At 44.4% G+C, this 144179-nt stretch overlaps 2 protein-coding genes across 4 annotated transcripts in view; one reads left to right on the top strand and one right to left on the bottom strand.

Moving 5' to 3' along the window:
- Positions 1–8335, bottom strand: part of SIPA1L3 (signal induced proliferation associated 1 like 3) — a 290975-nt gene extending 282640 nt beyond the window's left edge. For 2 of the 3 annotated variants that reach the window (XM_073598488.1, XM_073598490.1), the window contains exon 1: positions 8065–8332. The gene's annotated coding sequence lies outside the window, so the exon portion shown is untranslated. Of the gene's footprint in view, positions 1–8064 lie in introns of all 3 variants that reach the window. The other variant, XM_073598491.1, reaches the window with a different exon arrangement.
- Positions 8336–21440: 13105 nt separating this feature from the next.
- On the top strand, positions 21441–92352 carry LOC141108907 (atypical kinase COQ8B, mitochondrial-like). The gene is made up of 11 exons (XM_073600876.1): positions 21441–21536; positions 27013–27079; positions 27179–27256; positions 30424–30546; positions 61365–61450; positions 61546–61686; positions 64042–64123; positions 66382–66475; positions 76650–76791; positions 76965–77072; positions 92174–92352. Exons 1-11 carry the CDS (start codon positions 21441–21443, stop codon positions 92237–92239), a joined length of 1083 nt encoding a protein of 360 aa, XP_073456977.1. The 3' UTR covers positions 92240–92352.
- The last annotated feature ends 51827 nt before the right edge of the window (positions 92353–144179 follow it).

Consider the following 144179-nt stretch of genomic DNA (forward strand, 5'->3'; position numbering starts at 1 on the left):
AATTCTTGCACTGATATGAGGCACTATTCCACCCACTGACACCAGTGATGAGGAACTATTCTTCCATAGACTCCAATAACGAGACATTATTCCTCCACTGAGATGGGACACAATTCTTCTCACTGACACCATCAATGGGGCATTGTTCTATTCCTTGATACCATTCTCTACTCAATGGGCCCCACCTAAGGTCTAAAGAGCAGAAAACTGACCCTTTGTTTAGAAAATCTGAAGACCCCTGATCTAATCTGACAAGAGACCTGGGTGAGAGAACCAACATTGTCGGGTCTATACCAGTGGTCTCCAAACTGCAGCCCTTTCCCTGCCTTTATGTGGCCCTTGGGGCATTATTTCATTTACTGCTACTAACAATGGGGTATAATCCCCCCCCCCCCCATTTACACCAATGATGGGACACAATTCCTCCCAAAGACACCAACAATGGGACACATACCCTCCTACGGGGCACAAGTCCTCCCAAATACACCAATGACAGAACACAATTTTTCCCAAATACTCTAACAATTGTACACAATTACTCCCATTGGCACCAATGATGGAGCACAATTCCACCCAATGATATCAATGACAAGACACAATTCCTCCCAAATACACCAATGACAGGACACAATTCCTCCCAAATACACCAATGACAAGACACAATTCCTCCCAAATACACCAATGACAGGACACAATTCCTCCCAAATACACCAATGACGGGGGCACAATTCCTCCCAAATACACCAATGACAAGACACAATTCCTCCCAAATACACCAATGACAAGACACAATTCCTCCCAAATACACCAATGACAAGACACAATTCCTCCCAAATACACCAATGACAGGACACAATTCCTCCCAAATACACCAATGACGGGGGCACAATTCCTCCCAAATACACCAATGACAGGACACAATTCCTCCCAAATACACCAATGACGGGAGCACAATTTTTCCCAAATACACCAATGACGGGGCACAATTCCTCCCAAATACACCAATGATAGGGCGCAATTCCTTCCAAATACACCAATGACGAGACACAGTTCCTCCCAAATACACTAATGACAGGACACAATTCCTCCCAAATACACCAATGACAGGACACAATTCCTCCCAAATACACCAATGACAGGACACAATTCCTCCCAAATACACCAATGACAGGGCGCAATTCCTCCCAAATACACCAACAATTGGACACAATTTCTCTCAATGGCACCAATGAAGGAACACAATTCCACCCAATGATATCAATGACGGGGCACAATTCCTTCCAATGACACCAACAATGGGACACAATTTCTTCACTTTACTGTCCTTCAAGCTTTAGGGGGCCGCACTGTGGACAGTGGGAGTAGAAAATGTCCTGATGTCGGAGGGAGTTAACACTGCCCCATGATTAGTATTAGGAGGAGTAATCGTTCCCCTTTGTTGCTATCAATAAGAGAAATAGTGTGCCATCATTGGTGTCAATGAGAGGAATAGTGTGCCATCATTATTGTCAGTGGGAGAAACAGTTCCCCTATTGTTGGTGTCATAGACAGGAACTATGCTCCAAGAGCAGGGTAAAAAAAGCAAAGGGCCGCAGGTTGGAGATCACGGCTTTCGAGCAACTGTGGGTATTGGCCTGTGTATATGGAGGTCTTCTATGGGTTGAGCACAGACGGTGTTGATGCACAAATTTCTCCAGCCGGGCCATTGTCTTCTACTGGCGGGGGGATTGGGGAAGCCGTCCCCGTCAGGAGAAGACCGCGATAATCGCAAAAGAATCTGGCAGGCTGGTTGTACCCAATTGATAGATCAACTTAGTACATTCAGCCTGCCCATTAATGGTTTGAATCTTGGCCAGATCCTGCTGAACCGGCTGAGATTTAAACAGTGTATGGCCGGCCTAAAGATGTAACTTCATCCAAAACGAGACAAAGTGGATATAGATACACTTTAATCGCTCTAAATCATCAGCATTGTGCCGTTCACTACAATCTCTCCCTTCTTATACTATAGGTGAGTTACATCACCTTTTACACCCAAATCTCTATCTGCACCAGGACAGGCTTATCTACTATATCATTATACCGCTGTGTATGGATGTAGTGCTAACACGTGAAATAAACCCCCACCCCCATGTCATACAATGGAGTCCTGTGCTTGTAAACACTTTTATGGTCTAAGCCGAAACTTCCTTTCTGTAGCTTCACACAAGTTGCTGTCCAACATCTTCACTCTTCTTCCATGACCAGCTCTGTACTTTCCCCATACAATCATTGCCATTATCTGTCTCCATCATTGGGTACCCCCCCCCCCCCCCCCCCGATGTGCCTCATTGGATATATACTAGTCACCGCGGTCCCCGGTCACCCCAGGACTTTCCTGTGGGGGTTGATGTCCTCAGGAACTGAACCGTTATCTCAGCCATACTTACAATCATAAAAGATCAGTTACAGTTTTATCCGTTTCAATTAACATTTGACTGAAAATTATTATTTTTTTCACACAACAAAGACAACATCGATTTGGTTGGGCAGATCTTCTGGCAGCACCAGTGGATTCTTTTTTGACAAAACCGACACCATACACTCACCGGACACTTTATTAGGTACACCTGTTTAATTGCTTGGTAACACAAATTGCTAACCAGCCAATCACATGGCAGCAACTCAATGCATTTGGGCATCCAGACATGGTGAAGAATTTTAATCAAACATCAGAATGGGGAAGAAAGGGGATTTAAGGGACTTTGAACATGACATGGTTGTTGGTACCAGACAGGCTGGTCTGAGTATTTCAAAACTGCAGATCGACTGGGATTTTCTCACACAACCATCTCTCGTGTTTACAGAGAATGGTACGAAAAATAGAAAATATCCAGTGAGCGGCCGTTGTGTGGAGGAAAATGCCTTATTTATGTCAGAGGAGGATGGGCAGACTTGGTTGGAGATGATAGAAAGGCGACATTAACTCAAATAACCACTTGTTACAACCAAGGTATGCAGAATACTATCTCTAAACGCACAACACATCACACCTTGAAGCAGATGGGCTACAGCAGCAGAAGACCACACCAGGTGCCACTCCTGTCAGCTAACAGGAAACTGAGGCTACAATTCACACAGGTTCAAAAAAATTGGACAATAGAAGATTTGGAAAAACTTTTCCTGGTCTGATGAGTCTTGATTTCAGCTGTGATATTCAGATGGAGGGTCAGAATTTGGAGGAAACAACATGAAAGTATGGATCCATCCTGTCTTGTATCAATGGTTCAGGCTGGTGATGGTGTAAGGGTGTGGGGGATATTTTCTTGGCACACTTTGGGCCCCTTAGTACCAATTGGTTATCATTTAAATGCCACGACCTACCTAGCTAATGTTACTGATCATGTCCATCCCTTTATGACTACAGTGTACACATCTTCTGATGGCTCCTTCCAGCAGGATAATGCTCCATGTCACAAAGATCAAATCATCTCACCACTAGACAATGAGGTCTCTGTACTCGATCTCAATCCAATAGAGCCCCTTTGGGATGTGGTTGAACGGGAGATTGCCATGGATGTGCAGCCGACAAATCTGCAACAACTGTGAGATGCTATCATGTCACTATGGACTGAAATCTCTGAGGAATGTTTCTAACACTTTGTTGAATCTATGCCATGGAGAATTAAGGCAGATCTGAAGGCAAAAGGGGGTCCAACCCGGAACTAGCAAGGTGTACCTAATAAAGTGGCCGGTGAGTGTAGATTTGCTGCATTTTCCTTCTAAAGGATAAGATTCCTTTATTGGAGACAACTGTCTTTCTTCAACCTGATTTACCATGTAGAACATCGGTATTGTTACATGTATGGCCAGTGTGAGATTTCAATACAAGACCTGCACCTCCAGTCACTCCAATCTTTATCAGATACGTCCCAAATACTCCTCACCCTACAACCACGTCTGACATATTCAACCTCAAAATCCACCGCCCCAGAGATTCCACAACTCCCAATACACAGACTTCATACACCCCACAGGTGAGACCACAAAGTATCTGAAAGAAAAGCTGTTTGTTTTTTTCTTTACGTCAGCCAATCAGATTCTCCATTTTCCAGAGTCTGTAGGTAGGAGAATCCGATTTGCAAAGCCCAGGCAGCTTCTGCTGTGTACCAATCAAGAAGATCGAATCCGGATCTGTCTAATCGGTAATAAAGCTGGATGAGATGTGCAATGAGAGTCAATGGAGCTGGTGACATCCCGGTGTGTTCTGCAGGGAGCACCATTGCAGCACTTTGACAAACATGCATTCGCCTCAGAGACCAATAGGAACGCATACATAAGAGACGTCTACTGTATATACATTTATTTAAGCTGCCCATACATTTCTCTTTTTTTTCATTCAACCAGCAAATTGAACCAAAAAAATGTCCTATTTCCCCCATCCACACATTAGGTGTGGATGGGGAAATCCCCACTAAAAACTACTAAAACTGTAGTGTGCAAAATCCGATGCAGTCCTGCATAGAAACCAATCAGCTTCCAGGTTTTATTGTCAACGTTTAACTGAACAAGCTGAAGTTAGAAGCTGATTGGTTCCTACGCAGAGCTGCACCAGATTTTGCACTCTTAGTAAATTAACCCGAGTGTGTTCTGACAAGGAGGAGATTTCCCCACCACCACAATACACTGATCAACACTGCTGGGTCCAGCTGGTGGCGAAAATTTTCAAACAATTGGTAGACTGACTTCTGTACAACCAGCCTGCCCATACATGGATCGTAATTTGTCCGGTCCCTGATAAACCACCCGAATTTTGATCCATATATGACCAGCATAACGTATTCACTTGTGTGAATGTGTAAATTTCAGCTTGAGCTATTAAGCTCTGTAAACAACTGGCTTTAGTGACCAGGAGGTAAAACTGCTAAACCAGCCGAATTTCAATCCAAGTATGACCGGCTTCACAGCCTCACTCAAAAGAAATGACCCTTGCAGTACACCCCCCCCCCCCCACACACACCCCCCCACACACACATTACAAGGGATAAATGATTGTTAAAGCCGAACTCCGGAAAATAAGCCATAGATGATTCAAATCTCAACCGCTGCAGCAGGGATGGACGAGATTCGATCCATCTATGGGCAGGCTGGTTGTACGGAAGTCAATCCATCGATCGACTTCAGTACAACCAGATTTTTTCCATGCAATCACTGGCGGCACTTATAGATGCCAGCAATGACGGCTCCCCACCAGCAGAACACAATAGCGCTGTGGGAGGGATTCCACCATCAGCACTGGGTTGGTGGGCGAAATCGACCGATTTTCTTTACTTCCACCTGTGCTGGAAAGAAAGAACACTGCATAATGTTCAGGATGTTTTAGACAAAATCTACACCCCCCACAATGCGAGGGTTAAACTCTTGTTTAGTTAAGGGATGGAGGGAGATCTATCATGTATCTTATTCCTCACTCCAGCAGGTTTTTCCATCTCCGCGGCCTGAAACTTTCCCTGTAAGGTGCTCTGGACGGCGGTCACATCAAATACAATGCAGGACCAAGAGTGCTGCATTGTACGTGAGAACAGCGAGGGCCCAATCATAACCCAGGAGAGTCTGAAAAGGAGAGCGGCAGTGCCGGGGAGAGCAAGGAATAAAGTAAATAGTGCAGCCTCTTCCTCCACCCCGAGGCTTAAATATTTAACCCTCGCATGGCTAGGGATCCCACTGTAAGGGGGGGGAAGAGGAGAACGATCGGAGGGGGAAGAGGAGAGCGATCGGGGGGGGAAGAGGAGAACGATCGGGGGGGGGAAGAGGAGAGCGATCGGAGGGGGAAGAGGAGAACGATCGGGGGGGGGGGAAGAGGAGAACACTGTAGGACTGTCCATAACCTGCACCCCTCTATTTCCAGTCATATACTGGTTATTGTGCCAACAACACCCACCCCCTCCACCCCCAGATTTCCAAACCATCACCACTCACTGTACCAGCAGACCCCCTCCCCAATATTCTGCACCCCTTCATTCTCAGCCACACAGATCACTGTACCATGATGTGCACCCCCTTAACTCTTCAAATAAACCAGTCACTAAGTCAGCACCCCCCCCCCCCCCCATAACCTGCACCCCCAGATTTCTAGTCATATACTAATCATTGTGCCAACACATATCCCCCCACCCGTATCCTGCACCCCCAGATTTGCAGCCTTACACTAGTCCCTGTGCCATGCCCTGAAGCCCTAAAGTTTTGTCATACACCCACCACTGTGTCAGCAGAAGCCCCCCAGATGCTGCACCCCTCAAAATCCAGCCATACACAGGGCACTATGCCAGGACTTGCACCCCCCCCCATATCCATCACCCCTAGATTAACAAACAAACCCCAGTCGCTGTGCCCTGCCCTTACCCCTGAATTGCCATCATAAACCAATCACAGTACAAGCAGAAACCCCCCATATGCTGCACCCCCAGATTTCCAACCAAACACCAGTCATTGTGACAACATCCCCCATATAACCTGAACCCCCAGATCTGCAGCCAATTACTGTGCCAAGTGCTGATCCCTCCAAGATCCCGGACACTGTGCCATTAGGGGCCCCCGATATATCCAATCATTGCGTCAAAAGGGGCCCCATATTTCCAGTCATTAGGGCCCCCCCCAATATAAGCTATACAAGTAACTATGCTGTCAGGGGTCCCCCATTTGTCCTGCCCCCCCCATATAGGGGGGCCCCTATATATCCTGCACACTCATATTTACAGACATTCAGCCACTAGGGCCCCCAATATAACTTACACCCCCTCATTTTCCTAGCGATTGTGCCATTAGGGCCCCTATATGTCATGCACCCCCATATTCTTAGTCATTGTGCCATTGGAGGCCCCCATAACTTGTACCCCCCTATTCCCAATTAGGAGCCCCCCATATTCCTAGTGATTAGGGGCCCCCATATGTCCTACTTCCCAATATTCCCAGTCATTCAGCCATTACAGCCCCCCAATATAACTGGTACCCGTCATTAGAGTCCCCCATACAACCTTCACCCCAATATTCTAAGTGAATGTGACATTGGGGGCCCCCCGTAGCTTGCACCCATTATTCTCAGTCATTAGGGGGCGCCTTTTATATACTGCACCCCCATATTCTTAGTCATTGTGCCATTGGGGTCCCCCAGGACTTGTACCCCCATATTTTCAATCAGTAGGGATCCCCATATTCCCAATGATTGTGCCCCCCCCAAAAATGCACCCCATAATCTCAGTAATTGTGTCATTAGGGGGCCCCCATATTACCAGTCATTAGGGGGCCCCCCATATTACCAGTCATTAGGGGGCCCCCCATATTACCAGTCATTAGGGGGCCCCCCATATTACCAGTCATTAGGGGGCCCCCCCATATTACCAGTCATTAGGGGGCCCCCCCATATTACCAGTCATTAGGGGGGCCCCCCCATATTACCAGTCATTAGGGGGGCCCCCCATATTACCAGTCACTAGGGGGCCCCCCATATTACCAGTCATTAGGGAGCCCCCCCATATTACCAGTCATTAGGGCCCCCCCATATTACCAGTCATTAGGGAGCCCCCCCCATATTACCAGTCATTAGGGCCCCCCCATATTACCAGTCATTAGGGAGCCCCCCCATATTACCAGTCATTAGGGAGCCCCCCCATATTACCAGTCATTAGGGGGCCCCCCCATATTACCAGTCATTAGGGGGCCCCCATATTACCAGTCACTAGGGGGCCCCCCATATTACCAGTCATTAGGGGGCCCCCCCATATTACCAGTCATTAGGGGGCCCCCCTATATTACCAGTCATTAGGGGGCCCCCCTATATTACCAGTCATTAGGGGCCCCCCATATTCCCAGTCACTAGGGCCCCCCCCCATATTCCCGGTCCCAGCACCCCCCGCTCGGCTCTCCTCGCACATCCCGGTCCCATCTGGAGCACACAGCCGGCTCCCTTCCCCCGGGACCGCTCCTCCGTCCCCCGGCTCTGTCCAATCCTCTCCCCGCTCTTCTCCCTCCACACAACAACCCCCCCATGCACTTTCCCCCGGACTTCCCTCCGGTTCCAGCACTTACCGACATCGGCTCCCCCGGAATCCCACTCCGAGCTCCGCCGATCCCAGCGCTTCCCACAGCGACACTACACGACACGCCCACCGCCCACAGGCACGCCCACCGCCTCTGCACTCACCACGCTAAGCCCGCCCCCGGCCAACATGGCCGCCTCAACGCCGCCAACCACAGCGTGCTCTGCCAACCACAACTTTTTTTTTTCTTTCTATCAGCTTTATTAACAAGTCCAGAAGGTGAACACTGGCACTGAACGTGTAAGCAGAGATCCCAGGGGCTTCTAGGAAGAGTCTCAAATCATCATGTTACACATTTCTAAAAACTGCTTATAAAATTCATGCAGACATGATCAGGGCAGAGAATCCTCAGGCCCCATTCACACCGAGTGTAGGGCCCCACGTGTCTCATATACCTCCTAACTTTTTGAGATGGGAATGAGGGACACCTATCAGCAAAAGTATGCAGGCATTGGACACACCCCTTACCACGCCCCCTTAAAGGAGAATTGTACAAAAAAACAAGATTGGTTAAACCCACAAGTGCTTTTTTTTACCACTACTATTCCTTTATATTGGCTTTTGGAATTTACAAATGCAGCAATTTAGAAATCAGATGAAAGGTTTAGCACTGGAAAATACCATTGATAGATAAAAAGTGCATTTTATATACAACTATATGGATCAGACCAAAATGAGGGACAAATGAGGAGGAATGAGGGACAGAGGGACATTGCTCCAAATCAGGGACAGTCCCTCAAAATCAGGGACAGTTGGGAGCCGTGTGATAAACACACCAAAGCGGCTCCTGTAGCCTTTTTTTGGAGCTGACTTCGGCATGTTTTATTTTTGCTCATTTATTCCATGTTTTGTCATGCAACAAAATGCCCGTTTTAGTAGCGTGTTTGGCGCGTCATTAAGAATGAATAGCTCTGTTGAAAAAAAAAAAGAATGAATGGCACCAGATTGCGAGTTCAGCGTTTTACCACGTTTTTCCACACGTTCCGAACGCACACAGAAATGTGCGCTTCCACTGCGCTCGGGGGTGACCGAGGCCTCAGAGAGGTGCTGCAAAAATAGGGCTCAATCCACCCGCTATCCCCCGCTTACATAACGCCGCCGTTCCTATCCACCAACAAACTATAAAGAGGAAAACTGTCACTCACATGAAGAATTGAAAACATTTCTTTTTCTAGAAAATTACTTTTTCCAAACAATTCTATATTTTCTAAAAGCAGAGGTCCTTGAGAAGGAAATGGTGGCAGTTGCGATTTTTTTTTTTTCGTGCGGGGGAGGGGAGAAGATCACTAAGGCTGGCCATACATTATACAATTTCCTTGTAAACTTGCCTTTAGATTTACCAAAACCATATAATATGAAGTCAAACCTAAACACTTTTAATTTGTATGTAATCAGACAGGCCCTTGCACTACATAGTTGAAGGTAAATCTAAAGGAAATTGAACAAGAAAAATTGTATAATGTATTAGACCAGATTAACCCTGTGTAAGCTCTGGTCAGACTCATAAGAAGATATGTGTTCTGCTGGGCACTATTCAACTTGGACAACTGAGGACATCTTGTGGTGGAGAAGAGGTACTGCCCGAGACAACACAGGAGAGGAGGTGTGTATTGCAGCTGGGGTTGCTTTTTAGTAATACTTTAACCACTTAAGCCCCGGACTATTTGGCTGGCCAAAGACCAGCGCACTTTTTGCGATTCTGCACTGCGTCGCTTTAACTGACAATTGTGCGGTCGTGCGAAGTGGCTCCCAAACAAAATTGACATCCTTTTTTTCCCACAAATAGAGATTCCTTTTGGTGGTATTTGATCACCTCTGCATTTTTTTATTTTTTTGCACTATAAACAAAAAAATAGGGACAATTTTGAAAAAAACGCATTATTTTTTACTTTTTGCTATAATAAATATCTCCCAAAAATATATTAATTTTTTTTTTTTTCCTCAGTTTAGGCCGATACATATTCTTCTACATAATTTTGGTAAAAAAATCGCAATAAGCGTTTGTTGATTGGTTTGCGCAAAAGCTATAGCGTCTACAAAATAGGGGATAGTTTTATGGCATTTTTATTAATAATTTTCTTTTTTTACTAGTAATGGCGGCGATCAGCGATTTTTATCATGACTACGGCATTATGGCGGACAGATTGGAAACTTTTGGCGCTATTTTGGGACCATTCACATTTATACAACGATCAGTGCGATTAAAAATGCATTGATTACTGTGTAAATGTGACTGGCAGAGAAGGGGTTAACCACTAGGGGGCGCTGCAGGGGTTAAGTGTGTCCTAGGGAGTGATTCTAACTGTGAGGGGGAGGGGATGTGTGTGACAGGACACTGATCACCGCTCCCGATCACAGGGGCTGTGATCAGTGTCAGTGTTACTAGGCAGAACGGGGAAATGCTTGTTTACATCAGCATCCCCCCGTTCTTCCTCACCGTGAGACGATTGCGGCTATCCCCGCGGACATCGAGTCCGCGGGACCCGCGATCGCGCTCACGGAGCTCCCGGCGGGCGTGCGCGCCTGCAAGCCGCCTCTTAAAGGGCAATGTACTGGTACGTTAATCTGCCTGTACGTGCCCTTCTGCCGCAGTATATCTGCGTGAGGCGGTTGGGAAGCGGTTAAGGCTTCATTTTTTTTCTTATTTTAATAAACATGTCATACTTACCTGCTCTGTCCAATAGTCAGACCTCCTCTTCTGGGGTCCCCTGCCAGTGCTTTTGGTTCTGCTTCTTCTATGTGTACCCCCATGCATAGATAGGCTCATAGACGCACACAGCACAGTTTCACCCCCACTTTCTCCTCACGTGATTTGATTGACAGCAGCTGGAGCCACTGGCTCCCACTGCTACCTCTGTGTCCAGTAAGGAGAGGAACACAGATCAGCATAACTGCAGACGGGCACAGCACTGGATCGAGATAGGACTCAGGTAAGAGTATAGGGCGGTCTACTCCTGAGACATTGCCTTTAGGACCACTTTAAAGCTGTACTCTAGGCAGATGTATAAAAGGCACATTAATGCAGCTCTGTATTTATTAATACATCATTAACCACTTCCCACCCATAGGACATCATATGACATCCTAGATTTTGAGTGGTAATACTGGGATGATTCCTGCATCTACAGGAAGCATCCCGTATCTTTTTTTTTTTTTCTGCCGGCATTTCTCTTTAATGTAACAGCAATCCTAGCGGCTAAATAGCTGCTGGATCGCTGTTACATGTGGCAGGAGGGGGCCCCCCACCCACTGCCTTCCACCGCTTTTCCAGGCTCTTACGTCCTACCAGGGAGTCCGGCACTGAAGTCAGTGGTTCAGCTAGCCTACCATAGAGGTGACTGAAGACTGGAATGTCCCTGATCATCTCTATGGTCTAAGAAACCGAAAACAACAAGTATTTCGCCTTTTCCAGTTTCACCAGAATGTGCACAAGCCATTACTGGCTTGTGAAAGCATCAAATCAAACCAATCTCAGTTTGATCAGACGCTTTTAAGGGCAGAGGAGCAATCTGGGGTCTAATAAAGATACTGTGATAGCAATAAAGTTGATTACAAAAAAAAGTAATTAACCGCTTCTTTCCCTGCCCATAGTCAAATGATGTCCGCAGGAGGGATCTCCCATCCTGGGCGGGCGTTATATGACGTCCTCGGCTTCCCGGCCATCTAGGGGGCACGCACCGCGTCACTCGGGAGCCGATGGGCATGCCCGGCGGCCGCAATGTCCGCCGGGCACTTGCGATTGCCAGTAACAGAGCAAGACTGTGGATCTGTGTGTAAACACACAGATCCACGTCCTGTCAGGGGAGAGGAGACCGATCGTGTGTTCCCAGTACAGAGGAACACCAACTAGTCTCCTCTCCTTGTGAGTCCCTGCCCCCTACAGTTAGAATCACTCCCTAGGTAACACAGTTAACCTCTTGATCGCCCCCTAGTGTTAACACCTTCCTTGCCAGTGACATTTATACAGTAATCAGTGCATTTTTATAGCACTGATCGCTGTATAAATGTGAATGGTCCCAAAATAGTGTCAAAAGTGTCCGATATGTCCGCCGCAATGTCACAGTCACGATAAAAATCGCAGATTGCCACCATTACTAGTAAACAATGAATAAATATAAAAATGCCATAAATCTATCTCCTATTTTGTAGATGCTATAACTTTTGTGCAAACTAATCAATACATGCTTATTGTGATTTTTTTTAACAAAAATTGGTGGAAGAATACGTATTGGCCTAAACCGAGTAAAAAATTTGTTTTTGTTTTTTTTTTTAAAATTGGGATATTTATTATAGCAAAAAGTAAAACATTTTGGGTTTTTTTCAAACTTGTCACTCTTCTTTTGTTTATAGCACAAGCGATAAAAACCGCATAGGTGATCAAATACCACCAAAAGAAAAAAATTATAAAAATTTAATTAGTGTGCAGTGTTACATGACCGTGCAATTGTAATTCAAAGTGCGACAGCGCTGAAAACTGAAAATTGGCCTGGGCAGGAAGGGGTGAAAATGTCCTGTATTGAAGTGGTTAAAGAAACAATGTAAAAATTTAAAAAATGTAATAAAAAAAATTATTAAAAATAAATAAAAATAAAATGCTCCTGTCCCCCCCTGCATGCCCACAAAGGTGAGTGCATTCATAGGTCACGCGAATGTGTAAGTGCCTTGCAAAAGTATTCACCCCCTTTGGCTTTTTACCTATTTTGTTACATTACAGCCTTTAGTTCAATGTTTTTTTTTAATCTGAATTATATGTGATGGATCAGAACACAATAGTCTAAGTTGGTGAAGTAAAATTAGAAAAATATATACATAAAACTATTTTTCCAAAATAAAAAACTGATAATTGGCATGTGCGTATGTATTCACCCCCTTTTTTATGAAGCCCATAAAAAGCTCTGGTGCAACCAATTACCTTCAGAAGTCACATAATTAGTGAAATGATGTCCACCTCTGTGCAATCTAAGTGTCACATGATCACTCATTACATATACACACCTCTTTGAAAGGCCCCAGAGGCTGCAACACCTAAGCAAGAGGCACCACTAACCAAACACTGCCATGAAGACCAAGGAACTCTCCAAACAAGTAAGGGACAATGTTGTTGAGAAGTACAAGTCAGGGTTAGATTATAAAAAAATATTCAAATCTTGATGATCCCTAGGAGCACCATCAAATCTATCATAACAAAATGGAAAGAACATGGCACAACAGCAAACCTACCAAGAGACGGCCACACACCAAAACTCACGGACTAGGCAAGGAGGGCATTAATCAGAGAGGCAGCACAGAGACCTAAGGTGACCTCGGAGGAGCTGCAGAGTTCCACAGCAGATACTGGAGTATCTGTACATAGGATGACAATAAGTCGTATGCTCCATAGAGTTGGGCTTTATGGCAGAGTGGCCAGAAGAAAGCCATTACTTTGAGTAAAAAACAAAATGGCACGTTTTGAGTTTGCGAAAAGGCATGTGGGAGACTCCCAAAATGTATGGAGGAAGGTGCTCTGGTCTGATGAGACTAAAATTGAACTTTTTGGCCATCAAAGAAAACGCTATGTCTGGTGCAAACCCAACACATCACATCACCCAAAGAACACCATCCCCACCGTGAAACATGGTGGTGGCAGCATCATGCTGTGGGGATGTTTTTCAGCAGTCGGGACTGGGAAACTGGTCAGAGTTGAGGGAAAGATGGATGGTGCTAAATACAGGGATATTCTTATGCAAAACCTGTACCACTCTGTGTGTGATTTGAGCCTAGGACGGAGGTTCACCTTCCAGCAGAACAATGACCCCAAACACATTGCTAAAGCAACACTTGAGTGGTTTAAGGCAGTGGTCATCAACCCTGTCCTCAGGGCCCACTAACAGGCCAGGTTTTCAAGATAACTAAAATACATTACAGGTGATATAATTTGCTGCTCAGTGATTGCAGTATTCTAGTCTGCATCTCCCCAAGGTAATACATAAAACCTGGCCTGTTAGTGGGCCCTGAGGACAGGGTTGACAACCACTGGTTTAAGGGGAAACATGTAAATGTGTTGGAATGGCCTAGTCAAAGCCCAGACCTCAATCCAATAGAAAATCTGTGGTCAGACTTAAAGATTGCTGTTCTCAAGCGCAAAACATTCAACTTGAAGGAGCTGGAGCAGTTTTGCAAGGGGGAATGGGCAAAAATCTCCGTGGTAAGATGTGGCAAGCTCATAGAGACTTATCAAATGTGAATTGGAGCTGTGATAGCCGCAAAAGGTGGCTCTACAAAGTATTGACTTTAGGGGGGTGAATAGTTATGCACGATGAATTTTTCTGTTATTTTGTCCTATTTGTTGTTTGTTTCACAATAAAAAAAAAAAACATCTTCAAAGTTGTGGGCATATTCTGTAAATTAAATGATGCAAGTCCTCAAACAATCCATGTTAATTCCAGGTTGTGAGGCAACAAAACACGAAAAATGTAAAGGGGAGTGAATACTTTTGTAAGGCACTGTATGTAAACAGTGTTCACACCACACATGTAAGGTATCCCTGAGAACGTTATAGCGAGAGCAATAATTCTAGCACCAGACCTTCTGGGTTACTCTAAACTGGTAACCTGTAAAGGCTTATAAAATGTCACCTATGGAGATTTTTAAGTACTGTAGTTTGGCGCTGTTCCATGAGTGTGCACAATTTTAAAGTGAGACATGGTAGGTATCTATTTACTCGGTGTAATATCACCTTTTACATTTTACCAAAACATTTTATTGTGTTTGTATGCACTAAAATGAATCAAAGAAGAAGTAAAACCAAAGCTTGTTTGGCTTTACATCTCCTGTGGATCACAGGAGTGCAGTTCGTTCTGCACTCCTTTGACCTGGTTTCAGCAGACAGCGTGCTGAAGCCTGCTGTCAGCTAACGTCACAGAGCCGGTCCAGACTCGTGAAAGATCGTGACCATATGGTCGGGATCTGCCCTCATGCCTGGACCGGCACCTGGCTCAGACTCTCAGCGAGAGGCTGAGTCGGCAGTCGGCTGCTCCCGCCCCCTCCACAGCCCAGTGCTCCAATGAGCATGAGGGAGGAGACTAACAGTCATCAGCTCTCTGCTCTTGGAGCTATGAGAACTGTCTTAGAGTCTTATGCCGTGTACACACGGGCGGACTTTTCGACTGGTCCGACGGACTTTCCAACGGACTTTCGATGGACTTCCGACAGACTTTTGGACGAACGGACTTGCCTACACACGATCACACCAAAGTCTGACGGATTCGTACGTGATGATGTACGAATGGACTAAAATAAGGAAGTTGATAGCCAGTAGCCAATAGCTGCCCTAGCGTGGGTTTTTGTCCGTTGGACTAGCATACAGACGAGCGCATTTCTGGGTCCGGCGGAGTTACGACGTAAAGTTTTAAAGCATGTTTCAAATCTAAAGTCCGTCAGATTTTCGACTGGAAAAGTCCGCTGAAGGTCCGATGAAGCCCACACACGATCGGATTGTCCACCGGACTCGGTCTGTCGGACCAGTCCGGTCGAAAAGTCAGCTCATGTGTACGCGGCATTAGGCTCAGTCTTAGAGACGGCAGGGGAGAGATGGAGCATGGGACCGATGCTGCATCCACCTGGTTAAGTATGATAAACAAAAAAAACATTCCCATACTTCTCTTTTAAAGTGTTTTTTTCCCAAAAAATTGCATTTACAAAAAACGTTGCACAAATACCATGTGAATTGCAAAACCCGCCATTTTATTCTCTAGGGCCTCTACTCCAAAATATGTCATGTTTGGGGGTTTTGAGTAATTTTCTAGAAAAAAATGATGATTTTTACATGTAGCAGATGAATGTCAGACTTGGCCTGGGTTGGAAGTAGTTAAATTTATATTTTTAATTGTAAGCAGTGTAAGTACATTTGTTTGACCTGGTATCAGCTCCTTGCAGTCCCTGTACAGCAGAGCGAAAAAAGCTGTACAAGAAGACGGGCAGTCCCTGTGCTGACAGGGAGCATACTGATAGGAAGAGAGAGCGATGAGCTTGTCGCTGTGCTATTTCTCTTTTCACTGTCCATTCACAGACTGTGGTGGGTCCAGGACAACCTGGGCTCAGAGGAAGGTGAATATTGTAACATAAGCTGAATTTTTTTATTTTATCTTTTAATGGACTTTAATCTTTTTAGTGTTAGGTTATGGGTTAGAGGGTGAATTTTAAAGTGGACTCTGGCCTTTTTTTATTGCATTTTTTGGATACAGTGGGGAATTTAAAACCTCAATCAGTTTTTTTTCCTGTGCTGTGACTAGGAAGAGAGGGGAAATCTCTTCAATAGCAATACAAACCACAATTATAATATTTGTTTTAGTAAAAGAGAGAAAGGTTAGAACCTCTGTCAGAAGGATAGCAAGTGATGGAAAATTTGCCCAAAAGGGAAATAACTTTACAAAGCTAGCAGAGATTTTAATCCCTTCTACGTTATACTAAAAAAAAAAAAAAAAAAAAAGCGCAACACACTGATGGGCTGTTCTGAAAATATTTTTTTTCTTGTATGTGTATTTTTCATGGTTGTAATTTGCAGCCAAATGTATGATGAGATGTCCAGTGTGGAATTTAGGCAGATATAAAAGACACAAATGAATGCAGCTCTATAATCATCAATGCATCATTAAATGTATTTAATATGCAAGCAGTGTAAGTACCTGAATGTGACCTGGTACCAGCTTCTTGCAGTCCCCTGGGAAGGGAAGAAAGAAGCAGCACAAGGAGCCAATCAGTTCACATGCTGACAAGGAGCATGCTAATATAGGAGGAGAAAGCAGAGTGGCAAAGAAATGAGCTCATCGTTGTTCTGCTTCTCCTTTCAATGCTGCTGTCTGCTGTGCTCCTGTGCTCATTTCTCCAGAGTTGTGTCTCACTAATGCAGGAGCTGTGATACTGACAAAGATCACCAAGTGAAAACAGAGGGGAAAAGGGAAAGAAAACGGATGCAGCCACCACATCTAATGATTGGTAAGCTGCAATAATATACATGTTTGGTTTTGAGTTTATTACCGCTTTTTTCATTTTTAATATTTTTTTTAGCTGGAGTCCTGCTTTATATGTCAGGGGCAAGTCCAGGTTAGGAGATAGGTTTCTGTAATTCACATTTTCATGCTTACACTACAATTATTCTACAAAGCAATCATGGGCCGACATAGAAAAAAAAATGTGTTCTGTTCATTCTACATAGTGGCTTAGTGGTAAGCATTCTTGCCTTCCAGCACAAGAGCTCTTGGTTTGAATTCCAACCTGGACACTACAGTGGTGTTTGCATGATCTCCTTGTGCTTGTTGATTGGCTCCTGTTTAAATTGGCCCTAGTTTGTGTATGTACTGTATGCATTTTGAGGCAGAGACCTTAGATTGTCTACACACCTTATACGAGTTCTACACACATACGCATGGGCTTGGGAGACTCTTGTAGGCAGGTGTAGTTAGCCACTTTGCCACTAGGTGGCTATGTACTGGAATAATGTCTGGTACAGTAGGTAGTGGCATTAGGTGGTAGGCCCCCTTTCTGAAGAGCCATCCTACAGAGGTGAGTTAGTACTCATATATAAGTGGGGAGAGACACAGGGAGTCCTGGGGTATGGGAGCCATACACCCCACACCTGTGGTCAGGTAACCAATACACATGGGCCCTGGTCAGGGCAGGGCCGGGTGGAGTGGAGCTGTATATAGGAGGAGCCGCCTGTAGACATTCTGTCCCTTAAGGACAGGGGAGGCTAGGCCTTTTAGACCAGGCTGAAGATCCCTGTGTGAGGCTGCTTCCCTGGAGGGTTCCTGGGAGAAGAGTACCCAGATAGGAGGTGTCTACAGAGAACACAGTCCTGTGAGTACTAATGACCCTGTGCAGAATAGAGACTAGAGGAAGATGGCTGTGAGGTGCTGCATGTGCTTTCCCTGGTGATTACTGCGGACCGTCCACATTATGTGATTGACTGTGTATGTCAAGTGACTCCAGAATGATTGTCCTAGTGATGTGACTGTCTTGCCATTACCTGAACAACATCAGAAAAGTGCAGTGAAGCTAACTATGGTGTGGACATTCCTTCTCCTGAATATAAAGCTGGGGATGTTGTTAGGAGCCCTACTACGAGGAGCAGGGCACAAGATGGTAATGGGGTCGGCCTCAGCAGGTCAGATTGTGTTCTAGCAGGGCTTGGGGTGGGGGTAGGGCCTTGTGCTTGGGCACCAAAATCAGCCAACCGCGAAACCTCTATTACACTCTGATCCCTATATAGTCCAGAACTTCCATGCTCTTGTGCTTTTACCAACTAGGTCATCCCTCATATTCTCTACTAAATGCTCATACACTATTGTATAGCTAGTTGAGGGCCAAGAAGGCTTTTTTTTTTTGGGGGGGGGGGGGGGTTCTCTGCTTAACAGGGAGACAGCTAGGCAAATTTATGTGCTGTCTGCTTAATAGAGAGCTGTGGTTGAGTCTGCTCAGTGTGCTCTGGTGCTGCTCATGCTGTCTTGAAAGTTTCACAATGGTCCAATAGTAATGAGGCATATCGGACAGTGGGTGTAAACCTGGTAGATGAGAGCATAGATGTTTATACAGACCTGGCCAATTAGAAGGGGATGTGCCCCAGGGAATGCTGGGTACATGTATTTAAATCTGAAGAGCACATGGGCTCATGGTCTAGTCTTCCTCTGAGAGAGGTTTAGGTAGGGAGGGGGCTGCTGCTGCTACCGCCGCCGCCGTTGCCGCTGCCACTACCACCACCACCTCTCCCCCACCTCCTCTCCCCAGCACAGGCTGCCATGCGGCCTCAGGTGGTTGACCTGAGTGTCGGAAACCATGAACCAGACCGAGACAGAAGTACAGTAAAATCACACTTGTTTATTAATAAAAATAAAAAGGTAAATAGAGTAAGCAAAGCATAGCCAGAGTCCAGTAACCGGATTGGGTAGTCAGCCAAGCCAGAGTTCAGTAACCAGATCGGGTAATCAGCCAGGCCAGAAGTCAGGGATCCAAGTAGAGGAACAGCAAGCAGGATAAGGAGCCAGAAGAGATGTCACCAAAGCCAGTCTTTAAACAGGAACACAGGAGATGGCTTCTTGTGATGTGACCAAGGCGAAGGCAGGAATGAAGTGAGCTGGAGATCTTTAAGTAGGCAGGACTGACAGGCAGATCCAGAACAGCTGGTAAACTGTGGAGAGAGGTGAGAGCTGGCAATTAGCCGACAGCTGAGCGGCCAGCTCAGAGAAGGAAGGGCTGAGCCAGCCCTGACACTGAGGGCCTGAAATATTGACATTGCAACCCATGATTCTTGTGAGAGCTGACTGAGGGAGGTTGTCCATGGATCCTGTCTGGTACCACTAAAGAGGGCTGCCGTGTGTGCTTCAGAAGCCTTGTGAGAACAGACCCCCACAGGGGATCCCTGGAACTTGTGCTGTTAGATCCCCTCTGGGTGCTAGAAATCAGCTACGTGGTGCAAGCTAAGGGGGACACTGGCTAATGTCTTGAAGAGGCAAAATTCACTGAATTCCTTCTGCTACAAAGGGACTTGTTCTTACCATATTGCTGCTGTGTGGTTCTGCAGATGATCTTCTATACAGTTCTATTGAGAAAGTTGCCCTCGCCCGTGAATAGTTAATTTGGAGTATCCTACTAAATCCTTGCTCCTATCCAAGTTCTCCAAATAAAACATAAAGACAAAAATCCCGTAGACTAGTCATTGAAGATAATGAAGAGTGTGTGCACCTGCCTGTGTAAAAATACTGTGTAACTGGCTGTGGATTAATCAGTGGGAGACCCGGGCACAATAATTCGGTGGCTCCCGCGGGGGTAAGCGCAACATGTAATTTTACCTTGGACTTGAGTTGTTTGCCAGTGCTTGTACTATGGACAACTGATACATGATATCTATCCCACCTCCACTTTTCTCTATATACTGTACCCTGGATTTGTTTAAACCTAAAAACATAATAAACTCAAATTGACAGTCCATACCTGTAATTAATAATTACCTATCAATGGTGAGATTGGGCAATAATTGTATGTAACTAGACCTTTCCCACCCCGAGCCAACAACCCCTGGCCAAGTCTGCTACAGCAAACAATCATTGGGAGGGGGTTAGATATCAAGACAATCAGACATCTGAGAACTCCCCTTCCTTCTCCATGGGCACAACACGCACATTCCCCCGTGTACAGCTGTTTTTTAATTGAATGGCTTTGTGTAGCTCTTTGTCTGTAGGTCTCACTCCCATTATTTCATGCATTTTGCAGCAATATTAAAGCCGAATTTAAGGTATGGGTTTTATAATGTAGTTACATTGGTCCAGTTTGGACTAATTGAAGTATGCATGTGCCATACCTGTGCGATCCCTATGGGGGGCTGACTGCTGCCCTGCTGCATAGTAACCACAAGGTTTGTGCAGCTCAAGAAATGCCTTGCATTTTTTTAATCAAATTCAAGGTATTCTCTGATTGGACGAGGTGCAGAGGTGGGGCACTGACATCACGATCTCCATCTGCTCCAATTAGAGAATGACTTGCATTCATTGAAAAAAAAAAAAGCAAGGTGTTCTGTGAACGGCAGCTGTGCCGAGCGAATGACCTGCTGTGGTTACTATGTAGCAGGGCAGCCTCTCTGCACTGGGCCAGGAAGGCAGCTTCTGGGTGCTGGTGTGCTGAGCAGCTGCCCCAGTGCAGGGACAAGGGGTGGGCAGTAGGGGAAGCTGCCCTGGGCGCAGGACAGCAAAGGGGACAGAGAATGAATGTAAGGTGGTACACCCATTGTGCAACATGCATTAGAAGTGGGAGAGGGGGGCACAGTTCAACATTCTTGCCCTGGGCGCTGGATGGACCTGTCCCAGTATTACTGCATTGTACACAGAGGCGGTTGCTCAGTTTGAACTCTTTGCATCTTCTCAGCGAATGCAAAACATATATAAATTTGGCAAAGTGGAGAGGTGGGGTGGTGACATCTTCTCCTCGTCCAATCAGAGAACACTCAGCACTGCACCCAAAAGACAGCGGCGATCACTAGCGGGGACTTCTTTGGTGATTTCCAGATCCAACAGGTATGGCATATACATATTTGCATGGGTCTAAGCTGGATAAATGTAGCAATCCTATAAAATCCATACCTGGAATTCAGCTTTGACCTCTATACTGTAACATATACAGTATGTTCGCCTGCAAAGAGGGTGGGCTTTAACGCCTATACAGCATGCAAATATGTGTCTATGGGTGGCAGAGCTTTCTGTATTGAGAGTCCGCTCACTGAGCGCTCCCAACACAGTGACTGAGCTGTCAAAGAAAGCTCTCAGCCCGTACTAATAATCAGGAGTCGGAGGAGTTTCCCAATCCTTCCAACTCCATTGGCATACAGCCCCTGTTGGAGAAATGAGACAGATCGCTGCTCCAGGTGAGTATAATAATTCACCAAAAAGGAAGGGCTGGGTGCTAGGTCTGGCTCGCAACGGTGAACATGTAGACCAAGTGAGAAAAATTTGCTGCACACCAACATCCATCCAACAGGTTTATTGAAAGAATTGTGCTTCTTTTGGTTTTGAACCCCTTCCCTGCCAGTGACATTTTTACAGTAATCACTGGTAGCGTTCAAAACATTCACCAATGCAAAGACCAGGGTTGTCAGGACAGGAGGGACAATAATAGCGGGTGTCACGCCTATATCTGCGCTTGCTGCAGACACAACATCTTTTTTTGGGGGGGTTCGTTGGGTAGGGGTACTCAGGAGGACATAAAGAAAATGCCTCTCATGCAGCCAACTGCATTTGGTTGGGGAAGGTGAGGTGGAGCACCGTCTGGAAACAGAAGGGCTCTGACGATCTCTTCCGGGAATTTAAGGAAGGATCCAGTCTGTCCTGAAGCTCTGTATAGCACATGAGTGTTCAGCAAAGCCTATTGAAATAAATAAACAGACACTTTTTTGTACCAGCGTCTGGCCTTACAGGCAATTGGGTATGACGCCAATAACTGGTTGTTGAGGTCCACCCCTTCCATATTAAGGTTGAGGGTTTCTCCACAACACCAGTCGCCGTAGGAATTTGGACCGTCGTGTCTGCATGAAGGGAGGTAAGAACGAAAACATTCTTATTATCCCTCCACTTCATAGCGAGAAAATTATTACACTTCAAACAGGCTCTCTCCCCCAGCCTAATGCCCCGTACACACGGTCGGATTTTCCGACGAAAAATGTGCGATCGGAGCGTGTTGTCGGAAATTCCGACCGTGTGTGGGCTCTATCGGACTTTTTCCAACGGATTTTCCGACACACAAAGTTTGAGAGCTTGCTATAAAATTTTCCGACAACAAAATCCGTTGTCGGAAATTTCCGATCGTGTGTACACAAATCCGACGCACAAAGTGCCACGCATGCTCAGAATAAATAAAGAGATGAAAGCTATTGGCTACTGCCCCGTTTATAGTCCCGACGTACGTGTTTTACGTCACCGCGTTCAGAATGATCGGATTTTCCGACAACTTTGTGTGACCGTGTGTATGCAAGACAAGTTTGAGCCGTCGGAAAAAATCCTAGGATTTTGTTGTCGGAATGTCCGATCAATGTCCGACCGTGTGTACGGGGCATAAGTCTGGAATCTACAAGCCGCTGGGGAAATCCCGGGGGATTAGATCACACGGTGCCACATGCTCCAATCTGATGATCAAACAAGTGATTAAAAATTGGCACGCTCGTGTAATACACATACATACATAATCTGACGCCCTGTAGCAGTAAAACTGCTAGAGGGCTGTCTGAAAGCGGTTAAAAAATTAAGGCCTAATGTATTGTAAAGTTAAGAGGCTGTAGCAGGTAATGAGCCTGATTCACACAATGATTTGATTACAGATTTGTATTTATCTGTCAGTACATTACTTTACAGTACCTTTCAGGATAGGGAAAAAAGTATTTGATCCCCTGCTGATTTTGTACATTTGCCCACTGACAAAGAAATGATCAGTCTATAATTTTAATGGTAGGTTCGTCTGTATGCTAGTCCGACGGACAAAAACGACCCAAGGGCAGCTATTGGCTACTGGCTATGAACTTCCTTATTCTAGTCCCTTCCTACGTCATCACGTTCAAACGAACGGACTTTCGACCGGACTTTGGTCCGTTTGTGTGTACGCAAGTCTGGTCATTCGAAAGTCCGTCGTAACTCAGTTGAAAGACTGTCGGACTACCCATCCATGACCCATTTTCAATGCCCTGGCTGAGAGAAGGAGGTTCTCACCCAAGATTTGACGCCATATGGCCCTGTCCAAAGTCTCTTTGATGCAGTGAAGTTGTCCTGTCCCCTTAGAGAAAAACACCCACAAAGCATAATGTTTCCACCTCCATGTTTGACGGTGGGAATGGTGTTCTTGGGGTCATGGGCAGCAAACCTCCTCCTCCTCCAAACACGGCGAATAGAGTTGATGCCAAAGAGCTTGATTTTTGGTCTCATCTGACCACAACCCTTTCACCCTTTCACCCCTTTCACCCAGTTCTCATCTGAATCATTCAGATGTTCGTTAGCAAACTTCAGACAGGCCTGTACATGTGCTTTCTTGAGTAGGGGGAACTTGCGGGCTCTGCAGGATTTCTGTCCTTCACGGTGTAGTGTGTTACCAATTGTTTTCTAGGTGACTATGGTCCCAGCTGCCTTGAGATCATTGACAAGATTCTCCCGTGTAGTTCTGGGCTGATTCCTCACCATTCTCATGATCATTGAAACTCCATGAGGTGAGATCTTGCATGGAGCCCCAGACGGAGGGAGATTGACCGTTATTTTGTGTTTCTTTCATTTGCGAATAATCGCATCAACTGTTGTCACCCTCTCACCAAGCTGCTTGGCGATGGTCTTGTAGCCCATTGCAGCTTTGTGTAGGTCTACAATCTTGTCCCTGACATCCTTGGACAGCTCTTTGGTCCTGGCCACCGTGGGGAGATTGGTTGCTTCTGTGGACTGGTGTCTTTTTATACAGGTAACAAGCTGAGATTAAAGGGAGTGCTCCTAATCTCAGCTCGTTACCTGTATAGAAGACACCTGGGAGCCAGCAATCTTGCTGATTGATAAGGGATCAAATACTTAATTCACTCATTAAAATGCAAATCAATTTATAACTTTTTTGAAATGCATTTTTCTGAATATTTTTATTTTTATTCTGTCTCTCACTGTTAAAATAAACCTATTATTAACCACTTGCTGCCCGCCCTATTACTAAATGACGGCGGCAAAGTGGTTTGATATTCCTGACCGGACGTCATATGACGTGATCAGGATATTGAGCCGCTGCTCGCCCCCGGGGGCGGCGATCGTTGTTGTGGGGTGTCAGTCTGACACCCTGCAACACTGATCTAGGTAAAGAGTCTCTGACGGATGTAAATAGGAAGAGCCGGTGATCGGCTTTTCCTCACTCGCGTCTGACAGACGCGAGTAGAGGAGAGCCGATCGGCTGCTCTCCTGACAGGGGGGGTCTGTGCTGATTGTTTATCAGCACAGCCCCCCCTCGGATCCCACCCAGGACCACCAGGGAAGCCGCCCAGGACCACCAGGGAAGCCATCCACACTGGACCACCAGGTATGCCCCTAGACCCCCAGGGAAATACCACTCTGTGCCCAGGCAGCTGCCAATCTGTGCCCAGGCAGCTGCCAATCAGTGCCCACTCCAATGCTTACCACTGCCAGTGCCACCAGGGATGCCTATCAGTGCCTCATATCAGTGCCGCCTATCAGTGCTGCCTATCAGTGTCACCCTATCAGTGCCCAGTAGTGCCCAGCAGTGTCGCCTATCAGTGCCAACCAGTGCCACCTATGAGTGCCCATCAGTGCTGCATATCAGTGCCAACCATCAGTGCCGCATATCAGTGCCCTCTCATTGGTGCCACCTCATCGGTGCTGCCATATCAGTGCCTGTCAGTGCCGCCTTATCAGTGCCCATCAGTGAAAGAGAAAACTTACTTATTTACAATTTTTTTTAACAGAAACAAAAGAAAAACTTTTTTTTTTTAATTTTCGGTCTTTTTTTATTTGTTTAGCAAAAAATAAAAACCGCAGAGGTGATCAAATACCACCAAAAGAAAGCTCTATTTGTGGGAACCAAATGATAAAAATTTAGTTTGGGTACAATGTAGCATGACCGCTAAATTGTCATTCAAACTGCGACAGCGCTGAAAGTTGAAAATTGGTCTGGACAGGAAGGTGTCTAAGTGTCCGGTATTGAAGTGGTTAAAATTATAGACTGATCATTTCTTTTTCAGTGGGCAAACGTACGAAATCAGCAGGGGAGCAAATTTTTTTTTTTTTTCCACTCGCTGTGTACTGATTCCAATAAAACAAGTGAAAACAAAATAATACTAATACAGGATTTATTTAGCGCCAGCAGTTTAAAAAAATAAAGGGTGATGGAACAGTTATGCCCCGTACACACGGTCGGACATTGTTCGGACATTCCGACAACAAAATTCTAGGATTTTTTCCGACGGATGTTGGCTCAAACTTGTCTTGCATACACACGGTCACACAAAGTTGTCGGAAAATCCGATCGTTCTGAACACGGTGACGTAAAACACGCACGTCGGGACTATAAACAGGGCAGTGGCCAATAGCTTTCATCTCTTTATTTATTCTGAGCATGCGTGGCACTTTGTCCGTCGGATTTGTGTACACACGATCGGAATTTCCGACAACGGATTTTGTTGTCGGAAAATTTTATATCCTGCTCTCAAACTTTGTGTGTCGGAAAATCCGATGGAAAATGTGTGATGGAGCCCACACACGGTCGGAATTTCCGACAACAAGGTCCTATCACACATTTTCCGTCGGAAAATCCGACCGTGTGTACGGGGCATAAGTCTCGGTTCACACCGAGATTTCACAGCATGATTTCTGTTGTGACCAGTGCGATTCTAATGTGAATGAATGCAATTTCTGAGGGGATTTGGCATAGATGGAGGTGAAATTCACACCGAACCCGCACTAAACTACAGGCACAGGACCCTTTTTTTAACCAGATCAGAATCGCACTGCATAGATGTGAATGGCCTTCGTTGAATACCATGCTTTTTCAGATGATATGCAAATCCATGCCTTTCGAATCAATATAATCCGCATAGAATTCGCATCAGTGTGAATCGGGACTTTTATAAATACAATTCGATACAAGAGATTTAGGAGGGCTCTGCTTGTAGTGAGAACTTAAAGGGAAAGGCAAGAGGTACAAAATGCAATAACTGTAAGGAATAGGTTGATGAAGAAGGTAGAACATTTTTTTTTTTTTTTTTTAGGCAGGATTGGCTTCCCTGAAAAGATGAGTTTTCTTGGATTGCCTAAAAGTGGACAGTAGGAGGGTGCCAGATAGATTGGGGTAAGGAGTTCTAGAGGATGGGAGAAGCTCTGGAGAAGTCCTGGTGGTGTGCATGGGAGGACAAAGAACTAGAGAGCAGGAGGTCTTAATATGGTGTGGAGGGGAGAGTTTGGACCGTATTTTGAGATGAGGTTGGTGATTGTAGCTAGGGGCTGAGTTGTGGAGGGCTCTGTATGTTTTTTTGTATATTGAATTTTATACAGACGCAGATCGATTAGTAAGGTGGTTGAATCTAATAGCAGCATTAATGATAGACTAAAGAGGGGATAGCCTGTGTAGAGGTAGGCCAACTTGGAGGGAGTTGCAAATGTTGAGGGTTGGGAAATAACCAGGGAATGAATTATAGTTTTGTTGTATCGTTGGTTATGGTGGGGCAAACTTTAGAAATGGTCCCTTATTGGATGTGACACTGAAATGATGGGAGGGACCAAAAGTTGTGTGATGGTAAAGTTGTACAGGGGGGATATTATGAGCTCCGTTTTTGACAGATCAAGTTTTAGGAAGTAGTGTAACATTCATACTGATATGTTTATTAGCATTTTATGTGCCTGGAATTCTGTGGCCACAACTCCTCCTTATCATGAGTACTATGTTTTATTGACAGCTCAGCGACAGGGCTCGAGAGAGGAAGGTTCCTGCATCCCGTCTCAGCCGCATGGCAAACTTTGGGGGTAATTTTGTTTTCTTGAGGAAATTGCTTTATTCTGTTTGTTCTCCTAATCTTTAAATGGTAGTTTTATTTGTGTGTCTCTCGTGATCTCATTGCACAGGTCTAGCTGTCAGCCTTGGAATTGGTGCTCTGACTGAGGTAGCAAAACAGTCTTTGAAAGGGGAGAAGAAGACAGAAGGTGAGTGTGGATGTTGGGTTTTTACAAGGGTAACAATCATTCAGGGCAAAGTTGGTGTTTCTTTAACCACTTCACACCCGCCGTATTGTCTCTCAAGTTCTGGGACGATGTTATATGACGTCGCCCCACTCTCTCGGGGGCACGCGGCACAGCGATCGGTGGTGTGCTCTGTCCTGGGACGATGTCATATGACGTCGCCCCACTCTCTCGGGGGCACGCGGCACAGCGATCGGTGGTGTGCTCTGTCCTGGGACGATGTCATATGACGTCGCCCCACACTCTCAGGGGCACGCAGCACAGCGATCGGTGGTGTGCTCTGTCCTGGGACGATGTTATATGACGTCGCCCCACTCTCTCAGGGGCACGCGGCACAGCGATCGGTGGTGTGCTCTGTCCGGGGACGATGTTGTATGTAGGGCTGGGGAAAAAATCTATTTAAATCTTGAATCGAGTTGAGAGGTCAAATCGATTCAAAATTTAGGCAAATCGATTTTTTTTTCGATTTTCTTTTTTTTTTTTCACTGCGCCGGTCCTGAGGAGCTGCGGGCAGGAGTTTTTAGGCGAGACCGCGGCTTCGGCCTAGTCCGTGAGGCCGGACGCTGCGGACTAGGCCGAAGTCGCGGCCTCGCCTAAAAACTCCTGCCCGCAGCTCCTCAGGACCGGTGCGGCGTCCAAAAAAAAAAAAAAACGATTCGAATCGTGAATCAAGGTTTTTTTTAAAGAAAATTGCAGATTTTTTTTTTTTTTTTTGTGAAAATCGCCCAGCCCTAGTTATATCATGTTGCCCCACTCTCTCGGGGGCACGCGGCACGGCGATCGGTGGTGTGCTCTGTTGGTGGGACGCGGCACATCACTGATCTCGGTAAAGAGCCGATGACAAGGCTCTTTACCAATGTGATCAGCTGTGTCCAATCACAGCTGATCACATGTAAATAAGGAAATGCCAAGTATCGGCATTCCTTTCCTCACACTGATTGCGTGTGAGGAGAGGAGAGCCGATCAGTGGCATTTCCTCACAGGAGAGATCTGCACAGATAATCTGTGCAGCTCCAACAGTGCCCAGCAGTGATGCCAATCAGTGTCTATCTGTGCCGCCCATTAGTGCCACCTATCAGTGCCCATCAGTACTCCATTTCAGTGCAGCCTCATCGGTGCACGTCAGTGAAGGAGAAGAATGACTTATTTACAACTTTTTATAACAAACTAAGAAAACATTTTTTTTTCCAAATTTTCGGTCTTTTTTGTTTTTTTACCAAAAAAATTAAAAAATCCAGTGGTGATTAAATACCACCAAAAGAAAGCTCTATCTATCTCAAAAAAATGTTAAAAATAGCGTTTGGGTACAGCAATGCATGACCGCACAATTGTCATTCAAATTGTGACAGTAATGAAAGCTGGAAATTTGTGGGTGCAAGAATAGGGTAAAAGTGGCCAGTAAGCAAGTGGTTAAAGTTTCCCCTACAGTAAACTTATATTCTTCCCTTTCCCTCTGCTCCGCTTCTTCATGTTATAAGTGTATACTGGCTTCATGTGTTGGACCTAGCTAGTCCAAGTACTGCATCATGGAAGGTGGTCCGACCCCCCCCCCCCCATACTTGGAAGCGCTGAGTATTTTTGCGGATTGGGGGAGCATGGCAAAGGTGAGTATAGGTGGGTCAGGGTGTGGGCTTTTAAAGTGGTTGTAAACCCTTACATATACCCTGTAAAGTGATTGGCCTCAGGGAATACACAGAGATTAAACAAATCCTCCTACATAAGCTGTACCTGTTTATCTACAGTCTTCTTTTTTTCTACATGCCTTCAAAGTCCATAATTTATAAAGCTTGTCTGAGCTGTCGGAAAACAGGGAGCAGAGAGCTGAAATAACACTCTGCAAAGCTCAGTGAGGTAAACTCTGAGAGCTGATAGGACAGGAAGGGATACACTCTGCATCAAAAAGAGCTGAGCTTGTCAGTCATAGGCTGTGTGCTGGAGCTCCCTTTCCTGTCACCTTTTTTCTGTTGGTATCGGGGAAACTTGTCAGAAGTGATTCATGCTGATAGCAGAGGAATGAAGCAACAGACAGAAATTACACTTAGTGCTCTTAATTGTAAAGTACAAACTATAGAGGGATATGCTTTGTGCACATTTCATGTCTGAGGTTTATAACCATTTTAAGAAAACTATTGCTCTGCCCTGAAATTCACCTATTCAGTGGTGAACGATTGCAAGAAAATTTGAACTAAACATTTGAATGGAGACAATAATCAAGCATGCACCCCATGCAGTTGTTGGGCCCCAGAGATGCAGGCATTGGGCTCCGGTGATGCAGATGTTAGTGGGCAGATGCCTCACCACCCATTAAGTCATCCGCCTCTCTGCTGTCTGCCTTGGGTTAGGTAAGATGTCTTGTAATTCAAATCACTGTACTTTATGCTCTGAAGGATAGAGAAAGCGTCATTGGTTCTTAAAATGATGATAAAGGCAATCATTTTTTTTTTATAGTAAACCTGTTTTATTTATCTGCTCTTTGCAGTAGTTTTGCACACAGCAACCCAGATCCTCCTCTTCTAGGGTCTCCTTCCGGCGTCCTGGCCCCTCCCTCTTGCTGAGTGCCCCCGCAGCAAGCGGCTTGCAATGGCAGCATCTGAGCAATTGCCTATTCACACACAGAGCGATGGCTCGTCCCATCCCCTCTTTCTCCTCATTTACTGGCTGGCTGTGATTAACAGCAGCGGAAGCCAATGGCTCCCATTGCTGTTTCAGCCAATGAGGAGGGAGCTGGGGGGGGGGGGGGGGCTGCTGCACAGAGAAGGTTTTTTTTAGCTTTATGCATAGAATGCCTGAAGGTATAAAACCTCGAGCCTTTAGAACCACTTTAAAGTAGGAAAGGCTGTTTGGTATTTTAAAGGGTAATGTCTGCAGTCTATACTGCTCCTTTTTTTTTTTTTGCCTGCTACCATTGTAGTGTTAGTAGATTAGCTTGTTGTAGAGGTAATTCTGACCAGTTTAGAGCTGTAGCTGCTATTCACACAGTAGGGTATTTGTTTCAAACCAATGACTCTACTGCTACCAGGTAGGGTGCTAACCACTAAGCCACTGTGCTGCCCAGTGGTTGCCCAGGTTGGATTGCAAACTTGCTGTGCCAGAGATATTATTGATGTCCTTTTTGTGTCCTTTCTCATTAGCCGGCACCGCAGTTCTGGAGACAAATTCATTGATGACTGAGGGGAATGCAAAGAAAATTGTGGACACACTGTGTAAAGTGCGAGGAGCTGCTCTGAAGATTGGTCAGATGCTTAGTATTCAAGGTAATTTAAATAATAATTTGTATACTGAGACAGTAGCTAAAGTTAAACAGACTGTGCACTTTGCAAAGTGCAGTTGCTCCAGAGCTTAGTAAATGAGGGGAAGCTCTGCTGATTTCCATCATCCAATTGAGCAATTGTGCGAGCAAAAATGCAATTCTCTGTTTGTTTTCCTTGCACGTGATTGGGTATTCTTTGCAAAGTGAAGCTTTACCTCATTTACTAAGCTCTGTAACAAGTGCACATGCAAAGTGCACAGTCTAACTTGCCTTTAGTAAGTCAACCCCTCTAAGTACACGGTTAACATAAAGGGGCTTCCAAGAATAGAACATACGAAGGGGTAGGGGGCTCACAAGTGCCAAAGATGGAGAGAATCTTCTAAAGAGAAGAAATAATGTTAAACACAAAGAGCTGTTGATAGTCGGGCAGTCGCTTTTGTCACCGCAAAGTACAAACAGGTAGTGGAAATTATTAAGAGAAATCGACCTATTTTGTATTCAGACAGGGAACTGTTTGAGGTACTCCAGGGTGGTTGTAGATGTTCCAGCAGTGGTGCTCCCACCCTGGGCACCTTACTCTCTCCCAGTTTTTTTTACATTAGTAAAGAAGGCCCTGCCCACCTCGCTTACATATTTGGAATATTCCATGTAATGTGAACTGGGCCTTCTTTAATATTGATTGGACCCTGGGCATTGCCAGGAGAGATCCGGCAAGTTCCCAGGTATACAGATTCAGGTAGGACCACACACGTGCTGAAAACTAGTGTGTAAATACTTTTGCCTGGAGTTCAGCTTTAACCACTTCAGCCCCGGAAGGATTTACCCCCTTCCTGACCAGAGCACTTTTTACAATTTGGCACTGCGTCGCTTTAACTGCTAATTGCGCGGTCATGCAATGCTGTACCCAAACGAAATTTGCGTCCTTTTCTTCCCACAAATAGAGCTTTCTTTTGATGGTATTTGATCACCTCTGCCGTTTTTTATCTTTTGCGCTATAAACCGAAAATTTTGAAAAAAAATGATATTTTCTACTTTTTGTTATAAAAAAATCCAATAAACTCAATTTTAGTCATACATTTAGGCCAAAATGTATTCGGCCACATGTCTTTGGTAAAAAAAAATGTCAATAAGCGTATATTTATTGGTTTGCACAAAAGTTATAGCGTCTACAAACTAGGGTACATTTTATGGAATTTACACAGCTTTTAGTTTATGACTGCCTATGTCATTTCTTGAGGTGCTAAAATGGCAGGGCAGTACAAACCCCCCCCCCCCCCCCAAATGACCGCATTTTGGAAAGTAGACACCCCAAGGAAATTGCTGAGAGGCATGTTGAGTCCATGGAATATTTTATATTTTGACACAAGTTGCGGGAAAGTGACAATTTTTTTTTTTTTTTTTTTTGCACAAAGTTGTCACTAAATGATATATTGCTCAAACATGCCATGGGCATATGTGGAATTACACCCCATGTGGTATCCCCGTACTCAGGAGAAGCAACAGAATGTATTTTGGGGTGTAATTTCCCATGGCATGTTTGAGCAATATATCATTTAGTGACAACTTTGTGCAAAAAAAAAAAGTGTCTTTTTCCCGCAACTTGTGTCACAATATAAAATATTCCATAGACTCGACATGCCTCTCAGCAAATAGCTTGGGGGGTCATTTGGGGGGGTTTTGAACTGTCCTGGCATTTTATGCACAACATTTAGAAGCTTATGTCACACATCACCCACTCTTCACCCACTTGAAGACAAAGCCCTTTCTGACACTTTTCGTTTACAAGAAAAAATTTTTTTTTTTTTGCAAGAAAATTACTTTGAACCCCCAAACATTATATATTTTTTTTAAAGCAAATGCCCTACAGATTAAAATTGTGGGTGTTTCATTTTTTTTTTTCACACAGTATTTGCGCAGCGATTTTTCAAACGCATTTTTTGGGGAAAAAAACACTTTTTAAAATTTTAATGCACTAAAACACACTATATTGCCCAAATGTTTGATGAAATAAAAAAGATGATCTTAGGCCGAGTACATGGATACCAAACATGATATGCTTTAAAATTGCGCACAAACGTGCAGTGGCGACAAACTAAATACATTTTTAAAAGCCTTTAAAAGCCTTTACAGGTTACCACTTTAGATTTACAGAGGAGGTCTACTGCTAAAATTACTGCCCTCGATCTGACCTTCACGGTGATACCTCACATGCAAGGTGCAATTGCTGTTTACATTTGACGCCAGACCGACGCTTGCGTTCGCCTTTGTGCGAGAGCAGGGGGGGGCAGGGGTGCTTTTTTTTTTTTTTTTTTTCCTTTATTATTTTTTTGCTTTTTTATCTTATTTTTAAACTGTTCCTTTCATTTTTATTTTTTTTTAATCATTTTTATTGTTATCTCAGGGAATGTAAATATCCCTTATGATAGTAATAGGTAGTGACAGGTACTCTTTTTTGAAAAAATTGGGGTCTATTAGACCCTAGATCTCTTCTCTTCCCTCAAAGCATCTGACCACACCAAGATCGTGTGATAAAATGCTTTCCCAATGGCGCTGTTTACATCCGGCGAAATCGAAGTCATGAAATGCTCGTAGCTTCCGGTTTCTTAGGCCATAGAGATGTTTGGAGCCATTCTGGTCTCTGATCAGCTCTATGGTCAGCTGGCTGAATCACCGGCTGCATTCTCAGGTTCCCTGTTGGGACAGGAGAGCCAGAGAAAAACATGGAGGACGGTGGGGGGGGGGGGGCATTCCCTCCCACTGCTTGTAAAAGCAGTCTAGAGGCTAATTAGCCGCTAGGATTGCTTTTACATGAAAGCTGACCACTGGCTGAATGGAATGATACCAAGATGATAGCTAAACCTGCAGGAATCATTCTGGTATAACCACTCAAAGTCCAGTAACATACCAGTACGGTGCTGGTCCTTGTTGGGCATATATTGTAAACTTTTTTTTCATACAGCCTGTGGGCTGAACGAAAAAAAGATATTGATCGGTGGGTATGCCCACCATTAGAATACCTCCCTTCATCCACCCACTTCTAATGATGGGCATACATGCACCGTATATATATGTCGAAGCATGGGGGCATCCGCCCGCAAAAGTTAGGAGCAAATCGCTCCTCCACCCACTGCTGCCCCCACGCTTCGGCATATATACTGAAGTATGTAACTGTGGTGATGAAATCACCTCCGACAGTGCTGGAGTCACGGCTTTATGTATCGTGGGAGCAAACGCTGTTGCTGTCAAGATGAATAAATCCGCTCTGCAGCTGAATGGCGTACCTGATACCAAGATGATAGCTAAACCTGCAGGCATCATTCTGGTATAACCACTCAAAGTCCAGCAACATACCAGTACGTTGCTGGTCCTTGTTGGGCATATATTGTAAACTTTTTTTTCATACAGCCTGTGGGCTGAACGAAAAAAAGATATTGATCGGTGGGTATGCCCACCATTAGAATACCTCCCTTCATCCACCCACTTCTAATGATGGGCATACATGCACCGTATATATATGTCGAAGCATGGGGGCATCCGCCCGCAAAAGTTAGGAGCAAATCGCTCCTCCACCCACTGCTGCCCCCACGCTTCGGCATATATACTGAAGTATGTAACTGTGGTGATGAAATCACCTCCGACAGTGCTGGAGTCACGGCTTTATGTATCGTGGGAGCAAACGCTGTTGCTGTCAAGATGAATAAATCCGCTCTGCAGCTGAATGGCGTACCTGAAAACAAAAAAGTGGTTAACAATAAAAAAACAAAGTATAAAAAAATTGCATACCTATAAAGCAAACATGATAAAAACATAACAATAAAACATTGCAGTATAGAATGCAGAACAATAGAGAGAGAATAGAGAGAGAACAATAAAACAACAACTATTTTTGTTTTTTTTATTTTATATATTTTTTTGTGTGTTTTTTTTTCTTTTTTTTTTACTTTTTTTTGTAACTTTAACTTTTTTAACTGGTACCAGGTTTGGGTCTCTCAAAATGCGACAGCATCTTGGGAGACCCTGTGAAAGTGTGTCTTAGTCTGTGCAGTGCTGTACCCTACGCTAATACTCCACTAGTGTATGGTAGCGTTCAAAACATTCACCAATGCAAAGACCAGGATTGCCAGGACAGAGGGGACAATAATACCGGGTGTCACGCCTAAATCCGCGCTTGCTGCAGACACGACATCTTTTTTGGGGGGCTCGTTGGGTAGGGGTGCTCGGGAGGACATATTGAAAATGCCTCTCATGCAGCCGGCTTACTGCATTTGGTTGGGGAAGGTGAGGTGGAGCACCGTCTGGAAACAGAAGGGCTCTGACGATCTCTTCCTGGAATTTAAGGAAGGATCCAGTCTGTCCTGAAGCTCTGTATAGCACATGAGCGTTCAGCAAAGCCAATTGAAATAAATAAACAGACACTTTTTTGTACCAGCGTCTGGCCTTGCGGGCAATTAGGTACGGCGCCAACAACTGGTCGTTGAGGTCCACCCCTCCCATATTAAGGTTATATTCGTGCACACAGAGGGGTTTCTCCACAACACCAGTCGCCGTAGGAATTTGGAACGTCGTGTCTGCATGAAGGGAGGTAAGAACGAAAACATTCTTATTGTCCCTCCACTTCATAGCGAGCAAGTTATTACACTGCAAGCAGGCTCTCTCCCCCAGCCTAAGACCGGAATCAACAACCCGCTGGGGAAAGCCCCGGCGATTAGGTCGCATGGTGCCACATGCTCCAATCTGATGATCAAAAAGGTGGCTAAAAAGTGGCACGCTCGTGTAATAATTGTCCACGTACAAGTGGTACCCCTTTCCGAATAAGGGTGACACCAAGTCCCACACTATCTTGCCAGCGCTTCCTATGTAGTCAGGGCAGTTTGTTGGCTCTACGTGACTATCTTTGCCCTTGTAAACCATAAAACTACATGTATAGCCTGTGGCCCTGTCACAGAGCTTATACATCTTGCCCCCGTATCTGGCACGCTTGCTGGGAAGGTACTGTTTGAATGACAAGCGGCCAGAAAATTTAATCAGGGACTCATCAACACAGACAACTTGATGGGGAGTAAACAAGTCTGCAAAACGTTGGTTGAAGTGGTTTACGAGGGGCCGAATTTTGTAGAGCCGATCGTATCCAGGGTCTCCACGAGGACGACAGAGTTCATTGTCGTTGAAGTGCATAAACCGCAAAATCTGCTCGTATCGTGCCCTGGCCATGGAAGCAGAGAACACGGGCATATGGTAAATTGGGTCAGTGGACCAATATGACCGCAACTCACTCTTTTTATTCAAGCCCATGAGGAGGGAAAGGCCCAGAAAGATCTTAAATTCAGAAACCGTAATTGGTTTCCAATCTCTGGCAAGGGAGGACTGGGGATTAGCGGCGATGTGTTGACCAGTGTACAAATTGCTTTGGTCCACAATAGATCTATAGAGATCTTCGGTGAAAGATTGGACACAGCCAGTCACATGGTTAAAGAGCTGTGTCTTCGACTCTTTACAGAGATCGGGGATTATGCCTCTGGTTTGTACTGAGCTGATTGAAAATAAAAGTTTGGTTTGGCTTTAGGCCGGGGGATAAAGTGAACCTGTGGTGTGCCTAAAGAGAGCAGTTACATTTGTCAGAAGCTAACAGATTTACTCAGTCGTGTTGTAGAGATTGATCGCTAAACAGAAACCACACAAGAATAGTGTGTAATGCTACATCTGTCCATTTTGTTGTGTTCAGAACAGACAAAAAAAAATCTGACCAGCACAAGGTCTGTGTGTTGATGTGCATTGTGGTGCACAGCAATGCATACAGTACAGTGCATCCGGAAAGTATTGACAGCACTTCACTTTTTCCACATTTTATGTTACAGCCTTATTACTACATGGATTATACAAGGGATGTTTACATTCCTTGTAATAGGAATAAAAGTGACACATTTTTTTTAAACAGTGTAAAAATAAATAAAACAATGTAAAATAAATAATAAAAATAAAATAGCATGGCCTGGCGTTGCAGAGTGGCCCTTGAGAGATTTGGGAGGACTTTAACAGCAACCCCATCAAATTCCAGATCTCCTGCATCCCATGCCTTGCGTATGTGTTCCTTGTGAATACTGTGATGGAGTCTGCAGATCACATCACAGGGCCTTGTGGGATCAGTTGGTCTGGGGCCCAGCTCCCTGTGGATCCAGTCCAGTTCCACAGGGTCTGGCAGTTCGACCCCCGCTATGCTCCGGAAAATGGCAACAGCTGTATCGGCCCCAGTCGCCTGGGGCGCACTCTGGTGGGGTGGCGTCGCCTGGGGCGCACTCTGGTGGGGTGGCGTCGCCTGGGGCGCACTCTGGTGGGGTGGCGTCGCCTGGGGGGCACTCTGGTGGGGTGGCGTCGCCTGGGGGGCACTCTGGTGGGGTGGCGTCGCCTGGGGCGCACTCATACTGTCTTTTATTTTTTCTATTTTTGTTTCTATTTCTAGTTCTTTTTCCTTTGTCCTGTTCTGTGATGATTGTGGGTTCTTCTGGTGGAGTCTTCTTGTGGAAGTCAAATTCTGGTGGAGTGGCCTCGCCTGGGGTGCACTCTGGTGGAGTGGCCTACTGGCTTCCAACCTCCCTTCACAGCCGCTTCACAACTCGTACTGTCTTTTTATTTTTTTCTATTTTTGTTTCTTTTCTCCACGATCATCGAGGGTTCTTCGAGGGTTCTTCTGCAGGGAGAGGGTGATGACAATTTTGGTTTTTTAATTTCTTCCTTTTTTTCTTTCTTTTTTCCTTTCTGACAGCGAGCGCCACTTTTTCGTGTAGTCTCAGTGTCATCGTCGCTTTCTGGAGGAAGCATAAAGCGAACACGACGTTTTTCTTTTTTTATGTAGAAGTGGGCTCGCCTTGGTCGATTATCATCTTCATGCCCTGGAGGAAGTGTAAAGCGAACATGACGTTTTGGTTTCTCTATGTCTAGGTTGCACTCTGGTGGAGTGGCCATGTCCAGTTTGCACTCTGGTGGAGTGGCCATGTCTGGGGCACACTCTGGTGGAGTGGCCTCTTCTGGAGCGCACTCTGGTGGAGTGGCCTCGCCTGGGTCGCACTCTGGTGGAGTGGCGTCGCCTGGGTCGCACTCTGGTGGAGTGGCGTCGCCTGGGTCGCACTCTGGTGGAGTGGCGTCGCCTGGGTTGCACTCTGGTGGAGTGGCGTCGCCTGGGTCACACTCTGGTGGAGTGGCGTCGCCTGGGGCGCAATCTGGTGGAGTGGCGTCGCCTGGGTCGCACTCTGGTGGAGTGGCGTCGCCTGGGGCGCACTCTGGTGGGGTGGCGTTGCCTGGGGCGCACTCTGGTGGGGTGGCGTTGCCTGGGGCGCACTCTGGTGGGGTGGCGTCGCCTGGGGCGCAATCTGGTGGAGTGACGTCGCCTGGGGCGCACTCTGGTGGAGTGACATCGCCTGGGGCGCACTCATACTGTCTTTTATTTTTTTCTCTTTTTGTTTCTTTTTCTGGTTCTTTTTCCTTTGTCCGGTTCTGTGATGATCGAGGGTTCTACTGGGTAAGTCTCCTTGTGGATGTCGAACTCTGGTGGAGTGGCCATGTCTAGGTCACACTCTGGTGGAGTGGCCTCGCCTGGGGCGCAGTCTGGTGGAGTGACGTCGCCTGGGGCGCACTCTGGTGGAGTGGCCTCGCCTGGGGCGCACTCTGGTGGGGTGGCGTTGCCTGGGGCGCACTCCGGTGGGGTGGTGTTGCCTGGGGCGCACTCCGGTGGGGTGGCGTTGCCTGGGGCGCACTCTGGTGGGGTGGCGTTGCCTGGGGCGCACTCTGGTGGGGTGGCGTCGCCTGGGGCGCACTCTGGTGGGGGGCGCACTCTGGTGGGGTGGCGTTGCCTGGGGTGCACTCTGGTGGGGTGGCGTCGCCTGGGGCGCACTCTGGTGGGGTGGCATCGCCTGGGGCGCACTCTGGTGGGGTGGCGTCGCCTGGGGGGCACTCTGGTGGAGTGGCGTCGCCTGGGGCGCACTCATACTGTCTTTTATTTTTTCTATTTTTGTTTCTATTTCTAGTTCTTTTTCCTTTGTCCTGTTCTGTGATGATTGAGGGTTCTTCTGGTGGAGTCTTCTTGTGGAAGTCAAATTCTGGTGGAGTGGCCTCGCCTGGGGCGCACTCATACTGTCTTTTTTATTTTTTCTATTTTTGTTTCTTTTTCTGGTTCTTTTTCCTTTGTCCGGTTCTGTGATGATCGAGGGTTCTTCTGGGTAAGTCTCCTTGTGGAAGTCGAACTCTGGTGGAGTGGCCTCGCCTGGGGCGGACTCTGGTGGAGTGGCCTCGCCTGGGGCGCACTCTGGTGGAGTGACGTCGCCTGGGGCGCACACGCCTGCAGGAAAGAAAAAGTCTACTGGCTTCCAACCTCCCTTCACAGCCGCTCCAACTCGTACTGTCTTTTTATTTTTTTCTATTTTTGTTTCTTTTCTCCACGATCATCGAGGGTTCTTCGAGGGTTCTTCTGCAGGGAGGGGGTGATGACAATTTTGGTTTTTTAATTTCTTCCTTTTTTTCTTTCTTTTTTCCTTTCTGACAGCGAGCGCCACTTTTTCGTGTAGTCTCAGTGTCATCGTCGTTTTCTGGAGGAAGCATAAAGCGAACACGACGTTTTTCTTTTTTTATGTAGAAGTGGGGTCGCCTTGGTCGATTATCATCTTCATGCCCTGGAGGAAGTGTAAAGCGAACATGACGTTTTGGTTTCTCTATGTCTAGGTTGCACTCTGGTGGAGTGGCCATGTCCAGGTTGCACTCTGGTGGAGTGGCCATGTCCAGGTTGCACTCTGGTGGAGTGGCCATGTCTGGGGCACACTCTGGTGGAGTGGCGTCGCCTGGGTCGCACTCTGGTGGAGTGGCGTCGCCTGGGTCGCACTCTGGTGGAGTGGCGTCGCCTGGGGTGCACTCTGGTGGAGTGGCGTCGCCTGGGGCGCAATCTGGTAGAGTGGCGGCGCCTGGGGCGCACTCTGGTGGAGTGGCGTCGCCTGGGGCGCACTCATACTGTCTTTTATTTTTTCTATTTCTGGTTCTTTTTCCTTTGTCCTGTTCTGTGATGATTGAGGGTTCTTCTGGTGGAGTCTTCTTGTGGAAGTCAAATTCTGGTGGAGTGGCCTGGCCTGGGGCGCACTCTGGTGGAGTGACGTCGCCTGGGGCGCACTCTGGTGGAGTGACGTCGCCTGGGGAGCACTCTGGTGGAGTGACGTCGCCTGGGGCGCACTCTGGTGGAGTGACGTCGCCTGGGGCGCACTCTGGTGGAGTGGCCTGGCCCGGGGCGCACTCTGGTGGAGTGACGTCGCCTGGGGCGCACTCTGGTGGAGTGGCCTGGCCCGGGGCGCACTCTGGTGGAGTGGCCTGGCCCGGGGCGCACTCTGGTGGAGTGGCCTGGCCCGGGGCGCACTCTGGTGGAGTGGCCTGGCCCGGGGCGCACTCTGGTGGAGTGACGTCGCCTGGGGCGCACTCATACTGTCTTTTATTTTTTCTCTTTTTGTTTCTTTTTCTGGTTCTTTTTCCTTTGTCCAGTTCTGTGATGATCGAGGGTTCTTCTGGGTAAGTCTCCTTGTGGAAGTCAAACTCTGGTGGAGTGGCCATGTCTAGGTCACACTCTGGTGGAGTGGCCTCGCCTGGGGTGCAGTCTGGTGGAGTGACGTCGCCTGGGGCGCAGTCTGGTGGAGTGGCCTCGCCTGGGGCGCACTCTGGTGGAGTGGCCTCGCCTGGGGCGCACTCTGGTGGAGTGGCCTCGCCTGGGGCGCACTCTGGTGGAGTGGCCTCGCCTGGGGCGCACTCTGGTGGAGTGGCCTTGCCTGGGGCGCACTCTGGTGGAGTGACGTCGCCTGGGGCGCACTCTGGTGGAGTGACGTCGCCTGGGGCGCACTCTGGTGGAGTGACGTCGCCTGGGGCGCACTCTGGTGGAGTGGCCTCGCCTGGGGCGCACTCTGGTGGAGTGGCCTCGCCTGGGGCGCACTCTGGTGGAGTGGCCTCGCCTGGGGCGCACTCTGGTGGAGTGACGTCGCCTGGGGCGCACTCTGGAGTGACGTCGCCTGGGGCGCACTCTGGAGTGACGTCGCCTGGGGCGCACTCTGGTGGAGTGGCCTCGCCTGGGGCGCACTCTGGTGGTGTGGCCTCGCCTGGGGCGCACTCTGGTGGAGTGACGTCGCCTGGGGCGCACTCTGGTGGAGTGACGTCGCCTGGGGCGCACTCTGGTGGAGTGACGTCGCCTGGGGCGCACTCTGGTGGAGTGACGTCGCCTGGGGCGCACTCTGGTGGAGTGGCCTCGCCTGGGGCGCACTCTGGTGGAGTGGCCTCGCCTGGGGCGCACTCTGGTGGAGTGACGTCGCCTGGGGCGCACTCTGGTGGAGTGACGTCGCCTGGGGCGCACTCTGGTGGAGTGACGTCGCCTGGGGCGCACTCTGGTGGAGTGACGTCGCCTGGGGCGCACTCTGGTGGAGTGACGTCGCATGGGGCGCACTCTGGTGGAGTGACGTCGCATGGGGCGCACTCTGGTGGAGTGACGTCGCCTGGGGCGCACTCTGGTGGAGTGACGTCGCCTGGGGCGCACTCTGGTGGAGTGACGTCGCCTGGGGCGCACTCTGGTGGAGTGACGTCGCCTGGGGCGCACTCTGGTGGAGTGGCCTCGCCTGGGGCGCACTCTGGTGGAGTGGCCTCGCCTGGGGCGCACTCTGGTGGAGTGGCCTCGCCTGGGGCGCACTCTGGTGGAGTGGCCTCGCCTGGGGCGCACTCTGGTGGAGTGGCCTCGCCTGGGGCGCACTCTGGTGGAGTGACGTCGCCTGGGGCGCACTCTGGTGGAGTGACGTCGCCTGGCGAGCACTCTGGTGGAGTGACGTCGCCTGGCGAGCACTCTGGTGGAGTGACGTTGCCTGGGGCGCACTCTGGTGGGGTCTGAATGTGATGGACGACAGGTATGCCGTGTGAGCCTTGTCTGCAGTTAATACCGCATACATCTTCAATAAAAGAAAAAAAAGAGAGGAATTAGATTTAGCACCTTCACCTACATTTCATATATTTTTTTCTTTTGTACAACACTACACATACAGTAGAACACGCAGGCACACAAATCACCCCCCCCCCCCCCCAGTCACAGTGACACCAATAACAGTTTTTTTTTTTTTTTCTGATTACTGCATTGGTGTCATTTGTGACAGTTATAAGTGTTAGGGCAGGTAGAGGTAGGCCCCTTTAGGTCTAGGGTACCCCCCTAATAAAGGTTTAACCCCTTGATCACCCCCTGTCGCCAGTGTCACTAAGCAATCTTTTTTCTGAACGCCGTATTAGTGTCAGAAGTGACGCTAGTTAGCCAGGTAAGTATTTAGGTTCACCGTCAGCTTTTTATAGCGTCAGGTACCCCCATATACTACCTAATAAAGGTTTTAACCCCCTGATTGCCCCCTAGTTAACCCTTTCACCAGTGATCACCGTATAAGTGTTACGGGTGACGCTGGTTAGTTTGTTTGTTATACCCGCCGTTTATTATCCAATAAAGGTTTAACCCCCTGATCGCCCGGCGGGTGATATGTTTAGGTTTTAGTGTCAGATAGGGTCTGCGTCGCTCCAGGCAGCATCAGGTTAGTGCCAGTACCGCTAACACCCACACACGCAGCATACACCTCCCTTAGTGGTATAGTATCTGAACAGATCGATATCTGATCAGATCTATACTAGCGTCCCCAGCAGTTTAGGGTTCCCAAAAACAGTGTTAGCGGGATCAGCCCAGATACCTGCTAGCACCTGCTTTTTGCCCCTCCGCCCAGCCCACCCCACCCAAGTGCAATATCGATCGATCACTGTCACTTACAAAACACTGAACACACATAACTGCAGCGTTTGCAGAGTCAGGCCTGATTCCTGCGATCGCTAACAGTTTTTTTGGTAGCGTTTGTTACATTTGCTGACAGTCTAGGAGCTTTTTTACCTGTGAGTCTCACTACTGTACCAGTAAATTTAGAGCCCAAAATGGCAAATTGAAGGTACAGTAGTGAAGAGGCCTACACGTTTTTGAGCTTGACAGATAGCGGAAGTCACTCATCTGGCAGATTCAGGCTCAGAGTATGATCCTGTAGACAGCAGCGGCTCCATGACAGATAGCTCTGACGACAGAGTTGTGGTCCCTGCCAAGGTCAGGCGTACCAGACCCCGATCTTCTGCTGTTGAGGTGCAAGAACCGCAGGGCTCTCGTTTGGAGCAGAGAAGTACTAGCGCCGCTATTCCTTCTGGTGATCTGGCAAGCACCAGCGGCCTAGTACACCCTGGTCGTACATCCACAAATGCAGTAACACTTGGTGACGTGGCGAGTCCCATAAATGCAGTTCAAGCTGGTGAGGTGGCAAGCACAATTAGTGTCCCGCTGCCACCAAGAAGAAGACAAAGACAGGCCCGTCGTGCCCATAATGTCCTTCCTGCAGAATTTGCCAATCCTAATTGGGAGCCCACCACTTCTGCAGCACCCGTACTTTCCCCATTCACTGGCCAACCCGGCATTCAGGTGGAAACAGTTGATTTTACGTCACTTGATTTTTATTCGCTGTTTTTCACCAAAGATCTCTAGAGATCTATTGTGGACCAAAGTAATTTTTATGCTGGTCAATTCATCGCTGCTAATCCCTAGTCCTCCCTTGCCAGAGATTGGAAACCAATTACGGTTTCCGAATTTAAGACCTTTCTGGGCCTATCCCTTGACATGGGCATAGTTAAAGTGAGTACGTTGCGGTCATATTGGTCCACTGACCCAATTTACCATATGCCCGTGTTCTCTGCTTCCATGGCCAGGGCACGATACTAGCAGATCTTGCGGTTCATGCACTTCAATGACAATGAACTCATGCACTTCAATGACAATGCAGATCCTGGATACGATCGGCTCTACAAAATTCGGTCCCTCGTAAACCACTTCAACCAACGTTTTTCAGACTTGTTTACTCCCCATCAAGTTGTCTGCATTGATGAGTCCCTGATTAGGTTTTCTGGCCGCTTGTCATTCAAACAGTATCTTCCCAGCAAGCGTGCCAGATACGGGGTCAAGATGTATAAGCTCTGTGACAGGGCCACAGGCTATACATGTAGTTTTATGGTTTACAAGGGAAGAGATAGTCACGTAGAGCCGACAAACTGCCCTGACTACATAGGAAGCGCTGGCAAGATTGTGTGGGACTTGGTGTCACCCTTATTCGGAAAGGGGTACCATTTGTATGTGGACAATTATTACACGAGCGTGCCACTTTTTAGTCACTTAACCACTTGCCGCCCGCCATATAGCAAAATGACGGCAGCAAAGTGGTTTCAACATCCTGACCAGACGTCATGTGACGTGATCAGGATATTAAGCCACTGCGCGCCCCCGGGGGAGCGCATCGCGGCGATCGTTGTTGCGGTGTGTCAGTCTGACACACCGCAACTCCGATCTAGATAAAGAGTCTGACGGAGACTCTTTACCACGTGATCAGCCCTGTCCAATCATGGCTGATCACAATGTAAATAGGAAGAGCCGGTGATCGGCTTTTCCTTACTCGCGTCTGACAGACGCAAGTAGAGGAGAGCCAATCGGCTGCTCTCCTGACAGGGGGGTCTGTGCTGATTGTTTATCAGCACAGCCCCCCCCTCGGATCCCACCCAGGACCACCAGGATGGCCATCCACACTGGACCACCAGGTATGCCCCCTAGATCCCCAGGGAAATACCAATCTGTGCCCAGGCAGCTGCCAATCAGTGCCCACTCCAATGCCTACCACTGCCAGTGCCACCAGGGATGCCTATCAGTGCCACGTATCAGTGCCCATCAGTGTCGCCTATCAGTGCCACCCATAAGAACCCATCTTTGCAGCCTTTCAGTGCCCATCAGTGTCGCCTATCAGTGCCCACCAGTGCCACCCATGAGTGCCCATCAGTGCCGCCTATCAATGCCCATCAGTGCTGCATATCAGTGCAGCCTACCAGTGCCCATCGTCAGTGCCCGCTCATTGGTGCCACCTCATTGGTGCCGCCTTATCAGTGCCCATCAGTGAAAGAGAAAACTTACTTATTTACAAAATTTTTTAAAAGAAAGAAAAGCAAAACGTTTATTTTTTTCAAAATTTTCGGTCTTTTTTTATTTGTTGAGCAAAAAATAAAAACCGCAGAGGTGATCAAATACCACCAAAAGAAAGCTCTATTTGTGGTAACAAAATGATAACAATTTGGGTACAGTGTAGCATGACCGCGCAATTGTCATTCAAACTGCACCCAGACAAATTTTTTATCATTTTGTTCCCACAAATAGAGCTTTCTTTTGGTGGTACAGTATTTGATCACCTCTGCGGTTTTTATTTTTTGCTCAACAAATAAAAAAAGACCGAAAATTTTTTTAAAAAACAAGTTTTTCTTTGTTTCCGGTAAAATTTTTTGTAAATAATTAAGTTTTCTTCTTCAATGACGGGCACTGATATGGCTGCACTGACGGGCACTGATACGGTGGCACTGATGGGCACCAATGAGGTGGCGCTGATGGGCACTGATGATGGGCACTGATAGGTGGCACTGGTGTGCGGCACTGATGGGCACTCATAGGTGGCATTGATTGGTACTTATGGGTGGCACTGATGGGTGCCACTGATGGGCACTGATAGTTTGGCACTGACAGGTGGCACTGATGACACTGATTGGTGGCACTGATAACATTTATTGGTGGCATTGCTGGGCATAAATAAAACATAATGGTGCCAATCAGTGCCCATTTGTGGGCACTGATTGGCACAGATTGGGCACATGTGGATGGCCATGGGGTACATACCTGGCCATCCACATGTTGCCCCTTCCCTGGTGGCCCTAGTGGCGATCCCTGGTGGTCCAGTGTAGTGATCTGAGGGGGGGGCTGCGCTGATAAACAATTTGAAATGTCTTAAAATGGAACAGACTGACACAATATGGATAAAGTATTAAACCCCATGTTAGTGTTACTGAATGAGAGGCTTTGGTGCATCCCCTTTTGTTTCACACACATTTCTGTCAATTAAATCCAATGTAAATTCTCGCCATAACATTACAACTGATTTCAAAAATATCTGATTGAAGAATAGTGATTCTGGGATATAATAATCTACATCATCACATTTTACATATCATATCTTACATATCTTATATTACAGTCATTTTTAAAACTTCAACTTTTCACTGTTTGTTTTTTTTTTTTGACTGCCACACGCCCCTGGTTTGGGGACGGGTATCGTTGTTATGGCAGCAGCTAGCTGCCATAACCCCGGTATCCCCGTGTTCAGCCGGTGGTCGGCTACAAGATAAAATTAATCTCTGCGGCGGATTCGCCGCAAGATCACTTTTATCGGTGGCGGGAGAGGGCACCCCCTCCCGCCGCTTACCGGAGCTGTTGGCAGCGGCGGAGGCGATCGCACGTGTCTCCTTGCTAGGTATGGAGACGAGTGAGGGAGAAGATGGCCCCCACCCGTCTCCATACCATAGCTGGACGGAAGCGACTTCAAAACGTTATTTCTGCCCATACTTCTTAAAAGGCACATTTTTTTTATGTCATTTTTTCAAAATGACAAAAATTTATTTATTTATTTCTTTTTTTTTTTTAAGTCCAAATATGAGATGTGAGGACTTTTTGACCCCAGATCTCATATTTAGGAGGACCTGTCATGCTTTTTTCTATTACAAGGGAAAAAAAAGGTAAAATAAATAAGAAAAAAAAAATTTTAAACGCGCCCCGTTCCGCCGAGCTAGCGTGCACAAGCGAGCGCATACGTGAGTAGCGCCTTCATAGGAAAACGGTATTCAAACCACAAGCGAGTTATTGCAGCGATCGGTAGAGCGAGAGCAATAATTCTAGCCCTAGACCTCCTCTGAAATGCAAAACATGCAACCGGTTGAATTTTTTAAATGTCGCCTATGGAGATTTTTAATGATAAAAGTTTGTCGCCATTCCACGAGCAGGTGCAATTTTGAAGCGTGACATGTTGGGTATCAATTTACTTGGCATAACATTATCTTTCACAATATAAAAAAAAAAATGGGCTAACTTTACTGCTGTCTTATTTTTTAATTCAAAAAAGTGTATTTAAAAAAAAAAAAAGTGCACTTGTAAGACCGCTGCGCAAATACGGTGTGACAGAAAGCATTGTAACGACCGCCATTTTATTCTCTAGGGTGTTAGAAAAAAAATGTATAATGTTTGGGGGTTCTAAGTAATTTATGGCAAAAAAACATGGTTTTAAATACTCATGAAAAGAGACCAAAAAAAAAAAAAAAAAAGTTATCAAGTGTTAGGGCCGATTCCCACTGCTGCGATGTCCGAGATTGGATGTGATTCGCACCGCACTGCAGTGCAAATCACATGCGATCTGATTTCAGCCATACAGATAGTATGGCTGAATTTGCATCGCATTTGGGCCAAACTCGCACAGGACCCTTTTCTTGGTCCGCAGCAGAATCGGATCGCATGGGTATTCACACCATGCGATCCGATTCCTGTTCGACTTTGCAGATCGCACTGCGATATGCAAACTGATTTGGGGGTGTCATTAACTTTTAACTGACACTCCCAGCAGTTCGCATAGGGCAGTGTGAACTGCCGCCAGGAGACATGCGATGCGGGAACCCGCAGTAGATTCGCAGGGTTCCCACATCGCAGCAGTGTCCTTAAAGAAAATCTGTACCTGATGATATACAGAGATTTTCACTCTGCCCTGTGATCTGAGCTGTATACTCCTGACACTATGGGTGGAAGCAAGTGGAATACAGGGGACGAAGTGGGTGGATTATATAAGGGGTGTGGTTTATGAGAAGTGGGAGGGGTCAACAATTATGGGCGGGGTCTGGCGCCCCCCCCCCCCCCATCCAAAAACTTCACCAGCCGCCACTGTCCACGATCACAGTTGATTGCGGTACTTAGACGAATCATCTGGTTACACCAGTCTGGACGTTTCCTACCAAGCAAAGGCCGTGGCTGGGCTATAGCCAACTGCACGCTTTTGCTTGCCATCTGGTAAGCGAGTTTTCTATTAGGTGGCGGCACTTAAATTTGATCAAACTCATCTGGGTGTCTTTTATGGACTTTGTCAACGCATACATTTTTATATACAAGTCATTGCTGGTTTAGATTTATATAGCGCAGCTTCTCTTTTCCATCTGATCTTTTTGTGTTATCTTGCAATTTAGCTGCTGCGTTTGATTTTTATATAATAATTTTCTAATTTTTTAATCAATATTGTTGTTTGATCTAGCGCGGTTTTTCCTTATAATCTATTTATAGCTCCCTCCCCCGACACTGCTCACGCATGCGGTCGCTTCTGTACACGAGCTCGGCGGGATGGGGCGCGTTTTTTTTTTCATATTCATTTTAGCTTTTATTTTTAATTTTTACACTGTTCTTTTAAAAAAAAAAAAAAAGTGTCACTTTTATTCCTATTACAAGGAATGTAAACATCCCTTGTAATAGAAAAAAGCATGACAGGTCCTCTTAAATATGAGATCTGGGGTCAAAAAGTCCTCACATCTCATATTTGGACTTAAAAAAAATAATAATAAATAAATAAAATTTTGTCATTTTGAAAAAATGACATAAAAAAAATGTGCCTTTAAGAAGTATGGGCAGAAATAACGTTTTGACGTCGCTTCCGTCCAGCTATGGTATGGAGACGGGTGGGGGCCATCTTCTCCCTCATTCGTCTCCATACCTAGCAAGGAGACACGTGCGAGCGCCTCCGCCGCTGCCGACAGCTCCGGTAAGCAGCGGGAGGGGGGGCCCTCTCCCGCCACCAATTAAAAGTGATCTTGCGGCAAATCTGCCGCAGAGATTACTTCTATCTTGTAGCCGACCACCGGCTGAACACGGGGATACTGGGGTTATGGCAGCTAGCTGCTGCCATAACAACGATACCCGTCCCCAAACCAGGGGCGTGTGGTAGTCAAAAAAAAAAAACAGTGAAAAGTTGAAGTTTTAAAAATGACTGTAATATAAGATATGTAAGATATGATATGTAAATGTGATGATGTAGATTATTATATCCCAGAATCACTATTCTTCAATCAGATATTTTTGAAATCAGTTGTAATGTTATGGCGAGAATTTACATTGGATTTAATTGGAATAAAATAATAAACCCCATGTTAGTGTTACTGAACATGCTTTGCTCAGGTGCTTCCACTTTCATTTCACACACATTTTCTGTCAATTAAATGCTTTGCTAAAATAATTTGTGCAGGCAGTCACTAAGCCATTTCTGGTCAGGGGGGAGAGTCTTATTACTGGGAGGGGGGCGAGAGAGACTGTAGGCAGGACAGTGTAGTGTAGTATAGTATGGAGGTCAGTATAGTGGTTAGTGTAGTATAGTATAGTGGTTAGCATAGTGGTCAGTATAGTGTAGTTTAGTATGGTGGTTAGTGTAGTGGTTAGTGTAGTGGACAGTGTAGTTTAGTATGGTGGTTAGTGTAGTGGACAGTGTAGTTTAGTATGGTGGTTAGCATAGTGGTCAGTATAGTGTAGTTTAGTATGGTGGTTAGTGTAGTGGACAGTGTAGTTTAGTATGGTGGTTAGTGTAGTGGACAGTGTAGTATAGTGTGGTGGTCAGTGTAGTGCACTGTTGCCAACCGTCAGTATTTTTACTGGCAGCCAGTAAAAAACAGGCAATTTTCTCTTGCCAGTAAAAGTAAAAGGTTGCCAGTAAGAAATATGGCTGTGACGCTCGGCTTGGTCCGAAGTCGGCTGAGACCATCTGAGTGCCTGCTACAGTGTGATCCGGTGGCTCTGGCGGAGGCGGTGCCTGAGCATGTCGTGTGATGTCATGGTGCAATGGAGCCAAGCAGAGCGGCCAGAGCCTCGTGTGTGGGTCTGGGGTATGGGAGCAAGGCAGGCTGGGACCGGGACTGTCATTGCTGTTTAGACTGGAGTGGACTGGAGGGACCACTTGGCTTGGAGAGAGACTCTCACTGTGAATCAGGAGGTGACGTGTTGTGTCAGTGAGGTCTCATCATCATTTTCGCCTGTGCTGCTGTACACTGCTATCAGTGTTACTGTGAGAGTGAATTTTATGTGTGTGCCGCCCATTCTAATTTCTCACCCTCCTGAGTGATGTGCCTGAGCTACTTACTTACTAAACCAAAAATAAAATAAGAAATATGTTTTTTGCCTTATTATCTACCTTAAACCAGATGCTAATTGCATATTGTATTTGTTTGTAGCCTAAATACTGTAATTTGCAATTTGGAAATGTCAGTAAAAACGTGGCTCTGCCAGTAAATTTGGGGTGTTGTGTCAGTAAATTTCAATCTGGTAGGTTGGCAACACTGGTGTAGTGTAGTATGGTGGTCAGTACAGTGTAGTGGACAGTGTAGTATAGTATGGTGGTCAGTGTAGTGTAGTGGTCAGTGTAGTATGGTGGTCAGTGTAGTGTAGTGGACAGTGTAGTATGGTGGTCAGTGTAGTGTAGTGGACAGTATAGTATAGTGGTCAGTGTAGTGTAGTGGTCAGTGTAGTATGGTGGTCAGTGTAGTGTAGTGGACAGTGTAGTATGGTGGTCAGTGTAGTGTAGTGGACAGTGTAGTATAGTATGGTGGTCAGTGTAGTGTAGTGGACAGTGTAGTATGGTGGTCAGTGTAGTGTAGTGGACAGTGTAGTATGGTGGTCAGTGTAGTGTAGTGGACAGTATAGTATAGTGGTCAGTGTAGTGTAGTGGTCAGTGTAGTATGGTGGTCAGTGTAGTGTAGTGGACAGTGTAGTATAGTATGGTGGTCAGTGTAGTGTAGTGGACAGTGTAGTATGGTGGTCAGTGTAGTGTAGTGGACAGTGTAGTATGGTGGTCAGTGTAGTGTAGTGGACAGTATAGTATAGTGGTCAGTGTAGTGTAGTGGTCAGTGTAGTATGGTGGTCAGTGTAGTGTAGTGGACAGTGTAGTATGGTGGTCAGTGTAGTATAGTGGACAGTGTAGTATAGTATGGTGGTCAGTGTAGTGTAGTGGACAGTGTAGTATGGTGGTCAGTGTAGTGTAGTGGACAGTGTAGTATGGTGGTCAGTGTAGTGTAGTGGACAGTATAGTATAGTGGTCAGTGTAGTGTAGTGGTCAGTGTAGTATGGTGGTCAGTGTAGTGTAGTGGACAGTGTAGTATAGTATGGTGGTCAGTGTAGTGTAGTGGTCAGTGTAGTATGGTGGTCAGTATAGTGTAGTGGTCAGTATGGGGGGCAGTGTAGTGGACAGTGTAGTGTAGTATAGTGGACAGTGTAGTATAGTGGTCAGTATAGTGGTTAGTGTAGTATAGTATAGTGGTTAGCATAGTGGTCAGTATAGTGTAGTTTAGTATGGAGGTTAGTGTAGTGGACAGTATAGTGGTCAGTACAGTGCAGTGGACAGTGTAGTATAGTGTGGTGGTCAGTGTAGTGTAGTGGTCAGTGTAGTGTAGTATGGTGGTCAGTATAGTGCAGTGGACAGTGTAGTATAGTATGGTGGTCAGTGTAGTGTAGTATGGTGGTCAGTATAGTGCAGTGGACAGTGTAGTATAGTATGGTGGTCAGTATAGTGCAGTGGACAGTGTAGTATAGTATGGTGGTCAGTGTAGTGTAGTATGGTGGTCAGTATAGTATGGTGGTCAGTATAGTGGTTAGTGTAGTATAGTATACTGGTTAGTATAGTGGTCAGTATAGTGTAGTTTAATATGGAGGTCAGTGTAGTGTAGTGGACAGTGTAGTATGGTGGTCAGTGTAGTGGACAGTGTAGTATAACAGACCGTGTAGTATAGTGGTCAGTGTAGTGTAGTATAGTGGTTAGTGTAGTATAGTATAGTGGTCAGTATAGTGTAGTTTAGTATGGAGGTCAGTGTAGTATGGTGGTCAGTATAGTGGACAGTGTAGTGGACAGTATAGTATAGTGGTCAGTGTAGTATGGTGGTCAGTATAGTGGACAGTGTAGTATAGTGGTCAGTGTAGTGGACAATGTAGTGGACAGTATAGTATAGTGGACAGTGTAGTGTAGTATAGTGGTCAGTGTAGTATGGTGGTCAGTGTAGTGTAGTGTAGTGGACAGTGTAATATAACAGACCGTGTAGTATAGTGGTTAGTGTAGTGTAGTATAGTGGTTAGTGTAGTATAGTGGTCAGTATAGTGTAGTTTAGTATGGAGGTCAGTGTAGTATGGTGGTCAGTATAGTGGACAGTGTAGTATAGTATAGTGGACAGTATAGTATAGTGGTCAGTGTAGTATAGTGGTCAGTGTAGTATAGTGGTCAGTGTAGTGGACAATATAGTATAGTGGTCAGTGTAGTATGGTGGTCAGTGTAGTGGACAGTGTAGTATAGTGGTCAGTGTAGTATGGTGGTCAGTATAGTGGACAGTATAGTATAGTGGACAGTATAGTATAGTTGTCAGTGTAGTGTAGTATAGTGGTCAGTATAGTATAGTGGTCAGTATAGTGTAGTTTAGTATGGAGGTCAGTATAGTGGACAGTATAGTATAGTATAGTGGACAGTATAGTATAGTGGTCAGTGTAGTATGGTGGTCAGTATAGTGGACAGTATAGTATAGTGGACAGTATAGTATAGTGGTCAGTATAGTGGACAGTATAGTATAGTGGTCAGTGTAGTATGGTGGTCAGTATAGTGGACAGTGTAGTATGGTGGTCAGTATAGTGGACAGTATAGTATAGTGGACAGTGTAGTATAGTGGTCAGTGTAGTGTAGTATAGTGGTCAGTATAGTATAGTGGTCAGTATAGTGTAGTTTAGTATGGAGGTCAGTATAGTGGACAGTATAGTATAGTGGACAGTGTAGTATAGTGGTCAGTGTAGTGTATAGTGGTCAGTGTAGTATGGTGGTCAGTATAGTGGTCAGTGTAGTATAGTGGACAGTATAGTATAGTGGACAGTATAGTATAGTGGACAGTGTAGTATAGTGGACAGTGTAGTATAGTGGTCAGTGTAGTATAGTGGTCAGTATAGTGTAGTTTAGTATGGAGGTCATTGTAGTATGGTGGTCAGTATAGTGGACAGTGTAGTATAGTGGTCAGTGTAGTATGGTGGTCAGTATAGTGGACAGTATAGTATAGTGGACAGTGTAGTATAGTGGTCAGTGTAGTATGGTGGTCAGTATAGTGGACAGTATAGTATAGTGGACAGTATAGTATAGTGGTCATTGTAGTATGGTGGTCAGTATAGTGGACAGTATAGTATAGTGGACAGTGTATTATAGTGGTCAGTGTAGTATGGTGGTCAGTGTAGTATAGTGGTCAGTGTAGTATGGTGGTCAGTGTAGTGGTCAGTGTAGTGGACAATGTAGTGTAGTGGTCAGTATAGGAATCAGGTAGGTCAGTACTATTGTATTTGAAGGGACTCAGGGATAGCTAAAAGTCCTCAGGTTAGGTGGGGGGGCGCAAATTACTTGCCTTGCCCCGGGTGCTGACAACCCACGCTACGCCACTGCTCTGATTGGTTGACTTTAAGTCACACCTGTACTCCAAGATGAAAGGTGTAAAGTGCAGCAATTGGCTGGAATGAGGGTGTGGTGGTGGTAGGAGAAGGTCTAGCAGCTGACTGGCCCGTTGCCTTGGAGATGGCTGAGTCACCTCCTGGTCCTCATCTCTCCCCAGCTGTTCTGTGACAGGAATGTCGGTCGTTGATTGGCTATCCGGTGATCCCGCCCCCGGCTTCTCGCTCCTGCACTCCCCCAGGCTATTGGTAGATAGTTTTACCAGTTCGCGATTTCAACCAGTTATGGCAATTAGGTCTCTGGATGAAAGCCGGGCCGTTATTGGCTGCTCTTCCCCTCCACCGCCTGAGCGGAGTAAGAGGAGCCGAGCTGTGATTGGCCGTCACTTGCAGATGGCGGTCCTGTATCGGAGAGTGGAGGACCAGGCGCTGCCGGCGGTTTGTGTTCCATCACCGACAGTGAAGTATAACGCACGAGCTGACGTGGAACCAGAGCGGGTCCTTCACAGGCTTCCGTGGGCGACGTCTTCACTCTCCGATACAGGACCGCCATCTGCAAGTGACGGCCAATCACAGCTCGGCTCCTCTTACTCCGGTCAGGTGGTGGTGGAGGGGAAGAGCAGCCAATCACGGCCCGGCTTTCATCCAGACACCTAATTGCCACAGCTGGTTGGAATCGCGAACTGGTAAAACGATCTACCAATAGCCAGGGGGGAGTGCAGGAGCGAGAGGCCGGGGGCGGGATCACTGGATAGCCAATCAACGACTAAACAATATATAGAGCTGAAGACAGCAGGTGATTGAGAATGGAGACCAGTCCCCTATAGATGGATAAATATGGACTCTCTCTGTACTGATATAGTTTGATCCATGAGTGCAGGTACTTTTTTTTAGTACTTTTTGTATCTATCACTATTTATATTACTTACCAATCTCGGTGTTTGTATATCGCTGATGTTTTTTGGCTTTACAGCCGGAACCGAAAAATCCAACAACGGCTCTGAAACAGCGGCGCACAAATCCCTGGGTCCTCTTCATTTTGATCGGGGTATCTGCAGGCTGGTCACTGATACCTCCTATGCTGCGCTTCTCTTTGGTGTTTTTAAGAGAAAATCGCTGATTACATTTAAATCGGTTCATTATTAAGAATAAAGAAACACGCTCTAAATGTACAATAGAAATCGCAATGAAATTGAATTGATTTAAATCAAATCCAATAAAATCGCAAAAATATCTCAGGAGAGATACAAAAAACACGTCTTCACTGATGAGTGAACACTATGTCTCTGCTGCCTGCCTTGTCTGCGACTGGTCTATACCGGATTGGCCGATGACATCATAGGCAGAAATAACTGACGTTTTTTCTTAAAGGGGCCACGTCCTTATTTGTGAACTCTGTGAATTCAGCCTGTAGGATCAGTATAGGGATCTAATAGGGACACGGCTCCTGGAAGAACATGGTATTGTGAATGAGATTTAACCCTTTCACTACCAAACTATGTTTGTTCATTTATTTCAACCCTTTAACTGCCAAACCATGTAAACCCCCCCCCCCCCCCTCCTTACACACATATTAACCCTTTCACCGCCAAATCATTTTTCCCCATTTCTCCCCCATATGTTATACTGCCAATCATATTTTCCCCCATTTTTAACCCTTTAACTGCCAAGTCAAATGTTTTTCCTTTCATTTATGAACCATTTCACTGCCAAACCATATTTTTTAAGTTTTTTTTTTTTTAACCTTTCTATGAAAAACAAAGATTTTTTTTTAAATTTTGGTTTTTTGAAACTCTTTTATCGCCAAACCAAATTATTATTTTTTTTTAACCCTTTCACTACCAAACCAATAGTTTTTTGTTTTTTTTTTTTCCCCCCCATTTCTCCCCCATATGTTAAAGCGGAGCTCCACCCACTTTTTGAAGTCCTCCGCATCCCAAGCCGCTGTATGTGCTGAAAACGATTTGGCATATCATTTTTTTTTTTTAAACTCAGTTATAATGAAGATTGAAATCTTCCTCTGGGCCGCGGCCGAGCTCTTCATTTCCTGCTCTGCAATGCCTCCTAGGAGATGTTTGTCATCAATCCCAGGAGGCAATAGGCATAGCTGGGCCATAGCATGGCGTTATTTCCAAATCGGAAATGACACGAAGCAAGGCGGCGGCCAGCGCTATTTTTAAAAAGGGTAATCAGGCTTTTGTTGCCATGGTTACTAAAGCTTTTTATACACAGTGATGGGCGGTGGGCGAGGCGGCTGGAACATCTTGGCTCTGATTACATACAGTTTTGTATGGGGTAAGTGTGGAACTGGCAGGCGAGGGGTGAGCAAAGCGGTGATTGATCGAGCGACAGGGTGGGTTGAGTGAGTTGGCCAGGTTTGATGCCGCCCCCCCAAAAAAAAATCACAAAGACCCCTTTCACACTGAGGCGCTTTTTGGGTGCTTTTGCACTAAAAAAAGCGCCTCTCAATGCTCCCCAGTGTGAAAGTCTGAGTGCTTTCACACTGGAGCGGTGTGCTTGCTGGACAGGAAAAAAAGCAGCATGTTTGGGGCGGTGGGGGCACGATGTATTATACACCCCTCCTCCACCGCCCCTGCCCATTGAAGTGAATGGGCACCGCCTGCAAAGTGATTCGGCAGCAGCGCTGTTCAGACGCTATTAACCCTTTCCAGCTAGCGGACGAATAGCGCCGCTATACCAGCAATAAAGCGCTGCTAAAACTTTACTGCTAATGCCCCCACCGCCCCAGTGTGAAAGCCGCCTCTGCACATCACTGCCGCTCAGTGGATATTTTCTACATTTGATCACGATTATCTCTATACCCTACAGACCGTTGTGTGTGAAAATAGCAATATATAAGTAGTTTATGAGATCCTCCCACCATCCCATCTAACACCAAAACCCATCCCACATTTTTCACCATTAATAACTTCAGAAAATTGTCTTCAATACATCTAGATGCATAAATTAATTTTGTGGCTGCCATGCTCTTTGCTAATTTTATTTTATTTTTTTTAACTGAAAAGGTATACAGAAAAAAGTAGCCGGTGAGTGTAGATATTTAGTGTCAGTGTTGGGGACACTAGTTCTGGTGACAACCAGGGATTCTGCCACTTTTGTTGATTTCTCTCACTTTCTGTTTTGACTATGAGGCAGGAAGTGAATGGAAATCTCCCCAATGGGGACACAGATGGCAAAAAACTGACAGGGGTTATAACCCTCCCTTACTTTATACCAAAAAAAAAAAAAATTCTTGGGACAGCTGCTGTCTCCATCTCCTAGCACCTCCCCCAGAACACTACAATAGAGATATTACATCATACTGCCTCCACCCCGCCTCTAACTATTCTGCTCCGCCCACTCCTCAATATGAATCCTCTGTTATCTTCCTTCATTTACCAAGAGACTACAGGAGTCTCCTCCCACCGATTGTCCCTGGTTCCACCCCCCCATACAGGATCCATGGTTCATATCCATGGTCAAAGCTTTCACTAAAATGACGGACCACCCACAAGTCCAGGTCCATGTGGACAGCAGTCATTGGTTGCAAGGGAAGCCAGAGTCCCTAGTTACCAATGAGCTCACATGTATCCTACGTCCTCTGAAGCAGGTTTGTCCTCCCGGCTCCTGCCTGCCAGGCTACAGAGACATCTGGGACAGGGCTGATCTATGAGTAAGCACTGAATCATGAGTGCGAAACGCGTCAGCTGAGCCTGTACGTTCTGCCAGATTGTCTTGTATTTTTGATGATCCTATTTTTACAATAAAGCCAATTTTTCTACTTCATCCGGTGTGCGGCATCCAGATTCTCCTATTTAAAATCTGGGACAGGGCACTTATCTATGGGGCACTGTGATGGTGCAAATCTATGGGCACACTCCATATTCCCAATGCACACGTACCTGGACTGAGCTCTGAAAGTTTTGGGTGCTGTAGCGACAACCAGCTGGATACTGGAGCCCATGCGATATGTAGATATTCGCCAGAACACCAACAATGCAGAGCCACGCAGAACCCCTTCACCGGGGGAGGGGGGGGGGGTCATCACATGCCTGACGAAGGGGTCCTGCATGGCTCTGAAACATTGCACTACATTGTTTTGGGTTGTGACTATTCTTTGAATAAAAAACGTTTGGACGAAATTGATGATCCTTGGTGTGTTGGCGAATATCTACATATCAACTTCTTTATGGGGATACTCTGATGGGGGCAACTTATTTATGGGGCATCTAATCTATGTGCGTACTATGATAGGGAACTGATCTATATATGTACCCTCATGGGGGCAACTATTCTATGGGGGTATTATATTGGGTGCGACTAATGTATGAGGGCACTGTGATGGGAGCAACTGATCTATGGGGCTACTGTGATGGGCCAACTGATGTATGGGGACACTGATAGGGGAACCAATCTATAGTGGCACTGTGATGGGGCAATTCATCTATGGAGCACTGTAATAGGGGCAAATGGGTCCAATTTGATGGGGACCGCTAATCTATGGGGCACGCTAATGGGAAAAATTAATCTATGGAGGCACTGTGATAGGGCAGTTTCTCTGTGGGGCCGCTGTGATGGGGCAACTAATCCATGGGGACAATCTGATAGGACAATTAATCTATGGGGGTACTGTAATGTAACCCCTTGATCACCACATTAGTGCAACACAAGCGCTTGCAGAGTGACCTCATTCACCTGTGGGTTGCAATCACAGGTGGCAGTGCCCGCTGAAAGTGACAGGGCATATAATTCCTGCCACGGAACGCAGCATGTGTGCACCCCTGGCCGCTGCCTCTGAAGATAAAGAGGGAAGCAGTTGAGGGGGAGGGCAGTAAAAGCGTGGCTCAACCACAAGGTTTTTACCCTACTAAACTCATGTTTGAACAAGCCTTTATGCTGTCAACTTTTGTGATACACTTTTAGACTTCTTTCACACAAAGCCTAAAGCCGAGGGGGCAGTAAAAGCAGATGATTGAACCACAGTTTTACCGCTCCCTGACCTCCCACCTGAACACTAACATACAGCGGCTCACATTTGCACACATGCCTCAGCTGCGATGCCGTGCTGTACGGTCGTGAAAAAATTAAACAGCATATCACTTATGGCGGGCTGTGCCACCACCTGAATGTAGTTCTATGGGGCGGCACTACACTTGCACTTCAAGCAATACATGTGATTGCAGCGTGGTAGTAAAGCAAGTAGGGGATTCAATCAGGTGCTGAGAAGGCAACATATCGCTTGTCAAACACCTCTGAAAAGCGAACTGCCGCACTTGTGAACGATCCCTTACAGGCCTACAACACAAATACATTCTATTAGCCGCCAGTGTCCTAGCAGCAAAAGGACTCTAGGCAGCAGTGGCTGCATGTGTTGTGAATACAACCTTAGGATCACCATACACAATACAATCTCTGTATAACCAACAACTGCGTTAGGACCTGTATGTCGGCTCCTCTTTCCGGGTTCAGGGCGTGAACGATGATTACCCCGAGATGGTAACCCCTTCCCTGCCAGTGTGACAGTGTATAGTATTATCACTGGTCACTGTATTAGTGTTGCTGGTGATGACAGTGTCAGTTAACCACTTCAGGAAGGATTTACCCCCTTAATGACCAGGCCATTTTTTGTAATATGGCACTGCGTCGCTTTAACTCACAATTGCGCGTCCGTTGATGTCCGTTTTTTCCCACAAATAGAGCTTTCTTTTGGTGGTATTTGATCACCTCTGCATTTTTTTATTTTTTTTTATTGCTTGCGCTATAAACAAAAAAAGATCGACAATTTTGAAAAAAAAACAATATTTTTTACTTTCTGCTATAATACATATCCAAAAAAACAAATGTATTCATCAGTTTAGGCCAATATGTATTCTGCTACCTATTTTTGGTAAAAAAAAATCCTAATAAGCGTATATTGATTGGTTTGCGCAAAAGTTATCGCATCTACAAACTATGGGAAAGATTTATGGACTTCTTTTATTTTTTTATGTTTTTACTGGTAATGGCGGTGATCTGTGATTTTTAGTGGGACTGCGACATTTTTTGGCGACCAGTGACCATTATTACACTGATCAATGCTAAAAAAAAATGCACTGATCAATGCATAAAGCTGGTAGGGAAGGGGTTAACACTAGGGGGCAATCAAGGGGTTAACTGTGTTCCCTAGGTGTGTTCTAACTGTGTGGGGGATGGGCTCACTGGAACATCACAGAGATCGCTGTTCCCGATCACTGGGAACAACAGATCTCCATGATGTCTCCTGTCAGAATGGGGATCCACCTTATTTACATAGGCAGATCCCCGTTCTGCCTCTGTGGATTGCGGGTCGCCGGCGACATCGAGCGCAGCGGGTGCACGCGGGCCCACAGTGTCACATGCACAGGTACGGCGGTTTGCACAATCGAGCCAACCTGCCGCTGTTTTATATACAGTGGCTGGTCGGCAAGCGGTTAATCAGCATAAATGGTGCATTTCATATACAACTATATAGAGCAGACCAAAAAGTGACAGGTTGAATTTTACAAAAAATACAGTGGGTGCAGATTAAAAAAAAGGAGAAAAGACAATTTTTTAAGAAATTTAAAATTACAATTTTTTTCTTTCTTTAATTCCTTCTTTTTTTTTAATTTATTCTCTTCCTTTTTCTCTTTTCTTATATTTTTTTGAATGGTGTTACCCTTTAATTTCTTCAGCTCCAGAAAGGTTTACCCGCCCTTCATGGCCAGGCCATTTTTTGCGATACCGCACTGTGTTACTTTAACTCACAGCCACGTTGTACCCAAATAAAATTAATGTAATTATTTTCCCACAAATAGAGCTTTCTTTTGGTGGTATCTGATCACCTCTGCGGTTTTTTATCTTTTGCGCAATAAACAAAAAAAAACAATATTTTTTACTTTCTGCTATAAATCATGCCAATTAAAGATCAAATTTGTCCATCAATTTGGGCTAGTATGTATTCTGCTAACATATCTTTGGTAAAAGTTATACAGTCTACAAACTATGGGATAGATTTAAGAACATTTTATTTATTTATTTATTTTTTACTAGTAATGGAGATCAGTGACTATTAGCAGGACTGTGACAAATCTGACACTTTTTGGGGACCAGTGACACCTATACAGTGATCAGTGCTAAAAAAAAAATGTCACTGTCACTGTACTAATGACACTGGCAGGGAAGGGGTTAACTGTTGGGGAGGTGCTTTTGACTCGGGGAAGAACGAGATCCGTGTTCCTGCTTGGCAGAAACACAAGATCTCCATCTTCCCCTCTTGACAGAACAGCGATCTGCTTTGTTTAACTAGGCAGACCACCGTTCTGTCTGCCTCGGGAACAATCGTGGGTCTCGGCAGACATCAGGTCCGCCTGCTGTGCTGCTGTGATTGGACACAGCGGGAGCAGGTCACATGAGCGCCCCCGACCCGCTGAAAGCAATCACGTACAGGTATGTGATTTCGTGCTGAAGGGCCGCCCTGCCCCAGTATATATGCTCGGGGCGTTCCTGAAGCGGTTAATGACATTATGTGAATCAGATCATACCTGTTCTAGCACAACTAACAAAGTGTCTATGTACAGGGGTACCTCACAATGTATGCCCCTTTTTTTAGATGAGTGTTCTGTAAAGTGGACCTGAACTCGCAAACCTAAGATCATCTAAGGCAGTGTATCTCAACCTGTTTTCAGTCAAGACACCCTTCAAAATTCTGCACAATCTCGAGGCACCCCATTCTAGAGTGTAAAAAAATTAAGTTTTACATAACGAAGCAACATCCACACACATAAGACACCTGGCATTACAAATGATTCATTTTTCTAAAGCAAATACACCCTTGCACACTGGTACTGACTAGTAGTCCAATGTTTCTCTTTTCCCTATGTTTTTTTCTCCCTCACTCAGCCAATGTGACCCCAGTGCTGATGAAGAGGGACAGGGGATTAGCAAAAAAGGATGCTGTTCAGGCGCCCGACGTCCTTATCAACCGATTAAGTCATTGTTAGGATGCCGGCAAGGGTGTAATGGTGCATAATGAAAACCTGTGGCTTTGTGTAACTAAAAGGCAGGCTAGATCTACCTGCTGGCTTATATACAATTTTTGCTAAAGCACCCCCGAGGGAACCTGAAGACACTCCAGGGTGCCTGGGCAACCTGGTTTAAAAAGGCTGATCTAAGGCACTACTGCTTCTGACTGCTAGGCTCACAAGATTTGGAGTTATGTTTGATTATGTTACCATTGGTGGCACTCATTGTTCTCGTTGTTGGAAAGAAAGCCGCTCATGAGGACCCATAGTGCAAGGATCTCCCTGCTCCTCTTTAATTCTTTCTGTTATTCTGTTTTTTTTGAGCCTCTTGCTGCTTCTTGAATATTTGGGTCAATAAAACATATACCGTATTTATCATTTTTGTATCTGTTTGATCCGCAGATAATAGTTTCATTAGTCCACAGCTGCAGAAGATATTTGAGAGGGTTAGACAGAGTGCAGATTATATGCCAGCCTGGCAGATGACGGTAAGTGTGGCCACAATTGCAGGTTTAATGTCAATTTTAAGGTTATATTTGTCCAGAAGGATAATGGGGGCTTATTTTTTCCTTTGTTTTCACAGAAAGTCCTAGAGGAGGAACTGGGCCCTGACTGGAGAGACAAACTGGCATATTTTGAGGAGCGACCCTTTGCAGCAGCCTCTATTGGTCAGGTACACCTCGCAAGGCTGCTGGATGGGCGTGAGGTGGCTATGAAGATTCAGGTGAGTTTACTGTGCAGGGCTTGTTAAATTTGCTTTGAATCTAGGAGCCAGCTAAAAAAGTTAGGACCCAGCTTTTCTTTTTTTTTTTTTTTAACTAACAAATCCTCTGGGTGGAACATGTAAAATGTTCCAAAAGGTGAACCTATCCTTTAACCCTTTTGCTGCCAGAGCGGTTTTGCCTTTTTTGCACACGTTTAAAAAAAAATCATTTTAGGCCTTAAAGTGTTTGTAACCCTAAAAAAAGGGGGGAAATCCTGTTCCCTTATAGCAGGTTAAATAGCACAGTGCTTGTGTCTGGCTGATCCTGCATGGTTCTGCCCTCCCCCCTGTAAACTGACCACGGTTTATCATGGCTACTGAGCCCTGACACTGTGGTCAGTTTACGTGCCTCCATCATCTGCAGCTCTCCTGTCCTCTCCCTACCTCCCTCCCTCCCTGCCTGTCAGCTCGGTGTCTGTTTGAGCAGTCTCCGCCACCTGCCGCTATTAGTATAAAAGTTTTAGAAATGTCACTGGCAGCCCCTCTCCTGTATCTAGCAATAACACACCCTGTAAGTGTTTTTTGTAAACGGTGCCTCTAAATATCTTTTTTCTGTCATCTTCAGGCCGGTCACGTGACTCCTGGCCGCTCCGCTACACCGATCCAGGGCTACAGCAGGAGGGACTGAGCAGCCAACACGGCAGTCAGGTGACCTCCCAGCTGACGTCATAGGGAGATCTTGTGCCCTCCTGCTATAGCCCTGGATCAGAGTAGCAGAGCCGCTGGGAGTCACGTGACCGGCCTGAGGATAATGGAAAAAGGATATTTAGAGGCACTGTTTTTAAAGAAACACAGCGTGTGTTTTTGCTGTATACAAGAGAGGGTCTGGCAGTGATAACAACCACTTTAAAATTACATAAAACCCCCAAAACATGATATTTTCTGAAAGCTGATACCCTGGAGATATTACAGTAATTAATGACCCAATTTCTGGGTAAAATATAAAAGATGAGGTTGCACCGAGTAAGCTGACACCCAGCATGTGAAAACCTCAAATTTGCGTGCGCCTCTGAAATGGCGACAAACTTCATTACCCTATATTTTCCATAGGCAATGTTTTAAAAGTCCCCTATAGGTCATCAGTATAGCATTACGTAGGAGGTCTGATGTTAGAATAATTGCGCGGCGATATGTAATGTGTATTGCAATCAACGTTTTCAGGAGTAGGCGCCCCGACACATGCTTTCACATTTGTACGTGCCTATATGTGGGGGGGGGGGCTACATTTTTTTTGTGGGGAGGGATTTTATGTGCTTGAGTTTTTTCTACTTAAATTTTATCTTTATTTTTTCATCACATAGGGGCAGAAAGTCGCATGTCTACTGGCGGCAGTTCACACTGCCCTATGCGAACTGCTGGGAGTGTCAGTTAAAAGACACCCCCAAATCAGTTTGCATATCGCAGTTCGATCTGCAAACTCGGACAAGAATCGGATTGCATGGGTGCGAACACCCATTCGATCCTATTCTGCTGCGGACCCAAAAAAGGGCCCTGTGCAAGTTCAGCCATACTATCTATCTTTATTTAAGGTACTTGTATAGCGTCGTCAATTTACGCAACGCTTTTACATTGTACAGTCACATCAGTTCCTACCCTCAAGGAACTTACAATCTAAGGTCCCTAACTCACATTCATATACTGGGGCCAATTAACCTACCAGCATGTCTTTGGATTGTGGGAGGAAACGGAAGTGTCCGCTGCAATGTTGCAGTCCCAGTAAAAATCGCTTATCACTACCATTACTAGAAAAAATAAAAATGCCATAAAAATATCCCTTAGTTTGTAGACACGATAACTTTTGCGCAAACCAATCAATATACGCTTCTTGGGATTTTTTTCACCAAAAAATAAATTTGATGATTAAATTTTAGATTTTTTTATTTTACATTTTTTTTTTTTTATTGGATATGTTTTATAACAAAAAGTAAAACCTGTTATGTTTTTTTTCTAAATTTGTCGGTATTTTTTTGTTGATAGCCCAAAAAATAAAAACTGCAAAGGTGATCAAATACCACCAAAAGAAAGATTTATTTGTGAGGAAAAAAAGGACATCAATTTTGTTTGGGTACAGCGTCACATAAACGCGCAATTGTCAGTTAAAGCAACTCAGTGCCATATCGCAAAAATGGCCTGGTCATTAGGGGGGTAAAACCTTTCCAGGGCTAAAGTGGTTAATTTCACACATAAAATCCTATGTACATAATATTCCATGTGCTAGTTAGAGTAGACCATGTAAATGTAGTTCTTTGTACTACTATATCTATTTTTTTTAAGCACACAGCTCATGTTCCCTTTTCCCATCATCTCCCCATTCAGTATCCAGGAATTGCTCAGAGCATCAGGAGTGATGTGGACAATCTACTGTCGGTCCTCAAGATGAGCCTCGTTCTGCCTGATGGTAAGAGTTACAATGTAATGACATTACACAACCAAGTAGCAAGTGATCAGTGGCGTTGCAAGGTGGGGGCAGGGGGTGCGGGCCGCACCCGGGTGACACCCACCAGAGGGGTGACACCCGTGTATAGCAGAACCGCTGCCACCGTCCGCTCCGCTGCCCTGTGCCTCTCGCTCACTCCGTGTCCCCCGTGGAGCGGACTGAAGCTGCCTCCTCCTCTGTTGACATCCAGTGAAGAGGAGGAGCCCAAGTGACACACGCCTCTGTATGTATACGTCCGCGGCCACACTGTACTGAGGTCTGTACACTCTATAAGTAGATGCTATGGGAGGGGAGAGGGGTTCTTATACTGATGGGGGGGTCTGCACTAGGAGGGATTCTATACTGATGGGTCTGCACTAGAGGGGATTCTATACTGATGTGGGTCTGCACTAAGGGAATTCTATACTGATGGGGGGTCTGCACTAAGGGGATTCTATACTGATGGGGGGTCTGCACTAAGGGGATCTATACTGATGGGGGGTCTGCACTAAGAGGGGGGGTCTATATTGATGGGGGGTCTGCACTAAGGGCTGATTCTATACTGCAGGGGGGTCTGCACTAAGGGGAGGTTATATACTGATGGGGGGTCTGCACTAAGGGGAGGTTATATACTGATGGGGGGGGTTTGCACTAAGGGGGTGATTCTATACTGATGGGGGGTCTGCACTAAAGGGGGGGTGTCTAAACTGTGGGGGTCTGCACTAAGGGGTGGATTCTATACTGATGGAGGGGGGGGGGGTCTGCACTAAGAGGGTGGATTCTATCCTGATGGGGGGAGGGGGTCTGCACTGAGGTTGGAGGTCTATACTGATGGGGGGGTGTCTGTACTGATGGGGGGGGGGTCTGCACTGAGGGTGTTCTTAGTGAGGGTAATCTATACTGAGGGAGGGGGATCTATACTGCGGGATCTGTAGTTAGCAGAGGGGGGTCTTTACTGAGGGGGGACTATATTTGGTTGAGGGGGAGGAGGGTGACACCAATTTTTTCAGCACCGGGTGACACCAATCCTAGTGACGCCACTGCAAGTGATTCATCCTTCAGTTGAAACCCTCAAAACAAGATTTTATATCATGATTGCTGTTAGTGAGTAAATATCATATATCATATGTGTCTTCTATGGCTGTCACTGTGCCACATAGTACCCCAATTACATTAAACCCATTTTACCTAGAAAAGCATACTTTTACAGAAATTACTTCAAATGTCTTCGGGGGGAATTTGCCAACATCAAGGATGGGGTAATATGCCTTCCATTCATACGAACGATGGGCCACTATTCCTCCCATTGACACCAACAAAGGGGAACTATTCCTTCCACGGACACCAACAATAGGGCACTATTCCTTCCACTTACACCAACGATGGGGCATATTTCCTGTCACTGACAACAGCAATGGGGCATTATTCCTCCCAGTAACACCATCAAAAGGGCACAATTCCTCCCACTGATACCAACAATGGGGCACAATTCATCCCGCTGACATCAAGGATGGGGCACTATTCCTTTCATTCATACTAACAATGAGCCTCTATTCCTCCCACTGACACCAACTGTGGGGAACTATTCCTCTCACTGATGCCAACAATGGGGCACAATTCGCCCCATTGACATCAAGGATGGGGCACTATTCCTTCCATTCATACTAACGATGGGCCACTATTCCTTTCACTGACCCCCAACAGTGGGGAACTATTCCTTTCACTGACCCCCAACAGTGGGGAACTATTCCTTTCACTGACCCCCAATAGTGGGGAACTATTCCTTTCACTGACCCCCAACAGTGGGGAACTATTCCTTTCACTGACCCCCAACAGTGGGGCACTATTCCTTTCACTGACCCCCAACGATGGGGCATTGTTTACTCCCACTGGAGGTCAAGACACTGGTCCTAGTCCAGCCCCCCTAAAGTCTGAAGGACAGTAAACTGGCCCTTTTTGTTTAGAAAGTTTGGAGACCCCTGATCTAGAGGTAAGTGGTAAAGTGGAACTCTGGTGAAAACCATTTTAAAGTGGTTGTAAAGGCTGAAGGTTTTTTTACCTTAATCTATTCTCTGCATTAAAAGAGAAGTTTGGGTTTCATAAAAAAAAAAGGAAGGAAATTAAGGTAAAAAGCGTTTGGGCTTTAAAACCAAATAAGTTGCAGACATTTAGAGCCGGTATAGTTTGCTTTGTCACATAATAATAAGCAATCAGGTACAATCTGTCTGATCTATGCCCAGGTTTGTTTCCTGAGAACAGTGTTCAGGTCCTGCAGAAAGAGCTGTCCTGGGAGTGTGACTACCTGCGGGAAGCTGAGTGCGGCAAAAGATTCAGGTAAGTCTAATTCTTTATTTGCTACTCATGCAAGGGGTGTTAGAATGGAAAATAGGATCTTAGTAGTTAAGTTGATCAACAACTAATACACTCATTTAATGCTCTGCGCCCTGCTTATACACGCATCTAGCACAGGAAGTGTTTATGTGTGTTTTTCCCTATATTCCTATATATACCTTTTTGAACATGTCAGCTGCATTACAGTGACACCTCCTTAGCCGGTTACATAATTTATTGTGTGTATGTGTTTATAAAACAATATATTATAATGTGAGGCACTGGCAGGCAGGATTGCGGACACCTGGCGAAGGGCTTCAGGGTATACAGTGCATCCGGAAAGTATTCACAGTGCGTCACTTTTTCCACATTTTGGTATATTACAGAATCATTCCAAAATGGATTCAATTCATTATTTTTCTTTTAAAAATCCTACAAACAATACCCCATAATGACAACGTAAAAAAAGAAGTTTGTTTGAAATCTTTGCCAGTTTATTAAAAATAAAAAAACAAAAAAAGTCCCATGTACATAAGTATTCACAGCCTTTGCCATGCCACTCAAAATTGAGCTCAGATGCATCCTGTTTCCACTGATCATCCTTGAGATGTTTCTACAACTTGATTGGAGTCCACCTGTGATAAATTCAGTTGACTGGACATGATTTGGAAAGGCACACACCTCTCTATATAAGGTCCCGCAGTTATCTGTGCATGTCAGAGCACAAACCAAGCCATGAAGTCCCAAGAATTGTCTGTAGACCTCCGAGACAGGATTGTATTAAAAGCACAGATATGGGGAAGGGTACAGAAAACTGTCTGCAGCATTGAAGGACCCAATGAGCACAGTGGCCTCCATCATCTGTAAGCCCTAGTTCACACTGGTGCGATTTCACATGTCAAATCGGTGGCAATTGCCGGCAATGACACCGTCCTAATTGGTGCGACGCCACATCTCCGACGCTGCACCGATTTCAAAAAGTCATTTCTGTACTACTTTTTGCGATTTCGGCCCGCGATTTAGATTGACATCTGTGCAGAAACCTGCACAGTTATCTCTGTAATCGGTTTTGACCAGCGGAAGTGAAATCGTGCGAGTTCAGCTGAACTCGCACGGCTTCACTCCCGCAGCCCAGTGTGAACCTGGGCTAAATAGAGGAAGTTTGGAACCACCAGGAACCACCATCTTCCTAGAGCAGGCCGCCTGACCAAACTGAGTGATCGGGGGAGAAGGTCCTTAGTCAGGGAGATGACTAAGAACCCGATGGCCACTCTGACAGAGCTCCAGTGTTTCTCTGTTAAGAGAGGAGAACCTTCCAGAATAACAAACATCTCTGCAGCACTCCACCAATCAGGCCTGTATGGTAGAGTGGCCAGACGTTTGGCCACTCCCCAGTAAAAAGCACATGACGATTCGCCTGGAGTTTGCCAAAAGGCACCTGAAGGACTCTCGGACCATGAGAAACAAAATTCTCTGGTCTGATGAAACAAAGATTGAACTCTTTGGCCAGAATGGCAATTGTCATGTCTGGAGAAAACCAGGCACCGCTCATCACCTGGCCGATACGATCCCTACAGTGAAGCATGGTGGTGGCAGCATCATGCTCTGGGGATGTTATTCAATGGCAGGAACTGGGAGCCTAGTCAAGATCGAGGGAAAGATGAATGCAGCTATGTACACAGACATCCTTGATGAAAACTTGCTCTGGTCCTCAGACTGGGGCGATTGTTCATCTTCCAACCCTAAGCACACAGCCAAGATCACAAAGGAGTGGCTATGGGACAACGCTGTGAATGTCCTTGAGTGGCCCAGCCAGAGCCCAGACTTGAATCCCAATTGAACATCTCTGGAGAGATCTGAAAATGTCTGTGCACCGACTCTCCCCATTCAACCTGATGGAGCTTGAGAGGTCCTGTAAAGAATAATGAGAGAAACTGCCCAAAAATAGGTGTGCCAAGCTTGTAGCATTATACTCAGAAAGACTTGAGACTGTAATTGGTGCCAAAGGAGCTTCACCAAAGTATTGAGCAAAGGCTGTACTTATGTACATGGGATTTTTTTCGTTTTTTAATTGTAATAAATTTGCAAAGATTGCAAACAAACTTCATTCATGTTGTCATTATGGGGTATTGTTTGTCGAATTTTGAGGAAAATTATGAATCAAATCCATTTTGCAATAAAGCTGTAATATAATATAATGTGGAAAAAGTGAAGTGCTGTGAATACTTTCAGGATGCACTGTATGGCTGATGTTAAGAAAACAAACTTTTTGTTTTGCAGATTCTTAACGAGTTCTGTTTAGGGTGCTGTAGCCCCGAGGCTTTGTAGAGGTTTGGGTGGCAAGAAGTCTCCACCTCGTAGGTCCCACGTCTTTCCTGGTAGCCAGACTTTGACATTACTTTCAGCTGCCCACAGGCACCATTGGAACTGCTGATCAAAGGCTAAGCTGGCAGCTTCCCTGACTGTAAAGGATAGGAGGGTGTAGCTATGATTACATTTTTTTGTTTGTCTCTTACTATGGTACAGGGACTTAGATAAAAGAAAAACTGACTTTGCTAACACAAGTGACAGATTGCATCATATGTCATTTAAAATTTTGCCCATAGCTCCACTTTAAGCAGGAACATCCATCACATATTGCAAAAAATATGTAATGGCAATCAAAAATGTGAATGGCCCAACAAATGCAGGATGGGAGTTTCAGACTTCACTAGTTGCTTGCTTGTCCTAGGTTGGTGTCTCACTAGGTAGTAAAGCCAGGATAAGGATGACCACTCCAAAGTCTTCATTACTATTCAGGATGACCGCTTCAGAGCCTAAATGTTTACCCTTCAAACTGTAAGCTACTACAAAAACATCAAATATAAATGACCGGTTCACAGCTATCTGTGTAATCAGCTCCAAATTTGAATGTTGTATGGAGTCATTTAAATACACTTACCGGCCACTTTATTAGGTACACCTTGCTAGTACTGGGTTGGACCCCCTTTTGCCTTTAGAACGGCCTTCAATCTTCGTGGCATAGATTCAATAAGGTGTTGGAAACATCCCTCATAGATTTTGGTCCATATTGACATGATAACATCACGCAGTTGCTGCAGATTTGTTGGCTGCACATCCATGATGCGACTCTCTTGTTCCACCACATCCCAAATGTGCTCTATTGGATTGAGACCTGGTGACTGTGGAGGCCATTGAAGTACAGAGACCTCATTGTCATGTTCTAGAAACCAGTGGTGAGATGATTTGGAAGCTTTGTGACATGGTGCATTATCCTGCTGGAAGGAGCCATCAGAAGATGGGACACTGTAGTCATAAAGGGATGGACATGGTCAGTAACAATACTCAGGTAGGCCGTGGGGTTTAAATGATGCTCAATTGATACTAAGAGGCCCAAAGTGTGCCAAGAAAATATCCCCCCCACCATTACACCACCAGCCTGAACCGTTAATACAAGGCAGGATGGATCCGTGCTTTCATGTTGTTTACTCCAAATTCTGACCCGACCATCTGAATGTTGCAGCTGAAATCGAGACTCATCAGACCAGGCAATGTTTTTCCAATCTATTGTCCAATTTTGGTGAGCCTGTGTTAATTGTAGCCTCAGTTTCCTCTTAGCTAATAGGAGTGGCACTTGGTGTGGTCTTCTGCTGCTGTAGCCCATCTGCTTTGATGTTTTGTGTATTCAGAGATGGTATTCTGCATACCTTGGGTGTAACAAGTGTTTTTTGTTTTTTTTTGAGTTACTGTTGCTTTTCTATCATCTGGAACCAGTCTTCCCATTCTCCTCTGAACTTTGACATCAACAAGGCATTTTGCTCTACACAACTGCCACTCACTGGATATTTTCCCATTTTTAGGACCATTCTCTGTAAACCCGAGAGATGGTTGTGCGTGAACATCCCGGTAGATCAGCTGTTTTTGAAATGCTGAGACTAGCCTGTCTGGCACCAACAACCATGCCACATTCAAAGTCACCTAAATCCCCTTTCTACCCCAATCTGATGCTCAGTTTGAACTTCAGCAAGTCGTCTTCATCATGTCTAGATTCCTAAATGCATTGAGTTGCTGCCATGTGATTCGCTGATTAGCAATTTAGGTTACCAAGCAATTAAACAGGTTCTAAGCAGAAAAATACCTGAAACGCAATCTGTCTCAAAAATCGTTAGAAGGCTTACAAATGATCTGCCAATAAAGGATCGTCACCCTTTCTACTCCCATAAAACAAAGACCAGTAAAATGAACTGAAATACCCATTCACTGGAATAGATTTCCATTGGTTTAAGTACCCCAGTGCTTCTTTAATAATGATTCCCATTGCCTTAGGAACCCCAGTGCTTCTTTGATAATGATTCCCATTGGCTTGGGAGCCCCAGTTATTCTTTGATGATTCCCATTGCCTTAGGAACCCCAGTGCTTCTTTGATAATGATTCCCATTGGCTTGGGAGCCCCAGTACCTCTTTAATAATGATTCCCATTGGCTTGGGAGCCCCAGTTATTCTTTGATAAATCCCATTGTCTTAGGAACCCCAGTGCTTCTTTGATAATGATTCCCATTGACTTGGGAGCCCCAGTGCTTCTTTGATAATGATTCCCATTGGCTTAGGAACCCCAGTGCTTCTTTGATGATTCCCATTGGCTTAGGAACCCCAGTACTTCTTTGATAATGGTTCCCATTGGCTTGGGAGCCCCAGTGCTTCTTTGATAATGATTCCCATTGGCTTAGGAACCCCATTGCTTCTTTGATAATGATTCCCATTGGCTTGGGAGCCCCAGTGCTTCCTTGATAATGATTCCCATTGGCTTAGGACCTCCGGTGCTTCTCTGATAATTCTGATTCATTGGTGTGACCATTCCCGAGCAGGCAAGTCAGTACCTCGGCCTCACACAGAGCCTGATTTCAACCTGATTCTCCTGCCATGAGGTGGCCATGCCTCAGGATGAAGGCTTTTCTTTCATGCATACATATTACCATTAAATGAAATTCATCTAAATTTAATTTAAAGGAAATTGTCCTGAGACAAATGCATACTGTTACTTTCTGCTATAAAACATATCCAATAAAAAAAATTTAAAAAATCAAATTTCTTCATAATTTTAGACCTATATGTATTCTGCTACATATGTTTGGTAAAAAAAATAACCCAATAAGCGTATATTCATTGGTTTGCGCTAAAGTTTAGCGTCTACAAACTAGAGATGCACCCGCCAAAACATATCAGGTGAAAATTATATGTACGGCATTTTGCCGGTAGAGAAAAGGGTGCCGATAATGGCACCAAAAACACACACGATTTTGCCGTGATTTTACTGTGCTTATGGGATGTTTTTCATAGGTCATGTGACTAAAAAAAAAAAAAAACACTTTAACCACTTAACAACAGGCCCATAGCCAAATGACGGCTACAGGGCGGTTGTTTAACTCTGGGAGGACGTCCAGGGACGTCCTCCCAGAATTCTGCTCTCGCGCGCCCCCTAGGGCGCGCACTCGAGAGCATCCGTGATCGCTGGGTCCACAGGACCCGGCGCATCACAGATCCCGGTAAATGGCCGCTGATCGCGGCCGTTTACCATGTGATCGCTCCGTCAAATGACGGAGCGATCACATGTAAACAAACCGGCGTCATCTGATGACGCCGGTTCCTCTCCTCCCCCTCTCCTCCCCTCCTGTGTACCGATCGGTACACAGTGACCGAAGAGGCGGATGGATGGATGGCTGCAGCGTTATGGGTTGCATCTGTAGTGCCCACAGCGCTGCACAGAGACATCCAGCCATCCATCCATCCATGCTCAGCCATCCCTACTACTCTGCATGCCCTGCAATGCTGTGCAATACTCTGCAATTCCCTCTGCAATACCCCGCAATACTCTGCCATACCCTGGAATACCCCGCAATACTCTGCCATACCCTGCAATACCACGCAATACTCTGCCATACCCTGCAATACCCCGCAATACTCTGCCATACCCTGCAATACCACGCAATACTCTGCCATACCCTGCAATACCCCGCAATACTCTGCCATACCCTGCAATACCCCGCAATACTCTGCCATACCCCGCAATACTCTGCCATACCCCGCAATACCTCGCAATACTCTGCCATACCCTGCAATACCCCGCAATACTCTGCCATACCCTGGAATACCCCGCAATACTCTGCCATACCCTGGAATACCCCGCAATACTCTGCCATACCCTGGAATACCCCGCAATACTCTGCCATACCCCGCAATACTCTGCCATACCCTGGAATACCCCACAATACTCTGCCATACCCTGGAATACCCCACAATACTCTGCCATACCCTGCAATACCCCGCAATACTCTGCCATACCCTGCAATACCCCGAAATACTCTGCCATACCCTGCAATACCCTGAAATACCCCGCAATACTCTGCCATACCCCGCAATACTCTACCATACCCCGCAATACTTTGCCATACCCTGCGATACTCTGCCATACCCCGCAATACTCTGCCATACCCTGCAATACCCCGCAATACTCTGCCATACCCTGGAATACCCCGCAATACTCTGCCATACCCTGCAATACCCCGCAATACTCTGCCATACCCTGGAATACCCCGCAATACTCTGCCATACCCTGAAATACCCTGAAATATCCCGCAATACCCAGCCATACTCTGCAATACTCAGTGATACCCAGCCATACTCTGCCATACCCAGCCATGCTCTGCAATACCCCACAAAAATCTGCATTACTCTGCCATAACCCGCAATACTCTGCCATAACCCGCAATACTCTGCCATAACCCGCAATACTCTGCCATAACCCGCAATACTCTGCCATAACCCGCAATACTCTGCCATAACCCGCAATACTCTGCCATACCCAGCCATACTCTGCAATACTCGGTGATACCCAGCCATACTCTGCAATACCCAGCCATACTCTGCAATACTCGGTGATACCCAGCCATACTCTGCCATACCCAGTCATACTCGGCGATACTCTGCAATACCCAGCCATGCTCAGCCGTACCCAGCCTCTGTATGTGGCCAGGCTGTGGAAGTCTCACACATGTCGTATCGCCGTACTCAGGAGGAGTAGGAGAATCTATTTTGAGGTGTCATTTTTGGTATATACATGCTATGTGTTAGAAATATTGTATAAATGGACAACTTTGTGTTAAAAAAAAAAAAAGCGTTTTAACCACTTCCCGCCTTCCGTCATACGACGTCCTTGACTTTGTGCGGGGATATCTGAATGATGGGTGCAGCTACAGGCATCATTCAGATATCATCTTTTTCAGCCGCCGATTCCCTACACCATAAGAATGATCGTAGCGGCTGTTACACTGCTTGATCGTTCTTACGGGAGGCGAGAGGGGACGCCCCCCCTCCCGCCGCCCTCCGGTGCTTCTACCGACTCACCGCTATGATCGAAGCCAGGATCTTTTTTTTTTTTTTTTTTTTTATTTCAGGAACAGCCTAGAGGTGAGATGTGGGGTCTTATTGACCCCATATCTCACTGTAAAGAGGACCTGTCATGCCATATTCCTATTACAAGGGATGTTTACATTCCTTGTAATAGGAATAAAAGTGATCAAAAATTTTTTTTTTTTGGAAAAAAGTGTCAAACTAAAATAAATAAAGTAAAATGAACAATAAAAAAAAATAAAAATTTTTTAAAGCGCCCCTGTCCGTGTGCTCGCATGCAGAAGCGAACGCATACGTCCCACATATGAAAACGGTGTTCAAACCACACATGTGAGGTATCGCTGCGATCGGTAGAGCGAGAGCAATAATTTTGGCCCTAGACCTCCTCTGTAACTCAAAATTTGTAACCAGTAAAAAATTTTAAAGCGTCGCCTATGGGGATTTTTAAGTGGTGAAGTTTGGCGCCATTCCACAAGCGTGTGCAATTTTGAAAGGTGACATGTTAGGTATCTATTAACTCGGCGTAACTTCATCTTTCATATTATGCAAAAACATTGGGCTAACCTTACTGTTTTTTTTTTTTTTTAAAGCAGAAAACAGTTTTTTTTCCAAAAAAAACGCGTTCCAAAAATTGCTGCACAAATATCGTGCGAGATAAAAAGTTGCAATCACTGCTATTGTATTCTCTAGGGTCTTTGCTAAAAAAACATATATAATGTTTTGGGGTTCTATGTAATTTTCTAGCAAATAAATGATGATTTTTACATGTAGGAGAGAAATGTCAGAATTGGCCTGGGTGCTCCAGAACGCCTGAAGGTGCTCCCTGCATGTTGGGCCTCTGTATGTGGCCACGCTGTGTAAAAGTCTCACACATGTGGTATCACCGTACTCGGGAGTAATAGCAGAATGTGTTTTGGGGTGTAATTTGTGGTATGCATATGCTGTGTGTGAGAAATAACCTGCTAATATGACAATTTTGTGAAAAAAAAAAAAAAAGAAAAAAAAAAACTTGATTTTGCAAAGAATTGTGGGAAAAAATGACAACTTCAAAAAACTCATCATGCATCTTTCTAAATACCTTGAAATGTCTTCTTTCCAAAAAGGGGTCATTTGGGGGGTATTTGTACTTTTCTGGCATGTTAGGGTCTCAAGAAATGAGATAGGCCGTCAGTACTTCAGGTGTGATCAATTTTCAGATATTGGTACCATAGCTTGTGGATTCTATAACTTTCACAAAGACCAAATAATATACACTAATTTGGGTTATTTTTACCAAAGATATGTAGCGGTATAAATTTTGGCCAAAATATATGAAGAAAAATTACTAATTTTCAAAATTTTATAACAGAAATGAAGAAAAATTTATTTTTTTACAGATTTTTCGGTCTTTTTTCTTTTATAGCGCAAAAAATAAAGAACCCAGCGGTGATTAAATACCACCAAAAGAAAGCTCTATTTGTGTGAAAAAAAGGACAAAAAATTCATATAGATACAGTGTTGCATGACTGAGTAATTGTCATTCAAAATGTGAGAGCACCAAAAGCTGAAAATTGGTCTGGTTATTAAGGGGGTTTAAGTGCCCAGTGGTCAAGTGGTTAAAAAGGTAACACGGGTGCATTACTGATGTGTTCTTGCTACATTTTCAATGCATTTCAACAGGGAGGTGCGTTTTTTGGTATGGTTTTTTTTTTTTAACTGACCAAAAATGCAGCAAGCAAGATTTTTTTTAAGCCCACAACAGAAGTGTGACGACATACATAGAATTTAAAGGGATGCGTTTTTTGGTTTTTTTTTTAGCTTTTCTTGTGCTAAAAGTGCCAATAATGGCCAACAATAAATTCATATTCATTTAAATTCATGATATTAATTAAAAAGTTGAATATAATACAATTATATATAAAAAATATATATATTTTAAAAAACTGTCATTTTCGGTTTCAGCCAAATGAATCCTGAACTTTCGGTTTCTGTTTTTCGGCACCAACATTTCCATTCGGTGCACCTCTACTACAAACTATGATGTGCATATATACTAGAATTATTTATTTATTTTTTATACTAGTAATGGTGGCAATCAGCGACTTATAGCGGGACTACAATATTGCGGTGAACAGTTTGACACTTTTGACACTTTGTGAGAACCAGTGACACCACTACAGTGATCTGTACTAATGACACTGGCTGGGAAAGGGGTTAAACATCTAGGGAGATCAAAGGGTTAAATGTGTGCCTAACCTGTGTTTTGTGTGTACAGTGTGCTGCTTTCACTTATGGATGTGCTGGATCATTTATTTAGGGAAACAAAATCCAGCACATCCCTGCTGACAGGACAGAGCTCTGCCTTGTTTACATAGGCAGAGCTCCACCCTGTCTGTCTCCTTGCCAATCAGCAGCTACTGGCATTCATCCATTGGCTTGCACCCGCTGATCCGCTTCTGCTGTGAGTACACAGCAGAAGCGGCGCATGTGCACGACCCTTACCCAGAAGTGCAGAATCACTTATATACACGTGATTCTGCACAGAGCGGCCGCCCTGTAGCAGTAAAGCTACTATGGGCCGGTCCGCAAGGGGTTAAAGTCTTATATTGATTAGGGCCATCATCCCTGCAATGATGAGAATTATTGTGCATGCCAATACTGTATACCAACAGCAGTTCTGATCCCACAAAGGGACATATTTCTGTTATTGGTTCATTTGCTGGTCTGGACAATTCTCAGCTGTTGACTATCTTTTGAATTCAGTTTAAATATGTTAATCTTTGCTGTACAGGGAGCTCCTTAGTGACGACCCCTTCTTCAAAGTTCCTCGGATGATAGACGATCTTACTACTAAGAGGGTGCTGACTGTTGAACTGGTGTCTGGGGTTCCACTTGACCAATGTGCCGAAATGGACCAGGAAACTCGTAATAAGGTAAGGCAAGCAACTCATCGGTCTTCCCATAGAAAAATCTTGGAATGAGCCATCCTATTCTATTCTTGTCACAAGGTTCTTATGGGTTTTGATGTGCATTTCTCTGTACTAGTGATGGGCAATTTTTAAGTTGCAATTATTCAGTGCTTATTGTTATTTATTTATTTTTTTAGATTTCATACAACATCCTACGCCTTTGCCTGCAGGAATTATTTCAGTTCCACTTCATGCAGACTGATCCAAATTGGTCAAACTTTTTATATGATGCCGATATCGACAAGGTGAGTATGACACCCCATATAGGGGAGGCCAGGTTAAGTGCTGCGTGAAAGAAAACAATCATTAAGAGCCCTTTCACACTGGGGCGGGGGGCGGCGTCGGCGGTAAAACGCCGCTATTGTTAGCGGCGTTTTACCGTCGGTATGCGGCCGTTAGCGGGGCGGTTTTACCCCCCGCTAGCGGCCGAGAAAGGGTTAAATACCACCGCAAAGCGCCTCTGCAGAGGCGCTTTGCCGGCGGTATAGCCGCGCCGTCCCATTGATTTCAATGGGCAGGAGCTGCTGGCAGGACTTTTTTTACCGTCCTGCCAGCGCATCGCTCCAGTGTGCAAGCCCTCGGGGCTTTCACACTGGAATGAAAGCAGCGGCACTTTCAGGGCGGTTTGCAGACGCTATTATTAGCGCAATAGCGCCTGCAAACCGCCCCAGTGTGCAAGGGCTCTAATGCTACTTACTTTCTCATCTGTTGAGGGACACAGGAAGTCCTAAATTGTTGGGTAATACTGCTGCCTACAAGAGGATCGGACACTGGCAAACAAACTAGGCCAGCTTCTCCTACCTCCAGCATGCCTCAGGTTTATGATTGTGTCCTAGGAGAATATCATCTTTCTTCTTTTGTGGTATGGTTTAAAAACCGGGGGGAGTTAGTCCTTAACCTGGTTTTTGGACCATGCTACATCCAGATGCTGCTAGACTTGATGTTGTGGGGCTAGCCTGGAAGTAACCTTCGGGCACTGGGTTTCCAGACTTAGGTTTTACTCAAAGTGGTTGTAAAGATAAAGAACAATTACAGCCAGCTCCTCTGTTCTATTATTCTCTCCTACACTGTGTACATTTAAAAAAAAAAAAATGATGCCTGTAAATACCTTATTTTTGATTAGCGCTGCACAGTTTTGGCCAAAATAAAAATCACAATTTTTTTGCTTAGAATAAAGATCACGATTCTCATGGCGTAACATCTTTCACATTGTACAAGAAAAATTGGGCTAACTTTACGGTTTATTTTTTTTTAATTCATTAAAGTGTATTTTTTTCAAAAAAAATTGCATTTGAAAGCCTGCTGCGCAAATACAGTGTGACATAAGATATTGCAACAACCACCATTTTATTCCCTAGGGTCTCTGCTAAAATATATATATATATATATATATATATATATATATATATATATATATATTTATTATAATGTTTGGGGGTTCTATTCAGTGCACTTTTATAGCACTGATCGCTGTATAAATGCCAATGGTCCCAAAAATGTGTCAAAAGTGTCCGATGGGTCCGCCATAATGTCGCAGTCCTGATAAAAATCGCAGATTGCCGCCATTAGTAGTAAAAAAAAATAATAAAAATGCTATAAATCTATCCCCTATTTTGTAGACGCTATAACTTTTGCGCAAACCAATCAATATATACTTATTGCGATTTTTTTTTTTTTTTACCAAAAATATGTAGAAGAATACATATCGGCCTAAACTGAGAAAAAATTAGCTTTTTTTAGAAAAAAAATGGGCATATTTATTATAGCAAAAAGTACAAAATATTGTGTTTTTTTCAAAATTGTTGCTCTTTTTTTGTTTATAGCGCAAAAAATAAAAACCGCAGAGGTGATCAAATACCACCAAAAGAAAGCTCTATTTGTGGGGAAAAAAGGACATCAATTTTGTTTGGGTGCAGCGTCGCACAACCGCGCAATCGTCAGTTAAAGCGACGCAGTGCCGAATCGCAAAAAATGGCCTGGTCATTCAGCAGCCAAATCTTCCAGGGCTGAAGTGGTTAAAAGGATGGCGGGGTTGGGCAGGAAGAGATTAAAGTGCAAAACATTTCATATTCCTGATATGCACCAGCTGTACCATGTACTTGTATGAGAAAGTCTCCTGTTCTCTTTGTATTGCTTCCTTTATGTGAAATCCCCGGTGTTCCTGCCAGTCCCTCCGATTTTCTATTAAAAACTGACCACTCTAAGCGGAAGAGCACAGCGTAGTCAGTTCTCTAGCTATGCTGGGAACTCAGCTTGCTCTCCTCCAATGATCAGACTTGTCCTGACACGCCCCCACCACTGGGAAGCTTAGTGTGCTGCTGCTTCTCCTCCCCCCCAGCTCTTATGCAGCTGAGAACAGAGGAAATGTGATTATTTATCAAAAAGGTAAAAAAAGGTATTGATAATGTTTTTTATATCTATACACAAATATTTTGCCTTTAAATTCTATTTTAAACTGAATGGGTTGATCGTGTACAATCACTTTAATGAATGGGTAAAAATCTTTTGATTTCTACACTCTTCCAACTACCGCACTGCATATCTAGGTTAGAAGGGAAAAACATCTTATTTGGTGTATCACCTTGCATGATCTTATACAAAAATCCGTTGAATAGCATCCTTGAAAACCACACTGCAACACATGTCACGGTGTCTGGCGAATCGCACTTCTGTAAAATGCGTAAACAAAGCTTTTGTCATCTGTTTACAAACAAAGCAAAACCTGAAAGAATACATTGCTGCAGAGAGACAGCCATCATCTGCTGAGATGGAGGCCACAGAAGAAAGAATAAGCTGGCAGAGAGGATCAAAAGACAGACACAGACCCCCTACATAGAGAAGTGATAGCACTGACAGCTGATCAGGAGAAGGCTTCAGGATACAGAGAAAGACAGAGAAAGACACCACCTGCCATACACAAGACTACATGGCTTCCCCCCCGGGATTACATGGAAATTCCCCAGATTGATGGGTAGATCACAGCTAATGGAGGGGGTCACAACAACAACCGCCAGGCTTGTTAGCACTTATTGCACCTAAGCTGCCCATAGATGGGTAGAATATTAAATGAAAATTCTTTGAAAAAGAATGTTCTAAGGGTAGATTTAGACATGCGTCAAAATCCCTCTTCCCTCTGAAGCCAGATCCAGGTGCGGATAGACCTCCAGAGGCTACTGACAGGCGGCGAGGAAGTGATGCCTTGTCTCCTCACTGCTGGTTTTAACCCCTTTTTGCCAATTGAGGGGCGTTTGCGACACTTCCCCATTGACTTGCCACCTGCCAATCACTACATGTTAAGTCAACTATGCCGTGTGCACAAGGCGAAGCAATGTGGCCGCGGCATGTAAACATCCTATTGCAGATTAACCACTTGCTTACTGGGCACTTAAACCCCCCTCCTGCCCAGACCAATTTTTAGCTTTCAGCGCTGACGCACTTTGAATGACAATTGCGCGGTCATACAACACTGCAATTAAATGAAATTTTTATAATTTTTTTTCACACAAACAGAGCTTTCTTTTGGTGGTATTTAATCACCACTTGGGTTTTTATTTTTTCCTAAAAAAAAAGACAGAGATTTTTGAAAAAAAAAAAACATGTTTCATAGTTTGTTATAAAATTCTGCAAACAGGTAATTTTTCTCCTTCATTGATATTCGCTGATGGGCACTGATAGGCTGCACTGATGGGCACTGATGGGCTGCACTGATGGGCACTGATGGGCTGCACTGATAGGCACAGATAAGGCAACACTGATAGGCACTGATAAAATGGCACTGATGGGCACTAATAAAATGGAACTGATGGGCCCTGATGGGTGACACTGATGGGTGGCACTGATAGGTGGCACTGATGGGCACTGGTAGGTGGTATTGATAGGCAGCACTGGTGATGAGGCACTGATTGGTGACATTTATAGGTGGCACTGTGGGCACTTATAGGTGACACTGTGGGCACTGATGGGTGGTACTGTGGGCACTGGTAGGTGGCACTGGTGGGCATTGGTAGGTGGCGCTGGTGGGCAGAGAAGCCTCCATGACCGGGACTGATGTCCCTCTCACAGCCGCCGGTGACCGGCTTTTTTTTTTTCTCCTTACGCTACCAGCGTGAGGAGAAAAAATAGCCGATTACCGACTCTGTTTACATCACATGATCAGCTGTCATTGGCTGACAGCTGATCACGTGGTAAGGGGTTGGGATCGACCCCTTACTCCGATCTGTGATCAGCCGAGTCTCATAGATTCGCTGATCACACAGCGCACCGCGCACACCCCGCAAGGGGGCACGCAGGCCGCTCGAGCACGGTAGAACGTCTATGGACACCCTCCTGGCAAATTAGGTCCGCACTGTAGCCGTCTTTCGGCTATAGCACGGACGGGAGGTGGTTAAGAAGGGGGCAGTTGGTGAGCAGCAAAAACGCGGCTCAATTGCACATTTTTGATGCCCCCAACTGCAAGTCTAAACGAATCTTAACGTTTTCTAATTATTAGTGGGGTCAAATCAACATTTGTTTTTGACCACAATAATGAGAAATTTCGAAAGGGCAGGATGGAAAATTTTTCTCGAACAAACACATTTCTAATTGTGTATGCGGTTCATTCATTCCAAGATCAAATGTTAAAAGTGAACAAAATCTTTGGAATGACATACAAATGTTCGGAGATTGTTCCTCCAAATGTTTCTAAGAATTTATATTTGAAATTTTATCCATCTATGGCCAACTTTAGAATGTTGTTTAAGTTACGTTCTATCTTGGACGACTCCTCCCACCCACTCCACAATACGCTGGTCAGTCTGCGCAGTACCATCAGTGACAGATTGTAACACCCACGATGCACCACAGAGCGACACAGGAAACCATTTTTGCCTATAGCGACCAAGATATATAATTCTTTTCTGTGAGGGCTGGAGGTGAAGATTTAATTCTGGTTGTTTATGATCAGGGTTTTGTTTTGTTTTTACAGTATGTTGTAGAGCTGCACGATTATTTGTTAAGAATCGTTATCGCAATTTTTTTCCCCATTGCGATCTTGACAACGTATTTCCCGATTGTTTCTTCACCTACGTGACCCAGCACTGCGACCCACATGGCCACTTCATAATCCTACAGGGACAATGGCAGTCACAGGACATTACCCTATGCACTTTGTATGCCCCGAATGTCAAACAACACAGCTTTCTATCCAGGGTGTATGCCCGCCTCTTTAAAACAGCACCTAAGGTTCTTGTAATAGGGGGCGATTTCAATCTTACCCACTCATCTTACACAGATCGCCAGACGGTGGGCCCCCAAACAACCTCGCCTAGAGTACTTAGGGACTCGAGACTATTCAGGCAAATCTCCAGACGATATGCGCTCTTTGATGCGTGGAGGGCTCTCCGTCCAGGCGATCGACAGTACACGTTCTACTCAGCCCCTCATCGCACTCACTCCAGGATAGATTACTTTTTTGTTAATAACCACACTCTACAGCTCACCCACAAGACTCAAATTCTCCCGATCTCATGGTCTGACCATGCCCCTATCCTGCTCACCATAGACCTTGATACTGCCTTCCGTAGGCCTTATAATTGGAAGCTTAATACCTTCCTCCTCCAACACCAGCCCTCTCTGACAGAATTAAATTCCACTCTACAACTCTATTTCAAAGAGAATAATAACCAGGAGGTCTCACCCACCACGCTCTGGGAAGCCCATAAGGCGGTTCTCCGAGGTAAATGTATAGCGCTCTCCACAGCGCTAAAAAAAGACGCCCTAACTGCAAAAGTGAAAGCGGAAAAAGAACTTAGAGTATTGGAACACAAGCTCCAAACTAACCCCACAGTACCTTTACTTAAAAAAATAACTAACCTTCGTATGACTCTTAGGGACCTGGCCTTAGGTCAGGTAGAGAGGGCCTTGACCAGACTAAAACAAATGTTTTATGATAAGGGTAATAAGGCCCACTCTCTTCTGGCCAAGAAACTCCGTGAACGCACCCACATGCTATCCCCGAATCAGATTAAAAATAAAAAGGGTCAGCTGCTATCCCACCCAGTGGACATTGCCCGAACTTTTGCAGATTTCTACAAAGACCTGTACAACAGCCCCGACATACCCAGTAACCCCCCTTCTCCAGACCTGACTCAAAAGATACGACAATATTTAGAACAAAGCGGAATTCCACATCTCCAATCATCTGACCTGCTATCGCTTAACGCACAGATATCAGAAGAGGAATTAGAACTGACTGTCAAAAACCTACCATCCCATAAAGCCCCTGGCCCAGACGGTTTTCCCTATGAATATTATAAGGCATTTCTCCCTCAGCTGCTTCCCTATATGTGTAAGCTGTTTAATACCTTTCTCCATGACACCCCCGTCCCAGTAGACACGCAGAGATCCTTTATCACCCTAATTCCCAAGCCAGACAAAGATCCAGCCCTCTGCGCCAATTACAGACCTATTGCACTCCTGAACTCGGACCTGAAAATTTTCACCAAGCTTTTATCCAACCGCCTAAATATGATTCTTCCGTCACTGATCCACAAGGATCAGGTGGGGTTTGTCCCACTGCGGCAAGCAAGTGATAACACCAGAAGGGTGATTGGCTTGGTGGACGTGGCGGACAGGGAGGGCTCCGCCTCCATGTTACTGAGCCTTGACGCCGAAAAGGCTTTTGACCGTTTGGGGTGGCCCTTCCTGTTCGCTACACTGACCCACATGGGCTTCTGTGGACCCTTTATGCGAGCGATCAGGCATCTCTACTCCACCTCCTCCTCACAGGTCAGAACCCCCTTTGCACTATCCACACCTTTCTCGGTGGCAAATGGCACCAGACAGGGGTGCCCACTGTCGCCCTTACTATTTGCGCTGTGCGTGGAACCTTTGGCCGCCTCGATCCGGAACAATCCGGACATACGGGGGATAGTGGTTAGGGATAGGGAATTTAAGATTTCCCTATTTGCCGATGACATTATCCTTACACTGACCCAACCTCATATCACCCTCCCGGTCCTACATGGGGAATTAGACAATTTTAGAGCTCTCTCAGGCTATAAAATCAATCCATTAAAATCAGAAGCCTTACCTTTACATATCCCTGAAGCCGAACTCGCACTTTTAAAAGCCAACTTCCATTACAACTGGAAAACGACCGCTCTAAAGTACCTGGGGACCTATATCACCCCAAAATATGACACCCTATATCAGGAAAACTTCCCTCCCCTCTTCCGCTCTATCAGAGCTTTACTGACACAGTGGAAAAAGCTTCATATCTCCCTTTTAGGTCGTATAGCCTCTATTAAGATGACCATCCTCCCGAAGCTCCTATATCTTTTCCAAACCCTTCCTATCCCTATACCACTTAAACACTTGAAAAAGCTCCAGTCAGACCTACTCCAATTCGGAACTATAAAAGGCATAGGATACCGAAGACAGTAATGCTGGCGTCACGCAGAGAGGGAGGACTAGCTTTCCCTGATATTATTAAATATTATCAGGCTGCGCAATTGAGAGCGATAGCCTCATGGTTCACTCAAAAATCATATAATAAATGGACTGAAATCGAAAAGCTTTGGCTAGCTCCAATACACCCGAACAACCTTCTATGGAGTGCGGTGGCGGAGGTGCCCCCCGGTCGGATGCTGGGCCCCATGTCATTGTTACGACGGACTTTGCGTACACTGGCCCGACCTCACAAACTGTCCTCAGAGAGATCACCACTGACCTCTTTTATCTGCAATCTTAAAGTGCCAGATAGCCTTACACATCAGATGTCCTACCCTTGGTCCTCTAGAAACCTATTTCATTTCGGAAGTATAGTGGAACCTAGAACTCGTAAATTATTATCTTTCTCAGAATTACAAGCAAAATACGATTTGCCAAAACAGGCATTCTACGGATATTTACAAATTAGGCACTACGCACTGACTATAACCTCGAACTTACAGTTCTCTCCCCCATCCTCCTTTGAAACCATAATATTAGAGGGGAATGCACAGAAAGGTGTCATATCGGGAATTTATAAGATTCTAAATGCCATCTCCCTAGAGGAGCAGGGAAAACACTCATACATGCTTAAATGGGAGAAAATCCTTGAAGAAGAACTACCTTTAGCACAATGGCAGGCGATCTGGAACCAAACAGCAAAGAGTTCAATGTGCACCCTCTACAAGGAAAATGCATACAAAATTTTGTTCTTCTGGTATATGACCCCAGATGTGCTTCATGCAATTTTCCCCACTAGCTCAGACCGGTGTTGGCGATGTCAGGGAGCAAGGGGCACCCTCATACATATCTACTGGGAGTGTCCATTGATTGCCCCCTTTTGGGATAAGGTCCAGCATCTATTGTCCCACCTTTTGGAACTGCAGGTTCGAGCTTCTCCAAAGTTCTTTTTATTAGGACTGTCACCACTCAAACTTCGCACACCATATAAGAAATTAGTAAGGCATATACTCACAGCAGCCAGATGCCTAGTAGCTCTAAACTGGAAATGCCGTTCCCCACCCTCTCCTGAAGATCTTTACTCCAGAATTAAAGATGTTGAACTGATGGAGAGAATGACGGCTAGAATGCAGGACAGACTGGAGGCACACAATGGGGTATGGGAGCTGTGGCATCTCCGGGAGGACCCACCATGACCAGGTACCAACCTTACTCAGATGGCCTGCTTTATATTTCCCCCCCTCTCTCCCTCTTTCTCTCTTCCTTTTCTCCTACTCATTCTTCTATAATACAGTTATTAAAGATTTGAGTTCTCATAAGCATTATTCTACATTAATGTAATTGAATTAACATTCTCTACTTACAAAAGGAATTGCTAGCAGTTAAACAATGAGATATCTTTGAAACTTAATACGAATTCAAAACCTCTATATCATAAGTATATGTGTGATTGTGGATAAGATATGTTGAATAATATTAACAACTTTCCATGCTCCTTTATTCTGTATCGCAACCAAGAATGATAACAATAATAAAAACTGTTATTTGAAAAAAAAATAAAAAATTATAATTTAAAACATAAACTCTGGTCTAAACAAACATTCCTCTATGGTTTGCAATGGCAAAAATGTTTGGATATCTAAGGGGGTCCATTAATAAAACATTTGCACAGCCTCTGCGAATCACCCTGCCATATGTTTAGTATACAGTATGTATTTTCTATATTCATCCATTTAGAGGCCATAGTGCCTGGCTACTAAATGGATAGTCCTGGGGCACCTTGGGGTGTTGTAGGGAGAGGAATGATGCACTGTGCTCTTGTTCCTTCAGGGAATCCTTCTCTTTGCATCCTGGTGGTCATGGTCAGAAAGACAAAAAGTAATGGGAATAGCAAAATATTACAAGTCACCAGAACAAGAGATAAGGATACATTTTCCAGTGGGAATAACTATTTTGGTAACAACTGTTTAAGAAGGGAATTCCCCTAACTTTATGGAGATTTCTGTCACTTGTTGTATTTCCAGGACAGGAAGTAAAGGAAAATCTTCCCACTGGAACAAAGACAGCCAAAAATAAACTGATAAGGGGTTCAACCCATTCCTACTGTAACTAAAACAACAAAAAAGTGTCAGGGTATGCATATATTTTATTTATGGTGCCACAAGCGTGCAAATTCTTGTCAGGAATATATAATGTACAAAGTGCAGGGCACAGTAACAGTGTCCAGGGTATATAATATACAGAGTGCAGTGGTATGTAATGTACAGCGTGCAGGAATATATAAGGTACAAAGTGGAGAGCATAAGAAATTTTAATTTAATTTAATTTTTAATTTAATTTAATTTAAGAGATTTTGGCTGGAGCCACATCCGAGACATGCAATACAAAAAGACTGCGGGACCAGATATGCTAGAACCCGCCTAATAAACCAGACTTTAGAGGCTCAACATAGGAGACATCAGATTAAAAAATATCAAATTTTATTGTACAAAATTTCATTTAAATGCATATAAACAAAGGCATATAAGCCTAAAATTTGATCCACAAGTAATTGTTACAAAAGTGCTCTACTAACTACCGGAAGACAATTTTTGTAAATAGTACTATCTACAAAAATTTCTTTTCTGGTAGTTAGTAGAGCACTTTTGTAACAATTACTTGTGGATCTAATTTTAGGTCTTATATGCCTTTGTATAAAATTCATATAAATGCATAAAAACAAAGGCATATAAGGCCTAAAATTAGATCCACAAGTAATTGTTACAAAAGTGCTCTACTAACTACCAGAACAAAGAAAAAAGAAAGAGAAGTGGAAACCAACCAGAGGTATATGTGGAACCCAACACTCTGTGTCACATCCTAAAAAAGAATATGTGGAAAAAAGGTTTAGCCCCAAGGATATTGCGGACACAGAGAGAAGTACAATGCGGGTATACCCAAAAATTGTATAAAAAATATAAACTTTATTGATACAAGGATTATTTACAATACAAAATAGATGTACAAAAATCACCTAAAAACAATCAAATGAAACACTTAACATTGGAGATGAAACAGCCGCTGAACTTGGAGCACAGCACAGATCAAGACAAGAAGTCAGACTGGTGGGGCATGTATACCAAGGTACCCAACATGTTTCGGAGAGCAAAAGAGGGATTTTTTTAGGCATGTATATTTCCTTCTTCAGGGATTAAAACAAGCGTGCTATTCCATTTCTATTGAGAAAAAGATATATGGAGGGTAGTATATCAATGATGTAATAACATATATAAAAGACCAATTGGTCATAGCAACAATATGATACATGTAATAAGTAGAGTAAAAATATCCTGTACTTACATATCGGTGTTTTAATTTAACAGTACACGTTAGTAGACAGAGCGTCAAGCCTTGGGTATTACTGAGCTGTATTTCCAAAGTATATTCATGTATTTTGGGATAATAAGAAAATCACTCCCATATAGTTGAAATGCAAGCTGGAAAAATAACAGCTATGTGAATGAGAGCAGGGCAAATAGTTGCACCAAAGCGGTCCAACAAAGCTCACGGGATATCCTTAACAGGTGGAGACGGATATCTGATGAGAAATAGAACAAAAAAGTGTGTAAGAAAAGAGAAAGGAGAATAATATGGCTACATGTATTAGCAGTCCTCTATTGGGCTAAGTAGACATCAATATGTCACCGCCCATAGAGAGACATTGTAATGTAAAAGTACAAAGAGTAACTGAGGATAAAAGGGAGGTAGGTAATTGCCAATATCTGTAGTTGTGATGTAGATGTACATTCACAGAGATCCCTGGCGTTTCCTGGCTGTGTAGCCATGACTGCTCACACACACAGGCATATATACGCCCAGTAATCACAAAATAGCCAATCAGAGCATTTTATTGCTAAAGTGATGAAGGGGGAAGGAAAGAGAGCGGACACAGGTGGCAGGGATCGTCATCTGACGTATCCCCAGATCACCTGTGCCGCAAGTCCAATCCTGTATCTGTCTCCAATGGGAATACCCTGGGCCGATGCGGTGTCCGGCGCCACCACATTGCGCGGTGACGTCAGACGTCCAAACGGCCGCCGGTGTCTTGCCGAGAAAGTTCCCTCGGCGGATAAGTTCCCCCCCTGTACTGCAGGGGGGGAAAGGGTAACAGCATAAGTTAGAGGTGCTAAACCAAACAGAATTGTAGACCACTGGTGGTTTCAACAACTGGGGGGCTATGGCGGGTATCTCCTACCCAAATTAGAGCAAAGAAAAAAGAAAGTGAAGTGGAAACCAACCAGGGGTATATGGGGAACCCAACACTCTAAAATATTGGCACCTCCTGACATTAGACCCCGCAGTGCAACCTCATGTACCCTTAGCTCCCACTATAACATACAGACGTGCTACATCCCTAAATGACTTATTGGTCAAAAGTGAGTTCCAGGGATCAAGGAGGGGAGATCCCTGTAAAACAATGGGAACGTTTCCCTGTGGCTCATGTACATATTGCAAATATATGGACCACAGGAGAAACATTCACTTACCCAATGAAATGCGATTCACGCCTAAACACTTTTCAAATTGTCAGACCAGCGCAGTTGTTTATTTATTAACATGCAGCTGCAACTGCTTTTATGTGGGCAAGACTGTACAGAAATGATGGCAAAGATTATATCGCCACATCAAAGCCATGCAGACCAGTAACCCCGATGTACCCTTGGGCAGACATGTCCTACAAATCCACAATGGCATTTGCCCCAAGATAAAAGTATTGGTCTTAGATTGAATACACCCTAGCTCTCGTGGGGGAGACCTTGACAAACTCCTCCTACAACGAGAGCTTAGGTGGATATTCAACCTCAATGCCATGTTGCCCCCTGGCCTCAACAAAGCCTTTAATCTCAAGCCTTTTCTACCTGGCTTCATTTTAGGCTCTTATGATAAAGACCTATAAATATAGGTATCTGATTTTCCTTTCTTTTCTTTTCTCCCCCCTGCTCTTTTTCTCCCGTTCAAATCCTGACAGCATGATATTGTTATATGTGTACATGTATTATTTTCTGTACTTATACTGTGTATGCTTGTAGGCCTGTTTCCTATTATAAGTGTATAACAATATACTCAAATCCTGTACTGCATCGATCATATTCTAATAATTGTCTGCTCTTTCTCCTCACATACATAAACTTATATGATTAAAGAACAGCTATAATCGCTTAGACAATAACCTATGGCCTTGGTTAAAAACGCAGCTGTATTTAACATTCTACATTTTCCACAAGTTTCAATTTTGTTGCCCCTGGTGGTCCACCGAGGCTCCCCGGCATGGGGGGGGGGCCCACAGTGGCGTGTTACTATGTGCCATTCTGGGGCAGCTCCCCTTTTCAGGGCGCTTTTGGCGAATGCTTCTGTAGAGACAGTTGTTCTCCGCATGTGCGCACTGGACAGTTCCATCATCCAGCGCATCTGCCTACTTCCGTGCCGGCAGCCGTGTCGATGTCTGGCGTCACCGCGCAATGCGCAGTGGCGCCGGACGCTGCATCGGCCGAGGGATTCCCATTGGAGACTGATACGGGATTGGACTTGCGGCACAGGTGATCTGGGGAGACATCAGATGACGATCTTTCCTTCTCCCCTTCATCACTTTAGCAATAAAATGCTCTGATTGGCTATTTTGTGATCCTTGGGCGTATATATGCCTGTGTGTGTGAGCAGTCATGGCTACACAGCCAGGAAACGCCAGGGATCTCTGTGAATGTACATCTACATCAAATCTACAGGTATTGGCAATTACCTACCTCCCTTTATACTCAGTTACTCTTTGTACTTTTACATTACAATGTCTCTCTATGGGCGGTGACGCATTGATGTCTACTTAGCCCAATAGAGGACTGCTAATACATGTAGCCATATTATTCTCCTTTCTCTTTTCTTACACACTTTTTTGTTCTGTTTCTCATCAGATATCCGTCTCCACCTGTTAGGGATATCCCTGTGAGCTTTGTTGGACCACTTTGGCCCTGCTCTCATTCACATAGCTGTTATTTTTGCATTTCAACTATATGGGAGTGATTTTCTTATTATCCCAAAATACACGAATATACTTTGGAAATACAGCTCAGTAATACCCAAGGCTTGACGCTCTGTCTACTAACGTGTACTGTTAAATTAAAACACTGATATGTAAGTACAGGATATTTTTACTCTACTTATTACAGGTACCATATTGTTGCTATGACCAATCAGTCTTTTGTAATTATATGTTATTACATCATGCAGGAATCAGGAATATATAATATATAGAGTGTAGGGCACAGTGTCGGGGTCAGGAATATGTAATGTACAGAGTGCAGGAATCAGGAATATATAGTGTAGGGCACAGTGCCGGGGTCAGGAATATGTAATGTACAGAAGGCAAGGGTCAGAAATATATCATGTTTTAAAGTGTAGGACAGGGTACCAGGGTCAGGGGTATGTACTATACTGTAAAGCTTACAGAGCCATTGCATACCTCAGAACTCTGATCTCGGATGCTGCACTGTATGTTGCACACTCCTGACTGGTGTACTTCCAGCTTGCGAAGCAAGTGAGGGGAAATCCCTGCTAAATAACCTGAGTCACCAGAACTAGTTTCCTAGTTTTCCCCTCTATCCCTGTTGTAGTGACAACCCAAAATTTTGGATTTTTTTTCACTTTTCACTCTTGAGTATAAAACATACGCTATGTGGATGTGACAAACAACCACACATTTAGAATAAAAATCACCGTATTTTCTCTAATATATGAAGAACCTATATAGTCAGCGCAACCTTGTGGTCAGAATGCATTTTGTTTTCCTGATTGAGTTTTTTTTTTTTTTTAATGCATTATGGCCACTAGATGGCACTAACTATATAGAAACTTCATATAGTAGAGAAAATATGGCAATTTTCACTCTAAACATGCAAATAGTATCTCACAGCTCCTGACTATTCCCTGTCAATGGTGTTCTCTCAAGGTGATCTACTGTATGTAGTGGCACTAGTGTGGTCTGCACATCCTATGTATTGCATGACAAAGCACAGTGAATGCAGGACCTTAGATCAGCCTTTTATAACCATTTTACCGCAGAGGAACCCTTGAAATCATTCTCAGGGTACCCTTCATAAAATCAATCCATCAGAGGTCAGTGGGAAGAAATCCTGTTACATTGGTGGTCAGTGGTAAGAATGCCCCTTACTTAGTGATCATTGGGAAGAATGCTCCTTACATTGGTGGTCATAGGTAAGAATGCTCCTTACTTTGGCGGCCATTGGAAAAAATGCTCCTTACATAAGCGGTCAGTCATTGGTAAGAATGCCCCTTACTTTGGTAATCATTTGGAAGAATGCTCCTTACATTGGTGGTCCTAGGTAAGAATGCTCCTTACTTTGGTGGTCATTGGGAAAAATGCAGCTTATACCGCGTACACGCGATCGCACATTCCAACAACAAAATCCATGTTTTTTTTCCGACGGATGTTGGCTCAAACTTGTCTTGTATACACACTATCACACAAATCTTGTTGGAAATTCCGATTGCCAAGAACGCGGTGACATACAACACGTACGACGAGCCGAGAAAAATGAAGTTTTATAGCCAGTGTGGCTCTTCTGCTTGATTCTGAGTATGCGTGGAACGAAACGCTTGTGTGCCTGCACCGCGTGATGCTGGGGGGAGCTCTCTGATTGGGGCAGGGACTGGCTGCATATAGGGTCCTCATTCATGTTCAGCCTGTTCTCAGGCAGCATGTATACCACCGGATCAGATACGGCGGGCCACTTTTTATCTTCCTCAGGTAAGGGGGGTATTATAGGGATATCTTTGCACTCCCTTGTGAGTAGGGGCCCCAGCTATGTTTGGGGCAACATCTTATTTTTTACTTTTTACTCTTTACTTTTTACTTTTATCACTTTAGAACCTCATCCTCACCAATTACCAGTGTGGACCCATTATTCCTTGGGGACCCTTGTGTTGTGTCTGAGTCTCTCCTGGCCCCTCCCTTTGAGCTCCTCCCTCAGCTCCCGGACCCGAGCTATTTGGTGGCCTGCGGTCGCGGACCCCCTGCGATTCACTATCCTGTGGCATGTGAGTACCCATTGGGGATCAGGGGCTCTGCCTCCTCTATTTGTTCTTTTCATATATTTTTTTTTCTTTTTTTCTTCCTTTTTTTCTTTTTTTCTTTCCTACAGTTTTTACCACACTGTCCTTTTTCTTTGTAGATCCTGGTGCTATATCGCCCCTGAAGAGTGTTTAATACACGAAACACGTCGGGCTTACGACATGCACCAGATAATCATATACCTGGGCTTACGACATGCACCAGACAATCATATACCTACAAGTTTTTAACTACTTTGTGATCTTATGTTACTCAAGTCAATACTTTTTCCAGATTAGGATTATTTGCCCTGCATCATTTGGGGGCTGTTTACCATGTCTGCCATGTATCGGTTAGGATGTGACTGCTACATGACTTGTTACTACAATCAACATTTGAACTTAAAGCGGGGGTCCACCTATCTATCGTTTTTTTTTTTTTTAGTTCATTCACAAACTTTTCTTCTCAGCATTACATACTCACATATTGTGTGTAATATGTCCGCCTGTGTCAGATTTCGTCGGAAAGAATAACTTATATTATTCACTGCAGGTGGTTTCCATCTTCATTGTGGGCATTTGAAGCCCACAAGCATTTATTTCCTGGATGTGGTGAATGCTGTGCTCCCAGCATTCACTGCTCGTTCCCGCACATGCTCAGTGGCATCCTGGGAAGCCTGAGACTAGCTCCCAGGAGTCTGGGAGAGGCTAGAAACACGCCTACTCCCATGGGAGGAGAACCAGGAAGTGCAAAGAAGAATAGAAAAATAAAAGGTAATTACGGCGATTTAAATTTTTTTAAACGGCATGTCAGCATCTAGGCAAGGAAGAGAATACATACAGATATTGTTCAAAATTTGGGTGGAACCCCGCTTTAAATTGTGTCATTTTATTACCATGTATCAATAAAGTGTTTTATGCAATTTTGACTGTCCCTTTGGCCTCTTTTGCTCACCTCATTTAAAGTCCCAACCCTCCTGTTTTATGTTCTTTGTACGCATGGGGATGGAGACCGAGTGTCTCATTTAACCACTTCAGTACCCGCCCATAGTCATATGACGTCCACAGATGGGATCTCCCATCCTGGGTGGACGTCATATGACGTCCTGGGATTCCCGGCCGCCTAGGGGGCGCGCGCGCCGCATTCCTCGGGACCCGGTGCGTGTGCCCGGCGGCCGCGATGTCCGCCGGGCACCCGCGATTGCCCGTAAACACACAGATCCACAGCCTGTCAGCTCTGAGGAGAGCGATCTGTGTTCCCAGAACGGAGGAACACTGATCGGTCTCCTCCCCTAGTGCGTCCCCTCCCCCTTCAGTTAGAATCATTCCCTAGGAAACATACTTAACCCCTCCCCGCCCCTAGTGGTTAACCCCTTCACTGCCTGTCACATTTACACAGTAATCAATGCAATTTTATAGCATTGATCGCTGTATAAATGTGATTGGTCCCAAAAATGTGTCAAAAGTGTCCGATGTGTCCGCCATAATGTCGCAGTCACCAAAAAAAATCGCGAACGCCGCTAAAAAAATAAAAAAAATTTTTTTTTTTTTTTAAAATGCCATAAATCTATCCCGTATTTTGTAGACGCTATAACTTTTGCGCAAACCAATCAATATACGCTTATTGCGATTTTTTTAACCAAAAATATGTAGAAGAATACGTATCGGCCAAAACTGAGGAAAAAATGTGTTTTTTTTTAAAAAAATTGGGATATTTATTATAGCAAAAAGTAAAAAATATTGTGTTTTTTTCAAAATTGTCGCTCTTCTTTTGTTTATAGCGCAAAAAATAAAAACCACAGAGGCGATCAAATACCACCAAAAAAAAGTTCTATTTGTGGTGAAAAAAGGACGTCAATTTTTTTTGGGTCCAACGTCGCACGACCGCGCAATTGACGTTTAAAGTGCGACAGCAATGAAAACTAAAAATTGCCTGGGAAGGAAGGGGGTGAAATTGCCCGGTATTGAACCGGTTAAAGTCCCATACTTCTATTTTCATTGGGAAGAATGCTCCTTACATTGGTGGTCCTAGGTAAGAATGATCCTTACTTTGGTGGGAAAATGCCGCTTATGCCACGTACACACGATCGGACATTCCAACAACAAAATCCATGTTTTTTTTCCGACGGATGTTGGCTCAAACTTGTCTTGTATACACATGGTCACACAAATCTTGTTGGAAATTCCCATTGCCAAGAACGCGGTGACGTACAACACGTACGACGAGCTGAGAAAAATGAAGTTCAATAGCCAGTGAGGCTCTTCTGCTTGATTCCGAGTATGCGTGGAACTTTGTGCGTCAGAATTGTGTACACATGATGATTGGAATTTACGACAACGGATTTTGTTGTTGGATAATTTGAGATCCAGATCTCAAATTTTGTTTGTCGGAAATTCCAACGGAAAGTGTCCGATGGGGCCTACACATGGTCGGAATTTCCGACAACAAGCTCCCATCGAACATTTTCCGTTGGAAAATCTGACCGTGCGTATGGGGCATAACAATGGTGGTCATTGAGAAGAATTCTCCATTCATTGGTGGTCATTGGGAAAATGCTCCTTACATTGGTGGTCATTGGGAAGAATGTCTTCAGTACAGTGGTTGTCAGAATGCCACCTTTACAGACAGCTAAAATGTCATTGGTGTCATGGCTAGTGGCGTTGGCCTGGAACCCTAAAGGCATCATCATTTAGAAAGTCAACCAGCCACAACTCAAGGTACCTCTAGCAACCTCTGGAGGAACCCTGGGGTTCCACTAAACTCTGGTTGAGACTGGTTGCTTTAGATCAGGGGTGTCCAAACTTTTTTCAAAGAGGGCCAGATTTCATGAAGTGAACATGCGTGAGGGCCGACCATTTTGCCTGACTTTTAAAATTAAATGCAAATGAAATATTTTATGCAAAGTTTATTGCAAATGGAATGCTATTCATGTCGTAACATGATGACAATATATGATGATATATAATATATATATATATATATCTTCTCTTCTCAGGGTAACAATGAGCTCAGGCGTGTCATGTTTAAAAAATTTTTTATATATATCTGTTCTTTAGCCTCTGACCAATCCCCAAGCACCTCTCAGGGTAAGGATGAGCTTGAGCGTTTATTATTTTTTTTAAATAGTAATCTTTTCTTTAGCCAGCCTAATTCACCAGCGCCTCTCACTGACTGAAAGGAACCGTGTTCCGGTTTGATGTGGCCCCCACTTGGAATTTACATATATATCCATCTGTGCCCCCCCAAGTATATCCATCTGTGCCCCCCCCAAGTATATCCATCTGTGCCCCACCCAAGTATATCCATCTGTGCCCCCCCAAATATATCATTCTGTGGCCCCCCAAGTATATCATTCTGTGGCCCCCCAAGTATATCATTCTGTGGCCCCCCAAGTATATCATTCTGTGGCCCCCCAAGTATATCATTCTGTGGCCCCCCCAAGTATATCCATCTGTGGCCCCCAAGCTCAAGCATGTTATGTGTGTTTTTTTCTATCTTCTTTAGCTGAACAAATCCCCGAGCGCCGCGCTCATTGTTAAAAGTCGATGTGCCCGAGCCTGCAAGGAAGAAAGCTGACAAAGCGCAGCGCCACCGCTAATCACAGGCACTGTGACATTTCCCCGATCTGAGAACTGCAGATGAAGAGATCGGGAATAGTCACAGTGCTTGTGATTGACTCTGCACGCTGTCAGTTTCATAGCGGCTCGGGCACATTGACTTCTGAACACGCCCAGCCACAACCCCCCCGGCTCATCAACAATTAGCGCGGCGCTCGGGGATTTGTTCAGCTAAAGAAGATATATTCACAACAAAAAAACCATAACACGCTTGAGCTTGGGGGGGCCACAGATGGATGCATATGTAAATTCCAAGTGGGGGCCACATCAAACCGGGCCGCGGGCCGCAAATGGCCCGCGGGCCGGACTTTGGACATGCCTGCTTTAGATGGATGAACAATGTATTGTATGGAGTAATGGGGTCAGATTTCTATGTAGGCATAGTGACTCAGCACATTGGTACTGACCCAGCACAAGAGTGCAGTGATAAAGAAGAAATTAACATTACTCTAGCTTAGCATGTAAACAGTGACTGCACAGCAGTGACTCATTTGTGTAGATGATAACTGTCAAGCGGGCACAACGGCTGTTTTATTTCGATGTAGTGGTATTTTCTGAAGCTGGAAACACAACATCTTGGCAAGGACTTTTCTTTACTAAGAACCAAACTAAATAGCACAGAAACATAGCTCCCAACTGTCCCTGATTTTGAGGGACTGTCCTTAATTTGGAATAAAGTCCCTCTGTCCCTCTTTTCTCCTTATTTGTCCCTCATTTTGGTTTGATCTATGTAGCTATGTAGCATAGGGGCTGCTGGTGATTGTGGTCCATCTTTCACCCTGCACAGCCAGGCACAGGAATTTCCAGACATACAGCAGTCAAGAAATAGTCCTTGTACTTGTTTTTGTTGTTTTTATCGAGTGGATTATAACTTGAATGGGGATAGGGTACATATGCAATGCCCACTTGATCAAAAGGAAATCTTCAGTTACACAACTGTATACATTCGGTGAATACACACTTCTCCTCTTCTACCTCCAGTACAGACTTGCTTGTAGAACTACAACTCCCAGGACCAGCTAGCACTGAATTTATGGCCTGACACTGGCTCAGACAGGCCCAAAGCAAATGACCTTTGCAGGCAGGGACCTCGGGCCCCTATGGTGTAGCAAAATATGGTAGTCCTAGTGCTAGGTGCTGGGGGTTCCACCAGTACCACCTCTTCAGGCCCTGCCAGCCCTCCTGGCTGCAGCTGCCTCTTTCACTGCCCGTGCCACCAAAGTCCTCCTTACTGACTCTGCACCCATCTCACACTGCTCCATCCCAGTCCTTTCCGGCGTGCCACCCAGTCCTCCTGACTGTGTATCACTCACCAGCCCTCTTGGCTGTTCCTTGTTCCTCCTGGAGACATGCCTGGCAGTGTCAATCCAAGTTGGGGATTGGTCAGGGCCCTCAGAATTCTCCAGGCAGCTCCACCTTACTTCCCCTCGCATCTTTCTAGAAGGTTCTAGTACATTCTAGAAATAGGGGGGAGTTCTCAGTGATGCTGCCTGTGAGTCATCCAGCTTTCCCTGGATTTCTGCCCAACCCAGAACATTACAGATAGGCTTGGCTGCCAGCCAAGCTTGCATAAAGTTACCTGCACTAGAAAAAAAAACTATTTACACTTCTAGCACTAGAGGGTGCTACATCTATATAGTTGTATATACAGTGCCTTGAAAAAGTATTCACACCCGTTGACATTTTCCACATTTTGTCATGCTACAACCAAAAACGTAATAGACGTTGATAGACCAACATAAAGTGGCACATAATTCTGAAGTGGAAGGAAAACGATAAATGGTTTTTAATTTTTTTTTACAAATAAATATCTGAAAAGTGTGGCGTGTATTTGTATTTAGCCGCCTTTACTCTGATACCCCTAAGGGTCGGTTCACACATGGGCAACACGACTTTAGCGCGACTTTGTACCGCGACTTCAACGCGGCTTCAGCGCGACTTTAGCGCGACTTCAGCGCGACTTCGGCAAATTACGAGGCGACTTGAAGTCGCCTCCATGACAGGCGACTTCGCCTGTGGCCAATCACCTCTCTGGGAGGGAGGGGGGAGGGAGGGGTTTTCTCTGCAAAGTCGCTTGAGAGATCCGACTTGCAGGCGACTTACATTGAGTTGAATGGGTACAAGTCGCCTACAAGTCGGATAGAAGTAGTACAGGAACCTTTTTTGAAGTCGGAGCGACTTCAGTAGTGTCAGTTAAGACGGTTCAATTCACTACAATTGTAATCTAAATGCAAAGCGACTTGGGGCGACTTGAGGGCGTACAAGTCGGATCCCAAGTCGCCCCAGTGTGAACCGAGCCTAACTAAAATCTAGTGGAACCAATTGCCTTCAGAAGTCACCTAATTAGTAAATAGAGTCCACCTGTGTGTAATTTAATCTCAGAATAAATACAGCTGTTCTGTGAAAACCTCGGAGGTTTGTTAGAGAACCTTAGTGAACAAACAGCATAATGAAGGCCAAGGAAAACACCAGACAGGTCAGGGATAAAGTTGTGGAGAAGTTTAAAGCAGGGTTAGGTTCTAAAAAAATATCCCAAGCTTTGAACATCTCACGGAGCACTGTTCAATCCAAATACGGAAAGAGTATGGCACAACTACAAACCTACCAAGACATGGCCATTCACCTAAACTGACAGGCCGGGCAAGGAGAGCATTCATCAGAGAAGCAGCCAAGAGGCTCATGATAACTCTGGAGGAACTGCAGAGATCCACAGCTCAGGTGGGAGAATCTGTCCACAAGACAACTATTAGGCCTCTTGCACACTGCAGCTTGAAAATGCTCAGTACAGTTTATTTTTGTTTTACTGAGCTAAAATACAGACCATTAATTGTAATGTGCCTATGCACACAGGTGTGTAAACAAGCGCTGTGTATTCTTCAGTAATAAAAAAAAATAGAAAAATCTGCAATTTTGGTCAGTAATTTACGCATTCGCACAAATGCACACAGATTTGTCCATTGACATTGTCGATCCGCTAACAAAAAGTGTGCGAATTTGCGTGGAAAAAAAGCGCAAACGTATATGCGCGAAAATGTGCGGAAAAATACATTAAAATCAAAAGTCTTAAAAAGTAGATGCTCAATCAGGAGTATTGTAGAAAAAAGTTAATTTGGTACATTTATGTACCAATATTTTATGTATATGTATACCTTTTCAATTGGCAATTGTTGGTGTTATCGATGCATGTTAAATATTTCTACTTTAACCACTTAAGGACCAGCCTCGTTTTGGATTTTAGGTGTTTACATGTTTAAAACAGGTTTTTCTGCTAGAAAATTACTTAGAACCCCCAAACATTATATATGGTTTTTCTTCTAACACCCTAGAGAATACAATGGCGGTCATTGCAATACTTTTTTTTGCACCGTATTTGCGCAGCGGTCTTATAAGCGCACTTTTTTGAATAAAAAAATAAAACAACAGTAAAGTTAGCCCAATTTTTTTTAATATTGTGAAATATAATGTTACGCCAAGTAAATTGATACCCAACATGTCATGCTTGAAAATTGCGCCCGCTCGTGGAATGGCGTCAAACTTTTACCCTCAAAAATCTCCATAGGCGACGTTTAAAAAAATTCTACAGGTTGCATATTTTGCGCTACAGAGGAGGTCTAGGGCTAGAATTATTGCTCTCGCTCTACCGGTCGCTGTGATACCTCACATGTGTGGTTTGACCACCGTTTTCATATGCGGGCGCTACTCGCGTATGCGTTCGCTTCTGCGCGCGAGCTCGTCGGGACAGGGGGGTTTTAAAAAATTTTTTTTTTTTTTTTTATTATTTATTTTAAAATATTTTATTTATTTTTACACTGTTTAAAAAAAAAAAAAAAATTGTTTCACTTTTATTCCTATTACAAGGAATGTAAACATCCCTTGTAATAGAAAAAAGCATGACAGGACCTCTTAAATATGAGATCTGGGGTCAAAAAGACCTCAGATCTCATATTTACACTAAAATGCAATAAAAAAAAAAAAAAAAAAAAAGTCATTTAGAAAAATGACATTTGAAAAAATATGCCTTTAAGAGGCGGGGACGGAAGTGACGTTTTGAGGTCGCTTCCGCCCAGCAGTATCTTGGAGACGAGTGAGCGCCACCTTGGCCTCACTTGTCTCCTGACACACAACGGAAGAGGACGCGATCGCCTCCGCCGCTACCGACGGCTCCGGTAAGCGGCGGAGGGCACCGGATCGCGGCGGGAGGGGGGGGCCCCTCTCCCGCCACCGATAAAAGTGATCTCGCGGCGAATCCGCCGCAGGGACCACTTTTATCTGAAAGCCGTCCGCCGCACAAAAACGGGGATACCGGGGTTATGGCAGCTAGCTGCTGCCATAACAACGATATCCCCGTTCAAACTTAGGACGTACATAGTCGTGCGGCGGTCGGGAAGTGGTTAATAAAATTTATACTGTATTTACTACTGTGATGTTCATTGTCGGAAACGTTACCCACTTCATTTAAAGTCCCAGGGCGAATTCTTTGTTGTACTATAATCAGGAGTATTGTGTGCAAGAGGCCTAAGTCATGCACTCCACAAATCTGGCCTTTATGGAAGAGTGGCAAGAAGAAAACCATTGATGAAAGAAACCCATAAGAAGTCTCGTTTGCAGTTTGTGAAAAGCCATGTGGGGGACACTGCAAACATGTAGAAGAAGGTGCTCTGGTCAGATGAGGCCAAAATTTAATTTTTTGGCCTAAAAGCAAAACGCTATATGTGGCAGAAAACTAACACTGCACATCACCCTGAACACACCACCGTGAAACATGGTGGTGGCAGCATCATGTTGTGGGGATGCTTTTCTTCAGCAGGGACAGGGAAGCTGGTCAGAGTTGATGGGAAGATGGATGGAGCCAAATACAGGGCAATCTTTGAAGAAAACCTGTTAGAGTCTGCAAAAGACTTGAGACTAGGGTGGAGGTTCACCTTCCAGCAGGAAAACAGCCCTAAACATACAGCCAGAACTACAATGGAATGGTTTAGAATAGATCAAAGCATATTCATGTGTTAGAATGGCCCTGTCAAAGTCCAGACCTAAATCCAATTGAGAATCTGTGGGAAGACTTGAAAATTGCTGTTCACAGACGCTCACCATCCAATCTGACAGAGCTTGAGCTATTTTGCAAAGTAGAATGGGCAAAAATGTCACTCTCTAGATGTGCAAATCTGGTAGAGACATCCCCAAAAAGACTTGCAGCTGTAATTGCAGCGAAAGGAGGTTCTGGAAAGTATTGACTCAGGGGGGGCTGAATACAAATGTACCCCACACTTTGTATGGGGTGGAGGAACTTGGGATGAATTAGAGTAGAGACTTCGAGCCAGGCCTTCTCCTCCACATCACTGCCTGACCTCACAAATGCTCTTCTGGAAGAATGGTCAAACATTCCCATAGACACACTCCTAAACCTTGTGGACAGCCTTCCCAGAAGAGTTGAAGCTGTTATAGCGGCAAAGGTTGGGCCAACTCAATATTGAACCCTACGGACGAAGACTGTAGTGCCATTAAAGTTCATGTGCGTGTAAAGGCAGGAGTCCCAATACTTTTGACAATATAGTGAATATGTAAAGCACTGAATAAACCAATGGCGATATATAAGTACCTGTAATAATATATAAAGTCGGTGTTATCCCAATGTTTCTGTAATAGTGGAAATACACATCACATTCTCTATTTCTGGTTCAGATCTGCACTGCTATCAGATCCTGAGGAAGAAAAGTGACCACACACAATTCCTAAATGACTTCTTTTTAAAAAAAAATTATATTTCCATATGTGTATGACTGTTATAGCCACAATGACGCCATAGCTAGTGTTTTATTGCACTGTAGTTTATTTTCTTATATTTATTTTTTGCACTGGATTTCATGGATGCCAGTTTCAAAGTAGAGTCTGGCAGATCTCTTCTTGAAACTATTACTTTTTATGTTAAAGTTGACAGTTTAGGAAAAGTACAAGCTTGTATAATGTATAATAGGGCCCTTGTACGAGGGGATATTGTTTCTCTCTGGAAAGGTGGCTGTGTAGTGAATTGTGGTGGCATTGTGACAGGTCCCATATCTCATGAATAAAACACTCCAGGTTCCATTTTCTTTTTTGTCTCCCTCCGGTAACACAAGAATCAGGAAGAGATCAGGTCTCCGCAGGGAGAGAGGCTCTACAGACTGGAATCATTGGGTCAGTGTTCTTGTTCTGAGAAACTTTATAGTTTTCCTTATCAAAGTCAGAATAACCGAAAGGTTCACTCCAGTTAACATTAAAAAAAATTCAATCAGGAGACACAGCTTACTGACTAATGGCTCCAATTGTTATCCTGATATATATCTTCCTCACCTGAATATCCTTCAAGCTGAGTTCCACTAGTTGCTGGTATCTCTATTTTTAAATAGATTTAAAAGTGATCCCGCCAGGCCGGTTTCACACTGCCGCTCTGCGGTTCGGCACAGGTCTACCCATGGTTTTCATGCAGTTAACCTGCGGTTTCCCATAGACTTTCTATTAGATTAGGCATTCTTGATGGGTTTTCTGAAAGCGCATCAAAGATGCAGGATGCAGGACTTTTGGTGCGTTTCAGAAAGTGCACCAAAAACGTGTGATCTAAAAGAAAGTCTATGGAAAAGCATGGGTTAAACGCACAAGAAACACGGGTACAAACCGCAGTGTGACACCGACCTAAAAAGGCACAGCCGGTGTTCCTCGGTTACAGGCACCACCTTCTCACATATTTAGGGCCTATTTACAATCTGTTTTATTGTGCGACTAGGTGCCTGTTGTGTGCCGGCGGTGGGGTTCCTTGCTTTGTTACAATGCAAGGGACTGTAACTTTTTCTACTTTTTTTTTTTTTTTTTACAGAAACATTCCAGATATAGATAGTTTTATGAAGTTACATGGGTCCAGCGTGGACCCATGTAACTACATATTTCATACTTGTGGAATCCCTCTAGAACAGGGGTCTCCAAACTGCGGCCCTGGGGGCTAGATGTGGCCCTGTGGTTGCCTTCATCCGGCCCTTGGGGCACTATTCATCCCACTAATATGATACACTATTCTGCCCTCTGACACCAAAAATGGGGCATAATTCTTGCCACTAACACCAACAATGGGGCACTATTTCTCCCCCTAATACCAAAGATGGTGCACTGTTTACTCCCACTGTAGCCAGGAAAAATGTTCTATTCCCACTGGTCACAGTCCAGCCCCTCTAAAGTCTAAAGGACAGTAAACTGGCCCTTTGTTTAGAAAGTCTGGAGACCCCGGCTCTCGAATCCCAACCACGGCACTATCTTCCTGGAGTCTGCATGTTCTCCCTGTGCCTGCTTGGGTTTCCTCTGGGTACTCCAGTTTCCTCCCACATCCCAAAGGCATGCTGGTAGGTTAATTGGTTCCTGTCTAAATTGGCCCTAGTATGTACAGTATATGCAATGGCGGTTGGTGCTCTATTTTTTTTTTTGGTGGGGGGCGTGGCAAACAAACCAGCCGACCCCTCCCTGTTTTGTCGGTTGGTCAATCAGTCAGTTGGTCGGTTGATCAAACCCCCCAGTGCTCTGCACCCTGAGCCCACCCTTTTTTTAAGGCAATTAGAGCCTCAGGCTCACGTGCTTCAAACAACAACAACAAAAAAAAAACATTGAAATATATGCGTCCAGCGCCCTGCATGTAGATTAGGGGCCGGGGGCATGGAATAAGGGGGCTGTGCCCCTAATGGAGTGGCCACCACTGTGTAAATCTATGAATGTGAGTTAGGAATCTTAGATTGTAAGCTCCTTGAGGACAGGGACTGATGTGAATGTACAATGTATATGTAAAGTATTGCATAAATTGACAGCGTTATATAAGTGCTTAAAATAAAAAAATAAAAATGATATGGTTTCTCAACCAGCATTCCATGGAACCCTAGGGTTCCTCTAGATTTTGCTAGGGGTTCCTTGAGCAATAAGCAATTTCTGCCTCTCAGATAAGTTCCTACTGACGCTATTGATCTTTCTAGTTATCTGTAAGGGGGTAATTCTCCCCAATGACCACAAATGTAAGGAGCATTCTTCCTACCGACCATCACACTAATGCATCATGAGTTGTAGATATAGTCAGTTTTAGCAGGGGTTCCCTGAGACCAGAAAGGGTTCCTCCATGTTGAGAAGGTTGAGAAAGGCTGCTCTAGAAGCTGGAATTCACTGTAGTAACACCACTGCTCCAGTGATCTTGACTAGCTTCCAAATCCTGTTCCAAGCAGCTGCCCTGCTTCTTACTGAACACAGGAGGTTTGCCGTTGGCCTTGGGCAGCATTCAGAAAATGCTTTGTATTTTCTCAGTGAATGTAAAATGTTCTCTGACTGAATAAAGTGGAGAGTGTGATGTCACCTCCGCGCTTCTCCACCTCATCCAATCAGGGAACTCTTTGCATTCATTCATAAAATGTAAAGCATTCTCTGAATGGTACCCCTGCCCAGCAGCCAACCTCTTGTATTCAGTAAGCCGCAGGGAAGCAGCTCGGCACAGAACTCAAAAGCTAGTCACGGTCAATGAAGCAGCAGTGTCTACTACAGTGATTTCCAGCTTCTAGAGCAGGGGCCTGCAAACTTTAGTTCAGACTTCAGGGGGTTGGACTGTGGCCAGTAGGAGCAGAAAATGTCCAATGTGTCAGTCGGAGTAAAAAAATTGGGAATAGTGCCCCATCTTTAGTATTAGTGGGAGGAATAGTGCTCCATCATTGGTGTTAGTAGCAGGAATTAACCCCCATTATTGGTGTCAGTGGGGGGAATAGTGCCTCATCATTGGTGTCAGTAGCAGGAATTATCCCCCATTATTGGTATCAATGGGAGGAATATTGCCCCATTTTTGTTATTAGTGGCAGAAATAGTGCCCCATCATTAGTGTCAGTAGCAGGAATTATCCCCCATTTTTGGTGGGGTAGTGGGAGGAATAGTGCCCCATCATTGGTATTAGTGGGAGGAATAGTGCCCAATTTTTGGTATTAGTGGGAGGAATAGTGTCCCATCATTGGTGTCAGTAGCAGGAATTATCCCCCATTATTGGTATCAACGGGAGGAATATTTCCCCATTTTTGTTATTAGTGGCAGGAATAGTGCCCCATCATTGGTGTCAGTAGCAGGAATTATCCCCCATTTTTGATAGAAGTGGGAGGAATAGTGCCCCATCATTGGTATTAGTGGGAGGAATAGTGCCCAATTTTTGGTATTAGTGGGAGGAATAGTGTCCCATCATTGGTGTCAGTAGCAGGAAGTATCCCCCATTATTGGCATCAGTAGAAGAATAAGGCCCCATTTTTATATTAGTGGGAGGAATAGTGCCTCGTCATTATTGTCAGTAGCAGGAATTATCCCCCATTTTTGGTGTCAGTGGAAGGAGTAGTGCCCAGTCATTGGTATCAATGGGAGAAATCGTGCCCCATCATTGGTGCCAGTAGCACAAATTATCTTCCATTGTTGGTGTCAGTGGGAGGAATAGTGGCCCAGGGGGTGGTGAAGGCAAGCAAAGGGTTGCATCTGGCCCATGGCCCACAGTTTGGAGAATACTGGTCTAGAGGGATCCTGCAGGTATGATATATGCATAGTTACCTTTGTCCAAGCTGCACCAGTGTAACTATGTAAAAATATCCATACCTGGAATTTTTCTTTAACATTATTGAAATGTCAAAGTGACATTTCCTGCTTTCGAAACGAATGGTGACTTCAGGTGGGCTCCAGGAAAATGTAGCATATCTGCATTTTTAAGATACTTCAAAGTACTTCAAACTGCCCGAAGGCAGGATTGTAGTGTAAACATGGCACACAGTAAGCAATCATTCTTGTGCCCTTGAGGATACTGGTCAAGTGCGGAAGAAACATCAGTCACTGCCTATAGTGTGAACGCGCCCACGAAAGTGAAGTTACACAGCTCAGAATAATGTGGCAAGAGCCGCTGTAAATAACTTAAAGAGATCCTGTTGCAAACTTAAAAAATTGCAGGTGAATGCACAGAAAAAATCAAGCATTTTACATGTTTACTTGCAGTGTTTTTCCTTTCCAAATTATTTTTTATTAACTTGCAGTGTGGCTTTGAACTTGCTAGAAAATGTAACTAGTCAGTTCCCTAGAACACCTTCTCCCTCTGTGCACGTTGTAGCACTCTTCTCTGTTAGGAGTGTCTCTGTGCTGGCCCAGCTCCTCCACCCCTTTCTTCACCTCTCTACATAAGGGGAATACTATGAAGCGAAGTGGAATACTACAGATACAATACTACACTACTACTACTATAGAGTGTCGCTTGAGTCACAATCAAGATGGCAGCACCCAGCAGCAGTCTCAGGTCATTTGGATATTTACACCAGTGCTTCTCAAGCTTCAGTCAAGGCACTCTTTAAAAATGATGGACAGCCTCGAAGCACCCCATGCTAAAATGTAAAAATGATTTTAATACTTTTACATAATGCATCAACATCCACACAAGTAGGATACCCAAAGTTAGAGGTGATTTATTCTGCCAAAGCAAATACACTTTTGCAATCTGGTGCTGACTAGTATTCCAATGTTTCTCTTCTCCCTCCAATTTGTCTCCATCATTCGGCTAATGTGACCCCCAACACTGATGGAGAGAGGCAGGGGAGGGGGATAAAAAGATGCTGTGCAGGCGACTGACATCATCAATATCAACTAATGATGTCATTGGTCATTAGGATGCCAGCACCTAGAAGGTTATAATTGTGCACAATGAAAACATGTGGCTTTGTGTAACTAAAAGGCAGGCTTTATCCACACCCTGGCTTGTATACAATTATTGGGCACATTTTAGGCACTTTGCCAAGGCACCCCAGAAAAAACCTCAAGCCGCCCTGGTTGAAAAAGGCAAAAAGGCTGATCTACACAAAGGAGACTTTTTGGGTAAATTACACCCAAGAAATATGATATTGCACATATAATCCTATAAAAATATTTTTTTTAAATAAATGGCCTGATATCAGGGTCCAATTAATTTGGTTGCAAGGGATTGTAGGAAACACACAAATGGGTAATTGCATACCTGCACCCAAAGATACAAAGGTGAAAAGGTGAAATTCTCTATCTCATTATGTAGAGATTGCAGAGTGAGGTAGGGATCATTTTGCAGAGTGGGGCCATTATCATCATCATTTTAATGAGAATAAAAAAGAAAAGATGCAAAAAAAAAAGGTATGACAGCTTGCTGTTCAACATTCCAAACACAAGCAGACTGAGAATGACAATGGCGGAGGGGGTGGGGGCACTGTAACGGATTTTGAGCCAGCCATGGGTAGCTCGAGATTCAAACCACCTATGGGAGGGCTGATTGATCGACTTGGGTACAACCAACATGGCGGATTTTTACATGCAATTATTGGTAGCAGGTATAATTGTGTTCTCCCAGCAGGGACAGCTTCAGCTATCTTTTCTTGTACTTGGAGCGCACCTTCCTTTCCCTTTTTCTTCGTCACACGGGGTAGAGGTGTTCCGTAGTCCTATTAAACTCCCTCAAAACATTTAGATAGGACTGCACTGGACCTCAAAACATTTAGATAGGACTGCACTGGACACATGACAGAACTGGATTTCTGGCAGGATTAACACATATTTTTTGCACTTATTAAAAAGACATAACAAAATGCTTTCAATGATAAAATTAAAACAATAAAGAGATCAAAAAGAAGTAAATGGTTATGGTTTATTTATGCTTTAACACAAGTGGTCAGAGGTGAGAAGCCTATATTGTACTCCTCTAGAGGTCCTATTCTTACTCCTTATTATCACTGGTGACCACTAAAATTAAATAATCACAAATTGTAACCAGGCAATCTAAATAAGAGTCAGGGAGGGCTGTTCAGAGATTCCATTTTCTCCTTGCGTTGCCTTATGCTGTAACAATTGCTGTTGTGTTGAGCCAGTTCTGTGTACCAAAGGAGAGGAGCTTTGCAGTCAGCCTAAACTAAACTGGTTCTTAAGCAGGATTAATGTGCCAACAACGAACAGAGAAATATGCACTCCTCAACCCATGAGTAAGAAATTTTACACTCACTTTCCAATGTAGACTGGGCTCCCCCTGTCTCTGGTCCCCTTAACAATATTATGGGCTGCTATGGCTACAGGTACACCTTTGCATGATGGATAGAGTGGGACAATTTTAAATGACTAGAGATAAGTCCTTCTTTTCCCAAAGAATGTACACATTTTTTAAATATACTGTATTTATTGGCGTATAACATGCACCTTTTTACCCTGAAAATCGGGTGCAAATGGTGAATGCGTGTTATATGCCGATACTGCAATTTGGAGGGCATTGATCAAGCTGCATTGATGGGCAATTGTAAGGTTGCAGATGGCATTGATCAGGCTGCAGATGGGCAATGGTGAAGCTGCACTGATGGCCAATGGTGAAGCTGCACTGATGGCCAATGGTGAAGCTGCACTGATGGCCAATGGTGAAGCTGCACTGATGGCCAATAGTGAAGCTGCACTGATGGCCAATGGTGAGGCTGCACTGATGGGCAATGGTGAAGCTGTATTGATGGGCAATGGTGAGGCTGAATTGATAGGCAATGGTGAAGCTGAATTGATGGGCAATGGTGAAGCTGTATTGATGGGCAATAGTGAGGTTGCATTGATGGGCAATGGTGAAGCTGTATTGATGGGCAATGGTCAGGCTGCATTGATGGGCACTGACCCTTATTTTGCTTCAAAGTCCTTTATTTAAAATGTAAGTTTTTTTCCTGAAACTTCCCTCCTAAAATGAAGGTGCGTGTTATACACCTGTGCATGTTATATGCCGATAAATACGGTACTTTCACACTTTCTGTTATTAGATTATTATTCTATATATTCTATATTCTATAATTATGCAACAGATAAGCCACACAACATGAAGTTAAATGTAAAGCTATTTGTCTCTATATTTGCCATTCTTTTTCTTACTATACACTTGTGAACTGGTCTTCAATGCATGGCCATATTGGGAAATACAATTGACTGAATAAGAAACAATAACATATTATTCTTAGACATCTCCAAGTATTAATGTCCTAAAAATCAAATCCTTAAAAAAAAAAAAAAAAAGTAAATGTGGACCAGGTTGCAAGCTTTATTCCTTAATTAAGGTAGTTTAGGTTAAGTCATTTAGTAGTTACAAGCAGTCAGATTAGACATAAATCACCTTTAGATTATTACATAGTGTATGTTGCAGAAATGTCACAACAGTAACTGCTTTGCATAGTCCATGTAGATTATCCCTAGGGCCATAAATACTTTGAATATGTACTGTATGCTCATATAATAGAGATGACTATATTGCTGTTACAAGATGGAAAGAAAAAGACAAGAAATTAGAATGCTCTCCTGTTCTCCAACCAGAAGATACTTAGAGGCCATTTCTGCCAGAACATACAGTATGTCAGAGTACAGGCTGCACACTACTAGAGATAGAACAGAGGCTATTTCTGCCAGAACATATGTCAGAATATAGGCTACACATTACTAGAGATAGAACAGAGGCCATTAAGTCAAAAAAGATGTCACAGTACAGGCTATACATTACTAGAGCTACAACAGGGATCATTTCTGCCATAACAGATGTGACAGTAGCGGCAACTTACTACTAGAGCTGAGAACAGAGGTAATTTCACCAGAATAGATGTTGGGGTAAAGACTATCTTGCACTAGACTTAAAGCAGAGGCTGTTTCTGCCAGAAAAGATGTCATAGTACAAGCTACCTACTACTAGAGATGGAACAGAGGCCATTTTTTCCGGAAAAGATATCAGAGTACAGGCTACTTACTACTAGAGCTAGAACAAAGGCCATTTCTGCCAGAACTGATGTCAAAGTACTGGCCACCTACTACTAGAGCAAGAACATAGACCATTTCTGCCAGAACAGATATTGAAGTACAGGCTACCTACTACTATAACAAGAACAGAGGCAATTTCTGCCAGAACAGATAGGAAAGGAGTAGGATATGACTAAGCGGAGCGGGCGGAGCGAAATGCGTTGGAAACATGGCCTGGCAGGAGCCCAGGCTGAGGTTGCCACTCTCACCACCATCACTAGGGGACTCCATAAATGTTCAGCATTAGGGATTTTTTCCTTTTTTCTCCTAAGTGATCACAGGAGCTGGCACAAGCTCCATCCCTCGCCTGCACTCCTGAAATGGATGCAGAGCTACTTGTGTTACTCCCCATGCTGACTGAGCGGCACACTAAATTTATCGTGGGTCTGCCAGATCAGATGCCGGAGTATAGGCTACCTACTACTAGAACAGAGGCTATTTCCGCCAGAATAGATGTACTCTGGTACAGGTTACCTATTACTAGAGCTTGAACAAAGGCCTTTTCTGCAAGAACAGATGTAGCGTACAGGCTACCTACTACTAGGGTTTCTGCCAGAACAGACATTGAAGTACTGGTCACTTGCTACTAGAGCTAGAACATAGGCCATTTCTGCCAGAACACATTTAAGAGTGCAAGCTACTTACTACTAGAGCTAGAACAGTGACTATGTCTGCCAGAGCAGATGTCAGAATACAGGCTACCTACCACTACAATTAAAGCAGAGGCAATTTCTGGCAGAACACACGTCAGAGTATGAGCTACCTACTACTAGAACTAAAACACAGGTAATTTCTCCAAGAGCAGATGCCAGAGTACAAGTTACCTACTACTAGAGCTAGAACAAAGGTAATTTCTGCCAGAACAGTCCACCTTACAATATACAGGAAATATAGGACCTCCATTAATGCTTTCAGCCACAGATTCCCCGGGACTATAAAGAATAGATGATAAGAAGGTAGAAGGTCTCGACCTGGGCCATGGTAGAAAAACCTTAGCGCAACTTTTCTCAATTGGGACTCCATGAAACTTTAGGGTTTCTCCAGAGCTTGTTGGGGGTTCCTTGATCTGTGGATGTTTGACCTCCCAGTTGATGGTGCCTGCATAGGAACGTCAATCAGCAGCATGACACCACTGTTCTTTTTATCTATCTGGAAGGGTATCTTTTTGACTACTAATGTAAGGCAGACTATCCACCTAAGGCCAACTGACCACCAATGTAAGAGTCATTTTTCCTATTGACCCTTAAAGTATTGGTTTTAGCAGGGGTTCCCTGAGACCTGGAAATTCAAGGATTCCTCTAGGGTAAAAAAGGTTTAGAAAGACCGACTTAGAGAGTTGGTTTTTATCCCAGTCACCAGCTGAGAGTTTTAATATTTAGAGGGAATCCGAGTATAGCCTGAAGGGCAGTTGTTCGTGAAATAAAAAGAATTCAAAACATGAAACCACATGTTCCAAACCTTAATCCAGAGAATGGTGCGGTCTGTGAGAACTATAAAAGGCCTATTCAAAGTGTCACTGACAGCCTATTCATGCAAAGAACTCCCAGCCACCATGATCAGCAAAGAAATGATTCAATGGAATGCAAAGGTAAGTTATTTCTTTACGAGTAAGACATTTTAATATATAATTTACTAACACATTGTGGTCGTTAAAGGAAAACTACAGCTAAAACATTTTTCTAGTTTTGGATAGTGTTGGGAAGCATTAGAACCTCTGCCAGGTTCCTATAGTTGTTTGTGCAAGAGTCACACCAGGAAGTGAAAAGAAAGATACTCAAACCGAGGGGAAATCTCATACTTCTGTCATGTGGACGGGTATCCCTATTGGGGGATTTACACTCTTATCTCCTTCGAGAATGAACTGTAACAAATTTAGATCTTGCTTCATTTTCTGTCCCAGTGATAGTGAAAGTAAATCACAGAAACCCTGGTCTCTAATTAAATTACTTCAGCCAGAGGACCGATAGAGGTAATTTAAAGTGTAACTCCTGGAATTATATTTTTGCATACTTACGTTGGGTCAGCTTGGATAAATATCCATAAGTCTCCTTATCCGATATCTGGAGAGCTGCTATGGAAACTGAAAATCACAGTAGTAGTCTAAACTATAGTATATCAGCGCTCCGATTGTCTGATCTTGGTCCTGCTGGCTTCTTGGCAAAAGGCTTCCTCTCTGCACCCCAACCACAGGGATGGGAGCATTCACAGTCAGTACCTCCACCATTTATAGAATGCATTGTGTTTCTGTAATCAATACAAGGTACTGATTGGACGAGTTGGAGAGGAGAAATGTTAACATCACGATCCCTACCTTATGCGATGAGAGAACACATTGTGTTCATTGGCAAAATACAATACATTAAATGAATGGTGCCGAGTGAGTGGCAGAGGGCAAGCTGCTCACCCAGAACCTAGAAGATCATGGCTCTTACTGTATGTAGTGCAGGCTACTACAATATTTTACAACATTTCCAGAGGCCTTCTAATAATCAGATATGCATATTTACATGGAGCCATGCTGGCCCAATGTAAGTATGCAAGAAATATAATTCTTAGGGGTTCAGCTTAAAAGTGAAAGAAAAGCCTAAGTCTAATTATTCTTAGATATGTTCCCTACCCCCTCTTTGTACCTCTCCTGCCTAACCTGTAGAAAAAAAGACGTGTGTATCTACCAATTTTTGATTTCGTCTGGTCAAGTGATCCTGAAGCTCCAGCTCAGGGAGCACCAACAACGACTTAAAATTCCGGGAGCCCAATAGGCTTTTATGGCCCAGCCATTGTCAGCGCTCACTCCTCCCCCCTACAGAAGCCTCTCACTGACATAGGGGTGCTGGAGCTGCAGGATCACATAACAGGACAAAAGCAGAATAAAAATTAATAAAAATAGGTAAGTACACACATCTTTTTTTCTACAGGTTGGGCAGGATAGGTAGGGGAAGGGAGGAAGAACATTTTTAAGGATAGTTAGACTTATGCTTCTCTTCCACTTTAAGATGGTCAAATGGTAGTGGCTGTCAGGTGGGTCCACATTTGATGTCATGCTGTCTACAATGGAATACTTCAAAAGCTGGGTTGCAGTTCAAGAGGCAGGGCCTTGAGAATCTCCCTATACAATAGGCTTTAGAAGCAATGGAGGGAGAGAGCTGTTGAGTTGCAATTCAGAAGAGCTGGGGACTTGTTGACCTCTTCCACATGCACAGGGGCGGACTGACCATTCGGGCCCTCGGGCACTGCCCGAGGGCCCCATGCCACTAAGGGGCCCCATCAGGGTTGCCAGCCTCAATAAAACCAGGGACAGTATGTAAAAATCTGTGTTTTTTTAAAAATCCCAAGATTATAGCTGCCCTGCCTTTCCAGTACCTTTTCAGTGTGTGTATGTGTATTCTGTGTGTGTATACTGTGTGTGTATATTGTGTGTCTATACTGTATGTGTGTGTGTATACTGTGTGGCCCATAATCTATTACCTGGGGGCCCCATAATCTCCTATTGCCTGGGGGCCCCATAATCTCCTATTGCCTGGGGGCCCCATAATCTCCTATTGCCTGGGGGCCCCCATAATCTCCTATTGCCTGGGGGCCCCATAATCTCCTATTGCCCGGGGGCCCCATAATCTCCTATTGCCCGGGGGCCCCATAATCTCCTATTGCCCAGGGGCCCATGAGTTGTCAGTCCACCCCTGCACATGCATGTACACCGCAGTTACTTAAAGTTAAAGCTGAACACAGTGATAAGTAAATCAAGAGTCATGTGTATTCTTGCTTGAATCTTGATGTGCTTTGTGTATTTCTTCCAGATCTGTGCAGTAATTCAGTGTGACACTTTCCCTCTGTGTATGAGCTTCCTGTAATGAAGACCAGTCACTGCTGCTCTCTCTCCTTGTGCAGAGTGACTGGTCTGGTCTCCACCCCCTTCTGTAGTTTTCTGCAGGCTGCCTGTAGTGGGTGGGGCTGTTGGGTCCCTTCCACGGCTTTGCTTTCTGCACAGGCTATGAACAGTACAATGATAATGTCACTGCTACTTTTACAAGGTAATATCTATGGTTTTAAAGGCATTTGGTACACACAATGTGGATTTTTATCCTTTGAGGCTATTGAGGGATATACATCAATCGGCCATAACATTTTAATGACCTACTTATTATTGAGTAGATCCCCTTTTGCTGCCAAAACAGCCCTGACCCCTCATGGCATGGATGCCACTAGATCTTTGAAGGTATGCTGTGGTATCTGGCACCAAGCAATCCCTTTATGTCCTGTAAGTTATGAGGTGGGGCCTCCATGGATTGGACTTGTTTTTCCAGCAAATCCCACAGATACTCCATTGGATTGAGATCTGGCGAATTTGGAGGCCATTCAACACCTCAAACTCATTGTTGTGTTCCTCAAACAATTCTTGAACCATTTTTGCAGTGTGGCAGGGTGCATTATCCTACTGAAAGAGGCTACTGCCATCAGGGAATACCACTTCCATGAAGGGGTATACTTAGTCAGCAACAATGTTTAGGTAGGTGGCATGTGTCAAGTAACATCCATATGAATGGATGGGCCAAAGGTTTCCCAGCAGAATATTGCCCAAAGTATCAGCATGTCTCTGCTGGCTTGTCTTCTTCCCATACTGCATCCTTGTGCCATCTCTTCCCCAGGTATGTGAGGCACACAGACGGCCATCCAAATGATGTAAAAGAAAAACGTGATTCATGAGACCAGACCACCTTCTTCCACTGCTCCAGTCCTGATGCTCACACCCATTGTAGGCAATTTTGGCTGCGGACACGGGTCAGCATATGAGCACCCTGATTGGTTTGCAGCTATGCAGCCCCATACACAACAAACTGTGATGCCCATTTTTTCTGCTTTCAACAGGTCAACTTCATGGACAACATGACCACTTGCTGCCTAATATATCCCACCCACTTTCATAAGACTTTGTAATGAGATAATCAATGTTATTCACTTTACCTGTCAGTGATCTTAAAGTTATAGCTGATCAGTGTATATTTACTGTTGTGCTCATAAGTTTACATACCCTGGCAGAATTTATGATTTCTTGGCCATTTTTCAGAGAATATGAATGATAAACACAAAAACTTTTCTTTCACTCATGATTAGTGTTTGGCTGAAGCCATTTATTATCAATCAACTGTGTTTACTCTTTTTAAATCATAATAGCAACAGAAACTATCCAAATGACCCTGATCAAAAGTTTACATACCCCAGGTGTTAATACCGTGTATTGCCCCCTTTAACATCAATGACAGCTTGAAGTCTTTTGTGGTATTCGTGGATGAGGCTCTTTATCTTCTCAGATGGTAAAGCTGCCCATTCCTCTTGGCAAAAAGCCTCCAGTTCCTGTAAATTCTTGGGCTGTCTTGCATGAACTGCACGTTTGAGATCTCCCCAGAGTGGCTCAATGATATTGAGGTCAGGACACTGAGATGGCCACTCCAGAACCTTCACTTTATTTTGCTGTAGTCAATGACAGGTCGACTTGGCCTTGTGTTTTGGATCATTGTCATGTTGGAATGTCCAAGTATGGCCCATGCGCAGCTTCCTGGCTGATGAATGCAAATGTTCCTCCAGTATTTTTGATAACATACTGCATTCATCTTGCCAACAATTTTGACCAAATTTCCTGTGCCTTTGTAGCTCACACATCCCCAAAACATCAGCGATCCACCTCTGTGTTTCACAGTAGGAATGGTGTACCTTTCAACATAGGCCTTGTTGACTCCTCTCCAAATGTAGCGTTTATGGTTGTAGCCAAAAAGCTCAATTTTGGTCTCATCACTCCAAATGACTTTGTACCAGAAGGTTTGAGTCTTGTCTCTGTGCTGTTTGGCGTATTGTAAGTGGGATACTTTGTGGCATTTGCGTAGTAATGGCTTTCTTCTGGTGACTCGACCATGCAGGCCATTTTTCTTCAAGCGCCTCCTTATTGTACATCTTGAAACAGCCACACCACATGTTTTCAGAGGGAGTCCTGTATTTCACCTGAAGGTATTTGTGGTGTTTTTTTTGCATCCCGAACAATTTTCCTGGCAGTTGTGGCTGAAATTCTAGTTCGTCTACCTGACCATGGTTTGGTCGCAACAGAACTCCTAATTTTCCACTTTTGATTAGAGTTTGAACACTGCTGATTGGCATTCTTGGATATCATTTTTCCCTTTCCTGTTTTATACAGCTCAACTACCTTTTCCCACAGATCATTTGAGAATTCTTTTGCTTTCCCCATGACTCAGAATCCAGAAACGTCAGTGCAGCACTGGATGAAATATGGGTCTGTAAGGAGTCCAGAAACGCATTGACCTTTTATATACACACACTAATTACAAGCAAACAGATCACAGGTAAGGATGGTTACCTTTAATAGCCACCCAAACCCCTTTGTGTCAACTTGTGTGCATGTCATCAGGCCAAAATCACTAGGGTATGTAAACTTTTGATCAGGGTCATTTGGGTAGTTACTGTTGCCATTGTGATTTAAAAAGAGTAAACACAGTTGATTGATAATAAATGGCTTCAGCCAAACACTAACCATGAGTGAAAGAAATGTTTTTGTTATCATTCATATTCTCTGAAAAATGGCCAAGAAATCATAAATGCTGCCAGGGTATGTAAACTTATGAGCACAACTGTAAATTAATTTTTTTGTTCCTGGAGATTAGCTTTAAATAGAATAACTGGACAAACTGTATAGCAATTTGGGTTTTTCAAGCGATATGTAGCACAGTATAGATGCTAACTATCAAAGTGCGCCTGCAAATTACTTTCAAAATGTTGGCAACTAAATATAATGTGGTTGGGAGTGTTTAGGGGGCTTTTGCAGGCTTATTCTCCTTTTGTCTGCTTGTGAAGAACAGAGAAATGAACACTGGGCATTTGGCAACCATGCTTGGCAGCTGTGTTTTCTATGTGATCTTTCTTTGTCTCACTTGGTTTGCAGAATTTTGTAACTATAATTGTGAAGGATGGCCCAATTCTCACATGAAGTATTTTTAAACGTTGGAATGAACTATATAACAGCTGCGAATAATACAATACAATGTTGCCCTCAAACCTGTCAAGCACCAGTTCTTTTTCTGTTTTTCTGTTGTGTCGGTTCAAGACTTCTTCTATTTTTACCAAGAGCATCACAAAGGATAAAGAAAGGTTTAAAAGACTTGGTTTGAATAAAAAGCATTTTATTGGTTAATAATACATAACTACTGAAATAGAAGTAATTTGCACTCTGGTTAATTTAAATACTAAATAAACCCAAAGTAAACTTTCAACCTTTTTTTAAATCCCCTTGAATTAACCAGTTGTGGACACTGAGTGTACAACACACAATAGGCGTGCGCACAGGGTGTGCTGGGTGTGCCTGGGCACACTCTAATCATCCTGTGTGGTGCTGACTCCCCCTGCTTCCTCTCTCCCCCTGCAGTGCTGCCAGCTTCCCTCCTCTCCCCTCCTCTTCCTTTTCTAAATGAACACAGCAAGTGATCTGTACTGATCGCTCCTGTCTTCATTCTTAACTGAAGCATAGTAAACTATGTTTACTGCAGGCTACAGAGAAAGAGACGGGGGAATCTCTGTCCTCAGTTTCTTTCTGTCTCAAAAGTGAGACATCAGGGGTCTGCTTAGACCCTTGATATTTCAACAAAGCCCATAACGTGGGCTCCTCAAAAAAAAATAATAAAAAAAAATTAATAAAAAATAATACTGTAGAAAATAATTAAAAAAATAAAATTGTAAAAAATAATAAAAAGATAATAAAAATACTACTGACATCATCCACTGCCCTAGTAACACAAATCTTTGCTCTACTGACACAGTCCATTGCTCTGCTGATATATACGAATGTGTGATTGTGCTCTGGTGTGCACACCCTAATGCAACAGGCTGCGCACGCCAATGACACACGCCCAAAGAAACTTTGCCAAAGTGCTCGGGGCATATATCGTAGGCCCTGTCCTTCTGGCAGGCTGCCCAACTTGCACTTGCGACAATTCTCAAACATCAAAAAAACAGCCAGGAATTGCTGTGCGAATACAGTTGCTGTAAAAAAATAGTCCGTCTGACACTTAAAAAAAAAAAAAAATGTTTAGACCATTGGTGTGCACAGCCTATTTAATTTGGGTGCGCACCCCATAGCACAAACACACATGCGTGTATATCAGCAGAGCAGAGATTGGTGTCAATAGGGCAGTAGATTGTGTCAGTCATTTTTATATTTATTTTCCAAATTTTTTTCTGTAATTATTTTTTACAATATTAATTACTATTATATTATTTCTCAAGAGTCTAAACAGAGAAAAGAGAACTGAGTACAGAGTTTTCCCAATCCCTTTCTCTGCAGCCTCAGCTGCACTTGACGGTGAACGAATGGGAAGTACTCTGTGTTGAGCGGCTTCCTGTTCATTCACAACCTGAAGCATAGTAAACACAGTGCACTATGCTTCAGTGAAAGCGGAGTTCCTCTCGTTTTTCTGTTTATTAAAAAAGTGTAGCTGCTGACTTTTAATAAACACACTCACCTATTTCACGGTCCAGTGATGCGGCCGCCTGAAGCCTTGGTTTTCTCCCCCGACTCTCCTCTGCACTGGCATCACAAGTGTGGGCCAGCTTGCAGCCTCACAGCCGGGTGTGCACTGCGCATGCGCGAGTCGCGCTGCGCTGTCCTGATTGGCCGAGCAATCTTCTGGGACCTGTGACATGTCCCAGAAGATTGCAGGGAGGGAGTGGGAGAGGAGGAGTCACCTAGGCAGCGCGGGCGGAAGTGGGAGCTGGGTACCGATCAAAACTAGGTACCCACTCCCCCGCCCCCCCCAAAAAATGTGGCATGCCAGGGGGTTAGGACTCCTTAAAGCAGAAGTTCCACTTTTGGGTGGAACTCCGCTTTAAGAATGAACACAGGTGTGATTAGTACACATCACTCACCGTGTTGATTCATTCATCCATTCTGAAGCATCTCCCACAGCAACCCGGCAGGAGAGGAAAGGAGGGAAGTTGGCAGCACTACAGAAGATAGACAAGGGGCGCCAGAAAGCAGGGGGAATCGGCACCTCACAGAGTGATTAGGGTGTTCCCAGGTACATCTGGCACACCCTACACAACCATGTAATATTGCTACATTTGCATTTGCTCTTTTTCATTCATCTGAAGATCAAAGGGATGTTTCAGTCTGCATATTTCAGTTAAAGCAACCTGACAAGTTACAAAAATGTTTGTTTTTTTGATTTTTTTGCATTTATTTAAAATGTGTACCTATTTAATAGCATATGTAAGTGGGTGGAAGACCTCTGCAAAAATGAAATAGGCACTGTCCCTAATATGTATATATTGAGAAGAGAAAAGAACCTTCCAATTCCTGCAGCAGATGATTGGAGTGGGAATACTGTATGTGCCACACAAATCTAAACATATGAAAATCAAAAATCAAATACAGCTTTATTAGCACAATAAAAACAGAAACATTAAAAGAGACCTATATCCTTTATGAACAACCATTGAGTGTCATGATACATGTACAAAAGAGCTTGGTGCATCAACGCGTTTCACACATAAAATTGCTTCTTCAGGATTCACTTGCGACTATTATAGAAAGATATGGTACACGATACAACACCTGTAATGAAAAATATATAATACATGTGATAAAACATCAACAATTGTAATTTTACATCAATTGCAACATGTGCATCACAGGTGGAAATAGACCGATACACATGTTGCAATTGATGTAAAGTTACATTTGTTGATGTTGTTGTTAATGCACCCCTAAAGAATTTTTGCAATTATTGCATACTTCTCACAGTGGACAATAATAACAAAGAAAAATCAAATAAAGAAACATCTGTTACAAACTCTTATCAGTGTCCTTGACAGTTGTTTCAAATTACCGGTCAATAAGTCATTTAGTGAGAAGGCATTTTGTTTTGTACAAAACACAATATATAACAATATAATACAATATATGTCAATATAATCCTAACATACAAAAAATCATATAAGGGGACCTGTGGGACATCAGGTATCAGCAACTTTTTACAAGATGATTTCCAGGGTCCAGATAACATGGTAAGATATTTGCCAGTAGAGAGGGAAGGGGTATGAGTACCAACTACCCACGGAGGTAAGAAGGTAATGGATAGATCCGGTTGTTTTTTTTTATTATCAAAGGAAAACTGGCCCAAAATAGTAAAAAAATAAAATAATTTAGCTGTATATTTCTTGCTGCTACCATAACCTACCACCAAAGGACAACGCAAAATAAATTATCTTGACGATCGCAGCGATAGCACATATGTGTTTGTCAGTTGTTTTATGTACCCGTAGTACAGTCCAGAAGCAATAGTGCGAATTTTGCTTTTCTTTTTTTTTTCTATCCTACTTAAAACACACTGATACTAATAATAATTAAAAAAAAAAAAACCTGTCCAAAAAAATACAGACTCTGACCCAAACACTAACCCTGGCACTGACCTCAATCAAAACTTGATCTAGGTATTTAAAAAATATATATTTTATTAATTTTTTTTTATATACATACTTTTTTTTTTTCTCTCTCTCTCTGCAAGGACAGAGAAAGATACAATGTAGCTCTCTTGTTCATTCACAGAGACAGAAAACATGGGGGCGGCCTTCACAGTGACTGATCACTGTGATAGCCAATCAGAGGCTATCACAGGGACCAGGTGACACAGAATCGGACATTCCAGGTCCCAATTGTTAGGACGGGGCCCAAGGCTCTCGGTGAGACCTGGTTTCTATGCTGGGAGCCCGCCCTGCGGCACAGTCCCAGCACAAAGAGAAATACGCAAATATGTGGCCCCATGGAAAAAAGCCCAGTCCGGTAGGGCTGCATATTTATGTTACATCGGGGCCAAGGGGTTAAAGGAAAAGTTTGGGAATGTAAAGAAATAAACATATACAGTATACTTACCTCCATGCTGCAGCATTGTTGTGATACTGTAGCTCTCCACCAAAAGCTCTGAGACCGAGAACTTAGTGATCACACAGGGCCAGTACCACCATAAGGCTGCTTGGGCAGCTGCCCTAGGATGCTAAGATGTGTGTGGGGGGGGAATCCAAATCCACAGCCACTTGCTGTGGATTCAGACAGGGCCACTGATAGGTGGGTAACACCTGTACTAGCCTGGGGAACATTTCGGAATCGCAAATGCATTTGCGATGAATGGCACCCCAATCGCGGTGCGATTTTGCCGCCATGAATCGTGCTGAAAACGTGGCAAATTGCTCCTGCTCTGCACGTTGCAATTTTGCCACGATTGCAGCAGGATTTATCTTGTGACAACCGCAGCAAAATCTAACTGTGATTGGGATGCCAATAGAAGTAATGGAATCGCAAACGCGTCCCGCGCTTTGCCATAATTCTGGAATGGTGGGCAGAATCGCCCACGATTCTGGAACGCCCAGGTGTGAATTGAGCCTTAGTTATATTTAAATATAATTATATTAAAAAATCTCTACCCAGTAATTGCACAAATTAGCATTGAATGTATTTGATGGCACTGCAATATTACAAAATGGACAGCAGGTGTCAGTATCATACTACTCAAAGAAACTGACAAATCCTCCTAGGGATATACAGATAACAGGTTATGATGTATTATGTTAATTCTTATATAGCAGAAAAATTAGAACATTTTAAAAACACTTTTTTTTATTGCAGATCCGTAATAAAGATAAAAAACTTGGAACAATTATAACAACATGGGTAGGAGTACATATTCATTTTTTCAGTATCCAGGGATCTAAGCTAGAAGTTTATGGTGATAAGTTAAGCTGTCAGGATAGAAATATAGGCACTGCTGTGTCAGTATTAAATTATTCCCCGAACTGGTTTTGCTTAGCCTGAATTACAAATCGCGTAAACCTGACTATTTCCATGCCAAGATATTCTTCCATACGAATAGGTTCGCCATCGCTGATCTAGACGCATCTCCTCTTTAAGAATAGTGCCTTGAAATTCATTGTCAAGCTATGCTACATGATATGTATTCTTCGCACAGTTATCACACATCACAAGATATGGTCCTATTGGTTATGTGCCCTATTTAGAATGATTATAGGATAATCTGCTTGATAAGATTTGTATGAGCCCTTAAGATTTTGTTTTAGCCCAAGATTTTGCAATGATTAATTTTCCATTGCCGACATGCAAATACTTCAGCTAGATTCTCAACTCTTCACAAAAGTTCAAGGCTAACTAAACGTAAACTCTTTTTTCGTTTTGGACAGAGTGGAGATGGACTAGAACACCTGTCAGTTTTTTCTTGCTGTGGGTGCCATTGGGGAGATCTCCCTTCACTTCCTGTCCCATAGTCAAAACAGGAAGTGAGAGAAAATCCCTCCAAAGTGAGGGAATCCCTGGAACAAGTTTTCATTATTATTATTATTATTATTAGAGAGATTCACCCTCTCTATTTGTCCCAGTGTCCACTATTACAGAAAGTGAAATAAAATCCCCAATTGTGAATTGTCACCAGAACAGGAATAGAACTGACATCTTCCAATGGGGATGCTAGATCTGTAGATAAAACAGAGATTCAATCAGTTTTGAAGGATTTGCTCTCACTTCCTGTTTTGACTATGGGACAGGAAGTGAAGGGAAATCGCTTTAATGGGACACAGATGGCAAAAAAACCTGACTGGGGTTGTAACTCCCCCTTACTCTATCCAAAATGCAAAAAAAACCCAGAAAATTGTTTCATACTTACTGTAATTTTCTTTTCCTGGTGCCTATCCATGGCAGCATACCTGTGACAAGCTCTGCCTTGGCTCCTCCCTCAGGACCAGTGAATATTATAAAAGAAAAGGATTAGTGCACTCCCAGCATTTTACATAATATAGCATACAGAGGGTGGGATTGTATGCTGCCATAGATAGACACCAGGAAAAGAAAATGACGGTAAGTATGAAACAATTTTCTGTTTTACTGGTGCCTCCATGGCAGCACACCTGTGTCATATAACTAGCTAAAATTGGTGGGATGATGCATAGTAAAAGATTTATTTGAAAAATAATTTAAAATAGGCAAATGCCAGCCTGATAGCCTGTCTGCCAGTTTCTACAGATGAGAAAGCTGCCGGGTCTACTCTGTAACGTCTCGTAAACGCATGTTGGGATGACCATGATGCCTCCCTTAAGATCGCTTTGATGGATACGTCTGCTCTGGCCGTCCAAGAAGCAGAAAACAACCGGGTGGCATACAGCCCAACTGAAGAGGGGGTTCCAGTCCCCTATCCCTGTACACCTTTTTAACCAACTTGAATATCCATGAAACTATTGTACTAGAGCAAAGATCTGCAAACTATGGCTCCCCAGCAGAACCACATGTCCCATGAGGTATTGTATTATTATTATTATTATACAGGTTTTATATAGCGCCAACAGTTTGCGCAGCGCTTTACAACATGAGGGCAGACATTACAGTTACATTACAATTTGGTACAAGAGGATTCAGAGGGCCATGCTCGTTAGAGCTTACAATCTAAAAAGTAAGGGTCAATTGATACAAAAGGTAATAGCTGTGGGGGGATGCGCTGATGGAGGAAGTAAAACAGTGTTAGTTAGAAGCAGGATAGGCTTCTTTGAAGAGAAGGGTTTTCAGGGATCGCCTAAAGATGGATAGATTAGGGGACAGTCGGACAGATTGAGGTAGTGAGTTCCAAAGGATGGGAGAAGCTCTGGAGAAATCCTGAAGGCGAGCATGGGAGGAGGTGACAAGGGAGCTAGAGAGTAGGAGATCTTGGGATGACCGAAGAGAGCGGCTTGGTTGGTATTTTGGGACTAGGTTAGTGATGTAACTGGGGGCAGAGTTATGGATGGCTTTGTAAATTATTGTTAGTACTTTGAAATTTATTTTTTTGGGTGAGTGGAAGCCAGTGGAGGGATTGGCAGAGAGGGGTGGAGGACACTGAATGGTTGGTAAGGCGGATGAGTCTTGCAGCGGCATTCATTATGGACTGAAGGGGGGATAGTCTATGTAAAGATAATCCAATGAGGAGGGAGTTGCAGTAATCGAGGCGAGAGATGACCAGGGAGTGAATTAGAAGCTTGGTGGTATCATTAGTTAAAAAGGGGCGTATTCTGGAAATGTTGCGGAGGCTAAAGCAGCATGACTTGGACAGGGATTGGATGTGGGCCTGAAAGGACAGTTCAGAGTCTAAGGTTACCCCTAGCACCCCGGCATGTGGGGACGGACTGATAGATGTGCCATTGATCTTGACAGCGAAGTCAGGGGAAGGGGCACATGGAGGAGGAAATATTAAGAGCTCAGTTTTAGATTCAGTTTGAGGAAGTGGTTTGACATCCAGGCTGATATGTCTGTTAGTAAATCTGTGATGCGTGAGGAGACTGATGGGGTGAGCTGAGGGGCAGAGAGATAGATTTGGGTGTCATCAGCATATAAATGGCAGTGGAAGCCACGGGAGGCTATCAGCTGACCCAGGGAGGACGTGTAGATTGAGAATAGTAGAGGTCCAAGGACAGAACCTTGGGGGACCCCAACGGTAAGAGGAGTTGGAGAGGAGGAAGTGGAGTTGTAAGTGACACTGAAGGTGCGATGAGATAGGTAAGATTCGAACCAACAGAGAGCGCAGCCATGGAGACCAAGCATATTGAGTTTTTTGAGGAGGAGGGGGTGGTCAACTGTATCAAAGGCAGCGGAAAGGTCCAAGAGTACAGAATAATGACAGTTGGTTTTGGCTATTAGTAAGTCGTTTGAGTTTTAGGAGGGACGTTTCTGTGGAGTGCTGTGGGCGAAATCCAGACTGAAGGGGATCAAGAAGGTTATTCTCAATGAGGTGGTCGCTCAGTCGATTGTAGACTAAATGTTCAAGGAGTTTGGAGGCAAAAGGGAGTAAAGAGATTGCTCTTAGGTTGTTAAGATTGGTGGGGTCTAGTGAGGCCTTTTTTGGTATGGGAGTGACTAGCGCATGTTTTAGAGGGTTGGAGAAGATGCCAGTAGAGAGGGAGAGGTTGTAAAGCTCTGATATTCACAGACATGACTAGGCATAATGGATACTGCAGTTTCGGAATGGCTGGAGGGCTCCAAATGATGCTTCTTTTCCCCTGTCTTTTTTTTTGGAGTATTGCAAATAGGTTAGATGAAAATGAAGGGAGTTGTGTCTTGAAGATAGTGTCTTAGTGTCTTAGTACCGAAGTAATATCGTCTTTGTGAAGAAGGTCAAAATTGGATCTGAAAAGATTGGCAGGGCCCAAGGCTCAGAGATAGTAGAGGAAGAGGTGATTTTAGGGATGAATCCATGTACCATTCTAAGTTCCACTCTATCCGAGTACAAAAAAATAATATTATTGTCTTCTGATCCCGGAGTCTGAAGTTCTGATACTCCCCAGCCCGATGCCATCGCCACAAAGAAAAATAGTTTCCAAGTGAGATTCCACAAGGATGCTGAATCAGATGCGGCAAAAGGCAGTTTGGATAAGGGATCCAGAGTGATAGAGAGATCCCAAGTGAGAAAGATTTGTTTTAATGGGTGGGGTTATCTTCTTGACTGTCTTTAAGAATTTGATTATTAAAGGATCTTCAGCCCATCTCTTGTTGTCACAGCAGAGATTGCTGCTAAGGTCCCAGGCAGACTGTCTGTGCCACATGGCTCACAAGGGGTCCTTCCCCCTGTCTTCTTTTTGGACCATCTAGTCCACTTCTATATGGTCATCTATTTTGAACCAGAATCCCCCCTATTTGAGCTTGTCTGACCGTTCCATCCAGTTTTTCAATACTTGCTGGCTTTTACCATCACGATTCCACAGAGAGAGGACTGGACCGTTGGAGGTTTTGCTGACCATTCCGGACTCATCGAATGATCTCCTTAGACTCCCTGATCGTTCCCGCATCGGTGGGCATCTATGCTTGTTTGACCTGGTGTCGCTGACATCCAGGTCCACAGGCTCTGCTAAGAGTACCCATCTTTACTATATCATTGATGTCATTGTTTCCAGATATACATCCAATTGTCCCTGGCTTCTTCATATGAATGACCCTGTGTTTGTGGCACATCTGTCATTTGCTCTTTGGAACTGATATATTTGGGACGCATTAGCAGCCCTTTTATCTTCCTTTTTGTTGGGACTTATTTATGTGCACATTTCACCATTTTTGGTATTTATGCACCCACACAGGTTTTTGGTATTGTTTATTTATACACGGTATCTGATACTGTTTATGTATGCATGGTCACTCATGTGTTCATACATTTTACCAACACTGTTTCATTTTTAGCGCTACATTTTCCATCTCCACCCATATATGAATTTTAGTCACATTTGTGTGTAGCAGCTCTTTTTTCCTTTCTTTTTTTCACAGGTTAGCGCAATTATTTTTTACACCCTACACAGCAGAGATTGCCACCAGCTGTACCTTTAAATTGCTTAATCCTAATCCTAAATCAAGGTCTGCTTGCAGGATGTCAAGGAGTTGGGAGAAAGAGGGTACATCAGGATTGAAGTTTTGCCGTTCGCAAAAAATCTAAACTCATTCCAAACCTTGTCACACGTATTGTTCATTAAAGGCTCCTGTGCTTTGAGCAGAGTTGAAACAACTCTGGAGGAACATCCTAACGATTAAAGCCTCTGCTTTAACATTCTAATGTGAATGTTCAATCTGTGAGGATTCTGATGGGTGTGATGCCTCGAGCCAGAAGAAAGGGTATCAGAGGAATATTTACCGGAGGCTGGACACTAAGAAATATTGCCCTAGGGCAGTGATGGCAAACCTTGGCACCCCAGATGTTTTGAAACTACATTTCCCATGATGCTTATGCACTCTGCAGTGTAGTTGAACATCATGGGAAATGTTGTTCCAAAACATCTGGGGTGCCAAGGTTCGCCATCACTGCCCTAGGGAATCATGGGTCTCCCTGCAAATATGGCAGGACTGGTATCACCGCATATGGTTGATATTGCAAGTCTTGATAGAAGTTTCGAAGTAGGAGGCCGGAGGAGGCCTAAATTAGATTGCATGCCCAAGGACTTGACAGGGCATCTATTGCTTCTGCCCAAGGATGAGATAGATGTGAAATTAACCTCCGCAGGATGCAGTTCAGGAAATGCCGAGTGGCCCACAATCCAACTCAATAACTTCAGTAGTAGGGATCATTTGTTGGGATCCAGGAATCCTTGTGATAGGTGATCGACATCTGTGTTTAAGTGGGCTGGAAGATAGACTACTCTTAGGTGCATCAGATTCCCCTCTGCCCAAATGAAGATGGGTTCCACTTCCCTTAGTAAGGAACTGTTGTTGGTTCCTCCTTGGTGATGTATGTATGCAGCTCTATTGTCTATCCGTATCAGAATTGATTTGACCTTGATCTGAGAGAGTAAATGCTGTCAATGCGAGATAAGCCGCCTGGATTTCCAGGATTTTTGCGATGATGTCTGCTGCACTGAACGCCCATCTCTCTTGAAACAACATCTGGTTGCAATGTGCCTCCTAGCCTATTGCATTGGCGTCTGTGGTAATGGTGGTCCAGAAGACATTCCTTAATGATCATGGCTTTACAGGCATCTCCCTCTTTGTTCACTAGTGCAGACCCCTGTGCATAAAACTTGTTTGATATATAGACTGGGATAGACGATTTGCTCCATTGCTTCAGGAATTCTAGCTTAAAGGTGCCTGAGGTATCCATCTGTCCATGGGACCATCTGTATACAAAAAGACAAAAATCCCTATTAAGTTGAGTTAGCTCGAGGCTGTTATGTAGGGCCATGTCCTTATTCTCCTTACTCTCTGAATGATCGCGCACACGTTCTGAGATGGCAGGGACACGTACCTTTTGTGGTATTGAATAAGGCGCCTAAACTGGAGAAAAGATGACTTGTTTGATGATTTTTTATCCAACTGTATCTTGAAAGTGTAGACCCCAGCAGCCACCTGTGTTCCACTAGCTGGGCTGGATCTTTTGATAAAAGGAGGATATTGTCTGGTTAGTGATAAGAACTGAGACCCAGTTCTCATAAAGAAGCTTGGATAGTTATCCGAGCCCTCGTGAGGGCTCTGAGGGAAATGCAGGGCCCGAAGGGGGGACTTTGGAATTGTAGATGGGCCTGGTCGACCGATAATCTCAGATACTTCTGTAACAGTTGTAGTATGGGTGCGTGCAAGTAAGCATCCCTGAATCCCCGGGTACATCTAATTTTGCAGTTCTAGGGAATCAAGTCTGACTTCCCTCCTGTGACACGGGAAATGGCTTTATGTAACCTTTCTGCAAAGAGTGATTTACCTCAAAAAAAGGGTATCTATACTAATTTTGTTTTGACAGAGTGTCAGCTGCCCGTAGTTCTGACCACAATACCCATATGGCTATCACAAGTAGTGACATTGATCTTGTGAAGTAATGAATTGTATCCATCGCCATCTCACCGGTGAAATCTGCTGAGAGCCATAATTCATCCAATGCCTTGATAAGCTCCTTTAAGTTGGGGTCTATTCATCTGTCTAAAGGATCCTCAATTGAGGCTGAATTATCAATTGGTGAGAAGAAATTTTTTGTTATACGAACCACTGCCGCGTCTACCTCCGGCGGACCATCTAGCATTGCTGAATCTTGTTCCGACCATGGTTAAAGTTTTCCTAGGCAATTGAGAGGAAAAAACATTCTTTTTTATTTTTTCCTTTCCTCTTCAACAATGTCTCTATCATCCATCAGAATAAGCCTATGTTTCCACTATTGCGACCTGAAAGTCGCACAATTTTGCCTCGATTTTGATGCAAGTTGAAACTCATATATTCATGTACTCATTGGAAATCATGGGGTACGACTTGTCATGTGACTTTGCAGTCCCAAGACGCATGACAAGTCGCACTAGTGGAAACCGAGCCTAAAGAAGGAAACCGTCTTCTTTATAAATGGGAGGTACATTTTTTGACTACTCAGATGTAGTGTCGGCTTTCCCCCAGCCAATAGCTGGCTTTACAGGCTGGACATAGGGCTGAACGAGGAAAAAGTTGAAGTCCGAGCTCTTCAGAAGTATCCTCAGATGGTCCCCCATCATCCAGATGTCTAGGAGGGATACTTGCTGCAGTGGAGAGAGGATTCTCTTGAGGATGGACCAGGAAGAGTTAACTTCTCTGGAGGAGATTGAGCTAATTGCTGCAATGAAACTGCTGTTGCTAGTTCTGCTATGTATCCCCTGCCCATCTTTGAGTAGAAAAGCTTACCTGATAATCCTCTGCTGAATAGACTCTAAAATAGCTTTTGCAGACCAATTGGCTGGTAATGGGATGACCCTGCATGCTCGGCATTCAGGGATTTGAGAGTTGGTGAATGTGAAGAACTATATATTTTCACGGATGAACCCTCGCCACTTGCATGGTATCGTGATCTGGTTGGGGCCTTCATGGGTTTGTTAATGTCGCCTTGATGTCCGCTTGGACTTCTTCTGGCGTACAAGGCTGAAATACATAAACGTACCAGCATTAATGCATAGATACATAAATACATAAAGCACATTTAGCTGCCAAAGAATAGGGAGAGGCTTAAACCCAGCTGGAAGCTGCCGACTGCATCGGTAAGGGACGTTCGACCACCATTCACTGACCATGAGGTATGAGGAAAAAAAAAGGAGTATGCTGGGAGTGCACTAATCCTTTTCTTTTATAATATTCACTGGTCCTGAGGGAGGAGCCAAGGCAGAGCATGTCACAAGTAGGCTGCCATGGAGGCACTAGGAAAAAGTTTTGCCTATAGTTCTACTCTCAGGCTCCCACAAAAAAAGCAAAATGGTAAATCGATCATCAGCACACCAAGCTGGGCCCTAGTGCCCACCTGTTTGTATACCTTAGTTTAGTTATCTCCTCCAGAACATAAACTGATATGAATTGACTATATTTTTAAATTACTTTGGAATTCTTCATTGCAATATAAATGAATATTATACACACTGCAGCATTTTTGACTTTTCTTTTGTGTGCTTGACAGGAAGTTTTGGTCTTTGCCAAATGCTCTGCATATACATGGTCTAAAAGTGTATACAGAGCCGAATGTCTTGGTTCAAACATCACAGTGGTAAGGCATTGCAGTTTGCATGCTATCTGCAGCCTATGAATGCGGCTACCCTTTGTTCTTCCGGTGGACAACTGTGATGGGAGGGTTGCCCAGCCATGGCCAGAATGCTGCCCAAATAATCCCATGTGTTACTGCCCTGAAATGAGGTAATAGTAGCTAAAGATCATTGAGATCATTAAAGTGGAGTTCCACCCACTTTTACAACTCTTCAGCATCCCTCACTAAACTGTACACTGTAAACGAATTGGGTATTTTTTATTTTTTTTCTCAGCACCTACTGTATATCTGCTGTATTCATTTTTCACTTCCTCCTCCCTGGCCGTGGCCCATCGCATTATTTCCTGTTTGCAATGCCTTCTGGGAAGGGGCGGCAACTTCCTCTGACACTGCCGTTGCTATGGAAACCTGATCTGAAGCCTATTACACTGCTTGTGCTGCACTGAGCATGTGCGAGATCTGCAAGGATGAGTTCCAGGAAGAAATACAGTCTGGCTTCAGATGCCCAGACTTAAGATGGCCACGGCCTGCTGTAAGTTTAAAAAATAACAAACTACTGCTATAAACTAACAAAACAGACCTTGGTTTACAGACTAACTTTACTAGAATACATTAAGCTTGTGTATTATAGGGGTATTTTTATTTAAAAAGTATAATTTCGGCCGGAACACCACTTTAGGAAAATTCCGGAATGCCCATTGGGATGGGTTCCCTTTATATTTCTCCAGGGAATAGTGGACAATGTGAATATGCATAAATCCATAAAGCATGTTTTTTATCTTTTTTGCTGCATGTTATTAAAGTAAAAATAATTATTTTGTTGGAAACTTTTCAACCCTCTCATGATTTCAGCATGGAAGACACTTATTAATAATACCTTATCTTACATAAACTCACCTATATGGGCTGTAATTGTCCAGACAAGTTTGGAAAAAAGAATGATCAGGCTAGGTGAATAAATCAGACATACAGTATCTCACAAAAGTCAGTACACCCCTCACATTTTTGTAAATATTTTATTATATCTTTTCATGTGACAACACTGAAGAAATGACACTTTGCTACAATGTAAAGCAGTGAGTGTACAGCTTGTATAACAGTGTAAATTTGCTGTCCCCTCAAAATAACTCAACACACAGCCATTAATGTCTAAACCGCTGGCAACAAAAGAGAGTCAGCAAATTTACACTGTTATACAAGCTGTACACTCACTACTTTACATTGTAGCAAAGTGTCATTTCTTCAGTGTTGTCACATGAAAAGATATAGTACATTATTTACAAAAATGTATGGGGTGTACTCACTTTTGTGAGATACTGTAATCATTCCCCCTGAATGTGGTCTTATCCAGCCTTTCCCATCCAGGGTTCTTCCAGAGGTTGTTAGGGGTTCCTTGAGCAAAGAACATTCTTTGACTGACATATAAACCACTGACACCATGATCCCTTTAGCTCTCCTTAACCACTTTAAGATCGGGCCTCTTTTTTAGACGTGTTGTTTACAAGTTAAAAACAGTCTTTTTGCTAGAAAATTATTTAGAACCCCCAAACATTATACATTTTTTTTTCTAACACCCTAGAGAATAAAATGGTAGTTGTTGCAATACTTTCTGTCACACTGTATTTGCGCAGCGGTCTTACAAGCGCACTTTTTAAAAAAAAAATACACTTTTTTGAATTAAAAAATAAGACAACAGTAAAGTTAGCCCAATTTTTTTTTATATTGTGAAAGATAATGTTACACCAAGTAAATTGATACCCAACATGTCACGCTTCAAAATTGCGCCCGCTCGTGGAATGACGACAAACTTTTACCCTTAAAAATCTCCATAGTCGACATTTAAAAAATTCTACAGGTTGCATGTTTTGCGTTACAGAGAAGGTCTAAAGCTAGAATTATTGCTCTCGCTCTACCGATCGTGTCGATACCCCACATGTGTGGTTTGAACACCGTTTTCATATGTGGGCGCTACTCATGTATGCGTACACTTCTGCATGCCAGCTCAGCGGGACGGGGCGCATTTAAAAACATTTTTTTTCCTTATTTATTTTACCATTTATTTTTTATTTTTTATTTTTACACTGTTTAAAAAAAAATTGTGTCACTTTTATTCCTATTACAAGGAATCTAAACCTCCCTTGTAATAGAAAAAAAGCATGACAGGACCTCTTAAATATGAGATCTGGGGTCAAAAAGACCTCAGATCTCATATTTACACTAAAATGCAATAAAAAAAATTGTAATTTGAAAAAATGAAAAAAATAAAATGTCCCTTTAAGAGCTATGGGTGGGGGCCATGCTTCCGCCCTGCAGTGTCATGGAGACGGGTGGGGGCCATCTTCCCCTCACTCGTCTCCATACCCAGGCAGGGGATAGACGCGATCGCCTCTGCCAATGGCTCCGGTAAGCGGCGGATGGTAAGCCAACGGCTTCGGCTAGCTGCTGCCATAACAACGATATCCGTCCTCAAAGTAAGGACATACGTGCGGCAGTCCAGAAGTGGTTAAGAAGGGAATTCTTCCCACTGACTACTAATGTAAGGTGGTCCTTCTCCCAATGACCACCAGTGTAAGGTGGTCCTTCTCCCAATGACCACCAGTGTAAGGCAATTCTTCTCCCAGTGACCACCACTGAAAAGTGATTCTTCTTTCACTGACCACTGGTATAAGTTGGTTCTTCCAGTGACCACCAGTTTAAGCTGATTCTTCTTCCAATGACCAGATAGCTGGTCTGGTCTTCCAATGACCACCTGTGTAAAGTGGCCCTTCTCCCAGTAACCATCCGTGTAGAGTGTTCCTTCTCCCAATGACCACCAGTGTAAGGTGATTCTTCTCCCAGCAACCACCGATTCTTCTTATACAGACCACTGGTGGTCACTTCTCCCAGTGACCACCAGTGTAAAGTGATTCTTCTTCCAATGACCACTAGTCTAAGGTGGCCTTTCTCCCAATGACCACCAGTGTAAGGTGATTCTTCCCCCGGTGACCACCAGTGTAAGGTGATTCTCCCAGTGACCATCAGTGTAAGGTGATTCTGCATCCAATGACTACTGGTATAAGGTGGTCTTTCTCCCAATGACCACCAGTGTAAGGTGATTCTTCCCCCGGTGACCACCAGTGTAAGGTGATTCTCCCAGTGACCATCAGTGTAAGGTGATTCTGCATCCAATGACTACTGGTATAAGGTGGTCTTTCTCCCAATGACCACCAGTGTAAGGTGATTTTCCTTCCAATGACTACCAGTGTAGGGTGGTCCTTCTCCCAAAGGCCAACAATGTAAGGTGGTTCTTCTCTCACTAACCACTTATGTATGGGAACACTTTGATCTTTTCTGCCTGAGTTTCTATTCCGGTTATTATTTGTCTTATTTCAATGGTACTACTAAACATTTTTGGGGGCACCCAAGCTGAGTCACAGCTCCCTGTGTCCATTCAGACACAGAGCCCCGACCCGGTCCCACCCCCTCTCTCTCCTGATTGGCTAACTGACTGTGATTGACAGCAGCGGCAGCCAGTGGCGACGCTGCTGTGTCTCAGCCAATCAGGGAGAGTGAATCTTGTACGGCTGAAACACTTGTGGACATCGCTGGACAGAGAGGGACCTCAGGTAAGTATTAGGGGGGCTGAGGGGGGCTGCTGCACACAGAAGGCTTTTTATCTGAATGCATTGAATGCCTAAGATAAAAAAAACTTCTGCCTTTACAACCCCTTTAAGCATGATGAACATGTATGAGAAGAAGTCACCAATAAACTAGAGTGATGGTCTCCAAACTGCAGACCCTGGCCAGATCTAGCCCTTTGCTTGCCTTGATCTGGCCCATGGAAGACTATTCCACCAAATGACACCAATGATGGAGCACTATTCTCCCTACTGACACAATCAATGGGGTACTATTCTCACTGATATCAACAAAGGGGACTATTCTTCCCATTACAACCAATGATGAGGCACCGATGTCGGGGAATTTTCTACTCCCACTGGCCACAGTCCAGTCCCCCCCTAAAGCCTAAAGGACAGTAAACTGGCCCTCTGCTTAGAAAGTTTGGAGACCCCTGGTTTAGAGAAAGGGGGTACTGATGAGTGGATGGAGTCCTGCATGCAATAGATATGAATGTAAAGTGATGAAATAGGTATTTTGAAGAATATTTGAAGCATTTATTGCAGCTGCATAATGGTAGAAGCCCTGGATGTGGGGGTAGGATGTGATAATAACAAGGGAGGATGATGGACGCAGATCATTTGCAGATCTGGAATCATAATTTGCTATGGGATCTGGCAATGTATCCAGTGATTCTCCCACTTATTTCCACTTCTGCTTGACTGAAATCTAAGAGATGGCTTGTGGCAGCTTAGTGAAAGCATGTGCTGCAAGGTTTTGGACAGAGATATAAGACAAACACAAGAGCCTGTTCTACAGCAAAGGGAAGCAAACTTTTCTTATTTGCATTTACACAAAAGTTTTACATTGCGATCCTCCAGCGTGACAAAGAGCTCTTTGTCATAGGAACAATGCAAACTTTAGTGTATTCTTCATTTAAGAAAGACACTGAAGAGGATTGGTAGAATTGCATGGCCAGCCCAAAGAGCAGTAGGCCTCATATATCAATATATGTCTGAAATATGAACTGTCTGCACTAGCCCAAAGAAACCAATCACATGCTTCCTTTCATTTTCCACATGATCTTTTCCACATCTGATTTTTATGAAGTAACTTTTTTTTCAGGCATCCTGATCAATGAGGTTCTTGGTACTTAGTACAAGCTGTATAAAGCTAACATATAGGCAGGTGCAGTCTATTTTCCCCACTGCAGGTGGCGCTCAACTGCAGCGGCATTGCAGAGGGAGAGGAAGTCAAGAGAAACCTAGTTCCTCTATAGTTTCCTGGGCCACAGCAGGTAGCTATCTGATTGGATGCTGGCACCCCATATGACTTTGGCGTCCATCTTGGGTCAGGCAGAGTCTGCTTAATACCCTGGCTCACGGACGGTGTACATTTCCTGTGTGGCTAGAGAAGGGACAGGTCTCCTGTCTGTCAGGGACAGTGTTTAGTATCAGGGAAAGGTTCCAGAAGAGTATCCAAAAGCACAAAACTACTCTTATTGGGACTTTAAAGGCAACTTATTATCAAGAATAAGATTAAAATACCATACCATACAATGTTTATTTTTCCAGTTTAAAAAAAACCTCTTCACATATATGTACATCACATACATAAATTGTGTACTAAAAATCTTTCAAATACAGATTAAAACATCACAAGATACAAATCCAATGGTATCCCCCAAAGCTGATAGACAACCCACAACCTACTCTCCTGGAAGCCTCTCTATTTGGGTACAGACCAGCCAGGCCACATTTCGCTCCTTGAGACAGATGCTGTTTTCACATCTGAGACATTCTGCTACTGATATATCACTGTTACATCCTGTGAGTGCTCCTCAATTACGATATATTCCTGTTAATCTGCACCTGGACTCTGAGTGTTTTCTGTCGCCGCACCACATTGCACCTACCTACACTTGGCTTTGTCCGCAGGATTATAACCTGCATGGGGGGACCCCAATGGATTTCTATTCTATAGTATTCAAAACTAGAACCCAAAACTGCTTAGTGTGCCGCTCAAGCTCTCTGAAACAGGGTATGAGTTTCAGACATCTGCCGCTGGTTGTGCTGGGACGGGAGGGAGCTCGTCCCAGCTTCTGTGATCACTTGAGGCAAAGAAAGGTCTCCCTGCAGCTGCACAACAGTGCTATCCCTTGGATGAATGTGAGTGTATGAGTGGCAACCTCAGCTTGGACTCTGGCCAGGCCACGCCCTCAATGTGTTTCACTCTGCCCTTTGGAGCTTAGTCATGGAGATCCTTAGGTGAAGAGATTTAAGAAAAAGGTTGTGGCGTTAACTCATATATGTAAACCTTTATCATTCAACATAAGTGATAAATTCATGAGAGACATACAAAAACTAAATTAATCCATCAATCCAAAAAATATCTGTGTATAAAAGTAAAAATAAATATAATCCAAATAAAGTTCTTGTCAGGGCTGGCTCAGCCCTTCCTTCTCTGAGCTGGTCGCTCAGCTGTCGGCTAATTGCCAGCTCTCTTCTCTCTCCACAGTTACTAGCTGTTGTGGATCTGCTCGTCAGTCCCACCTACTTAAAGACGTCCAGCTCACTTCATTCCTGCCTTCGCCTTGGTCACATCACAAGAAACCATCTCCTGTGTTCCTGTTTAAAGACTGGCTTTGCTGACATCCCTTCTGGCTCCTTATCCTGCTTGCTGTTCCTCTACTTGGATCCCTGACTTCTGGCCTGGCTGATTACCCGATCTGGTGACTGAACTCTGGCTTGGCTGATTACCCGATCTGGTTACTGAACTCTGGCTTGGCTGACTACCCGATCCGGTTACTGGACTCTGGCTATGCTTTGACTTCTCTTACTCCATTTACCTTTTTATTTTTATTAATAAACAAGTGTGATTTTACTGTACTTCTGTCTCGGTTTGGTTCATGGTTTCTGACAGTAGGCGAAGGCCATGAATTCAGAAGATACAGTCAATCCACTTGTTGGTAATATTTTTTCCAGATTGGATGAGTAAGATCACTGCATGGATCAGTTTGCCATGGCGTTACAAACGCTCCTGAGTTGCACAGCTCACCTGGAATCCCCCACTGTGGCTGCTCCAGTACAACCTGAGTTGCAGGCTGTTCCTGCTGCTGTGCCAGTCTCTGTGCAGGCACCTGCCTTGAGTATTACCTCTATAAGAGGTATGTCTGGTTCCGCCCCGCTTCCCCAGTGATTTGGGGGTGATCCAGTTCAATGCAGAGGGTTCCTCAACCAAGTTGGCGCGATGTTGGCGCTGGTCAGGAGTTGCTGCTGTTGCTGAGCTCGGGGAAGCCCCCCGCCCATATGCAGACAGCAGGGTAAGCAGGGTAAGAAGCCCGGCATCCACCTCCCCCCCATTCCCTCTGAAGGCGACTCGGTACCTGACAATCCCCCCACGAAAGACGGCTAGTGTACGCTGGTCTCGGGGCGGGGGTGAGCAGCTGTAGGGGACAGACCTTGACTGGCAGCGACGAGTGGTGAGGTGGTGAGAGCAGGGAGTGCCTCCAATCAGCTGGAAGACTAGATGTGAAAGTGAAGGAGAGAGACTGAGCGTGCGGCAAAGGGGAAGAGTGAGACGCCGAAAGAGAGAGAGAGAGAGAGAGAGAGAGAGAGAGAGAGAGAGGAGAGGAAAACCCTCGCTCATAGAGACGGCAACAATAGTCTCTAGCTTAAACCAAAGGGGGGTTTAACAGCCCTGGGAAGGGGACACTCTTACCTTCTGGATACCAGCCACTGGGTCCCAGCCTAGGTCCCGAACCAAGCACTGCTCCAACTACAGAGAAAAGGCAGCAGATGGGCCACCTGAAGGAACAGCTCAAGTGGGACAGAGATCCCCGAATCTAGCACCAGCAAGACTCCAGCAACAGAGGGGGTGAATCAAGTTTGTTACCACAATATTATTATTATTATAAAAGATATACCCTTAAAGATATATCCTGGATATACCCAGGTAACCCCAAGGAACAGCCTGTGAGAGGGGCTGACAGGAAGGAGGGTTTTTTGCTGGAATCAAAACATACATATAAGGTTAGGCCCGGCTATAAATAGGATACAGTCTGTGAGAGAGACTGATTAAAAGGAGAGCCCCCGAGAGCTGTGAAAGGGGTTAGGGAGGCTTGGAGTTTGCAAAATACCTTAAACATTTCAAATACCTCATACATAAAACTGTACCATGAGGGGTAAGTCACCGAGAGGGGCGGGGGCAAACCCTCCTAAAGTAAATGCAAGCCCAGGAACAATTAAGAAGTATATGACACAAGAAGCAGGCAAGGAAAGTCCGGGAAAACAAACGGGGGCTGCAAAAATTGGACATGACATATATGCTGGAATAGATCATTTAATGATAATAAATGAAGATCAAGAGAATGACGCAGAATTAAGAACAAAAAGCCAACTTGCAACTAAGGGCGAAATGGCAGAAATGTTTTCCAGACTGGAACTATCCTTAAAAGCGGAAATTGCAACCTTACACGGTGAACTGAATCAGATCCTAAAAAGAGTGGAAGAAACAGAGGAAAAACTAGATAAACAAGGGACAGAAATGAAAAAACTTAGGGAACAGATGGAGGAGTTGCAGCAAGAGCAGAGACATACGAGGTACAAAATAGAAGATCAGGAAAATCACAACCGAAGGAAAAACTTAAAGCGGAGTTCCACACAAAAATGGAACTTCCGCTTTTCGGAACCCTCCCCCCCTCCGGTGTCACATTTGGCACCTTTCAGGGGGGAGGGGGGTGCAGATACCTGTCTAAGACAGGTATTTGCACCCACTTCCGGCATAGACTCCCATGGGAGTCTACACCACTTCCCGTCCCTCCGCGCTGTCTCCTGGGAATCACACAGCTCCCAGGAGAGAGCGGGGACCACTAGGGACGCGCAGCGCAACTCGCGCATACGCAGTAGGGAACCGGGAAGTGAAGCCGCAACGCTTCACTTCCTGATTCCCTCACCTAGGATGGCGGCGGCAGCTGCCGAGAACCGAGCGGGTTCTCGGCATCCCCTGCCGACATCGCTGGACCCTGGACAGGTAAGTGGCCATGTATTAAAAGTCAGCAGCTGCAGTATTTGTAGCTGCTGGCTTTTAATATTTTTTTTTTTTGGCGGTGTGGGTGGACCCCCGCTTTAAGAATTCGGGGCCTACCTGAAACACAGGGAGAAGTCTTACAAGATAAAATGAACAAAGTATTTGGCCCCTTGCTGGAAAATTCTTCGACAGAAAAAATAATGTTTAAAAGAGTACACGAAATAGGAAAACCAGCGGACATGGCAGGAGAAGTCCCAAGAGATGTAATAGCGAGATTCCACAATTATAAAGATAAAGAACAAATATGGGAGGGCCTAAAAACTAACCACCCTGTAAAACATGAAGAAACAGCATTACAGGTCTTCCCAGATCTGGCAACAGAAACATTAGTGAGGAGAAGAGTATTAAAACCCTTACTAGAACAAATTAAGAATCACAGGATTTAGTACTCATGGGGCTTCCCGGCCTGTTTAATAGGGTGCAAGGATGGTCATTCAGCAAAGGTTCCCAGAAGAAACTGACTAATTCTGTAAAAGACTGGACATGGCAATTATAGAGATCCCCAGTTGGTGGGAGGATACTGAGAGAACAGAAGACAGTGGGGTACAGCAACAGTACGGTCATAATAAAAAAGAAGCCTCAACAAAGAAGAAAACATAGAATGAAAAGAAGAGCATGGATGGAGGGGTGGGGGGAGGTGGGAAGAAAAGAAGAAAAACGGGAACTGGGGGGCTGGGGGGGGGGCTTGAGAGCACCCCTAAGTATAGGAGGTAGCGGCTCTGACCAGAGGTGCGAAAGAGAGAGAAGGGGAGAGAATTGCAAGGCAGGAGGGAGTGGAAAGCCTTGGATCATTGGTCAAGAGATGACCAAAATTCCCCAAAAGGGGGGGGGGGATAGAAGAACATCTCAGAATCAAATAAAGGAATGCCGCAAAGCTGTAGACTAGTCTTTGCACGCTGAACCCCCACCAAAACGAAAACCTTCGGTAAGTGGTTATAACTACACCGACCTAGGAGTCGGGAGGAGTAAAGAAAACAGGAGCAGGAGAAGGAAGCCCAGCGAGTAAATATGACAACAGTGAACTTTCTGACGTACAATGTGCGTGGGTTAAATACAGATATAAAAAGAAATAATATATTAAGAGAAATTAACCAACTCTCCGGAAAGGTAGTTTTCCTGCAAGAGACTGCAATCTCCCATGAAACAACTATAAAGCTAAACTCAAAGGATTTTCCAAAACGGTTTTACGGAGACTCCACAACAAAATGGGCAAAAGGAGTGGCCATCGGTTTTGCCAGAGGGGTAAGGTTTACACTAGAGGAGAGGTTGATGGACACGGAGGGATGGTATTTGGCCCTGAGGGGAAGACTAAACGAGATGGACTGTACCCTGGCAAATAAGGCCTCAAATAAAGACCCAAAAAAATATTTAAAAGCGGTTATGGAGAAATTAATGGAGTTTAAGAAAGGTGGATTATTATTAGCAGGGGATTTTAATCTTACTATGGAACCTGAGATTGATAGTACGTCCTGGGTACAGGGGACTGGGAATGCCCAACGGAGGATATTAACCCTTTCATGACTAAGCCTATTTTTGAAATTTGGTGTTTACAAGTTAAAAATCCGTATTTTTTGCTAGAAAATTACTTAGAGTTCCCAAACATTATATATATTTTTTTAGCAGAGAATCTAGAGAATAAAATGGCGATTGTTGCAATATTTTTTATCACACGATATTTGTGCAGCGGTGTTTTAAACGCAAATTTTTGGAAAAGGGACACTTTCATAAATTTTAAAAAATCCAAACAGTAAAGTTACCCCAATTTTTTTGTATAACGTGAAAGATGATGTTACACCGAGTAAATAGATACCAAACATGTCACCCTTTATAATTGCACGCACTCGTGGAATGGCGACAAACTACGGTACCTATGAATTTCCATAGGCGACGCTTTAAAAAATGTTTATGGTTACCAGGTTTGAGTTACAGAGGAGGTCTAGGGCTAGAATTATTGCTCTCGCTCTGACGATCGCGGCGATACCTCACATGTGTGATTTGAACACCGTTTACATATGCGGGCGCGACTTCCGTATGCGTTTTCTTCGCTGCGCGAGCTCGCGGGGACAGGGGCACTTTAAAAAAAATTTTTTTTTTTTTTTTTATTTATTTTATTTTTTATTTTATTTTATAAATTGTGTTTAAAAAAATGTTTGTTTTTTTTTTACTTTTATTGCTGTCACAAGGAATGTAAACACCCCTTGTGACAGTAATAGGTGGTGACAGGTACTCTTTATGGAGGGATCGGGGGTCTAAAAGAAAACGGCGAAAACAGCGATTCTGAATACTGCGTACTTTTTAAAATTCGGCGCCATTGGCTGCCGAGTAAACGGGAAGTGACGTCATGACGTCGCTTCCACGTTTACAACGAGAAGGCTGGAACGAAGCCGCTCACAGCTTCGTTCCAGCCCGCCCCCAGCCACCGAAGGTACCCGATTGGATACCGGGCCTCTCGATCGCACGGGAGGCCCGGTAACAGCGGCGGGAGGGGGGGATGTCCCCTCCCGCTCCTCCGGTATAACAGCCGAGCGGCTTTTAGCCGCATTGGTTGTTATACACGGGTAGCCGATCGCCCGCTATAAACAACGGTACCGGGATGATGCCTGCAGCTGCGGGCATCATCCCGGTATAACCCCGGAAAGCCGAGTACGCATATCTGCGTACGGTCGGCGGGAAGGGGCAGAACCAGCTGATGGATGTATGGAGGATACAGTATGCTAAAATGCGAGACTATACATTCCACTCCCCTGTACACGGGATGTACTCAAGAATTGATTATTTCCTGATAGAACATAGGCTATTGGAGTCAGTGATTAATACAAATAAAGAAGTTACATCCTTTTCAGACCATGCCCCATTGACTATGAAAATGAAGATAAGCGGGTCCCAAAACAGGACAAACAAATGGAGATTGAACGAAGAACTAATACAGGGAAAAGAAGTGGAAGATAGGATAAAAAAAGAGTTATAACATTATTTTAAAACTAATGACACCGGAGTAGTATCAGTGGCAACACTGTAGGAGGCCCATAAGGCCTATATACGAGGAATCCTGATAGCAATGGGAGGGGGGAAAAAAAGGAGAGCGTAAGAAAAAGGGATGTACTAATGACGGAAAAGTCTACGACAGAGCAGGAACATAAAAAAAAGGAGAGAAAGAAGTATACCACGTGCTCACCCTAAAAAAAGATGAATTAAAAGAACTAAGAGAACAGGAAACCCTTAAGATCTTTAACAGGATTAAGAAAAAAAGGTATCTAGGAGGGAACAAGACTGGGAAGTACCTGGCCAGAATACTAAAAAATAAAAAAAATAAAAATTATATAGAGAAAATCCAAAGTAGCACTGGGGAAATGGTATTCACAACAAAGGATATAGCAGGAGTATTCCAAAATATTATGGAGAACTGTACTCAGGGAAGTGAGCCTAAATAAAATCCCAGAAGACAGACTAAGCGCCCTAGAAGGACCTATAATAGAAGAAGAGATAGGCCGGATCCTAAAAGAAGCAGCCTCAGGGAAAAGTCCTGGCCCAGATGGGCTGACGACATTTTACTATAAGAAGTTTAAGGAAATACTAATCCCCAGACTATGCACCTACATGAACGGGATAGGAACAAAATGGGAGATGAGAAGGGATGCCCTAGCGGCTCTCATTACCATCATTCCAAAGAAAGGGAAAGACGCGACCCTATGCTCAAGTTACAGACCTATCTCGCTGTTAAACTTAGATACGAAACTATTCGCCAAAGTACTAGCCAGTAGGATGAAAGAGGTAGTGAATGACCTGGTACATGCGGACCAAGTCGGATTCATCCCAGGAAGGGAAGGGAGAGATAACGGGGTTAGAACTCTGTTATTGGAGAAGGAAATGTTTAAAAAAAACAGGTCCCCAGGGTTACTTCTCTCAATAGATGCGGAGAAAGCGTTTGATAGTTTAGACTGGGGGTTCATGATGAAAACATTAGAGGTAATGGGAGTAGGCTCAAAGATGACCAAACGGATTGAAGCACTGTATAATTATCCAACCGCTAGAGTAAAGGTTAATGGGACAGTATCTATGCCATTCGAGATGTATAACAGAACAAGACAGGGCTGTCCCCTGTCCCCCTTGTTGTTTGTTCTATCGTTGGAACCACTTTTGGCTGGGATCAGACAAAGCACAGATATAGGGGGTATTACGATAGGGGGCGAAGAGCATAAATTAGCGGCATATGCCGATGATATATTGCTCTACGTCACCAAACCTAGAGTAACTCTGCACAACCTAATGAAGCTCCTAAAAGCCTACGGAGAGATATCAAACTTTAAGATGAACCCCTCTAAATCAGAGATTCTTAATATCAACGTTAGGAAACAGGATGTGCAGATATTCCAACAAGAGTTCCCAGTTATATGGCGAACTAACTCCTAAAATATAGGAGTAAAAATAATACCATCTGAAGAGACAATATATCAAGCTAATTTTATCCCGCTTCTGAATGAAATAAAAACAGAAATTAACAAAACTGCAACAGGACACCTCTCGTAGGTAGGAGGGATAAATATCTTTAAAATGGCAATTTTGCCAAAGATCACGTATTAAATGCAAATGGTTCCAATACCCCTCCCACAAGCATATTTTAGTATACTAAAACGGTACTACTTAGGTTTATATGGCAGAAAAAGAAGCTGAGAATAAGCTTCTCGGTATTGAACAAAGAGAAAAAGCAAGGTGGTTGTGCCGGATCTCAAAAATTACTACAACGCAATATTATTATCACGGTTGTTAGAATGGGTGAAAACGAATAAGGAAAAAAGATGGGTTAAATTGGAAAACACTATCAGTAATGTAGCACTGGGGATAGAGAATAGAGTATAGAGAAATGAGTGAAGATACACATGTAATAACAAAGAAAATTTTGGCAATTTGGGACTCGATTCACAAAAAGGAAAAATGGGAATTTAATTTGCCTCTGATACCATTAAAAGAAACAATTTTTTTTCCACTGGTGAAGGGGAGACTGTTTGGGGACTGGATTAAAAAAGAAGATGCACAATTAAAAGACATCATGGTGAAAGGTAAAATACACTCGTTATAGGATCTAAAATATAAAAAAAACCTAATGGTAATTGATGAATGGCGCTACTCCCAGCTGAAACCATTTGTTACATCACTGCCACAACAAGTAAGACCTGAGGAGGATCTACGGCCATTTGAGCAGCTATGTATGGCAGCAGGAACAAAGAGGGGGATCTCAAGGATCAATAAAGTGCTTATGAGATTGAAGGGGCCGGAAATACCGCCATTTACAATAAAGTGGGAAGAAGAATTAGGGAAGGGAGAGAAAGACCAAGACCTGGGAAAATTTTTTAAGACGACACATACCATGGCAATTGACAGTAACACCATAGAAATGAATTACAAATGCTTAGCACGTTGGTATATAACACCTGATAAGGCCCATAAATGTCAAAAGGAGGTCTCACAATTATACTGGCCGGGAAGTGGGAACGATGGCCCACATATGGTGGAAGTGTACTAAAATTAAAAACTACTGGAGAGAGGTGCTGCAGGTAGTCAAAGAGATCACTAAAATAGAGATACCAGAGGAACCGTGGAGGTGTTTGTTTCATGGGGTGAAAATGCCAATTAAACAATACACAAGAACATTGGCTCCCCTACGTAGCTATA

The sequence above is a fragment of the Aquarana catesbeiana genome, linkage group LG09 (assembly GCF_042186555.1).
Source record: "Aquarana catesbeiana isolate 2022-GZ linkage group LG09, ASM4218655v1, whole genome shotgun sequence".
NCBI classification, from domain to species: Eukaryota; Metazoa; Chordata; class Amphibia; order Anura; family Ranidae; genus Aquarana; species Aquarana catesbeiana.

Bases quoted from the DNA above. Each gene is read 5' to 3' on its own strand.
- LOC141108907 (XM_073600876.1), top strand. From the start codon at position 21,441: ATGAGACAGATCGCTGCTCCAGGTGAGTATAATAATTCACCAAAAAGG. The intron at 27,257-30,423 runs GTGAGTGTGGAT...CTTTCTCATTAG, and splicing joins AGGGGAGAAGAAGACAGAAG to CCGGCACCGCAGTTCTGGAG. The intron at 30,547-61,364 runs GTAATTTAAATA...TTTGATCCGCAG, and splicing joins TCAGATGCTTAGTATTCAAG to ATAATAGTTTCATTAGTCCA.